This window comes from Ambystoma mexicanum, chromosome 2p, assembly GCF_040938575.1.
Source record: "Ambystoma mexicanum isolate Mex_15411 chromosome 2p, UKY_AmexF1_1, whole genome shotgun sequence".
In the NCBI taxonomy this organism is placed as follows: Eukaryota; Metazoa; Chordata; class Amphibia; order Caudata; family Ambystomatidae; genus Ambystoma; species Ambystoma mexicanum.
The window spans coordinates 766,908,932-767,053,110 of NC_090923.1; positions in this window are offsets into that span (position 1 = coordinate 766,908,932).

Here is a 144,179-nt window from a genome sequence, read left to right on the forward strand (position 1 = left end):
TACACCAAATGCCGACTTGGTTTCCCTAGACCAGTTACAAATACAGGTCAAGTGAACAACCTCATGTCTTCAGTTAGACATAGTGTTAAAGGTAAGTCACCTAAAAATACATATTACATAAAAAGAAAAGAAGAAGAAAAATATATCAATGATTATAATGCAATCATTGCCCACTTATGGAATGCAAACATAGATGTGCAGTACATTGCAGACAATTCTACTGCAGTTGCACGATATGTCACAGCATACTTAACTAAAGCAGAAAAGACAGAGCTCCAAGACCTCTGGAATAACCTGTCATCAGATAAAACAGTATCTCAGAAATTATACAGCTTGGGCATAAAAATGCTCACCCATAGAGAATGTGGATCATATGAAGCAGCTGATCGTTTAACTGGTACTGCATTGTATGGTAAATCTGAAAATATAGTATGGCTAAGTCTTGGTCCAGCTAAATCTAGAAAAAGAGTTCTAAAATCATATGAAGATATAGAAACAATAGCCAAACATGATCCCAACAGCCAAGACATTTTAAAAAACAATGTATTGGACACATACTTCCCAAACAGAAGTAATACTTTGGAAAACATGTATCTATACCACATAGCCCAAAACTACACATACAAAAATAATATGAAACCTGATGAAAAAAAAGGTAAATATAGAGTAACAAACTGTGAAGGCAGCTTAGTTAAACTCACTAAACCAAAGTTAATTAATCATATCAAATTGTCATTAAAGACTCCTCAACATAAAGAAGTATATTACATGTCCCTGCTACAACTCTTCAAACCATGGAGAAAAGAAGAACAATTACTAGATAACTATGACTCATATGAGGATGCTTTCAAAGCAAATTAAAGCACTATAACTGATGTAAACTTTACACAGTACAAAACAATGTTGCACAATGAACAGCAACACGAAGAAGAACTCCAAGCCCAACTAGATAAGGAAACTCCTGACAGTAGTCGACCTTCTGTAACAGGAAGCCAAGAACCACTGGGAGAACCACTAATAATAAATGAGGCAGAATTAGCTATGATAGAAGTAGAAAACACCATGTGTCAGTATGATGATAAAGAAGACTTAACTATACTACAATCAAAACTAAACAATGAGCAAAGTAGCATTTTTCAAGAAGTAACAAAACAAATTGCACATGGTGTAAAACATGAACATAAAGAATGTTCCTGCCATAATTATAAACCTATACTACTGTACGTCAGTGGTGAAGCTGGTTCTGGCAAAACATTCCTAATCAAAACCATTAGTAAGTTCCTTCAAAAATTGACAAACAACAAACTGTCAGCTGTTGTCACTGCCCCCACAGGTTTAGCTGCCTACAACATAGGTGGTGTTACATTACACCGATTACTACTATTACCAGTAGAACACCAGAACAAATTAGACTATTACAAACTTTCTGCAGAATCTGCAATGGAATTACGCAGAGTATTGAAACAAATGAACATGCTACTAATAGATGAAGTGAGCATGGTCACCAACCTGATGTTAGCTTTGATTCACCTAAGATTCTGAAGAGCTCTTTGCAGGAAAATACATTATTGTTTTTGGAGATCTGCTTCAATTAACACCAATAAAAGGTGAGCCTATTTTTAAAACATTAGGACACAAACTCTGCCGTAAAACTGTTGGCAGCATTGGAAATGCCAACCTTTGGCAACATTTCCAATACAAAGAATTAACAGAAAACATGCGGCAATCTGCAGATCTCACTTATGCCACCATTTTAAAAAGTATCAGAGTCTGTATACTTTCTAAAGAAGCAGAAGCAATATTGAAAACCCGGCACATTAATGCACTTTATGGCGATAATGCATGTGCTACAGATTTTATGGAACAATTAGTCCACAAAAATGTCAATTGTATGGCCTTAATGCCAACTCTTGCAAGCTTCTTTCAAATTCAATGAAATCATGCTAAGTAAAGAAATGCAACCAATCATGGAAATTAGTGCCACAGACAAACTAGATGTACATGGAATGACACTACCCATGTGTGACCAAGCCACAACAAGACTAAATAGTTTAGAAAAATCAATCTCAAACACAGCAGGCTTAGAAAAGATATTAAAATTATCCTTAAATTGCAGAGTAATGCTGAAACGTAACCTTGACGTGGACCAAGGACTAGTTAATGGAGCACTGGGTACAGTTGTTGGCTTTCAAACATACCCACGCGACAACAAAATTCCGTTTGTCGATATACTCTTGACAAACTTTCAGAAGTAAAAAGGATAGGACGCTCACCAGCTAGATTTCTTCTCTTCAAAGATATGTATGTATGCAGAGAAAAATTTTCTCTAACTCTTGCATACGCAATCACGATTCATAAATCACAAGGTCTTACCCTAGACAAAGCAATGATAGATATTGGTAACACAGTCTTTAAAGAAGGCATGAGCTATGTAGCACTATCACGCTTACGTACACTTGACGGTCTATTTCTAATCAACTTTGATGCAAGTAAAATAAACGCTGATATTCCTTGCATTTTAGAATACAATAGACTTCGCTCACTATACACCCCTATCTAAACACATATTCTGTTCCACAAAAAGTGAAACGTTATAAAAGAAAAACAAATCAAACAGAAATGCAACAGGATGTCACTGCAAATCCTCCAAAGAGAGTAAAAGAAACGAATCTTCATCAAGTACCACAAGCAAAAAATAATCAATTAGGGAAAGTAAACCAGGTACTTCTTTAAAGAAGGAAGACAAACTCCAAAAAAAACAGTTAGATACAGAACTACCTGGACCATTTAAATTCTCAAATATAGTTGGTGTAAGTTGCTACGCAAATGTAGCAATGAATATTCTATTTCAATTACCACCAATTGTTGACAACATTTACTTACACAGTACAGACCCATTGTGTTTGCAAATGTTAGTACTTCACAGAAATGCAGCAAACAATCCTGACAACACGTATAGTGTTTATGGAATAAGACAACAATTGGACTACTGTGCTGGAATGGTGAAATTCACTATAAACTCACAGGAAGATCCACAAGAATTTCTAATGTACTTACTACAAGTACTGGAAAACAAAAACATACCTATAAATGAAATCTTTCAGATTTCACGTGGAAACATACATGCACTCTCTGCAACAATGTGACACAAGAAGAAATCCCCAATGAACGCTTCATATATATATCAATACCAAATTGTGAATCCATTCCATTTCAGCGACTTGTACGAAATGCAAACCATGGTATATTATGCTCTACCTGCAATTCAGATAATCGCTCCACGTTAGTAATACAAACACATAGTAAATACATAATACTAATGCTTCTACGTTACAATGCAGATGGTACCAAAAACAACTGCAAGCTGACTGGATTCACACATGGTCAAATATCACTTGGTAAGAAAATCTTCACAACAATAGGTATAATCTACCACGCAGGAGCCACAACCAATTCAGGACACTACACTGCATATATAAAAAAGAAATGTGGATGGTTTGAATGTAATGATAGTACCATTACTCTAAAGCAGAGATTACCAGGAAATCTTACAAACGCTTATTTGATGTTGTTAAAACCAGAATTTGATAACTAAACTGTATTTAAACCCTAAGTAAACTTGTGTTAAAAAAATATAAACTGTTAGAATACTCCAAAAGCTATATAACTGCTCAAAGATTCTACAACAACTAATCAGATAATCAGATAAATGAATACCACTAAATTAGACCAAAAATAGACAGTTAGAATATGCCAATTGGTATCTAACTGCTCCAAAATTTTATAATATCAAAACAAATAAATAATATGTTACTGCTCCAAAAAAATGCAACAAGCCAAAGTATAAAGCATTAGCCAGAAACAACAAGTGAACACTGAAAACAAACAAACAAATAAACTGTAGCATAACAGAAAAAGGTTTTTTTTTAATCCAACATGGATTTTTTTTTTCTCCCACTGACCCAATGATTTTAGCAACAAATACAGAAACTGAGCAAATTGCACAGTACTCTGATTTGTAATCTACTAAATATGAGGGTCCAAAAAAAAAAGTATATTGATTATACAATGTAATAAGTCATTACAAAATACTAATACTAACATGCTATTTTCTTTTATCACAGAAATTAACAAGAAATACATGTACTCCGGTTACTAGACCAAACAGTAAGTATACAATAATAAGGAGAACCATGGTAGCATTTCACATCCATAGTATCTAATACGTTTGTTCCTTATACATTTGTTTTTCACCCAAAGTTATAAGCAAATATGAATGTGATATGCTGCGGTGGTTGTTGCCAGGGCATAGATACTTGGGTGGCAAGACTCTATGCCCTGGCAACAACCACCGCAGCATATCACATCCATAGAGTCAAACATTTCAACTATGGTCTATGGAAACTTTTAATGTCCGCGGACATTATGAGTGCTCTTAGAACATTTTCAACTTGCCAGCGAACAATACGGACAGCGTTTTCAGGACACCCCCTACGAACATTTCAGAACAACGCGATAGTTCTTAGAACACTTTCAACTTGACAACGAACAATACGGACAGTGTCCTAAGGACACCCCCATTTTGTTTATTTGCGAACATTTCAGGACACTGCGAGTGTTCTTAGAACACATTCAACTTGCCAGCGAACAATACGAACTACGCCTTCAGGACACCCCCTACGAACATTCCAAGACACCGCAAGTGTTCTTAGAAACATCTTCAGAACACCCCCATTTTGTTTATTTGCGAACATTTCAGGACACCGCGAGTGTTCTTAGAACACATTCAACTTGACAACGAACAATACGGAGAGTGTCCTCAGAACACCCCCATTTCGTTTATTTACGAACATTTCAGGACACCATGACTGTTCTAAGAACACATTCAACTTGACAGAGAACAATACGAACAGCATCTTCAGGACACCCCCTACGAACATTTCAGAACAATGCGACGGTTCTTAGAACACATTCAACTTGACAGAGAACAATACGGACAGCGTCCTCAGGACACCCCCATGTTGTTTATTTGCGAACATTTCAGTACACTGCGAGTGTTCTTAGAACACATTCAACTTGCCAGCGAACAATATGGACTATGCCTTCAGGACACCCCCTATGAACATTCCAGGACACCGCTAGTGTTCTTAGAAACGTCTTCAGAACACCCCCATTTTGTTTATTTGCGAACATTTCAGGACACCGCGAGTGTTCTTAGAACACATTCAACTTGACAGAGAACAATACGGACAGCGTCCTCAGGACACCCCCTACGAACATTTCAGAACAACGCGAGAGTTCTTAGAACACATTCAACTTGACAGAGAACAATACGGGCAGCGTCCTCAGGACACCCCCATTTTGTTTATTTGCGAAAATTTCAGGACACTGCGAGTGTTCTTAGAACACATTCAACTTGCCAGCAAACAATACAGACTACGCCTTCAGGGCACCCCCTACGAACATTCCAGGACACCGCAAGTGTTCTTAGAAACGTCTTCAGAACACCCCCATTTTGTTTATTTGCAAACATTTCAGGACACCGCAAGTGTTCTTAGAACACATTCATCTTGACAGAGAACAATACGGACAACGTCCTCAGGACACCCCCTATGAACATTCCCCAGACACCGCTAGTGTTCTTAGAAGCGTCTTCAGAACACCACCATCTTGTTTATTTGCAAACATTTCAGGACACCGCGAGTGTTCTTAGAACACATTCAACTTGACAGAGAACAATACGGACAGCATCCTCAGGACACCCCCATTTTGTTTATTTGTGAACATTTCAGGACACCGCGAGTGTTCTTAGAACACATTCAACTTGACAACGAACAATACGGAGAGTGTCCTCAGAACACCCCCATTTCGTTTATTTACGAACATTTCAGGACACCATGACTGTTCTAAGAACACATTCAACTTGACAGAGAACAATACGAACAGCATCTTCAGGACACCCCCTACAAACATTTCAGAACAACGCGATGGTTCTTAGAACACATTCAACTTGACAGAGAACAATACGGACAGCGTCCTCAGGACACGCCCATGTTGTTTATTTGCGAACATTTCAGTACACTGCGAGTGTTCTTAGAACACATTCAACTTGCCAGCGAACAATATGGACTATGCCTTCAGGACACCCCCTATGAACATTCCAGGACACCGCTAGTGTTCTTAGAAACGTCTTCAGAACACCCCCATTTTGTTTATTTGCGAACATTTCAGGACACCGCGAGTGTTCTTAGAACACATTCAACTTGACAGAGAACAATACGGACAGCGTCCTCAGGACACCCCCTACGAACATTTCAGAACAACGCGAGAGTTCTTAGAACACATTCAACTTGACAGAGAACAATACGGGCAGCGTCCTCAGGACACCCCCATTTTGTTTATTTGCAAAAATTTCAGGACACTGCGAGTGTTCTTAGAATACATTTAACTTGCCAGCGAACAATACAGACTACGCCTTCAGGGCACCCCCTACGAACATTCCAGGACACCGCAAGTGTTCTTAGAAACGTCTTCAGAACACCCCCATTTTGTTTATTTGCAAACATTTCAGGACACCGCAAGTGTTCTTAGAACACATTCATCTTGACAGAGAACAATACGGACAACGTCCTCAGGACACCCCCTATGAACATTCCCCAGACACCGCTAGTGTTCTTAGAAGCGTCTTCAGAACACCACCATTTTGTTTATTTGCAAACATTTCAGGACACCGCGAGTGTTCTTAGAACACATTCAACTTGACAGAGAACAATACGGACAGCATCCTCAGGACACCCCCATTTTGTTTATTTGCGAACATTTCAGGACACCGCAAGTGTTCTTAGAACACATTCAACTTGTCAGCCACAACCCCATTCATATTTGTGAACATTTCAGGACACAGCGAGTGTTTGACAACGTCTTCAGAACACCCCCATTTTGTGTATTTGCGAACATTTCAGGACACCGCGAGTGTTCTTAGAACATATTCAACTTGACAACAAACAATACGCACAGCGTCCTCAGGACACCCTCATTTTGTTTATTTGCGAACATTTCAGGACACTGCGAGTGTTCTTAGAACACATTCAACTTGCCAGCGAACAATACGGACTATGCCTTCAGGACACCCCCTACGAACATTCCCGGACACCGCGAGTGTTCTTAGAAACGTCTTCAGAACACCCCCATTTTGTTTATTTGCAAACATTTCAGGACACCGCGAGTGTTCTTAGAACACATTCAACTTGACAGAGAACAATACGGACAGCGTCCTCAGGACACCCCCTACGAACATTCCCCGGACACCGCAAGTGTTCTTAGAAGCGTCTTCAGAACACCACCGTCTTGTTTATTTGCGAACATTTCAGGACACCGCGAGTGTTCTTAGAACACATTCAACTTGTCAGCCACAACCCCCATTCATATTTGCGAACATTTCAGGACACAGCGAGGGTTCGACAACGTCTTCAGAACACCCCCATTTTGTGAATTTGCGAACATTTCAGGACACAGCGAGTGTTCTTAGAACATATTCAACTTGACAACGAACAATACGGACAGCGTCCTCAGGACACCACCATTTTGTTTATTTGCGAACATTTCAGGACACTGCGAGTGTTATTAGAACAGTTTCAGTTTACTTGCGAACAAAACGGACACATATTGAGTCCTCAGAACACCCCCCATTCAGTTTATTTAAAACATTTCAGAACACCTGTGATGTCCACAGACAAATCGAACACAAAAAGAACATCTAACACATAAAAAAACACAACTTTCATCCTATCTCATACACTCCCACCCTCCCCAAACACTCCTACACACCAACACACTCTACTAAATACAAATTTTGAACAAAGTTTCACCGCGCTGTCCGCGGACGACCGCATATCCAAGATGGCGGGTGCTACCGAAAATCTGACACGCTTCACGCTCCACTTCACGCTCCACGCCGTCCAATCAGCGAACAAGTTGCATGTCCGCGAACATCACTGAAGCCGATTGGCCAATCAGGAGCGAACAGGGAAGTGTGTCCGCGGACCGAACACAGATATCACTAATTTTTTTTTACCTACTTTTTGGTAATTTTTAAAAAAAACTACTGGACGGATTTTCACCAAATTTCCAAAAGCACGCTTTTGGGACCAAGCCGCTGCTCCTGGTCCAAATTTGGTGAAAATCCGTCCAGCGGTTTGGGCTGTAGACGCAAGCAAAATCTTTTCCCATTCAGTCTATGGGAAAAAAAAAGTTTTGGGACCTCCCCTATAACCTTGCCCCCCCTGGTCGAATCCTCACCAAAAAATCAGAGTGACCCAAATACTTTTTTTGCAAAGTTTGGTGAGGATCCGTCCAGGGAGAGCGAAGTTATAAGCCGCTCAAAAAGTGCTCTTCCTATGGAAACAGCAACTTAACCATAACTACATGGTATATATATACAGAGAAAAGATTGAAAACCAATCAGGGGCACAACGGCACTCTGGCAATGCTTTTGGTGAGAGACTGGAAGTCACAAAAAACAAATCCACAAGCAGTCCAAGTGTTCCGTGCAGCCAAATGTCCTTTATTAATTAAAAGTGCATGGGCAAAGGAGGCAGCAGCAGTTCCAGTGCAGAAAAAAAGAATATATATATATATATTCAGTAAAAAGAACTTTGTTAAAGGGACGCTATGGTTAAGTTGCGCTACTAAAAACCTATGAAATTCAATAAAAAAACTTTGCTAAAGGGATGTTAGGGTTCCAAGTAAAACCGAAAAACCCTTGAAATTCGCCAGTTATGGTAAGTTAAATAACCATAACTCACAACACCACTGTGCACTGCTAAGGCTAACACCCAGGACATCAAAGATGACATCACTAATGTCATTGATTACATCACTGATGACATCACATGTACATTTACTTTTCATAAAAAGTCTGTGCAATGGATTCTTATTATAATGCTCACAAAAAGGTGTCAAGGATCATTTGAAAAAATATCATGAGCTGCTTAGTGCGTTAATCAATACATTGATATAAATACATTCTATTATAAATTCTATCAAGTATACTAACATACTCATGTAGAAACATACTCATTGTGTGCAGCATATATGATGGAAGTGTAATATACCTAATTTTGCCATATTCAATACTGAAATGACAACTACTTTCTTATTACAGATTTGCATACTGTTACACATGTAATAAGTAGCTAATAAAACCTACTTACTACAGACAAATCACAAATAAATAGCAACACATAAAAATATGAGTATATACATGGAAAATGAATTAAGCAAAACAACAATAGCAATAGCAGAAAGTGTTCATAACCTAACTAATTATCTTTTTGCAGAGAAATGATTACTCTGTTTCAAAGGTGCAACTTACCCTATGTATATGTATCACATGATGTGACTGCACCCTAAAGAAATTAGAGTGAGCACAATGTACACAAATATGAATACATACAGCGAAAGTACAGTAGGAAAAAAAAGGAACTATCAGAAAGTGCTGATAACCCTACTGATTATCTTCATGCACCGAAACTATTGCTGTCTTTCAAACCTGTGTCTTCCCTTATGTATATGTTTCATATGATATCACTGGACCCTAAGCAAATTACTGTAAGAACATACTTGAGGGATAACTCTACAAATATAGTACCTTTTCAATTGTTATTTCCTGCCTGCTACTGAAGAAAACCATGAGCCCTAGATATGTCAGTAAATGAATAAAGGGGGAGCCAGACATGTGATGTCATCAGTGATGCCATCAATGACATTTGTGATGTCATCTTTGATGTCCTGGGTGTTAGTCTTAGCAGTGTGCAGTGGTGGCACGAGTTATGGTTGTTTAATTTACCTTAACTGGCGAATTTCAGTGGGTTTTCAGTTTTACTTGGAACTCTAACATCCCTTTAGCAAAGTTTTTTATTGAATTTCATAGGTTTTTAGTAGCGCAACTTAACCATAACATCCCTTTAACACATTTTTTTTTTACTGAATTTCATAGTTTTTTAGAAGCACAACTTAACCATAATGTCCCTTCAACAATGTTTTTTTACTGAATTTCATGGGTTTTTAGTAGCACAGCTTAACAATAATATCCCTGACTTTATATACATGTAACATACAACATACTGAACCCCCGCTACTGAATTTGATGTCCGCAAACTCTTCGTATGTCCACGGACAGGCGCGGACAACAGCAGCACTACCCAAAAAGTCTGGGGGGTATCTTAAATTGTTATATCATAACATATGAACACTGCACAAGTTCACAAACCAGCACACACACACACATTATATGTAGTAATAAATAAGAAGTGTAACGCATATATGTAACACATCAACCATTCATTTAAATACAATGGGCCTCATTACAAGGTTGGAGGTAGCCATGGCGCTATTAGCACCATGGCTCCCTCCAAACTCGTTCCGACTCCGCCCTGGTGTATAGAGCAATTACCGGTCCATTCCAAGGTTGGCGGGACCGGTAATTCCCCATTCACCAGGGCCATTCCCCATACCCATTTGAGCCCCCATAGGGCTCAATGGGAATGGGGAAGGTGCTAATAATGGTACCGCAAATTGCGGTACCGTTATTAGCTCCAGAGTCCCTTTGCGGGTCCTGTCCTTAACGCCTGGAAAAACCAGGTGTTACGGGAGGACCCGCAAAAGGAACTCATAGTAGGGCGGTAAGGGATTACCGGCACCAGTGCCCTTACCGGTGCCAGTAATCCCTTACCGCCCACCTCGTAATGAGGCCCAATATGTTCTAAATTGGAATATACCAAAAGAAGAAAGATAGGGTTCCAGCATAATTACCTCACAGAAACTCCTCAACTAGGAGCAACAGCAGAGCTACAAACCAGTAAGAATACACCTTACCAGAAGCTAGTAAGTGTACTTCATTTTACTTATATATTTCTAAAATGTCTGTATTAGATACAAAAAAAGTGATATAATTTTTTGTTTCTGACAGAAATGTCTAGTACTCTGGAGTGGCTAGAGGAGAATTTCCAACGTGAGAAAATGTCTGAAGATAGTGAACCTAATGGTAGACACTTTTCTATATGAACCAATTAATAAGTATTATTTTATATACATTTAACATATACATTTTTTTTTACAGACCATACAAACATTGAAAATAGTACTCGAAAAGAAATTTTGGATAAGACTCTATATCGCATGGAAGAAAAAATGGACATACTCATGGCAAATTTCAACAATTTGAAAAACTTTGTGGAGGATCACTTGTAAGAAAAAACTAGATACCATTGTCCCACATGTACCTGTCCCCCTCACCATATCCCAGTCAATTATCCCCAAACCCTCTCCATGAAAAAAAACATTTTGTTGAGACTTCCATCCATTCTTCACCTCATATGAATCCTCTTGAAACCCCCAATTCTCCTGTGTTTGTCTCAGTTTCTGCTTCACCTTCTCTGTCATAAATTTTACATCCATATATAATAAAGTAAAATTATTATACTGTGTCCTCATTTATTTCTTGTTTTTTTTAATTTTTAAAAAGCAGTTGAGGTGTCCGCGGACAGCGCAGGTGTCCGGAATGTCCATAAACAAACGAAAATGGGGGCGTCCTAAGGACACTATACCTGTCCGTACTGTTCGCAGGCAAGTTGAAACTGTTCTAAGAACAAACGAGGTGTCCGGAATGTCCACAATTAACCAAAATGAATATGTTCTAAGAACATTATGCCTGTCTGTAATGTTTGCAAGCAAGTCCAAACTGTTCTAAGAACACATTCGGTATCTGGGATGTCCGCAATCAAACTAAAATGGCGGTATGCTAAGGACACTATACCTGTCCGTACTGTTCGCAGGCAAGTTGAAACTGTTCTTAGAACACAAGAGGTGTCCGTGATGTCCGTAATTAATCAAAATGGAGGTGTCCTAAGGACACTATTCCTATCCGTACTGTTCGCTGGCAAGTTAAAATTGTTCTAAGAACACACGAGATGTCCGGGATATCCGCAATTAACCAAAATGGAGATGTTCTAAGAACATTATGCCTGTCCGTAATATTCACAATCATGTCCAATCTGTTCTAAGAACACATTCGGTGTCTGGGATGGCCGCAATCAAACTAAAATGGCGATGTCCTAAGGCCACTATACCTATCCGTACTGTTCATAGGCAAGTTGAAACTGTTCTAAGAACACACGCTGTGTCCAGGATGTCTGCAAATAAATGAAAATGGAGGTGTTCTGAGGACACTATACCTGTCCGTGATGTTCGCAAGCAAGTTGAAACTGTTCTAAGAACACAAGAAGTGTCTGTGATGTCCGTAATTAATCAAAATAGAGGTGTCCTAAGGACACTATACCTGCTCGTACTGTTCATTGGCAAGTTGAAACTATTCTAAGAACACAAGAGGTGTTCGGGATGTCTGCATTAATCAAAAGGGAGGTGTCCTAAAGACACTACACCTGTCCGTACTGTTCTCAGGCAAGTTGAAACTGTTCTGAGAACACACTCAGTGTCCGGGATGTCCAATTAACCAAAATGTAGGTGTTCTAAGAACACTATACCTGTCCATACTGCCTAAAAAACATCTACGCACATGCGCACCATATCCGTAAGTTCTCCAAACATTGCGCCTGTCCGTTACTGTTAGCGTCGCTTGTGTCACACTTTTAATTAATTTCAGGACCCGAACTTTGTCCGTAGAACACCCGTGCGCATGCGCACAACTGTTCCCGTACAGCTGATGTCCTGCAAACGGAGGATCACTTGTTCCGGTCGCGGACATGTTTGCAGCGCCATCATGTGACTGCACCCATGCTGAGCATGTGTCCTGAATCGCGGACACTGTCCGGGTCCCCGAACATTTTAAAAGTACCTTTTCAGGCAATCCATAATATTTTATATTAAAAATGCAGCATAGCACATGTCCCAGACAATAACCCTGACTTTCTACATATTTTTTAGAACTTTTTGAGCCCTTTTGGGGTGTTCATTCTGTGCGCGGACAGCGCAGCTGTCTGCGAACCGTGCACCAGCACCCCTATAAAAGGCCACACCCCAGAGCTCATCCTCATTGTGTTTCTGGCTACCTTACAGAACACTGTGTATTTTTCTGCCAACTTTCCAGATTTTCTTCTGAAACCTGATGGCATCCATGGATCCTCTACTGCCACCTGGTGCTTTATCTGCCTCAGCACCAACCCTCCACCACCACGACCTCCCCAAGGGCCTGATGAGGGGAACAGGTGTGAGGATGAAGAGGATGACGAAGATGAGGTAGTGTAAGTCCCTACTACCAGCACTCGCCGTGAGTCTTGGGTGTGAGGGTTATTTACCATTCATGGTAACGTATCCAAGGCACGTGCAAACAAAGTTACCTGCAACCAGTGCAAAATGGTGCTGAGTCGTGGGAATCCTGGTTTGTACAGCTTTGGTACAACTACTATGAAGCGACACCTAAGGTTGTTCCACAGTGAGGCCATTCGCAAGGTTGTACATTGCGAAGAGCATAGAAGGTTGAGTTCCTCTACTTCATCCTCTGTTTCCACTCCTCTCACAACAAGAGATACTCCTGTGGGAGAGCGCACCCCTCCAGCTGCCTCACAGGCCATTCACAATGCCGATGACCCTTACCTTTTGAGGGTCACAGTTTTGTGTATGTACTGCGATGCAGTACTATGCAGGGGGGAGAGATTTCAAAGTGCTTTTGAGACTCTGGTCTCAGAGCACGAGAAGACCTGCCCAATACCTAAATAAGGCCCACCCTACATCTTCCTCTCTCCACCCGCCCTTTCTTATCCCTGTGGTTGGTGTCCCCCCCTTACCCTCCTTTCCCCTCCTCTCCTAGTGTGTCGTGTGTAAAAAACCAAAACAATTATAAAACAACAAAAATCCCCCCAAAAAAGGCTCTTTTCAGAGCCACCTTTCGCAGTCTAAAAATAGAAGTGACAAATAAATGGAACAGGGCCCTGTGCATTTTTTTTTAAGTCTGCGGACAGTTCGCGAACATCTACAATTTTGGGTTGCTAGCCTATCAAAATCTTTGCACTTTTCTCTGGGAGGAAGTGGTGGCTCTGAAAAGAGCCTTTTAGTGGTGTTTTTGTGTGTTTGAAAAAATTTAAATAGTAAACACCTACTGAAAAATGGATTATTGTAATTCCACAAAAGGACGTAATACATTTTGTACATTTCTCAAAAGAATTTAATTACCAACATAAGTAAGATGGACTCCATCTCTGCGAAAAATGTATGTGCTATGAAAAATAATATTTTCATTGTGAAAAGAGGACATGCCAACATCTCTTAGAAAGGCACAAACACCATTATTGACATTACGCCTCGCTTTCTCCATTTGTGGACTAAATGTAGAAGAACGCAGCCACATTTGTCTTTGCGCAATAAGAGAAAAAATTACTTGGGAATTTGGAAACATATCCATGACATTCCCAAGTCCTTCTTTCATCGCAAATTGCAAAGAAATTCCTGACACATGTCCCAAACTGTTCCCTCCATAATGAATTATAATTATGTCTGGATGATGCTCTGTCTGCAAACTAGCACAGAGAGGTAGCAAGTCTAGCCACTTCATTCCGTGTACTCCATGCCAGTGCACTTCCACATGAGGGAATCCAAGATCTACAGCCACTCCACAGTGTTCTGCATGCATCTCCAACCAATGTATCCATGAGTCTCCCAAAATCCAGACAATCTGTTTTCTGAAACACACAGCCATGGCTAACTGGTCTCCTCTCAGGAAAAAGACCTTCTGACAAACTGTCTTCTTACACAACATCTTACACAACACACCCACCAACCTTTACTGCCCAATCAATTCCTCTGCTCATTCGCATTTGCATGCCTCTCCACCCCAAAATCCTTGTATGTAATTTGCGGCGTCCGTGGACTTCCGTTATGTCTGCGGACATATCGTAACCTATACAGTCCTTCTACCATTTCCACTTCACTCTCTGTGCCATTCCCTCATTGGATACAGGTAAACAGTCACACAACCATCCACCAATCACATTCAACACCTCTACATCTAACTGCATCATCAGAGTTCAGCACTTCAAATGTACTGTAGATTACTCTGAGTACAAGTCTCATTCATTGGAAAGCACCTACTACAAAAACTACTGTACAAGTCTCCAAGATTTCTACTTGCAGCTGCATGCATATCCACATGCATGAATACAAACAGCAGGTATGCATTTTTTCTACACAGTACAAATACAATGCATATAATGCATGTAAACAAAGTAACTGTCACTTAATCTGTATAACTTACAAAAATAAATTTACTGTCATTTTTCCCATCTACTATTATCAACTCTCACTTCCAAACCTGTCTGCTATCTAAAAACATATTTACACACACAGCTATCTAAAAAATTGCACACAGCCAGGATAAGGTCAAGCACCTTCAAACACTCACACAGATAAACACTAACATTGAAAAACTCCCAACTGAATAACACCACACATGATATCCTTCTGATTTATTACCCACACCTTCACAAAAAGCATATATTCCATGCTTTTCTATAAACTATCTGCCTTTTACCTTATGAAAATTGCAAAATAAGTATATAATTATTTATTCTATCTCCTAACATCCAATGACACAGCCTTAAGAAACCAAGCATGTTTCATACACTTTCTATTCTATTTATTTGCATAGCATGTTCAACTAACATAATGTAAATAAAATATGAAGGCTGCATATAGTCAAAGGAAACTACATACTATATACACACAAAATTACTAACTTCTTTCTTTTCCAATTACAGTGAAGAGCACACTCCTGAAAAGCAGCAAAATCCGAAGTACAAACAACAACTCAGAAGCAACCTAATATTTCAAAACAAAAAAGTAAGTACAATATTACCATAATATTCTTACTGTTACTCAATCACACTGTATGTTTGATCATGGTATTTGTGCACCAAAGAAAAAAGATAAGTGCAGTTAAACAGGAATTTGCAGACAGAATGCTGCACAAATCCCCGTTTTTCGGCGCACGAATGACATAACTCAGCATCTAGAAGGTTATTATTGCAGAACAAAGAACTGTTATAATCATGTACCATTAGATTTAGTATTTGTGGTTCTACTCACCACTAGCTTACTTTCTACTGTCATCTGAACCCCAGTATAGTAATACACAAATAGAAGAATAGCCTCCACACACCGTCACATACATCTCTACCTACCATCACACTCACGCACACAGCACACAAGCATTGCAGAACAACCCAATCCATACCTTCTTTATTTTTTTTCAACAGACCCCAAAGAATGCCTACCAAAAAGCAAGTCCGTAGAAAACAACGTAGAAATAGAGCAAATGAAAAAAGAAGTATCCAAAATAAGTATCCATCTTTAGCAGAATTTGTACAACAAGTTCAAACATAACAGCTAATACAGTCATTTAGCAAAAATAAACATGTTTCAAGTACAGAAAAATTGCCTCCTCTATCGAATCTAAAACAAAACAGAAAACGAATTTCAAGAATTCAGCTACCACTACTGCTAAAACTACTCTTACCAATCTTGATGTAATGGCAAGTAGAAATACCCCCAAAACATTTTAGCAAAAATGTTCAACCACAGAGTCCTTCAAAATCTTATAAACACAGGAGAGAAATCATACACAACCCTTAAAACCTACCGTAACCTACCGTAGAAAATTAATATTAGAAGCCTTAATAGACAGTGCAATCCTACTCAAAAGAAAATGATTTATTTTAGTGTTAAAAAGAAGGAAACCACTAACAAAACTAATTACAAAAAAGACTTCTCAATAAACGGAATGTCAACAAAAATAACTTCTTAAATATCTGTGGCGGTGAATGGAGTCACACCACAAACACAGAACCATATTTTAATGAAGAAGCATACAAACAAAAGCAAACAAATATGATTGCTATACATAGCAGTGGACGAGGTTATGAAAAAAATTATAATACCATAATGGAACAAGAAATACTGTTTACAAAAATATCCCCTGAAAACTCAGAATTACCTCTCCATTCAACTAGACAAAAACATTCAGTATACAAATGGTCATGCACGTCAATGTGTAACATTCCCAAAAAATCTTTCAAATCTTTACGCCTATTTCTCAATCAATATGTGAAAGGCAAAGGCAACATCAAAATGAAACTGCTGCAAAATATGGATACCTGTCCAGTGCATAAATAGACAGGGCCACAAGGACATTCATTAGCCTGCATTTCAGGACCAACTTCCATCATATCAAAATGATATCAACTCATCATCCAACTATATGAAATCTAGTCTATAAACTGTACTATGTTAAAAGTCCTGCATTAGCACTAGCCAATTTAAATAACAATCTTCTACATGGTACAGCCAAAGAACTATGTGAAGAAATTGACCATATCCAGGAAAAATATTTTGGAAGTGAAAGCAACTTACAAACCGCAATACCTTTACAACAAACTAGCCACAATTATACACAAGGCAACCTTCTACTACACACATACAAAAAAAAAATACTGAAATTTAAAAGTACATCCGCTGAAATACCAAACCATGTGTGTGTGTGTTGCGGCAAAACTTTTTATAAAACTAACACAAAAACTATAGACATAACGTACAAAATAGACGATAATGAAGATTCTAAATGGTTTGAATTAGCTCTCTACCTTATAGCAGAAAACAAATATGGAATAACTGACCCTTTAATACTTTGCAGTTACTGCACTACATAACTTGACAACAACCAAACTCCTTCACGTGCTATCACAAACAATTTGGAATTATTTCCGCTACCAAAACCCCTGCAACAGCACAATTTACATGAGAGCATCATAATTCAAACAGTACACCCATTTCAAGCAATAATACGGCTTCAACCAAAAACAGCAAAATTACCTCCCACAGAATTGGTGAAAGGTATTTGTGGCAAAGTAGATTATTTACCATTAAATCTGACAGAAAATGTACACACTCTAGGAGTGCAATGTCCAATAGAACAATCTTTAATTATCTTAGTAAATGGTGTACCAACAAAAGACAAAGAAATTTGGCAACAACTCGTCAACTTACATAAAGTTAGACAAGCCTTGCAATATTTAAAAGACAATAATGAGTACTACAAAGAAATAAATATTGAAGAAAACTTAAGTGGAACTACTGAAATAATTCAAGAGTCGCGAGAAACTTGTCAATTTGAACTTCTGGATACCGATGCAGTATCCAATATTTTAGACCATTATAGAATTCATCCATTGCACTCTAAAGACAGCATAGATGATGCACTAGAAATGTACCAAATGCGACAAACCAAAGGACTAGAAATGTACCAAATGCGACAAACCAAAGGATCACCAATCAGCATATGGGAAAAAAGTATAGAAGCACATGCTTTTCCTCTACTATTTCCTACTGGCAAAGGAGGAAGATACGATGACAGACCCATTCAAATAACAGCATCAGAATACCGCTCATTACGAATGTATTCTGAAGATCCCAGATTTAGACAAAATGTGGAATACATATTCCACCTACTCTTTGAAAGTGAACTAGCAACTCTATGTTACGGAGTTGCACACATATTGAAATCAGGAACACAGTTTCAAAATATGTCGGCTGCACAATTAATGCACAAAGTGCAATAAACAGATGAGGTTTTACAATCAAGGATTACAAATTTGTTTGCAAACATGCGTGGTACGAAAGAATACTGGTTCCGACGTCGCAGAGATGTACGTTGTATGATCAGAAACCTTGGACCACCCACTTGGTTTGTTACATTAAGTTGTGCAGAATATGCATGGGAAGATTTACATGATTTCCTACGCATATCAAACAAAAACAAAACAAACATAGATACACTAACACCTGGAGAACTTTGCTCTCTAGATCCTGTTAATGTTTCAAGATATTTCCATCATCATTTCATTGCTATGCTACACTTTATTTGTAATAAAACTGTCCCTCCACTCGGAGAAGTGGAACACTTCTTTTGGAGAAAAGAATATCAAGCCAGAGGAGCACCACATATCCACATGCTTTTATGGATTAAAGATGCTCCTAAGTTTGGTCAGGACAGTGATTCCACTGTTTTGCAGTCCATCCAAAAATATGTCACTTGTGAAATCCCTTCACAAACGACAAATAGTGACCTTCATGCACAAATTGTACAATTTCAAAGACACAAATGTGGCCAATATTTTCATCGCAAATACAAAAAGAAAGGGAAATACTACACCAAATGCCGGTTTGGTTTCCCTAGACCAGTTACAGAAACAGGTGAAGTAAACAACTTCATGTCTTCAGTTAGACATAATGTTAAAGGTAAATCACCTAAGAACACATATTACATAAAAAGAACAGAAGAATCAAAATATATCAATGATTACAATGCAATCATTGCCCACTTATGGAATGCAAACATAGATGTGCAGTACATTGCAGGCAATTCCACTGCAGTTGCATAATATGTTACAGCATACTTAACTAAAGCAGAAAAAACAGAGCTTCAAGACCTCCGGAATGACCTACCATCAGACAAAACACTATCTCAGAAATTGTACAGTTAGGCATAAAAATGCTCTCTCATAGGGAATGTGGCGCCTACGAAGCTGCAGATCATTTAACCGGTATTGCTTTCTATGGAAAATCTAAAAATATAGTATGGCTAAGTCTTGGTCCTGCTAAATCTAGAAAAAGAGTTCTCAAATCATATGACGACATAGAAAGAATGGCCAAAAATGATGCCAACAGCCAAGACATTTTGAAAAACAATTTACTAGACACATACTACCCGAACAGGAGTACCACTTTGGAAAACATGTGTCTATACTACATAGCCCAAAACTTTGCATACAAAAATAATATAGACCCCGATGAAAGCAAAGGTAGATATACAGTGACAGATTGTGAAGGCAGCTTAGTAAAACTTACTAAAAATTAATCATATCAAATTGTCATTAAAAACTCCTCAACAGAAAGAACTATATTACATGTCCCTCCTACAACTTTTTAAACCATGGAGAAAAGAAGAAGAGTTACTAGATTACTATGACTGCTACGAAGATGCTTTCAAAGCAGATGAAATCACTATCACCGACGTGAACTTTATGCAGTACAAAACAATGTTGCAAAATGAACAGCAACATGAAGAAGAACTCCAGGCCCAACTAGATAAGGACACTCCCGACAGTAGTCAACCTTCTATAACAGGAAGCCAAGAACCACTGGGACAGCCACTAATAGGAAATGAGGCAGAATTAGATATGACAGAAGTAAAAAACACAATGTTTCACTTTGAAAAAGATACAGAAGACTTAACTGCACTACAATCAAAACTAAACAAAGAGCAGCGCACCATTTTTGAAGAAGTAACAAAACAAATTGCACATGGTGTACAGCATGAAAATACAGAATGTACCTGCCAAAATTACAAACCTATACTACTATATGTCAGTGGTGAAGCTGGTTCAGGTAAAACATTCTTAATTAAAACCATCAGCAAGTTCCTTTAACAATTGACAAACAACAAACTGTCAGCTGTTGTAACTGCCCCCACAGGTTTAGCTGCCCAAAACATAGGTGGTGTCACTTTACACCAATTACTACTCCTTCCAGTAGAACACCAAAACAAATTAGATTATTACACACTTTCCACAGAAGCTGCAATGGAATTAAAACAAATGAAAATGCTACTAATAGATGAAATGAGCATGGTCTCCAACCAAATGTTGGCTTTGATTCACCTCAGATTGCAAGAAGTACTTAAAACAAACTATGAAGAACTCTTTGGAGGAAAACACATTATTGTTTTCGAAGATCTTCTTCAATTGACACCAGTGAAAGGTGAACCTATTTTTAAAACCTTAGGACACAAACTCTGCCGTAAAACTATTGGCAGCATAGGAAATGTCAACCTTTGGCAACATTTCCAATACACAGAATGAACAGAGAACATGCGCCAATCTGCAGACCTCACCTACTTCAACATTTTAAAAAGTATTAAAGTTGGTGTACTATCTCAAAAATCACAAACAATATTAAAAACCCGGCACATCCATGCACTTTATGGCGATAACTCATGTGCTACTGATGTTATTGAAAAATTAGCAGAAGAAAATGTCAATTGTATGGCCTTAATGCCAACTCTTGTAAGCTGTTCCAAATTCAATGAAAACATTTTTAAAAAAAGAAATGCAACCAATAATTGAAATTTGCTCCAGAGACAAACTGGACATACATGGTATTACACTACCTATGTGTCAACAAGCCACAACAATACTAGGGGGGTAATTCATAGAATTTAGCACACAAGTGGCGCACGCGGCTGGCACTCAGTGTGCGCATGCGATCGTCTGCGCCAGTCGCATAAGCTAAAATCCATTTCCGCACACAGCGTATTCATGGATTTTAGCTACCAAAACCAGCCGTGGTGCACAGTGGCGCAGCAACCCTGCAGCAGCGCCAGTTGCGCCCCAAAGAATGGCCCTCGCGCAGGGAAAAGCCATTAAAATCCCCAATCCAGCGCAAAGGGCTGCGCTAACCTTGTACCAGTGCGGCAAGCAGGGAACGTGTATTACTGGGGTTCGCGGGAAGTTACACACGCGAAAGGGCCTGTGCGAGTGGGGTACGTGTATTACTGGGGTTCGTGGGAAGTTTCACACGCGAAAGGGCCTGTGCGAGTGGGGTACGTGTATTACTGGGGTTTGCGGGAAGTTTCACACGCAAAAGGGCCTGTGCGATTGGGGTACATGTATTACTGGGGTTCGCGGGAAGTTTCACATGCACGTGTATTTCGGGGGTGCGCGGGAAGTTTCACATGTGATTGGCCCTGTGCGAGTGGGGTACGTGTATTATTGGGGTTGGCGGGAAGTTTCACACGCGAAAGGGCCTGTGCGAGTGAGGTACGTGTATTACTGGGGTTTGTGGGAAGTTTCACACGCAAAAAGGCCTGTGCTAGTGGGGTACGTGAATTATTGGGGTTCGCGGGAAGTTTCACACATGAAAGAGCCTGTGCGAGTGGGGTACGTGTATTACTGGGGTTCGCGGGAAGTTTCACATGTGATTGGCCCTGTGCGAGTGGGGTACGTGTATTACTGGGGTTCGTGGGAAGTTTCACACACGATTGGCCCTGTGCAAGTGGGGTACGTGTATTACTGGGGTTCGCGGGAAGTTTCACACGCGAATGGTCCTGTGCACGTGGGGTACGTGTATTTCGGGGGTGCATGGGAAGTTTCACACACGATTGACCCTGTGCGAGTGGGGTATGTGTATTACTGGGGTTGGCGGGAAGTTTCACACGCGAAAGGGCCTGTGCTTGTGAGGTACGTGTATTACTGGGGTTCGCGGGAAGTTTCACATGCGATTGGCCCTGTGCGAGTGGGGTATGTGTATTACTGGGGTTTGTGGGAAGTTTCATACGCAAAAGGGCCTGTGCAAGTGGGGTACGTGAATTATTGGGGTTCGCGGGAAGTTTCACACACGAAAGGGCCTGTGCGAGTAGGGTACGTGTATTACTGGGGTTCGCGGGAAGTTTCACACGTGATTGGCCCTGTGCGAGTGGGGTACGTGTATTACTTGGGTTTGTGGGAAGTTTCACACGCGATTGGCCCTGTGCAAGTGGGGTACGTGTATTAATGGGGTTCGCGGGAAGTTTCACACGCGTAAGGGCCTGTGCGCGTGGGGTTCATGTATTACTGGGGTTTGTGGGAAGTTTCACACGCGAAAGGGCCTGTGCGAGTGGGGTACGTGTATTACTGGGGTTCGCGGGAAGTTTCACACGCGATTGGCCCTGTGCGAGCGGGGTACGTGTATTACTGGGGTTCGCGGAAAGTTTCACACGCGAAAGGGCCTGTGCGAGTGGGGTACGTGAATTACTGGGGTTTGCGGGAAGTTTCACACGCGAAAGGGGCTGTGCGAGTGGGGTACATGTATTACTGCGGTTCGCGGGAAGTGTCACACGCGATATGAGCAGGGTATGTGTATTTCGGGGATGCGCAGGGAGTCCTATTCGTGAATTGGCAGTGTGGGTCCTCCCAGGTGTTCCCTCTACACCCTCCACGGCCCCTGCAGGCAGACCACACCACAGGGGACTACCCTGCACCCCTGGTCATGTCCTGCAGGCAGCCCATCCACCATGGGCATGCCCCCCAGCCAAGCCACATGTCACCTTGCACTACTGATCACCAACTCATGTCCCACTGCCCCCCCACCCCCCAGCAGTGTGGGGCACCTGCCAGCAGGCCTCCACTCATGTCCCACTCATGTCCCCCTGCACCCCCACCCCCCAGCAGTGCAGGGCACCTGCCAGCAGGCCCCCACTCATGTCCCACTCATGTCCCCCTGCACCCCCACCCCCCAACAGTGCGGGGCACCTGCCAGCAGGCCCCCACTCATGTCTCACTCATGTCCCCCTGCACCTCCACCCCCTAGCAGTGCGGGGCACCTGCCAGCAGGCCACCACTCATGTCCCACTCATGTCCCCCTGGACCCCCACCCCCCAGGAGTGCGGGGCACCTGCCAGCAGGCCCCCACTCATGTCCCACTCATGTCCCCCTGCACCCCCACCCCCCAGCAGTGCGGGGCACCTGCCAGCAGGCCCCCACTCATGTCCCACTCATGTCCCCCTGCACCCCCACCGCCAAGCAGTGCAGGGCACCTGCCAGCAGGCCCCCACTCATGTCCCACTCATGTCCCCCCCCCCCACGTCATGACGATCCTCAATCATGGCCCTTATGGCCAGCCTCCCCAGCCCAAAGACCCAACCAAGTATTGCATCCACCCACATAGAAAAGCCAATTACATGATACAACCCCAAAGGAAAGTATGTAAATGAACACATGGCCGTCACACACACACAATGGGTGCAAGTGAATGTGCAAACCCATATCATGACATGCATGAAACCAATGAGATAATACCACACATCAAAGTATGAAGAAAAATATGTATTAAACACAACATGAATGTAATTTAAAAAAAACACACAACAATGGGAATAATTAAAGAAATGCTGCATGTCCATAAAAGAATAAAAAACAAGAAATCATAATTCAAAGAAATCCAAAAGAAATGGTGTCCAAAGTCACAGTCCAACAAAGCAAATCCAAGGGAAAAAAGAAAGTGAAATCCATTGCTCCATGGTGAAAATAAAAAAAAAATTGAAAAATCCAATGGTGAACTATGTACAAATGAACAATCCAGGGTCCATGAGTCCAACTGATGAAATGAAACCTACCAAAAATACTACCAAATAAAACACTATATACAAAAACGTGGTACATTGTCCAAGCGCAACCAAAATAAAAAAGAAAAGGAAAGGAAACCTAAAACTATCTAACTATATACAATGGCGGTGTGCAAGTCCTGCGGCTCACTCTGTGGTGCCCTGAGGTCTCGCAGGGAGGCACTCATGGCCTGTTCCAACTCCCTGCAAGTTGCCTTGAGTCACTTTGCCCGCCTCAACGCCCGACGCATGGAGAACTCCGCCCTGACCATGGTGAGCTGCGCCTCTTCCGCACGCCGCCGCTCTGCATCTATAGCATGGCCTAACCGCTGCCACACGGAAGACACTTCCAGTCCTGAGTCCTCCTGCCCTCTGGCCGATGCCTGCCCCTCCGATGTTCAAGGCCCCGAGCCATCATGGCTCCCACCTTGTTGCTGCTGCTGCTGTGCCTCTGCCTGTGCCCTGGCTCTTGCTGCCTGGACATCCTCCTCCGGCTGGGGTGCTGTTTTTGATGTGGCCACCCCTGCTGGACGTCCATTTCCCGACTGTGGCAGGGATGTGTCCTCCACCAGCCTGGCCGCAGGGTCAGAGGCAGCTCCACAGGGTACCCAGGTGATACATGGATGGGAAGATGGCATGGAGGACAACTGGCGCATGGGGGGTTCAGGTGAGGAGGGGGTCGGAACAAGGTCCAGCAAACGGAGGAATCCGACCCTGGTGAGCTGTCCCAGCAGGTCAACATGGTCAACGAGGCATTTGAGATGACGTGCAGTGTCCTCACGAAAAACACTGCAGGTCACCTCGCATGCCCGGTTGACACAACGCCATCCCACTCAGGACAGGCTCAACCCGGTCCCGGATAGCCACGTCCACAGGGAGAGGAAGGCCAGTTGTTGTAAGCGGATCCCCTCCATGAAAATGGGTCTGGACATAGGAATCCCTGCTGGTACAGGATGATGCAGTCACAGGATCGGGGACAGCATTACACACAGGCACCTCCGTGGTGGCCTGTGCTGCCTCCTGCCCTTGCCCCTGCACTGCACCACTAGGACCAGTGGAATCCCCACCTCCAGACCCTGTGTCTGTCCCTTGCACGGCCTCCTCCTCCACCAAACCCCCCACCAACCTGGATGACTCTGTGCCATCTTCCTCCGTCGGACCCTGTGGGGTCTCAGCTGCCCCTTCTGCTGCCGAGGAGTCCAACTCCGACCTCCGCCTCTTGGACCTACCCTTGACAGCTGCGGCTTAGGATGTGGCACCGGACTCCTCACTCCCTGATGAGATGACAACCTGGGAGGGGAGCTGGGACTTGCGTCTCCGGCTGGCGGTGCGATCCCTGCCGCTGTGCTCCACAGCACCCTCTCCACCCTCTTCCTCAGTTGACCCTGCAGACAGGGAGAGATAGGACACAAGCATCAGGGCACTGTAAAATGGACTGATACATACATGACAGTTGCACATGAGTGGCAATGGCAAACTTCAGACATGGCATCACAATCCCCAACACACATGTTATTTCAACTCACACACATGAGCAATTCCACAGCCATATTACAACAGCCAGCACCATCCATACACATACAACAGCATGAGCATCCAAAAGTGAGCCAGACATCAAATGAAACACAGGGAGTGCAGTAGACATGCACACACGGCACAACACTTACATGCATGTCTACATCTCCTCCAACTGTTGCAGTGATGAGATCACCATACATGTCAGATCTGCCATTCAGCCTTCTACATATCAGTGTCACATGCATCCATGTTGCATCACAGTTGCACACTTGTCAAGTGCACACACATGCACATGTACACAGTGCAGATACATGCATTAGGAACCACCATCCATGCCACAACCATGCCAATGTACATACACAGACATTCAAACATGTGTGCTCCCACACCTGCATTTGTCCAGCATGCTTACCAACACATACACCATCAATGTGTCTCACACATGAGAGGACACACATGTGGCAGCCTCACGCCCATGTTCATACACATCCCTACATGGCCCTACAAAAACACATGTGCAAACTGCACACTACTGGCACACCACGACACGCACAGCGTCCAATCACTCTGCATGTACACTTACCGCTCGACTCCAGACGGGTCTGCCTCTCAAGGATCTGGACGTAGAGCGCTGGGCATATGCATTCCAGGACCCTCATTTGGTGGTCCAACGGCTGGCCCCGGCGCCCCTCGGCATCCGCTGCCTTTGCGAGGTGCTGGGCCTTGTTGTGGGTCCTGGACCTGAAGTTCTCCCAGCGCTTCTTGACATGATGTAAATCGCGGACTGCCACCCCCTCTGCGTTGATGGCAGTCACAATGTCCATCCAGATCCTGGTCTGTCCTTCATTGTCGGCGCGTGAACTTCCAAAGAGGGCATCATACTGCCCCAGGACACCAACTTCCCTGGCACTGAAGCTGGTGGCCCTCTGCCTCTATGGCTGGGGGTTGCCAGTGCTGCCTGATGGTGTTCTGCTGGACATGGCAACCACACAGGCAGGAGTGGGTGGGCAACTGGGTCCTGGGGCTGGGCTGTGGAGCAATGGAATCCCAGTCGGGAGTCTTCAGTTCTAGCAGGGGTGGTCACAGCAACTGCACCCCTGGCTGACGTGCAGGCAGCAAATGGCAAGGGGCATGTGGGCAGCAGGCAGTCAGGCAGCAACAGATTGCAGGTGGGAGCGTACTCAGGGCTCTGGGGGGCAGTAATTCGGCCTTCTGGGCAGGAGCATGGTCTTCTGTGTGTTTTCGTGTGGCCAGCTTGATACGGAGTGATTTGGCACGTGAAAAAATTGCACGTCAGCGTGTAATTGGATGAAAGCCTTTAGCGCGTAAGCGCGTAAGCACACATACCCGTTTTCATTGGAGCAAAGGCCCTTAGCGCATAAGCGCATACATGCGTGGGCATTTCCCTCGTGACGTGGGCATATTGGTTCAGCGCGCGTGAAAAAACTGCACGTCCGCGTGCGTATGGGTGTAATCTGAGGAAAGGGCCTACGCGCATAAGTGTTGTGATGCACGCGGGCGTTTCCCTCAGCATGGGTTAAAGGTGAGCAGGGCCAGCAGTTCGCTGTACGTGCCTTTCGTGGAGACTGACGTGTGTAGCTGCTTCGTGTTGTTTCGCGCACCATCACATCTTCACAGCGATCGAGGACGTATCTCTTCTTTTGGCAGGGGTATTGGCTACGCGTGTTTTTCTGCATCGTGCTAGTCAGACGGTGAGTCACGCACTCTATTTTTCCCACTGCGGGTGCCCCTGTGTATTGCACCCGTTTTCAAGGTCACAGTAGCCTGCGTGTCCCACGTGTACACGTTTTTCGTGTTACTGGGTGCCACCGCGTAGTGCGGGAGGTTGATTCCACGCACGTAGGCTGCAGGGTTGTGTGCACGGTTTTACTGCAGTTTTGGGGTGCCTGAGCGTAGCGTGACCCGTCACTACATCACCGGGGTCACATACAGCCTTGCAGGTGCAGGGGGGCTGTTAACATCTTGCATCCCACCCCCTTCACCCCAATTGCCCAGGTCAATTGTGGTGTACACCTCCCATTAGCACTACTCCATCTGTGCCGGCACTACTCCATCTGTGCCATGGTTGGGAGGCCACCAAAGGTGAGGGGCGCCTCAGCTGGGTGTACTCCTCATGGCGGGCGTGGTCAGGGACGTGGCCGGGGTGACCAGGGAGTAGGGGGACTCCAGGGTATCCAGGGTGGCCGCAGAGGGGGAAGAGGCAGGGGTGTGCCGCTTGAGCAAGATGTTGTGCCATGTGTCGGTGCAGTCATGCCACCACCCCCTGTGGTTCTGGGAGATGCAGCTTCTGCATCTGGCACTGGCGCCGTGTGACCCGGCAGTGCATTTCATCGACTGCCACGGGCCCAAGGGTAGTAGTAGCTGCAGATGCAGCTGTGGACACCACCACCCAGGCTCAGGGTCTGCCAGCGCAGGCTGCGTTGGCAATTGAAGAGCCCTTGGAAGATTTCCAACAGGCCCGGAGGGACACCGTAGGGGCACGCAGGGCTGCCCTGACCAAGACACGTGTCCCTAGGGCAGTAATGTCATCTGCTGCCCCGAACAGCCGGGTGTTGGCAAGTGCAGGGGCAGATGCACCCAACAACACCCCGGTTGTGAGTCTGCAAACAGGACAGTCGCGGTCAATGACCCTTCCACAGCAGATGTTGCTGTGCAGGGTCCATTAGAGGGCACCCAGCTGCCACTGACGCAAGTCAGGCCTCTGGTCGTCCCTCCACCTGCCACTCCCTTGGCTCAATCCACCAGTCCCACTGGCTATGCTGATCAGGGCAGCATCAGCCAGCCAGGGTCTGCGCCACAATCCAAGAGGAGGAAGGTTGCACCTGCAGCACAGGCTGGGACCCCACACACAGCCACCACCTCCTGCACGTCGAGGAAGAAGCTTTTCTGCAACCAGGAACTGAACTACCTCGTGGACTACGTGCGGGCCACAGCAGTGACATGCTAGTGGGTGCCAATTGTCAGACTACAGCTGCCCACCGTGATACCCACTGGAAGCAAGTTGCTGAACATGTGAGTGCATTCGGCCATGAGGTGCGCACGGCGCAAGAGTGCAAAAGCATTGAATTGACCTCAAACGCAGCACTAAGGCTAAGCGTGCCTCAAATTACAATTTGACTCTGGTGACTGGCGGTGGGCCTGCACGAGAGGAGGAAGACCTCACTCTGCATGAGTCACTCATTGCAGAGTTCATACCATCAGAATCAGTCGAAGGAATGGGAGAAATGCCGGACTTTGAAGCACAGTCTAGTGAATGTTGATGCGTGTTTGTGGAGGACGTGTGTGTTTTACTTGTGTGATGTGATGTGCATGACTGCCACTACATGTCACATGTACATGGTTATGATGTGTGAGTAATGCAATGCTTCCCTGATGCATGTCTACTCTGCTGGATGGTGGACATGTGGAGCAGACGGGGACTGTCCACATCACCACTTTTGCATCCTACTCACATGCTGGTTACCAGTTTGCCCCTCCGGTACTTGTTCCTGCTCACTGGCACTTCTGCATGTAGCGTGGGGTGAGCTTCCTCTCAGCCCAGGAACTATGCATAGCATGACTGATGTGCATGTGTACTCTGCCTGCAAGGGGGTACCCAATGTAGGCATGCTCCCTTACCCCTCAACCCCTTGCTCTGCACCCCAATTCCACCTTAGCACTGGTCTGCAACAATATTGCCGTTGGGTACTTCCCTGTTCATGCCTCCTGTGTACATGCTAACATCCAGCGGCCAATCTGTCAGACATATCCATTGTGGTACATCCTTAGTACTTGATGCAGGGTGTCTCACTTGGACTGTGCAGAGGTCAGATGCCCCGCAGGGACATGAGTGCCCATTCATTCTCCATATGCATTCCACGCATGCCCATATGTGTTCATGACTGGATGATGACTGTAATACAAGTCCAGGATGACCTAAATTGCGTGGCATTTCATCTGCCTTCCCATGTCAACTGTGGCTCAGTACTGCGTTGCACACATGTTTAGGGTCTGACAATCTTTAAGGGTCACAGGCCTCAGCCTATTTAAAGGCCAATGACTCTGTCCAATTGGTGTAGTGTCTTCTTCACACGTGGGTAGACTCGAGAGGTTTACTCAGGTGTCCTGCTTACTGTCCCATCATCATTTGCAGTGTTGTCACTTGACACTTGACTCACATGAAGCTGTTGACTGTCTGTCAATACCCAGGTCTATGCTCAGCCTTTTGAGACCATGCTAGGCATCCCTGCTTTTGCACTTGGGGGCTGGGGTGATTTGCTTGTAGATATGCTACCCATTGAATGCACATTGCACGTGATGCCTAAAGTTGACCTTGCACTGCCTTCACATTTTCTGGCACACACAATGGAGTCCTTGTACATGTAGGTAGTAAGTAACATACATATTCGCTGCACTGCATAGACCCACTTCAGTGCAAACTGCCACCTTTCAACAGGTCTAATCACAGAAGCAAATTCAAGTTGACCCAACATGCATGCCAGGTTCTATTTTGTGTGTCACATGTCTGCCTGATGTGTTTGTTGTCGGTGTGTGTGTTGTGTGCTTCTAACATGTCTAATGAACTTTTTTCTCTCTATTTTTCAGATGATGATGCAATGGAGCCGGAGGATGGAGTTGTCATGCCAGGCACAGGGTTGTTCTCACTACAACAACCCGACACAAGTGGGGGTCGTGGGGTGGTAGGCCACGAAAACCCCCAAGTGCTACAGTCCATCTTGTCTCTGGCTGCCTATGAGTCCAGCCCTGAAGAACACTCTTGACGACCATGTCGAGTTGGATGAGCATCAGGTCCATATGTCAGGGGTGAGTGATTCTGATGTGGACACACTTCTGTCCGCAACACCTGCACTGAGGGGTCAGACAGTCTTGGTTCCTCCGCCCGTGGTGGATCGGGACGCAGGGTCACCCTCCACATCAGTCACTGATGTGCCTGGGACATCACGTCGACGGGGGCATGTAGTCGTGCAGCCGTGGGCGGTGCCAACACAACGAGGACACACAGTCCTTCGGTCCCGCAGGGGTCAAGCCCAGCAACGTGGTCGCTGCGCGGAACCGCAGTGTACTGAGTGGGAGCAAGACATGACTGCCCATTCTGAACGGCAGGGGGCAGCAATGGAGAACATTGCTGAGAGCATGGAGCGTGTGGCCCAATCTGTGCTCCCCCCTGCTAGGCAGGTGCTTCTCCAGCAGCAGGCGGCACGGTCTACGACCCGCTCGCTCAGGCTGGGCATGGCGGCTCAGACAGGGCACGCCAGGCTGAAATGTTGTCTCTGTGTCAAGCAATTGCTGCTCACGCAGAGGCACACATGAAGGCCCCGAGGGAGGAGCATGCTTCCCTCAGATCCAATCTGGGTGTCCTTCTGATGTCCCAGAGGGAGCGGGCAGAGGAGAGGTTTGCACAGCTTGAGCGTACCATCTCGGCTGAGCTACATGATTGCCGGGAGGTGCAGCAGTTGTCAAGCCAGGCCTTGCAGGAGGAACTCCGTGTTACACGTGCTACCTTGCAAGAGGAAGCACGTGTATCACAGGAGGTTCTGCATGCAGACCTAGATGTCATCACCACACAGAACCAGGCTCACCCATCCGGCAGACCTGCTGCCGACGAGGGGCAAGCTGCGGCTAGGCATGGTCATGCTCCTGTGCCACGTCCTCCTTTCCAGGAAGAGCCAGACTCGGACGACAATCTATCTTCCACACAGGTCGGGCTGTGCAGGCGTTGAGCCCATGGAGATTTTTTTTTTCCTCAGCATCATCACATGTGGGTGTTGAGCAGCACGATGTACCTCCCCCCTCCTGGGTGCCACCCCCCCGGGTCGTATGTGGCCATTTTTGATTTTTCTTTTAGTTTAGTTAGGTAAGTTTCTGTTTGATAGTTAGTTTAAATAGGTAAAGTAGGTTTTACATAGTTAGTGTAATTAGTTAATATAGTTTAAAATTGCTAGTCTATTGTGCTTTCATTTGACGGTGTGGTGCTTTGTGGCTTTTGAAAGCATCCACTGTCTGTTCCAGCTGGGCCCTTCCAGCTTGTCTTGTGTACGTGTTTGCTGCTTGGGGTCCTTGACTCACATATGCCACTCCTGCTTCCCTTATCCATGGGCTTGCAAGGATGGTTCGGTGTAACAGCCTATTACACAAGGGCAATGGACTGTCATATCTGTGGCATGTCTGCTGTTGTGGAACTTGTGTTAACACCCCTAGTGGGGATGATTGGGGTGTAATTGTCCACTGTTCTTCTTTTGCTAGATGGGGTGTTTAATGATTCATGTGTACATTAATTGCTATGCATTGTGTAGTATGTTTCTTATCTTTAATGAACATGTGCTTGTTGCAAATCATGCCGTAGATGCCTGAAGAGACACACACAGATTAATATTAAGCATTAATCATGTGTTTCATGCACTTTCTGCAGGGGGATGAGCCTCAAGACCACCTTTGCCAGCAGACATGGGCCATTGGACGTCTGGAATCCGGACACGTTTGGTGCTGCTGACATGCGCATGTGTGCGCAGGCAGAGGCACAGGGATTGTGATCATACATCCGAAAATCGATGACGTCTTTCAAGGGACTCCAGGCAAGCTGAGCAGCACAGGGGGTCACAACACAGCAAACCTTCCACCTGGCCAGTTGAACATGCATGCTTAGTAGCAGCACTGACTGTGTAGATGTATTGGTGTAGAAGCGCACAGTACAGCTCAGATGTGTTAATGGACTGATGGCTAGTTGATGTGAAAGTTGTCTGGGGCACCTGCAGGGGCAGTGGCACATACCCTCCGGTCCACCATGGTCCATTGAGGCACTTGTATTAGCCATGTAGCATTCCGAGACATGGAATGAAGCAGCTCACAGGGACAGACAGCAAGAGACAGACTCGGGTGCAGTGCATTTCAGTTCCAAGTAGAAATTGATACATACACTGGCTTCTTTATTTTGGTCATGGTGGTACAGGACTTGTTCTGAAGTCAGACCTTGCTATATGCATCTGTCTACTTACACAGGGAACATTGCATGTTGTGTGAATCGTGACACATTGGTGTTCCATTTGTCACGCACCCACCGGTGCCTGACTTACTGCATTGACTGTGTGTGGACCATCAGAGAGGTAATGTTACGTATGGGTATGAAGCATCCACACAAGTTTGTCTGTTTGTAGTGTATTTTGTTACTTTGGGGCATATTTGGAAGTGTGTTTGTGTGTTTTGGGCATGCACAGATTATTAACTGTGGCTCTCTTTGCAGCATTGAACTGCTCCTGTTACCGGACCGGAGAGTGCGCAGGCAGGAGGCCAGCACTCACCCCAGAGATAAGTTTCTCTTTGACTTCCATTTGAGTAATTTGCTGCTATGTGCATGTGAACAAGTTTTGTTGTTTTGTGTATGTGTTAATGTGTGTACTACATTTTGGTGCATTCCCTACTTTCCCGTGTCAATCCTACTCCCCTCTCCTGCCACTCATTCCCGTTATCCAGTATGCCAATGCCTGTGCTGAGTGCATATCCCCGATCCTCCTTCCCCTCCAGGGTCTCAGTGTCAGTCTAGAAAAATGGATACCTCTCATATGTGACCGCAAACGTATTTAGATGGCCGTGGGCCAGCCGTCTCATGCAAGATACGACAGAATATAGCTTTCCCAGTTTGCCAATGAACAGCCATTTTGATGTAAGAAGAATCGCCATTTTGTTTTCTAACCATTGCTCATTGCTTTCTGTTCTTATTGCTTCGCAGTACATTTTCTGCTTAAACTGCTCGACTGTAAAACATTGTTGTCTGCACGTAAAAGGACAAGGCCGCAGGGCCGCGAGGATAACAAGAGTTAGTTGAAACACAACGTAGGCAGCGCCAGGAAGAATGCCCGGCTCCCTCCCGAATGTAGTCTTGAAGCAGAGCTGCAGGGCATTTAATCATTTCGCAGCTGCCAGCCAGTCTCGTTATATGGTAGAATATGTTAGAATAAAGCAGCTAAAGGCTTGAATTATGCTCTTCTTACGGCCCCCCTTTGCTGAGCCCCATTAAAGCGTGTCGGCTCCCAGGACACGAATAGCACCTCATAGATAGCAAGGTCTGGAATGCAACTCTTCCCCCGTATGTTGCTCGCTTCCAAGAACAGAAGCGCTGTGTTCCATTCAACAACTGAAGATGCCTCCACACTCACAAATTTCAAATTGTTACTAGAATAGATATTCAAAGGTGTCATAGTTGTCGAAAGTGTCCATCATCACACCACGTTCAAAGAAACCCAATAAAGGGGGGTGTTAAACATGTCATAGCTGATTGTTTGATATGCATTTTGTATATATGTAACTGATGTACGTAATTCGCTCTCTTGCGTCCCTCGAGGTCTAGAGATGCACGTCGCGGGGCGTGAGACCGAGTTGGCCAACTAAGACTTTTGCTTTGCAATAAACCCTAGCTTTGGGAATAAAACCTTGTGTCTGCCGTGTCTATCGTGTGTGGTGACTCGCCTTGTTTCCATAGACGTAAGGGACGCCTACGGGCCCCTTTCAAGATGGCACCCGAATAGGGACCCTCCCCTACTTGTTCCATCGCATATGTTGTAATTGAGTAAGGCGGAGAACGTCGAGGACGGGACGATCGAGCCGGGGTCAAGAGGTGTTCGGGGCTCCCTGTAGAAGTGATGAGAGACTCCTTTGCAGATCTGCACACATCTGATCCCTAATCGACATGCCTGGCTAGAGAACAAGGAGGCGAGGGTCCCGAAACGAGACGGAAGCCAAGAAACGCAGACACGACATCATTTGGTGCGTCATTATACAGACGACTTGATTTATCAAGTGAGTCATTCCCCGATTCAAAGTAATCCTGATATTGGTTGAGAGTTGACTTTGCAAAATCAAATGCCCTAGGTAAGGTTGATTAACCAGGGGGAAGGTTGAAACATGCCTGGGGTATTGTCCACCCTTGCGGGGTTTTTCGGCTGTGGTAGACAATCTTTGGAAGATGCCCAAATTGCACTGCCTGGGGGAACGCTGGCGTATGAGATGTATGTGAAGTATGGTGTGGGTGATAATATTCTGTGAGACTTGGCATAGGCAAACCAGAAAGCAACAAGACCATCAGTGGCCGATTAATGGTAGTTTTGAGATAGCAAGAATAGATAACTTGGAAAGGGTGTTGATAAGAAAGAAAGCGCGTCCTGCAGCATTTGATATCGTTAAAGACTGGAGAAGGGAAGCAATGCTCCGATTTAGAAGTAGAGCGAAGCATGTACGCAGGCATAAATCGAAAGGTGAAGTAGCGGAAGAAAAGGAAGAGGAGGAGTGGAAGGAGAGTCTAAGAAGGTCAGGTAGACGTGGCCAGTTGAAGATAGAAAGAATATACCCACAACGAGAATTACATATAGCAGATGAATTGATAGAAAACATATTGACTCATACAAAACAAGGCCCAAGATCAGAAGTGAGGCCTACCACGTCACTAACTAGTGCCCAAACCCCACCCGTAGCCCAAACTCTCCCTCCGGTAGCTCAAGCCCTCCCACAGCCACAGACCGCGCACGTAACACTTCCTATTAGCCAACCAGGCCCACAACAGACACTCCCTGTTCCCATTGTGCCATCCGCACCTCCCGCCTTAGACGCAGACTCGGTAACGTCCGTTCCTCCCGGGGTTGAAATTGAAACCACAGGGCCGAGAGTCGGGACTGAACAACGGGAATGCACGAAGGTAACTCGCAGCGCGATCAGCAAAGAAAGGAAGGTGGAATTGCAGCAACAGGCAGAAATGTATATAGACGGGAATGATGGAACGGCAGCATTGGCCTCGATGTATGACTTCCGAAGAAGCAACGAAAGACAGGTAGTGTTGGAATGCATGGGTGAATATTTGGTGGAGAAATGGAAACAGTTAATTGGGAAATTACCACTGCAGCGATTGTTAGATTTGAATGCATTAGCACGCTGTAGGGAGAGGGATGAAGAAGTGAGAGAACATGTATATGGACTTTTTGAACTTAAAGATGAATTAGATAATGATTATGCCAAAATGTTTACTACACCTGGGTACTGGAGTAGGGATATTGGGAGACATAGGAAGGAAACTGTAGAGCCATATATACAACGACGACATTCAATGTTGTCAGTGCAGAGGGGCGACAAGGTGAAAGTATGAATACGAGAAGCGTTAAGATGGATGTCAGATGCCAGTATCCCCACAATGGAGATACATGAGATATTTGATGAATATTCCATGCTAATGAAAAGAAAAGCACTGCAGTCGATGGTTGAACATTTATTAGACAAAGATATAAAAAACGATAAGGCCAGCCCACCCGAAATAATGGCAGTATATAAAAGAGCACTAGAGCGAGGGACTGGGGAAACAGCCCTATCGCTTGATCTGGGAATATTGTTACACATGAGAGAAGGGGGAGGCACAGTAAGTGGGGCATTTCCTATGAGAGAAGTCCCACCTACCTTTGTGCCCAAAGTAGAGGTTCCCGCAGCGGGCAATGTAGCGGTGCAGATAACACCAGCCCATTATACCGCCCAATATGTCCATGTCCCCTTTTCCAGACAGGAGGTGAACAACATAAAGCAGATGATTCCTGATATAAGAAAGAATCCTGCAGGGTTTTACAAGGAAGTAGAGTCCTGCCTGAAATCATCCGAGCTTACCATGGGTGACATAGACCTAATACTCCCAGTGATCCTGCCAACAGACATATGGAAGCAAATAAGAAAGGTGGATGACACAACGACCTTTCGCGCCACATGGGCGGACTTGATAATAGAAGACAGGAATAAAGCGGTTGGAGGAACACCGGGACCGAACCTGGTAGCATTACCAGCACGCATAGTACAGAAATTAAAAGAAATTGTCCCAGAGAAAAGAATTCAATGGGACAAATTGACTGCATGCGTACAAGGCATGAATGAGTTAGCTACAGATTATTTTAACAGATTTGAAGAAGTATTTACAGACTTCAGTGGGAAGGATGTGAGCTCGGAAGCGGGAAAGAGGTTATTTGTTGACAAATATGTGAGGGGGTTAAAACTTCCAATCCAGGATCTAATAATGACATCAGAGAGTGCATGGCAAGCAAAAACGCTGGGCAAAGTATTGCACATGGCCCAATATTATGAGCACAGAGTGACTGTGGAAAAAGAGAAAGAGGAGAAGGATAGGGTAAATCTGAAAACACGGGTACTACTGCAGCAAGCAGTAGGACACAATAGAGGGAGAGGGAACGCACAAGGCAGGAGTAATTCGAATATGCATGGGGGAACAGTGGGACCGAAAAACCGAAATTTTATAACTAATCTGTACTTAAACATTAACAAAACTTCAATTAGAAAACTATAAACTGTTACAATATACCAACAGGTATTCTAATACTCCAAGATTCTATAACAACCAAACTGATAAATCAATACCACTAAATTAAAAATAAATAATGATTACAGTAAGAATACGCCATCAGGTATCTAACTGCTTCAGAAATCTGCAACAAAAATGTGGATGGTTACTCTAAAGTAGAGATTACCAGCAAATCTTACAAATGCTTATTCAATCTTCTTAAAACTGAAATTTGATAACTAATCTGTACTTAAACATTAACAAAACTTCAATTAGAAAACTATAAACTGTTACAATATACCAACAAGTATCCTAATATCCCAAGATTCTATAACAACCAAACAGATAAATCAATACCACTAAATTAAAAAAATAATAATAATTACAGTTAGAATACGCCATCGGGTATCTAACTGCGTAAGAAATCTTCAACAAAAATGTGGATGTTTACTCTAAAGCAGAGATTACCAGGAAATCTTACAAACGCTTTTTAATCTTCTTAAAGCCAAAGTTTAATAACAAATCTGTACTTAAACATTAAAAAAAATTCAATGAAAAAACTATAAACTGTTAGAATACACCAATAGGTATCTAACTAGCCCAAGATTGTATAACAACTAAAAATAGACAGTTACAATACGCCATCAGGTATGTAGCTGCTTCAGAAATCTGCAACAATCAAACAGCTAGAACATTAACCAGAAACAAGAAGTAAACACTGAAAGGAAACAAACAAATAGACTGTAGCAAAGCAAAAAAGGTTTTTTTAATCCGACATGGATTTTTTTTTCCCCACAAACCCAATGATTTCAAAAACAAACACAGAAACTGAGCAAAATGCACAGTACACTGGTTTGTAAACCAAATATGAGGGTAAAAAAAAAAGCTGAAATATCTATTATGAAATGTAATAAGTCTTTATAGAATACATAGACTAACATGCTCTTTTCTTTTATCAGAGAACTTGAAAAAGAATACTTCCTCCAGGTACCAAACTCATTAAAAAAATGTATCGAATGTCAACAAATCCTGCAGTAAGTATAATTGAAACCATTTGAAAGATAATCTATAGCTGTGATATGGTGCAGTGGTTGTGGTCAGGACCTAGAGTACTGAGTATACAGCCTACAGCCTACAGCCTTCACCCATGCACCCTGCCACAACCACCACAACATATCACACCCATAGTAGCTTATAACTTCAGTACTTATAACTTCGGTCTTCGGTACAGTCTGGCCACAACTCCAAAACATATCACAAACACACATCACCATCACACCCATGTTGGATTCTATGGGTGTGATCTATGAGTGTGATATGCTGCGGTGGTTGCCGCCAGGGCCTAGAGTCTTGGGTGCATGGCCTTAGACCATGCACCCAAGACTCTAGGCCCTGGCAGCAACCACCGCAGCATATCACACCCATAGATTACACCCATAGAATCAAACATTTTTTACTATGATCACACCCATAGAATCAAACATTTTTAACTAGGCCTCATGGCATTTTTAATGTCTGCGGACACCTTGGGTGTCCTTAGAACAGTTTCTACTTGCCTGCAAACAATACAGACAATTGTAGTGTCCTCAGGACAGCTACATGTTCATTTATTTGTGCACATCCCGAACACCAAGTGTGTTCTTAGAACAATTTCAACTTGCCTCCGAACAGTACTGACATCCCGAACACCACATGTGTTCTTAGAACAATTTCAACTTGCCTGTGAACAGTATGGACAGATATAGTGTCCTCAGGACACCTCCATTTTAATTAATGGTGGACATCCCAAACACCAGGTGTATTTTTAGGACAATTTCAAATTGCCTGCGAACAGTACGGACAGGTATAGTGTCCTTAGAACACCTCCATTTTGATTAATGTCGGACATCCCGAACACCAGGTGTGTTCTTAGAACAATTTCAACTTGCCTGCGAACAGTACGGACAGGTATAGTGTCCTTAGAACACCTCCATTTTGATTAATGGCGGACATCCCAAACACCAGGTGCGTTCTTAGAACAGTTTCAACTTGCCTGCGAACAGTATGGACAGGTATAGTGTCCTCAGAACACCTCCATTTTCATTTATTTGCAGACATCCCAGACATGGCGCGTGTTCTTAGAACACGTTCAACTTGCCTGCGAACAGTACGGACAGGTATAGTCTCCTTAGGACATTCCCATATGGAAGGATTATGGACACCAAGGACAGCGCTACTGTCCACGGACACAACAAACACAACATCGGTGCCTACTACCTAAATAGATACAATATTCAAACCATCTCTTACCCCCCACCATCCCCAAACAGTCTTACAGACCAACACACTTGCCAAAATTGTATTTCCCCACCATTTGACACTGCGCCGTCCGCGGATGTCAGCGGATACAAGATGGCGGGCGTTTCCAAAAATCTGACGCACTTCAAGCTCTTCACCATCCAATCAGCGAACACATTGCATGTCCGCGGACATGACACAAGCCGATTAACCAATCAGGACACCGCCCGTGGACCGAACAGGGAAGTGTGTCCACAGACAGGACATAGATATCACTAATTTTTGGTAACCTACTTTTTTGTCATTTTTACAAAAACTACTGGATGGATTTTCACCAAATTTACAAAAGCACGCTTTTGAGACCAAGCCGCTGCTCCTGGTCCGAATTTGGTGAAAATCCATCCAGCGGTTTGGGCTCTAGGCATGAGCAAATTTGTTTCCCCATTCCGTCTATGGGAGGAAAAAAAGACATTTTGGGACCCCCATATAACTTTGCCCCCCCTGGAACAAACCTCACCAAACTTTGCAAAAACATTCTGAGTGGGCTATATACCTTTTTTGCAAATTTTGGTGAGGATTCGTCCAGGCAGCACGAAGCTATAAGCCACCAAAAAAGTGTTCTTCCTATGGAAACAGCAACTTAACCATAACTAGATGGCCACTACCGTGGGCCATGTTATATTACATGGCCACGGTAGTTATGGTTAAGTTGCTGTTTCCATAGGAAGAGCACTTTTTGGGCGGCTTATAACTTCGCTCCCCCTGGACGAATCCTCACCAAACTTTGCAAAGAACGTGTATGGCCCACTCTCGTTTTTTTCCACAGAGTTTGGTGAGGTTTGGTCCGGGGGGGAAAGTTATCGGGGGGGTCCCAAAACTTATTTTTTTCCCATAGACATAATGGGAAAAAACTTTGCTCATGCCTACAGCCCAAACCACTAGACGGATTTACACCAAATTGGCGTCAGGAGCGTTTGGCTTGGTCCCGAAAGCGTGCTTTTATTTGGTGTAAATCCGTCCAGTAGTATTTTTAAAAATGACAAAAATGTAAGTGAAAAAAATTAGTGATATCTGTGTCCGCTTCGTGGACACACTTCCCGGTTCGCTACGCGGACAGGACAGGGATTGGGCAAGCGGCTTGCATGATGTCCGCGGACATCTGACGTGCTTTCCTATTGGCTGCAGTGAAGCGTGCAGTGCGTCTATTTTCAGAAACGCCCGCCATCTTTGTTTATCGCATGAGAGGTTTTGTCAACAGGAGCGGGATCTGCCGCCTGCACAGTGTAGACATGGGCTGTGTCGGCTCTGCATCGGCCACAAGTGTACCTGTAGGCAGTAATGCTTCTTTAAAGGTGGTGCAGCGCAGGCCCTCGTGTCTCTCTCTTGTTCCCCCAACTTCCCGCTCAAGCCCCGTGTCGTCTCTTGTTCCCCCCACCCCCCCGCTCATGGCCAATGTCTCTCTCTTGTTCCCCCACGCCCCCCCGCACATGGCCCGTGTCTCTCTCTTGTCCCCCCACCCCCTGCTAATGCCCCGTGTCTCTCTCTTGTTCCACCCCACTCCCGCTCATGCCCAGTGTCTCCCCTGTTCCCCCACCCCCACTCATGCCCCGTGTCTCCCTCCTCTTCCCCCCACCCGCTGCTCAAGGCCCTTGTCTCCCCTGTTCCCCCCCTCCCCGCTCAAGCCCCGTGTCTCCCTCCTGTTCCCCCCACCCTCGCTCATGGCCCGCGTCCTCTCTTGTTCCCCCACCCCCGCTCATGTCCGGTGTCTCCCTCCTTTCCTCCCCACCCCCCGCTCATGCCCCGTGTCTCCCCTGTTCCCCCCACCCCACGCTCATGCCCCATGTCTCCCCTGTTCCCCCTGCCCCCTGCTCATGCCCCGTGTCTCCCCTGTTCCCCCCACCTCCTTCTCATGCCCCGTGTCTCCCTCCTTTTCCCCCAACTCCCGCTCATGCCCTGTATTTCCCCTGTTCCCCCCAACCCCCCGCTCATGCCCCATGTCTACCTCCGTTCCCCCCACCCCCGCTCATGCCACGTGTCTACCTCCGTTTCCCCCCACCCCCCGCTCATGCCATGTGTCTCCCTCCTTGTCCCCCCCACCCCCCGCTCATGCCCCTTGTCTCCCCTGTTCACCCCACCCTCCGCTCATGGCCACGTGTCTCCCTGTTCCCCCCACCTGCCGCTCATGCCCCATGTCTCCCTCCTTTCGCCCCACCCCCGCTCATGCCCTGTGTCTCCTATGTTTGCCCTCCACGCCCCGCTCATGCCCCGTGTCTCCCTCCAGTTCCCCCCCACTCACCGCTCATGCTGTGTCTACCTCCGTTCCCCCCACCCACCCTCATGCCCCGTGTCTCCCCTTTCCCCCCGACCCTCCACTCATGCCCCGTGTCTCCCCTGTTCCCCCCCTCATGCCCTGCATATCCCCTGTTCACCCCCCACCCCCTGCTCATGCCCCGTGTCTCCCTCCCGTTCCCCCCACCCACCGCTCATGTCATGTCCACCTCCGTTCCCCCCACCTACGCTCATGCCCCGTGTCTCCCCTGTTCCCCCTAACCCCCGCTCATGCCCACGTGTCTCCCCTGTTCTCCCCCACCCCCCGCTCATGCCCCGTGTCTACCTCCGTTCCCCCCACCCCCGCTCATGCCCTGTGTCTCCCCTTTTCCCCCATCCACCTGCTCACGCCCCGTGTCTCCCCTGTTCCCCCATCCACCCGCTCATGCCCCGTGTCTCCCCTGTTCCCCCCACCCCCTGCTAATGCCCCGTGTCTACCTCTGTTCCCCCCACCCCCACTCATGCACCGTGTATCCCTCCTTTTCCCCCCACCCCCCACTCATGCCCACGTGTCTCTGCTGTTCCCCCCACCCCCGCTCATGTCCCGTGTCTCCCTCCGTTCCTCCCCACCCCCCGCTCATGCCCTGTGTCTCCCCTGTTCCCCCACCCCACGCTCATGCCCCGTGTCTCCCCTGTTCCCACCACCCCCCGCTCATGCCCCGTGTCTCCCTCCTTTTCCTCCCACCCCCGCTCATGCCCCGTGTCTCCCCTGTTCCCCCCCACCTCCTGCTCATGCCCCGTGTCTCCCTCCTTTTCACCCCCAACCCCCTCTCATGCCCAATATTTCCCCTGTTCCCCCAACCCTGCGCTCATGCCCTGTGTCTACCTCCATTTCCTCCAAGCCCCCAATCATGCCACGTGTCTACCTCCATTCCCCCGTACCCCCCGCTCATGCCCCGCATCTCCCTCCTTTTCCCCCCACCCCGCTCATGCCCCGTGTCTCCCTCCTTTTCCCCCCACCCTCGCTCATGCCCTGTGTCTCCCTCCTTTTCCTCCCCACCCCCCGCTCATGCCCACGTGTCTCCCTGTTCCCCCACACCCCCTGCTCATGCCCACGTGTCTCCCTGTTCCCCCCCAACCCCCACTCATGCCCCGTGTCTCGCTTGTTCCCCCATACCCCACTCATGGCCCGTGTCTCCCTCCTTTTCCCCCCACCCCCCGCTCATGCCCCGTGTCTACCGCCATTCCCCCCACCCCCCGCTCATGCCCCGTGTCTCCCCTGCTCCCCCCCACCCCCACTCATGCCCCGTGTCTCCCCTGTTCCTCCCCACCCACCGCTCATGCCCACTCCTCTCCCCTGTTCCCCCACCCCCGCTCATGTCCTGTGTCTACCTCTGTTCCCCCCCACGCCCGCACATGCCCTGTGTCTCCCACCTTTTCCCCCCACCCCCTGCTCATGCCCCATGTCTCCACTGTTCTCCCCACCCTCTGCTCATGCCCCGTGTCTCCCCTGTTCCCCCCACCCACCCGCTCATGCCCCGTGTCTCCCCTGTTCCCCCCACCCCCCGCTCATGCCCACGTGTCTCCCTGTTCCCCCCCACTCATGCCCACGTGTTTCCCTGTTCCCCCCACCCCCATTCATGCCCCTTGTCTCCTTGTTCCCCCCACCCCCCACTCATGGCCCGTGTCTCCCTCCTTTTCCCCCATCCCCCGCTCATGCCCCGTGTCTACCTCCATTCCCCCCACCCCCTGCTCATGCCCTGTGTCTCCCCTGTTCCCCCCCCACCCCCCACTCATGCCCCGTGTCTCCCCTGTTCCTCCCTAGCCACCGCTCATGCCCACTTCTCTCCCATGTTCCCCCCACCCCCGCTCATGTCCTGTGTCTACCTCTGTTCCCCCCCAAGCCCGCTCATGCCCCGTGTCTCCCTCCTTTTCCCCCCACCCCCCGCTCATGCCCCATGTCTCCCCTGTTCCCCCCACCCCCTGCTCATGCCCCGTGTCTCCCCTGTTAGCTCCCACCCGCCCGCTCATGCCCCGTGTCTCCCCTGTTCCCCCCAACTCCCGCTCATTTCCCGTGTCTCCCCTGTTCGACCCACCCCCGCTCATGCCGTGTCTACCTCCGTTCCCCCCACCCACGCTCATGCTCCATGTCTCCCCTGTTCCCCCTGACCCCCTGCTCATGCCCCGTGTCTCCCCTGTTCCCCCTACCTCCCGCTCATGCCCACGTGTCTCCCCCGTTCTCCCCCACCCCTGTTCATGCCCCATGTCTTCCTCGGTTCCCCCCACCCCCGCTCATGCCATGTGTCTCCCCTGTTCCCCCCACCCACCAGCTCATGCCCCGTGTCTCCCCTGTTCCCCCCACCCCCGCTCATGGCCCGTGTATCTCTCTTGTTCGGCCATGCCACCGCTCATGCCCATGTGTCTCCCTCCTTTTCCACCCCACCCCCCGCTCATGCCCAGTGTCTACCTCTGTTACCTCCACCCCCCGCTCATGCCCGGTGTCTACCTCTGTTTCCCCCACCCCCTCTCATGCCCCGTGTCTCCCTCCTTTTTCCCCACCCCCGCTCATGCCCAAGTGTCTCCCCTGTTCTCCCCACCCCGATCATGTCCCGTGTCTCCCTCCTTTCTTTCCCACCGCCCGCTCATGCCCCGTGTCTCCCCTGTTCCCCCTACCCCCGCTCATGCCCCGTGTATCCCTCCTTTTCCCCCTGACCCCCGCTCATGCCCCGTGTCTCCCCTGTTCCCCCCACCTCCTGCTCATGCCCCGTGTCTCCCTACTTTTCCCCTCCAACCACCACTCATGCCCCGTATTTCCCCTGTTCCCCCAACCCCCGCTCATGCCCCGTGTCTACCTCCGTTCCCCCCCACCCCCGCTCATGCCACGTTTCTACCTCCGTCCCCCCACCCTCTGCTCATGCCCCGTGTCTCCTGCCTTTTCCCCCCCCACCCCCTGCTCATGCCACGTGTCTCCCTCTTTTTCCCCCCACCCCCCCGCTCATGCCCCGTGTCTCCCTCCTTTTCCTCCCCTCCCCCTGCTCATGCCCCTTGTCTCCCCTCTTCCCCCCACCCCCTGCTCATGCCCACGTGTCTCCCTGTTCCCCCCACCCCCCGCTCATGCCCTGTGTCTCCCTTGTTCCCCGCACCCATGGCCCGTGTCTCCCTCCTTTTCCCCCCACCCCTGCTCATGCCCATTGTCTCCCCTGTTCCCCCCCCACCCCCAGCTCATGCCCCGTGTCTACCTCCATTCCCCCCCACCCCAGCTCATGCCCGGTGTCTCCTTCCTTTTCCCCCCACCCCCGCTCATGCACCGTGTCTCCCCTGTTCCCCCCACTCCCCGCTCATGCCCCTTGTCTCCCCTGTTCCCGCTCACCCCCACTAATGCCCACGTGTCTCCCCTGTTCCCCCCAGCCCACCACTCATGCCCCGTGTCTCCCCTGTTCCCCCCACCCCCGCTCATGCCCCTTGTCTCCCCTGTTCCCCCTCACACCCACTAATGCCCACGTGTCTCCCCTGTTCCCCCCCAGCCCCCCACTCATGCCCCGTTTCTCCCTATTGTTCCCCCCACCCCCCGCTTATGGCCCGTGTCTCTCTCTTGTTCCTCCCCACCCTCGCTCATGCCCCATGTCTCCCTCCTTTTACCCCCACCCTCCCCGCTCATGCCCCTTGTATTTCCTGTTCCCCCAACCTCCCGCTCATGCCCACGTGTAACTGCTGTTCCGCTCATGCCCCGTGTCTCCCTACTGTCCCCCCGACCCCCGCTCATGCCCCATGTCTCCCCTGTTCCTCCCCATCCACCGCTCATGGCCCGTGTCTCTCTCTTGTTCCCCCCCACCCCTACTCATGCCCTGTGTCTCCCCTGTTCCCCCCACCCCCCGCTCATGCCCTGTGTCTCCCCTGTTCCCCCACCCCCCGCTCATGCCCCGTGTCTCCCCAGTTCGCCCCCACCCCCTGCTCATGCCCCGTGTCTCCCTCCCGTTCCCCCCACCCCCTGCTCATGCCCCGTGTTTCCCCTGTTCCCCCAACCCCCTGCTCATGCCCCGTGTCTCCCCTGTTCCCCCCCACCCCCGCTCATGCCCCATGTCTACCTCCATTCCCTCCACCCCACGCTCATGCCCCTTGTCTCCCCTGTTCCCCCCCACCCCCCACTCATGCCCCGTGTCTACCCTCTTCCCCACCACCCACCGCTCATGCCCACGTCTCTCCCCTATTCCCCCCACTCCCGCTCAAGTCCCGTGTCTACCTCTGTTCCCCCCCACGCGGGCTCATGCCCCGTGACTCCCTCCTTTTCCCCCCACCCCCGCACATGCCCCATGTCTCCCCTGTTCCCCCACCCCCTGCTCATGCCCCGTGTGTCCCCTGTTCCCCCCCACCCCCACACTCTGCCCACTTGTCTCCCCTGTTCTCCCCACCCCCGCTCATGCCCCGTGTCTACCTCTGTTCCCCCCACGCCCTCTCATGCCCCGTGTCTCCCTCGTTTTCCCCCCCCACCATCTGCTCATGCCCCATGTCTCCCCTGATCCCCCCACTCCCCGCTCATGCCCCTTGTTTCCCCTGTTCCCCCTCACCCCCACTAATGCCCTGTGTCTCTCTCTTGTTCCCCCCACCCCACCGCTCATGCCCACGTTTCTCCCTCTTTTTCCCTTTTTCCCCTGCACCCCTGCTCATTCCCCATTTCTACCTCCATTCCCCCCCACCCCCTGCTCATGCCCCGTGTCTACCTCCGTTCCCCCCAACCCCCGCTCATGCCCCGTGTCTCTCTCCTTTTCCCCCACCCCACACTCGTGCCCACATGTCTCCCCTGTTCCCCCCACCCCCGCTCATGTCCCATGTCACCCTCTTTTCCCCCCACCCCCGCTCATGCCCTGTGTCTCCCCTGTTCCCCCCACACCCCACTCATACCGCGTGTCTCCGCTGTTCCCCCCACCTCCTGCTCATGCCCCGTGTCTCCCTCCTTCCCCCCAACCCCCGCTCATGCCCCGTGTCTCCCCTATTCCCCCCTACCCCCCACTCATGCCCACATGTCTCCCCTGTTCCCCCACCCCCTGCTCATGCCGGGTGTCTACCACTGTTCCCCCCGACCTCCCACTCATGCCCCGTGTCTACCTCCTTTCCCCCACCCCCTTCTCATGCCCCGTGTCGTCCTCCTTTTCCCCCACCCCCCACTCATGCCCCATGTCTCCCTGTTCCCCCCATCCCCCGCTCATGCCCCATGTCTCCCCTGTTCCCCCCACCCCCTGCTCATGCCCACGTGTCTCCCTCCATTCCCCCCCACCCACTGCCCATGCCCCGTGTCTCCCCTGTTCCCCCCACCCCCGCACATTCCCCGTGTCTCCCTGTTACCCCCACCCCACACTCATGCCCCTTGTCTCCCCTGTTCCCCCCGACCACCGCTCATGCCCACGTGTCTCCCCTGTTCCCCCAACCCTGCTCATGCCCTGTGTCTCCCTCCTTCCCCCCACCCCACGCTCATGCCCACATGTCTCCCCTGTTCCCCCCACCCCCACTCATGTCCCGTGTCTCCCTCCTTTCCCCCCACCCCCCTCTCATGCCCTGTGTCTCCACTATTCCCCCCACCCCCGCTCAATCCCTGTGTCTCCCCTGTTCCCCCCACCCCCAGCTCATGTCCCGTGTCTCCCTCCTTTTCCCCCCACACCTCGCTCATAACCTGTGTCTCCCCTGTTCCCCCCACCTTCCTGCTCATGCCACGTGTCTCCCTCCTTCACCCCCAACCCCCGCTCATGCCCCGTGTCTCCCCTGTTCCCCCCCACTCACCACTCATGCCCACGTGTCTCCCCTGTTCCCCCATCCCCTGCTCATGCCCCGTGTCTACCTCCGTTCCCCCCGACCTACCACTCATACCCTGTGTCTACCTCCTTTCCCCCCACCCCCTGCTCATGCCCCATGTCTCCCTTCTTTCCCCCCGACCCTCACTCATGCCCCGTGTCTCCCCTGTTCCCCCCTATCCCCCACTCATGCCCACGTGTCTCCCCTGTTCCCCCACCCCTTGCTCATGCCCCGTGTCTACCTTCATTCCCCCGACCTCCCACTCATGCCCCATGTCTCCCTCCTTTTCCCCCCACACCCCACTCATACCCCGTGTCTCCCCTGTTCCCCCCACCTTAAGCTCATGCCCTGTGTCTCCCTCCTTTCCCCCCAACCCCTGCTCATGCCCCGTGTCTCCCCTGTTCCCCCCACCCCCCACTCATGCCCACGTGTCTCCCCTGTTCCCCCACCCCCTTCTCATGCCCCGTGTCTACCTCCTTTCCCCCCACCCCCTGCTCATGCCCCGTGTCTTCCTCCTTTTCCCCCAACCCCGCTCATTCCCCATGTCTCCCTGTTCCCCCCACCCCCCGCTCATGCCCCATGTCTCCCCTGTTCCCCCACCCCCTGCTCATGCCCTCGTGTCTCCCTCCGTTCCCGCCCACCCCGCTCATGTCCCGTGTCTACCTCCGTTCCCCCCACCCACTGCTCATGCCCCGTGTCTCCCCTGTTCCCCCCACCCCCTGCTCATGCCCCATGTCTCCCTCCCGTTCCCCCCACCCCCTGCTCATGCCCTGTGTTTCCCCTGTTCCCCCAACCCCCTGCTCATGCTCCGTGTCTCCCCTGTTCCCCCCACCCCCGCTCATGCCCCGTGTCTAGCTCCATTCCCCCACCCCCCGCTCATGCCCCTTGTCTCCCCTGTTTCCCCCCCACCCCCCACTCATGCCCCGTGTCTCCCCTGTTCCCCACCACCCACCGCGCATGCCCACGTCTCTCCCCTATTCCCCCCACTCCCGCTCATGTCCCGTGTCTACCTCTGTTCCCCCCCACGCCGGCTCATGCCCGTGTCTCCCTCCTTTTCCCCCCCCACCCCCGCTCATGCCCCATGTCTCCCCTCTTCCCCCACCCCTTGCTCATGCCCCGTGTCTCCCCTGTTCCCCCCACCCTCCAACCATGCCCCGTGTCTCCCCTGTTCCCCCCCACCCCCGCTAATGCCACGTGTCCCTCTCTTGTTACCCCCAATGCCCGCTCATGCCCCATGTCTCCCCTTATCCCTCCCAACCCCCACTCATGCCCACGTGTCTCCCCTGTTCCCCCTGACCAACTGCTCATGCCCCGTGTCTCCCCTGTTCCCCCCTAGCTCCCGCTCATGCCCACGTGTCTCCCCTGTTCTCCCCCACCCCCGTTCATGCCCCATGTCTACCTCCGTTCCCCCCCACCCCCGCTCATGCCCTGTGTCTCCCCTGTTACCACCCACCCACCAGCTCATGCCCTTTGTCTCCCCTGTGCCCCCTACCCCTGCTCATGGCCTGTGTCTCTCTCTTGTTCGCCCCTACCACTGCTCATGCCCACGAGTCTCCCTCCTTTTCCCCCCTACTCCCCGCTCATGCCCCGTGTCTACCTCCGTTGCCCCCACCCCCCGCTCATGCCCGGTGTCTACCTCTGTTTCCCCCCACCCCCTGCTCATGCCCCGTGTCTCCCTCCTTTTTCCCCACCCCCGCTCATGCCCCGTGTCTCCCCTGTTCCCCCCACCCCCGCTCATGTCCCGTGTCGCCCTCCTTTCTTCCCCACCCCCGCTCATGCCCTGTGTTTCCCTCCTTTTCCCCCTGACCCCCGCTCATTCCCTGTGTCTCCCCTGTTCCCCCCACCTCCTGCCCCGTGTCTCCCTACTTTTCCCCTCATGCCCCGTATTTCCCATGTCCCCCCAACCCCCGCTCATGCCCAGTGTCTACCTCACTCCCCCCCACCCCGCTCATGCCACGTGTCTACCTCCGTTCCCCCCCAACCCCTGCTCATGCCCGTGTTTGCTACCTTTTCCCCCCACCCCCTGCTCATGCCCCATGTCTCCCTCCTTTTCCCCCCACCCCCCACTCATGCCCCGTGTCTCCCTCCTTTTCCTCTCCACCCCCCGCTAATGCCCATTGTCTCCTCTGTTCCCCCCACCCCCGCTCATGCCCACGTGTCTCCCTGTTCCCCCCAACCCCCGCTCATGCCCATTGTCTCCCCTGTTCCCCCCCACCCCCAGCTCATGCCCCGTGTCTACCTCCATTCCCCACACCCCCGCTCATGCCCGGTGTCTCCTTCCGCTTCCCCCCACCCCCGCTCATGCCCCATGTCTCCCCTGTTCCCCCCACTACCCGCTCATGCCCCTTGTCTCCCCTGTTCCCCCTCACCCCCGCTCATGCCCACGTGTCTCCCCTGTTCCCCCCCACCCCTCCCACTCATGCCCCGTTTCTCCCTACTGTTCCCCCCACCCCCCGCTTATGGCCCATGTCTCTCTCTTGTTCCTCCCCACCCCCGCTCATACCCCATGTCTCCCTCCTTTTCCCCCCACCCCCCCTGCTCATGCCCCTTGTATTTCCTGTTCCCCACACCCCCGCTCATGCCCGGTGTCTCCTTCCGCTTCCCCCCACCCCCGCTCATGCCCCATGTCTCCCCTGTTCCCCCCACTACCCGCTCATGCCCCTTGTCTCCCCTGTTCCCCCTCACCCCCGCTCATGCCCACGTGTCTCCCCTGTTCCCCCCCACCCCCCCCACTCATGCCCCGTTTCTCCCTACTGTTCCCCCCACCCCCCGCTTATGGCCCATGTCTCTCTCTTGTTCCTCCCCACCCCCCGCTCATACCCCATGTCTCCCTCCTTTTCCCCCCACCCCCCCTGCTCATGCCCCTTGTATTTCCTGTTCCCCCAACCTCCCGCTCATGCCCACGTGTCTCCCCTGTTCCGTTCATGCCCTGTGCCTCCCTACTGTTCCCCCCCACCCGCCGCTCATGCCCCATGTCTCCCATGTTCCTCCCCATCCATTGCTCATGGCCAGTGTCTCTCTCTTGTTCCCCCACACCCCCCACTCATGCCCTGTGTCTCCCCTGTTCCCCCCACCCCCCGCTCATGGCCTGTGTCTCCCCTGTTCCCCCCACTCCCCGCTCATGCCCCTTGTCTCCCCTGTTCCCCCTCACCCCCGCTAATGCCCACGTGTCTCCCCTGTTCCCCCCCACACCCCCACTCATGCCCCGTTTCTCCCTACTGTTCCCCCACCCCCCGCTTATGGCCCGTGTCTCTCTCTTGTTCCTCCCCACCCCCTACTCATGCCCCATGTCTCCCTCCCGTTCCCCCCACCCCCTGCTCATGCCCCTTGTTTCCCCTGTTCCCCCAACCCCCTGCTCATGCCCCATGTCTCCCATGTCTACCTCCGTTCCCCCCACCCCCGCTCATGCCACGTGTATACCTCCGTTCCCCCGCACCCCCTGCTCATGCCCCGTGTCTTCTGCCTTTTCCACCCACCCCCTGCTCAAGCTCTGTGTCTCCCTCCTTTTCCCCCCCACCCCCCACTCATGCCTCGTGTCTCCCTCCTTTTCCTCCCCACCCCCCAGTCATGCCCCTTGTCTCCCCTGTTCCCACCACCCCCTGCTCATGCCCACGTGTCTTCCTGTTCCCCCACCCCCCGCTCATGCCCTGTGTCTCCCTTGTTCCCCCCACTCATGGCCCGTGTCGCCCTCCTTTCCCCCCCACCCCTGCTCATGCCCATTGTCTCCCCTGTTCCCCCCCGCCCCCAGCTCATGCCCCGTGTCTACCTCCGTTCTCCCCACCCCCGCTCATGCCCGATGTCTCCTTCCTTTTCCCCCCACCCCTGCTCATGCCCCGTGTCTCCCCTGTTCCCTCACCCCCCACTCATGCCCCTTGTCTCCCCTGTTCCCCCTCACCCCCGCTCATGCCCCCGTGTCTCTGCTGTTCCCCCCACCCCCCCACTCATGCCCCGTTTCTCCCTACTGTACCCCCCACCACCCGCTTATGGCCTGTGTCTCTCTCTTGTTCCTCCCCACCCCCCGCTCATGCGCCATGTCTCCCTACTTTTCCCCCACCCCCCGCTCATGCCCCTTGTATTTCCTGTTCCCCCAACCTCCCGCTCATGCCCACGTGTCTCCCCTGTTCCGCTCATGCCCCGTGTCTCCCTACTGTTCCCCCCACCCCCCCGCTCATGCCCCATGTCTCCCCTGTTCCTCCCCATCCACTGCTCATGGCCCGTGTCTCTCTCTTATTTCCCCCCACCCCCCACTCATGCCCTGTGTCTCCCCTGTTCCCCCCAGCCCCCGCTCATGCCCTGTGTCTCCCCTGTTCCCCCCACCCCTGCTCATGCCCTGTGTCTCCCCTGTTCGCCCCCCACCCCCTGCTCATGCCCCGTGTCTCCCTCCTGTTCCCTCCCACACCCTGCTCATGCCCCGTGTTTCCCCTGTTCCCCCAACCCCCGCTCATGCCCCGTGTCTCCCCTGTTCCCCCACCTCTGTCCATTCCATGTGTCTACCTCCATTCCCCCCACCCCCCATTCATGCCCCTTGTCTCCCCTTTTCCCCCTACCCCCCACTCATGCCCCGTGTCTCCCCTGTTCCCCACAACTCACCGCTCATGCCCACGTCTCTCCCCTATTCCCCCCACTCCCGCTCATGTCCCGTGTCTACCTCTGTTCCCCCCACGCCCGCTCATGCCCTGTGTCTCCCTCCTTTCCCCCCCACCCCTGCTCATGCCCCATGTCTCCCCTGTTCACCCCACCCCCTGCTCATGCCCTGTGTCTCCCCTGTTCCCCCCCACTCCCACTCATGCCCCGTGTCTCCCCTGTTCCCCCCACCCCCGCTAATGCCACGTGTCTCTCTCTTGTTCTCCCCAACGCCCGCTCATGCCCCGTGTCTCCCCTTATCCCCCCACCCCCCACTCATGCTCACGTGTCTCCCCAGTTCCCCCACCCCCTGCTCATGCCCCGTGTCTACCTCCTTTCCCCCACCCCATGCTCATGCCCCGTGTCAACCTCCTTTTCCCCCCACCCCCCGCTCATGCCCCGTGTCTCTCTCTTGTTCCCCCAAACCCCCGCTCATGCCCACGTTTCTCCCTCCATTCCCCACCACCCCCCTCTCATGCCCCGTGTCTACCTCCGTTCCCCCCACCCCCCGCTCATGCCCTGTGTCACCCTCCCTTTCCCCCACCCCACGCTCATGCCCACATGTCTCCCCTGTTCCCCCACCCCCGCTCATGCCCCGTGTCTACCTCTGTTCCCTCCACGCCCTCTCATGCCCCGTGTCTCCCTCGTTTTCCCCCCACCATCTGCTCATGCCCCATGTCTCCCCTGATCCCCCCAACCCCTGCTCATGCCCTGTGTCACCCCTGTTCCTCCCACCCACCCGCTCATGCCCGTGTCTCCCCTGTTTCCCCCACCCCCCGCTCATGCCCCGTGTCTCTCTCTTGTTTCCCCACCCCCGCTCATGCCCACGTTTCTCCCTCCATTCCCCCCACCCCCCGCTCATGCCCCGTGTCTACCTCCGTTCCCCCCACCCCCCGCTCATGCCCCATGTCTCCCTCCTTTTCCCCCACCCCACGCTCTGCCCACTTGTCTCCCCTGTTCTCCCCACCCCCGCTCATGCCCCGTGTCTACCTCTGTTCCCCCCCGCCCCCTCTCATGCCCCGTGTCTCCCTCGTTTTCACCCCCACCATCTGCTCATGCCCCATGTCTCCCCTGATCCCCCCAACCCCTGCTCATGCCCTGTGTCTCCCCTGTTCCTCCCACCTCCCGCTCATGCCCTGTCTCTCTCTTGTTCCCCGCACCCCCCCGCTCATGCCCACGTTTCTCCCTCTTTTTCCCTTTTTCCCCTGCAACCCCGCTCATTCCCCATTTCTACCTCCATTCCCCCCACCCCCTGCTCATGCCCCGTGTCAACGTCCGTTCCCCCCACCCCCTGCTCATGCCCCGTGTCTCTCTCCTTTTCCCCCACCCCACGCTCATGCCCACATGTCTCCCCTGTTCCCCCACCACCGCTCATTCCCCATTTCTACCTCCATTCCCCCCCACCCCCCGCTCATGCCCCGTGTCTACCTCTGTTCCCCCCACCCCCCTCTCATGCCCTGTGTCTCCCCTATTCCCCCAACCCCCGCTCATGCCCTGTGTCTCCCCTGTTCGCCCCACCCCCAGCTCATGCCCCGTGTCTCCCTCCTTTTCCCCCCACACCCCGCTCATACCCTGTGTCTCCCCTGTTCCCCCACCTCCTGCTCATGCCCCGTGTCTCCCTCCTTTCCCCCCAACCCCCGCTCATGCCCCGTGTCCCCCCTGTTCCCCCCCACCCCCCACTCATGCCCACGTGTCTCCCCTGTTCCCCCACCCCCTGCTCATGCCCCGTATCTACCTCCGTTCCCCCTGACCTACCACTCATACCCTGTGTCTACCTCCTTTCCCCCCACCCCCTGCTCTTGCCCCATGTCTCCCTCCTTTCCCCCGACCCTCACTCATGCCCTGTGTCTCCCCTGTTCCCCCTATCCCCAACTCATGCCCACGTGTCTCCCCTGTTCCCCCACCCCCTGCTCATGCCCCGTGTCTACCTCCGTTCCCCCCAACCTCCCACTCATGCCCCATGTCTCCCTTCCTTTTCCCCCCACACCCCACTCATACCCCGTGTCTCCCCTGTTCCCCCCACCTTCTGCTCATGCCCCTTGTCTCCCTCCTTTCCCCCCAACCCCTGCTCATGCCCCGTGTCTCCCCTGTTCCCCTCCACCCCCCACTCATGCCCACGTGTCTCCCCTCTTCCCCCACCCCCTGCTCATGCCCCGTGTCTACCTCCGTTCCCCCCGACATCCCACTCATGCCCCGTGTCTACCTCCTTTCCCCCCACCCCCTGCTCATGCCCCGTGTCTTTCTCCTTTTCCCCCAATCCCCGCTCATTCCCCATGTCTCCCTGTTCCCCCCACCCCCCGCTCATGCCCTCGTGTCTCCCTCCGTTCCCGCCCACCCCGCTCATGTCCCATGTCTACCTCCGTTCCCCCCACCCACTGCTCATGCCCCGTGTCTCCCCTGTTCCCCCCACCCCCTGCCCCATGTCTCCCTCCTTTTCCCCCAACCCCCGCTCATTCCCCATGTCTCCCTGTTCCCCCACCCCCTGCTCATGCCCTCGTGTCTCCCTCCGTTCCCGCCCACCCCGCTCATGTCCCTTGTCTACCTCCGTTCCCCCACCCACTGCTCATGCCCCGTGTCTCCCCTGTTCCCCCCACCCCCTGCTCATGCCCCATGTCTCCCTCCCGTTCCCCCCACCCCCTTCTCATGCCCTGTGTTTCCCCTGTTCCCCCAACCCCCTGCTCATGCCCCGTGTCTCCCCTGTTCCCCACCACCCCCGCTCATGCCCCGTGTCTAGCTCCATTCCCCCACCCCCCGCTCATGCCCCTTGTCTCCCCTGTTCCCCCCCCACCCCCCACTCATGCCCCGTGTCTCCCCTGTTCCCCACCACCCACCGCGCATGCCCACGTCTCTCCCCTATTCCCCCCACTCCCGCACATGTCCCGTGTCTACCTCTGTTCCCCCCCATGCCGGCTCATGCCCCGTGTCTCCCTCCTTTTCCCCCCCACCCCCGCTCATGCCCCATGTCTCCCCTGTTCCCCCACCCCCTGCTCATGCCCCGTGTCTCCCCTGTTCCCCCCACCCCCCAACCATGCCCCGTGTCTCCCCTGTTCCCCCCACCCCCGCTAATGCCACGTGTCCCTCTCTTGTTCCCCCCAATGCCCGCTCATGCCCCATGTCTCCCCGTATCCCCCCAACCCCCACTCATGCCCACGTGTCTCCCCTGTTCCCCCTGACCCCCTGCTCATGCCCCGTGTCTCACCTGTTCCCCCCTACCTCCCGCTCATGCCCACGTGTCTCCCCCGTTCTCCCCCACCCCCGTTCATGCCCCATGTCTACCTCCATTCCCCCCCACCCCCGCTCATGCCCTGTGTCTCCCCTGTTACCACCCACCCACCAGCTCATGCCCCGTGTCTCCCCTGTGCCCCCTACCCCCGCTCATGGCCCGTGTCTCTCTCTTGTTCGCCCCTACCACCGCTCATGCCCACGTGTCTTCCTCCTTTTCCCCCCTACTCCCTGCTCATGCCCCGTGTCTACCTCCGTTACCCCCACCCCCCGCTCATGCCCGGTGTCTACCTCTGTTTCCCCCCACCCCCCGCTCATGCCCCGTGTCTCCCTCCTTTTTCCCCACCCCCCGCTCATGCCCAAGTGTCTCCCCTGTTCCCCCCACCCCCGCTCATGTCCCGTGTCTCCCTCTTTTCTTCCCCACCCCCGCTCATGCCCCGTGTCTCCCCTGTACCGCCCACCCCCGCTCATGTCCCGTGTCTCCCTCCTTTCTTCCCCACCCCCGCTCATGCCCCGTGTCTCCCTCCTTTTCCCCCCGACCCCCGCTCATTCCCTGTGTCTCCCCTGTTCCCCCCACCTCTTGCTCATGCCCCGTGTCTCCCTACTTTTCCTCTCATGCCCCGTATTTCCCATGTCCCCCCACCCCCGCTCATGCCCCTGCTACCTCCGTCCCCCCCACCCCCGCTCATGCCACGTGTCTACCTCCGTTCCCCCCACCCCCTGCTCTTGCCCGTGTTTGCTACCTTTTCCTCCCCACCCCCTGCTCATGCCCCGTGTCTCCCTCCTTTTCCCCCCACCCCCCACTCATGCCCCGTGTCTCCCTACTTTTCCTCCCCACCCCCCGCTAATGCCCCTTGTCTCCTCTGTTCCCCCCACCCCCGCTCATGCCGACGTGTCTCCCTGTTCCCCCCCACCCTCGATCATGCCCACGTGTCTCCCCTGTTCCCCCTCACCCCCCCACTCATGCCCCGTTTCTCCCTACTGTTCCCCCCACCCCCTGCTTATGGCCCGTGTCTCTCTCTTGTTCCTCCCCACCCCCCGCTCATGCCCCATGTCTCCCTCCTTTTCCCCCCACCCCCCTGCTCATGCCCCTTGTATTTCCTGTTCCCCCAACCTCCCGCTCATGCCCACGTGTCTCCCCTGTTCCGCTCATGCCCTGTGCCTCCCTACTGTTCCCCCCCACCCGCCGCTCATGCCCCATGTCTCCCCTGTTCCTCCCCATCCACCGCTCATGGCCCGTGTCTCTCTCTTGTTCCCCCACACCCCCCACTCATGCCCTGTGTCTCCCCTGTTCCCCCCACCCCCCGCTCATGGCCTGTGTCTCCCCTGTTCCCCCCACTCCCCGCTCATGCCCCTTGTCTCCCCTGTTCACCCTCAACCCCGCTCATGCCCACGTGTCTCCCCTGTTCCCCCCCACCCCCCACTCATGCCCCGTTTCTCCCTACTGTTCCCCCCACCCCCCGCTTATGGCCCGTGTCTCTCTCTTGTTCCTCCCCACCCCCTGCTCATGCCCCATGTCTCCCTCCCGTTCCCCCCACCCCCTGCTCATGCCCCTTGTTTCCCCTGTTGCCCCAACCCCCTGCTCATGCCCCATGTCTCCCCTGTTCCCCCACCCCTGCTCATGCCCCGTGTCTACCTCCGTTCCCCCCACCTCCCGCTCATGCCCCATGTCTCCCTCCTTTTCCCCCACCCCACGCTCTGCCCACTTGTCTCCCCTGTTCTCCCCACCCCCGCTCATGCCCCGTGTCTACCTCTGTTCCCCCCCACCCCCTCTCATGCCCCGTGTCTCCCTCGTTTTCACCCCCACCATCTGCTCATGCCCCATGTCTCCCCTGATCCCCCCAACCCCTGCTCATGCCCTGTGTCTCCCCTGTTCCTCCCACCTCCCGCTCATGCCCTGTGTCTCTCTCTTGTTCCCCGCACCCCCCCGCTCATGCCCACGTTTCTCCCTCTTTTTCCCTTTTTCCCCTGCACCCCCGCTCATTCCCCATTTCTACCTCCATTCCCCCCCACCCCCTGCTCATGCCCCGTGTCAACGTCCGTTCCCCCCACCCCCTGCTCATGCCCCGTGTCTCTCTCCTTTTCCCCCACCCCACGCTCATGCCCACATGTCTCCCCTGTTCCCCCACCACCGCTCATTCCCCATTTCTACCTCCATTCCCCCCCACCCCCCGCTCATGCCCCGTGTCTACCTCTGTTCCCCCCACCCCCCGCTCATGCCCCGTGTCTCTCTCCTTTTCCCCCACCCCACGCTCATGCCCACATGTCTCCCCTGTTCCCCCCACCCCCGCTCATGTCCCATGTCTCCCTCTTTTCCCCCCCACCCCCGCTCATGCCCTGTGTCTCCCCTGTTCCCCCCACACCCCACTCATACCGCGTGTCTCCGCTGTTCCCCCACCTCCTGCTCATGCCCCGTGTCTCCCTCCTTCCCCGCAACCCCCGCTCATGCCCCGTGTCTCCCCTATTCCCCCCCACCCCCCGATCATGCCCACATGTCTCCCCTGTTCCCCCACCCCCTGCTCATGCCGGGTGTCTACCTCTGTTCCCCCCGACCTCCCACTCATGCCCCGTGTCTACCTCCTTTCCCCCCACCCCCTTCTCATGCCCCATGTCGTCCTCCTTTTCCCCCACCCCCCACTCATGCCCCATGTCTCCCTGTTCCCCCCACCCCCGCTCATGCCCCATGTCTCCCCTGTTCCCCCCACCCCCTGCTCATGCCCACGTGTCTCCCTTCATTCCCCCTCACCCACTGCCCATGCCCCGTGTCTCCCCTGTTCCCCCCACCCCCTCACATTCCCCGTGTCTCGCTGTTCCCCCACCCCACACTCATGCCCCTTGTCTCCCCTGTTCCCCCCGACCACCGCTCATGCCCACGTGTCTCCCCTGTTCCCCCAACCCTGCTCATTCCCTGTGTCTCCCTCCTTTCCCCCCCACCCCACGCTCATGCCCACATGGCTCCCCTGTTCCCCCCACCCCCACTCATGTCCCATGTCTCCCTCCTTTCCCCCCCACCCCCCTCTCATGCCCTGTGTCTCCCCTATTCCCCCAACCCCCGCTCATGCCCTGTGTCTCCCCTGTTCGCCCCACCCCCAGCTCATGCCCCGTGTCTCCCTCCTTTTCCCCCCACACCCCGCTCATACCCCGTGTCTCCCCTGTTCCCCCCACCTCCTGCTCATGCCCCGTGTCTCCCTCCTTTCCCCCCAACCCCCGCTCATGCCCCGTGTCCCCCCTGTTCCCCCCACCCCCCACTCATGCCCACGTGTCTCCCCTGTTCCCCCACCCCCTGCTCATGCCCCGTGTCTACCTCCGTTCCCCCTGACCTACCACTCATACCCTGTGTCTACCTCCTTTCCCCCCACCCCCAGCTCTTGCCCCATGTCTCCCTCCTTTCCCCCGACCCTCACTAATGCCCTGTGTCTCCCCTGTTCCCCCTATCCCCAACTCATGCCCACGTGTCTCCCCTGTTCCCCCACCCCCTGCTCATGCCCCGTGACTACCTCCGTTCCCCCCAACCTCCTACTCATGCCCCATGTCTCCCTTCCTTTTCCCCCCACACCCCGCTCATACCCCGTGTCTCCCCTGTTCCCCCCACCTTCTGCTCATACCCCTTGTCTCCCTCCTTTCCCCCCAACCCCTGCTCATGCCCCGTGTCTCCCCTGTTCCCCTCCACCCCCCACTCATGCCCACGTGTCTCCCCTCTTCCCACACCCCCTGCTCATGCCCGGTGTCTACCTCCGTTCCCCCCGACATCCCACTCATGCCCCGTGTCTACCTCCTTTCCCCCCACCCCCTGCTCATGCCCCGTGTCTTCCTCCTTTTCCCCCAATCCCCGCTCATTCCCCATGGCTCCCTGTTCCCCCCACCCCTCGCTCATGCCCTCGTGTCTCCCTCCGTTCCCGCCCACCCCGCTCATGTCCCATGTCTACCTCCGTTCCCCCCACCCACTGCTCATGCCCCGTGTCTCCCCTGTTCCCCCCACCCCCTGCTCATGCCCCATGTCTCCCTCCTTTTCCCCCAACCCCCGCTCATTCCCCATGTCTCCCTGTTCCCCCACCCCCTGCTCATGCCCTCGTGTCTCCCTCCGTTCCCGCCCACCCCGCTCATGTCCCGTGTCTACCTCCGTTCCCCCCACCCACTGCTCATGCCCCGTGTCTCCCCTGTTCCCCCCACCCCCTGCTCATGCCCCATGTCTCCCTCCCGTTCCCCCCACCCCCTTCTCATGCCCTGTGTTTCCCCTGTTCCCCCAACCCCCTGCTCATGCCCCGTGTCTCCCCTGTTCCCCCCACCCCCGCTCACGCCCCGTGTCTAGCTCCATTCCCCAACCCCCGCTCATGCCCCTTGTCTCCCCTGTTCCCCCCCACCCCCCACTCATGCCCCGTGTCTCCCCTGTTCCCCACCACCCACCGCGCATTCCCACGTCTCTCCCCTATTCCCCCCACTCCCGCACATGTCCCGTGTATACCTCTGTTCCCCCCCATGCCGGCTCATGCCCCGTGTCTCCCTCCTTTTCCCCCCCACCCCCGCTCATGCCCCATGTCTCCCCTGTTCCCCCACCCCCTGCTCATGCCCCGTGTCTCCCCTGTTCCCCCCACCCCCCAACCATGCCCCGTGTCTCCCCTGTTCCCCCCCACCCCCGCTAATGCCGCGTGTCCCTCTCTTGTTCCCCCCAATGCCCGCTCATGCCCCATGTCTCCCCGTATCCCCCCCAACCCCCACTCATGCCCACGTGTCTCCCCTGTTCCCCCTGACCGCCTGCTCATGCCCCGTGTCTCCCCTGTTCCCCCCTACCTCCCGCTCATGCCCACGTGTCTCCCCCGTTCTCCCCCACCCCCGTTCATGCCCCATGTCTACCTCTGTTCCCCCCCACCCCCGCTCATGCCCTGTGTCTCCCCTGTTACCACCCACCCACCAGCTCATGCCCCATGTCTCCCCTGTGCCCCCTACCCCCGCTCATGGCCCGTGTCTCTCTCTTGTTCGCCCCTACCACCGCTCATGCCCACGTGTCTTCCTCCTTTCCCCCCTACTCCCTGCTCATGCCCCGTGTCTACCTCCGTTACCCCCACCCCCGCTCATGCCCGGTGTCTACCTCTGTTTCCCCCCACCCCCCGCTCATGCCTCGTGTCTCCCTCCTTTTTCCCCACCCCACGCTCATGCCCAAGTATCTCCCCTGTTCCCCCCACCCCCGCTCATGTCCCGTGTCTCCCTCTTTTCTTCCCCACCCCCGCTCATGCCCCGTGTCTCCCTCCTTTCTTCCCCACCCCCGCTCATGCCCCGTGTCTCCCTCCTTTTCCCCCCGACCCCCGCTCATTCCCTGTGTCTCCCCTGTTCCCCCCACCTCTTGCTCATGCCCCGTGTCTCCCTACTTTTCCTCTCATGCCCCGTATTTCCCATGCCCCCCCAACCCCCGCTCATGCCCCTGCTACCTCCATCCCCCCCACCCCCGATCATGCCACGTGTCTACCTCCGTTCCCCCCCACCCCCTGCTCATGCCCGTGTTTGCTACCTTTTCCCCCCCACCCCCTGCTCATGCCCCGTGTCTCCCTCCTTTTCCCCCCACCCCCCACTCATGCCCCGTGTCTCCCTACTTTTCCTCCCCACCCCCCGCTAATGCCCCTTGTCTCCTCTGTTCCCCCCACCCCCCGCTCATGCCGACGTGTCTCCCTGTTCCCCCCACCCCCCGCTCATGCCCATTGTCTCCGCTGTCCCCCCCCCACCCCCAGCTCATGCCCCATGTCTACCTCCATTCCCCCCACCCCCGCTCATGCCCGGTGTCTCCTTCCTTTTCCCCCCACCCCCGCTCATGCCCCGTGTCTCCCCTGTTCCCCCCACTCCCCGCTCATGCCCCTTGTCTCCCCTGTTCCCCCTCACCCCGGCTCATGCCCACGTGTCTCCCCTGTTCCCCCTCACCCCCCCCACTCATGCCCCGTTTATCCCTACTGTTCCCCCACCCCCTGATTATGGCCCGTGTCTCTCTCTTGTTCCTCCCCACCCACCGCTCATGCCCACGTCTCTCCCCTATTCCCCCCACTCCCGCTCATGTCCCATGTCTATCTCTGTTCCCCCATGCCCGCTCATGCCCCGTGTCTCCCTCCTTTTCCCCCCTACCCCCGCTCATGCCCCATGTCTCCCCTGTTCCCCTCACCCCCTGCTCATGCCCCGTGTCTCCCCTGTTCCCCGCACCCACCCCACTCATGCCCCGTTTCTCCCTACTGTTCACCCCACCCCCCGCTTATGGCCCGTGTCTCTCTCTTGTTCCTCCCCACCCCCTGCTCATGCCCCATGTCTCCCTCCCGTTCCCCCCACCCCCTGCTCATGCCCCTTGTTTCCCCTGTTCCCCCAACCCCCTGCTCATGCCCCATGTCTCCCCTGTTCCCCCACCCCTGCTCATGCCCTGTGTCTACCTCCATTCCCCCCACCCCCCGCTCATGCCCCTTGTCTCCCCTGTTCCCCCCACACCCCACTCATGCCCCGTGTCTCCCCTGTTCCCCACCACCCACCGCTCATGCCCACGTCTCTCCCCTATTCCCCCCACTCCCGCTCATGTCCCATGTCTATCTCTGTTCCCCCCATGCCCGCTCATGCCCCGTGTCTCCCTCCTTTTCCCCCCTACCCCCGCTCATGCCCCATGTCTCCCCTGTTCCCCTCACCCCCTGCTCATGCCCCGTGTCTCCCCTGTTCCCCGCACCCACCCCACTCATGCCCCGTGTCTCCCCTGTTCCCCCCACCCCCGCTAATGCCACGTGTCTCTCTCTTGTTCCCCCAACGCCCGCTCATGCCCCGTGTCTCCCCTTATCCCCCACCCCCCATTCATGCCCACGTGTCTCCCCTGTTCCCCCACCCCCGCTCATGCCACCTGTCTACCTCCTTTTCCCCCCACCCCCCGCTCATGCCCCGTGTCAACCTCCGTTTCCCCCACCCCCCTCTCATGCCCAGTGTCTACCTCCGTTCCGCCCACCCCCTGCTAATGCCCCGTGTTTCCCCTGTTCCACCCACCCCCCGCTCATGCCCCGTGTCTCCCCTCTTCCCCCCCAACCCCAGCTCATGCCCACCTGTTAGGGAGAATTCTCTGTTTAGGCTGAATTTCCTAACCTAGTGAGTCCCACAGCAGCTTTGCTGGATTTCTGGAGTTTGTTTTTTTTCCATCCTGCCAAGAGTGAGACTCTTTTCTCCCACTCTTGGACATGTATGTGTGTAATTCCTTTTGAAATGTCAATGTGTTCGATGGGCTATGGGGTCTTTTACTCCATAGGGTCTCATATGTTTTTCTATGTGTGTTACACCGCACCCTACGTGCCGTAACACGGGGGTGCCCTAGCGGGTCCCCCACCATAGACTCCATACCCGCGGACTGACTACTGTCTCCCCGGGCATGTAAAGTCACCATTGGCTTTACTAGACCTAAATTTACTAACAGAACTAGTACAAACCATCTTATTGTGGACGTACTAGTAGTGGTAATTCGATTACTCCTGGATCTGTTACTCGAGGTGGCACTGTCCCGTCCCCCCTCGTCGAGTTTTGGCTGGTGGCAGTGGAAACTACTTGTTATGTTCGTCCCCGAACATAACCCTATGGGATTCGTCCCATTGTTGGAGATTGATACCTTTTCTCATTAATCTCTGACGTACCACCGATCTACTTATCTTAAATAAGTTTATCGAGTGGTATTTTCTGCCAGAACTCGGTTTGTAAAATGGCGTCTGTGTTCGTCTCTGTGACTCCTAAACCTAAGGTCGAGCCCTTTTGTTCCACTTTTGGCGGGCTCTGTACAGAGACCCTCCAAAGTGGTGCCATTCTGTCTGGGTTACCACAGGGGTGTGGGAGGGGGTTTAGGCACCCTGGACCGAGTTGCCTTGCCAACTCCGGTCGCACTCTGGAGTGATTGGCCCAGGTGGTGAGCCTTCCCGCTCACCACTTAGCATGTGTTGATTGACAGCTAGGCTGAATGAATGGGGGTATTCTGCATAAAAGCAGGGCTTTTGGGACTGGATCTTCAGAAGTCGCCACAGGACCTAAGAATCCGACGAGGGTAACTCTGAGCCGACCTGCACGACGACACCTCCGGTGGAGCCCTGCGGAACTGACTCACCACTTCCCGACGACAGAGGAGATCTCCCTGCCGGAGAGTCTCTTCCCCTGACTGGTGGGAACAACCAGTCCCCTTTGCTTTTTATTCGCCTCAGGACGCGGTGGTCGAATTGCCAGTGCAGAAGCACCTCGGCAACCGGATAGCCACTACCCCTGAACCGCGACCAAAAGGTGGTGCCTTGTGAGGGAGCACTCCGCGGCTGGTCTCTTCCCTGGTTGTGCACCGGACTTCATTTTTCTTCGACGACAAGATCATCTCTACTCTTGGCAAAGAACCAACGTGCATCCACCACCAGGAACAACTGCCCCCGCCGGAGCTGCCCTCCACAACAAGGTACCGTGTCCGCCTGGCTTCCCTTTCGATCGGTTCGAGTGAGGTGTCTTAATCCTCTCCGTTCCGTTGGGTCGCCTCCAAGCTTTTCTCATTCATTGTTCTGAACTGGTTCAACCTACCGATAACAATTTGCAATACAGACTTGAATGCATCTCCACTAGAGACTTTTTGGGACATCGCGCCTTGCCTCTCTCTGAGTCGGCCTGACCTCTGAACTTTACGATCTATTGTGATTCTTGCCTTCCTGCCTTGCATTTTATCCGATAGGATCGAACTGTGTTGATTTCGTAACCTGCCTATCTTTTTCTCTCGCGTCCTAACTAATATTCGAGTGTCATCTGGGTTGAGGTATACACCTCTGTCTGAAAATAAGTGGTACCAGTAGAACCTAGAGTTGTCGATATTGCTAGGGGGATTGATCATCTACTCCATAGAGTAATTGTGTTTGATTTGTTTGCCGTGATTTGCCTTAGTGTTTTTCATAGACATTTTGTTATAAATAAATACCTTAATATCTTTACACTAAGCCTCGTTGCGTGTTTGCTTGTCTTGCTGTGAAGAATTGCCCTATTTTGTATACTCCACATACTGCTCTACTTTTCTTGAGAGAAGTCTGACTGCTCAGACACAGCTACCACGTGAATCTGTGTGGTACAGACTGCTACCAAGTGGGTTCACCGCCAACGCCTGTAGTCCTAAATCTTTTGCAGTGGTCCCAGAGGGAACTGCACAGGTTTCCTCCTAACACTGGTGTACAGCGGTGGGATTTGTATCGAGTATACAGTTTAGAGTGCTTTTCGACACTGTAGGATAACTAACCACAAAACTTTGCACAAAAAGCAACTTTCAAAAAACATGTCTACGATGGAAACTTACAGTCAAGAGTCTTTGTCAAGTGAAAATACTGAGAGTCTGCGAGCTCTCTGTAGGCAAGAGAATCTTCTTGTAAGAGGCAAGAAGTTAGAACTAATCGAGAGATTGCTGGCGAACCAAAGTCTGGGTACTGGTTCAGAGGAACCAATCTCTCCAGCAACTGTAGAAAACAGTAATGGTGTTGATCTGAATCGTGATTCTGATGATAGCGATGAAGAGGCTGACGAGGACGGAGAGGCTAACGAAACTGTCTCCCCGGCTCCTCTACCTGCCTTACCAGCTGTGCCTACGGGGCCCATACCAGGTCCCACAAGTAACCCTGCTTATTTTGAACTTGAAAAAATGAAGCTCGAACTAGAATATAAACAGTTCTTGGCTCAATCTGAACGAAACCAAGAGCTAGAGTTCAGATGGATGAATGCCCAGGCTGAGCAGAAGCAAGCTGAGTTAAGACTCAGGGAAATAGAACTTAATCACGAGTTAGAAATAAAAAAGTTGTCTATGGAAAATGCTTCTCTCTCCTCTGGTTCCTCTAGGAGCTCCAGTCCCAAAAGACCCTGGATGCCGAAGGAATTAGTGGGTATGTATGAACCGAGATTGGATGTGTTGGATTGGTTGAAACTGTTTGAATACAATCATGGGCTCCAGGACATCACAGGGAATGCGTTGCTCCCCTGGTTGTTCTCTAGGCTCCCTCCTGTTGCGACTGATGTGGTAATGGAGTTGGGGGAGGCGGATAAGACGGATTACGAAAGTGTGAAACTAGCTTTAATAGCTAGATTTGGGAAGACCCCTTCCCAGTTTCTTAAGAGGTTTAGAACCCTCAAAAAGCATGATGGTACCCCTTGGGCTACCTGGGTGAGTGAAGGGTTGAAAAACTTAGAGGGATGGATTAAGGGTTACAAAGTGAACACTTATAAGGGTATGAGAAATCTTTTTATGTTGGAGTCTATTTATGATGCCTGTTCTCCTGAGCTCAGACAGCACTTGGCTGATTCGAAGGAATTGGATTCCATGGAGCTAGCTAAGGCTGCTGACTTGTGGGTTGCCAACAGGGCTACTCATAAGGATTCTGGGGCAACTCAGAAAAAGGATGAGGGAAAACAGCCTAAAAAGGACTCAAAAGAGAATTCGAATAACTCACATTCCAAAGAGGGCCCCAAACAAAACCAGAAGGGTAAGCCACCGGGAAAACCACAGCAGAATAGTGTGTCTTCTGGTGCCAAACCGGAAGGAGGTCAGAACAAGCCACCATTCCAGAGAGCATTCAGTAAATGCTTTGTTTGTGGCTCGACCGATCACGTGAAAGGAGATCCCAGATGTAAGGGTAAACCTTCAGGGGTCCAGCTTGTCTCCTTAGCCTTCGCTCCAGAGGAGGAAGTCCAAATGGCAAGTGGAATCTTTCTACTGCTAGCTGACGAACCCATTGGAGTCTCAGCCAGCGTTTCTTTAGTATCTCTGGGGTTGTGGGAACAACAGAATTTAGATGTCTATAATTCTATCCCCGATAATACTAAAGAGTATTATAAGGACAGTGTCCAGGTGAATGGTCAGGAGACTCCTGCCATTAGGGACACTGGGGCCAGCATAACTGTGGTGGATAAATAATTTTTTCAGGCCGAGGATGTTGCTAAGGCACCCAAACGCCTCACCAAGTTAGCTGGAGGGCCTGTGCAGATGCTTCCCCAATTACCAGTTCTCATCCAGTGTAACGACATGACTGTGCAGATACATGTCAGCAAACAGAGTGAGGTACCAGGACACGTACTGTTGGGTAACGATTTGAAAACCCTCGGAGTTGTATCGCATACTCCCAGACCTCCTAGTAAACGGTTACAGGAACTAACCAGACCCGCAAGAGAGAGGACCATGCGCGGAACTCTCCAGGAGATGATGAAGAAAGATGTCACTCCTGTTCCACTGGAACTGTCGGCCGCTGTCTCCAAGAAATCAGAAGCGAAAGGGAAACCTAAGACTTCTATCCCAAAACCAGCAGCCAGCATTCCAGTGCAGCCAAAACGGACTTCCCCTCGGTTGTCCAAAGTTACACCCGTAACTCCACCTCCAGCCGAGGCTGAGAGGGAGGTACAACACTGTGTGGTAGAATTAGACTCTGAGGAAGAGCTAATGGAAGGCCAGGAACTCATTGGAGATCTGGATCCTGTTGACCATCCTGAGCTGCAGTCTTTACTGGCAGAAGGTGGACCCAACAGGGCAGACTTCAGTAATGGACAGAGAGAATGTCCAACTCTGGAAGGTCTTCGCCACCAGGCAGAAGCTCAGGCTGAAGGGCAAGAGCCTGGTAAATACAGGTTGCACTGGGAAGATGGCCTCTTCTACAGTGAACCGACCGAGTCTGCACCTGGAGACTACAAACGACTTGTAGTACCCCAAGAGAACAGACCACAGTTCTTGCAGTTAGCCCACGAGATTCCTTTGGCTGGTCACTTGAGTTTCAAGAAGACTAAGGAAAGGCTATCTCTCTACTTCTATTGGCCGAAGATGGGGGCCGAAGTAGAAAAACACTGCAGGAGCTGCCACACCTGCCAGATCTCTGGTAAGGTTGGATCCAAGAATGTGGCACCATTAGTGCCTCTCCCAGTTGTGGGAGTCCCATTTGAGAGAGTAGGGATTGACATCGTTGGTCCCCTTGATCCTCCAACCTGCTCAGGCAACAGGTTTATACTTGTTGTAGTAGACCATGCTACTAGGTATCCTGAGGCAATTCCTATGAGGACTGTTACAGCTCCGGCTGTGGCTAAGGCCCTCCTTGGTATTTTTACTAGGGTCGGGTTTCCTAAGGAAGTAATCTCTGACAGGGGGTCAAACTTTATGTCCCACTACATGAAAGCCATGTGGAAAACCTGTGGAGTTACTTACAAGTTCTCAACAGCTTACCACCCACAAACCAATGGGTTGGTAGAACGGTTCAACCGAACCATGAAGAGCATGATAGTTGCTTTAGAGGAACCCTTTAAGCGTAAGTGGGACCTTCTACTGCCCTGCCTTCTCTTTGCTTATAGAGAAGTCCCTCAGGAGGGAGTAGGTTACTCTCCCTTCGAACTACTCTATGGTCATCCCGTCAGAGGTCCATTGGCCCTGATTAAGGAGGGGTTGGAGAGTGCTCCTTCCCCCAAGCCAGTCAGAGTGACTGACTACGTGATAGGTCTCCGGAGGAGAATGTCGCACATGATGACGGAAGCAAGCGATAACTTGAAAGCTGGACAAGCATTGGTCAAGCACTGGCACGATCAAAAGGCTAACATGGTTGAGTTTGCTCAAGACCAGCTCGTTCTCGTTATGATCCCAACAAGGCAGAGGGCCTTGCAAGATAAGTGGATGGGACCTTTCCGAGTAGTGGGTAAACTCGAAGAGGTTAACTATCTGGTGGACTTGGGCAATCCCAAGGAGGCTCCGACAGTCTTTCACACCAACCGACTTAAAGCGTATGTCTCGCGACCTGAGGTAGGAGCGTTGCTTCTAGCGTCATCCGAGGAAGAGAGTGAAGCTCTTCCGGATCTCCTCAGAGGCTTACCTTTAGATGAAAAAATTGAAGGAGTGAATCTCTCCTCCAATCTGACACCCGAGCAACAAGAAGAGTGCAAATCTATGTTGAATCAGTTTGCCTCCCTGTTCTCGCTTTCACCAGGCTTGACCCCTTGGGGCCAGCACGACATACTCACTGGTGACTGTCTGCCAGTCAAAAGCAGAGGATACCGCATGTCAGAAAACGTACGAACCCACATCAAAGGTGAGGTCAGCAAGATGCTCGATCTCGGGGTAATAGAGCCCTCTACTAGTCCATGGTCTAGCCCAGTTGTGTTAGTACCAAAGGCCGGATCTAAAGAGCTTAGATTCTGCGTGGACTATAGAGCTCTTAATGCAGTCACCAAGACTGATGCCCACCCTTTGCCAAGAACAGATGAGTTGGTGGATAAACTTGGCGCCGCCAAGTTCCTCAGCACATTTGACTTGACGTCAGGCTATTGGCAAATAGCCCTGACAGACCATGCCAAGGAGAAAACTGCATTTTCTACCCCCGTTGGCTTATACCAGTTTAAGGTAATGCCTTTCGGATTGAAAAATGCACCTGCTACGTTTCAACGGATGGTAAACCAGGTTCTGAATGGGATGGAGGACTTCTGCATGGCATACTTGGATGACATCGCAGTGTTCAGCAATTCCTGGGAAGAACATGTAACCCACCTGAGAGATGTTTTGCAGGCTCTTGGACAAGCCAATCTGACCATAAAGGCGAGTAAATGCCAAATTGGACAGAGTAAGGTAGTCTATCTTGGGCATGAGGTAGGCGGTGGAGAAATAAGGCCTTTGCTCAGCAAGATTGAAGCTGTGCAAAATTGGACAACACCGACTACTCAAACCCAGGTGAGAGCCTTCCTAGGCCTCACCGGGTATTACAGGAATTTCATAGAGAACTATGGGACCATAGCTTCTCCACTGAATGTCATCTCCTCGCCCAAATTTCCTAAAAAGGTTAAATGGAACGAGGAGTGCAATCAGGCTTTTGAAAACCTGAAAAAGGCTCTTTGCCAAGCCCCAGTACTCAGAGCTCCTGATTACCGCCAACACTTCATTGTGCAGACAGATGCTTCAAATGTAGGAATAGGTGCTGTACTCAGACAACTGGATGGGAAAGGTAGGGAGCACCCCGTTTGCTTCATCAGCCGCAAGCTGAAGGATCCTGAAACAAGGTGGGCAACAATCGAAAGAGAGTGCTTTGCTATCGTGTGGGCTCTGAAGAAGTTTAGGCCGTACTTGTATGGTTCTACTTTCGTCATTCAGACTGACCACCAACCCTTGAGATGGTTAATGCAAATGAAAGGGGAATACCCAAAACTACTGAGATGGTCGATCTACCTGCAAGGGTTTGATTTCACCATTGAGCACAGGTCAGGGCGTCACCACCAAAATGCTGATGGTCTCTCTAGGAAGTATGTCATCGACTAGAGGTATGAGATTCATCCAGGAGTAGATTAAATTCTCCTGTCCCTTAGTCTGGGGGGGGGTGAGTGTTAGGGAGAATTCTCTGTTTAGGCTGAATTTCCTAACCTAGTGAGTCCCCCAGCAGCTTTGCTGGATTTCTGGAGTTTGTTTTTTTCCATCCTGCCAAGAGTGAGACTCTTTTCTCCCACTCTTGGACATGTATGTGTGTAATTCCTTTTGAAATGTCAATGTGTTCGATGGGCTATGGGGTCTTTTACTCCATAGGGTCTCATATGTTTTTCTATGTGTGTTACACTGCACCCTACGTGCCGTAACACGGGGGGCGCCCTAGCGGGTCCCCCACCATAGACTCCATACCCGGGGACTGACTACTGTCTCCCCAGGCATGTAAAGTCACCATTGGCTTTACTAGACCTAAATTTACTAACAGAACTAGTACAAACCATCTTATTGTGGACGTACTAGTAGGGGTAATTCGATTACTCCTGAATCTGTTACTCAAGGGGGCACTGTCCCGTCCCCCCTCGTCGAGTTTTGGCTGGTGGCAGTGGAAACTACTTGTTATGTTCGTCCCCGAACATAACCCTATGGGATTCGTCCCATTGTTGGAGATTGATACCTTTTCTCATTAATCTCTGACGTACCACCGATCTACTTATCTTAAATAAGTTTATCGAGTGGTATTTTCTGCCAGAACTCGGTTTGTAAAATGGCGTCTGTGTTTGTCTCTGTGACTCCTAAACCAAAGGTCGAGCCCTTTTGTTCCACTTTTGGCGGGCTCTGTACAGAGACCCTCCAAAGTGGTGCCATTCTGTCTGGGTTACCACAGGGGTGTGGGAGGGGGTTTAGGCACCCTGGACCGAGTTGCCTTGCCAACTCCGGTCGCACTCTGGAGTGATTGGCCCAGGTGGTGAGCCTTCCCGCTCACCACTTAGCATGTGTTGATTGACAGCTAGGCTGAATGAATGGGGGTATTCTGCATAAAAGCAGGGCTTTTGGGACTGGATCTTCAGAAGTCGCCACAGGACCTAAGAATCCGACGAGGGTAACTCTGAGCCGACCTGCACGACGACACCTCCGGTGGAGCCCTGCGGAACCGACTCACCACTTCCCGACGACAGAGGAGATCTCCCTGCCGGAGAGTCTCTTCCCCTGAATGGTGGGAACAACCAGTCCCCTTTGCTTTTTATTCGCCTCAGGACGCGGTGGTCGAATTGCCAGTGCAGAAGCACCTCGGCAACCGGATAGCCACTACCCCTGAACCGCGACCAAAAGGTGGTGCCTTGTGAGGGAGCACTCCGCGGCTGGTCTCTTCCCTGGTGGTGCACCGGACTTCATTTTTCTTCGACGACAAGATCATCTCTACTCTTGGCAAAGAAGCAACGTGCATCCACCACCAGGAACAACTGCCCCCGCCGGAGCTGCCCTCCACAACAAGGTACCGTGTCCGCCTGGCTTCCCTTTCGATCGGTTCGAGTGAGGTGTCTTAATCCTCTCCGTTCCGTTGGGTCGCCTCCAAGCTTTTCTCATTCATTGTTCTGAACTGGTTCAACCTACCGATAACAATTTGCAATACAGACTTGAATGCATCTCCACTAGAGACTTTTTGGGACATCGCGCCTTGCCTCTCTCTGAGTCAGCCTGACCTCTGAACTTTACGATCTATTGTGATTCTTGCCTTCCTGCCTTGCATTTTATCCGATAGGATCGAACTGTGTTGATTTCGTAACCTGCCTATCTTTTTCTCTCGCGTCCTAACTAATATTCGAGTGTCATCTGGGTTGAGGTATACACCTCTGTCTGAAAATAAGTGGTACCAGTAGAACCTAGAGTTGTCGATATTGCTAGGGGGATTGATCGTCTACTCCATAGAGTAATTGTGTTTGATTTGTTTGCCGTGATTTGCCTTAGTGTTTTTCATAGACATTTTGTTATAAATAAATACCTTAATATCTTTACACTAAGCCTCGTTGCGTGTTTGCTTGTCTTGCTGTGAAGAATTGCCCTATTTTGTATACTCCACATACTGCTCTACTTTTCTTGAGAGAAGTCTGACTGCTCAGACACAGCTACCACGTGAATCTGTGTGGTACAGACTGCTACCAAGTGGGTTCACCGCCAACGCCTGTAGTCCTAAATCTTTTGCAGTGGTCCCAGAGGGAACTGCACAGGTTTCCTCCTAACACTGGTGTACAGCGGTGGGATTTGTATCGAGTATACAGTTTAGAGTGCTTTTCGACACTGTAGGATAACTAACCACAAAACTTTGCACAAAAAGCAACTTTCAAAAAACATGTCTACGATGGAAACTTACAGTCAAGAGTCTTTGTCAAGTGAAAATACTGAGAGTCTGCGAGCTCTCTGTAGGCAAGAGAATCTTCTTGTAAGAGGCAAGAAGTTAGAACTAATCGAGAGATTGCTGGCGAACCAAAGTCTGGGTACTGGTTCAGAGGAACCAATCTCTCCAGCAACTGTAGAAAACAGTAATGGTGTTGATCTGAATCGTGATTCTGATGATAGCGATGAAGAGGCTGACGAGGACGGAGAGGCTAACGAAACTGTCTCCCCGGCTCCTCTACCTGCCTTACCAGCTGTGCCTACGGGGCCCATACCAGGTCCCACAAGTAACCCTGCTTATTTTGAACTTGAAAAAATGAAGCTCGAACTAGAATATAAACAGTTCTTGGCTCAATCTGAACGAAACCAAGAGCTAGAGTTCAGATGGATGAATGCCCAGGCTGAGCAGAAGCAAGCTGAGTTAAGACTCAGGGAAATAGAACTTAATCACGAGTTAGAAATAAAAAAGTTGTCTATGGAAAATGCTTCTCTCTCCTCTGGTTCCTCTAGGAGCTCCAGTCCCAAAAGACCCTGGATGCCGAAGGAATTAGTGGGTATGTATGAACCGAGATTGGATGTGTTGGATTGGTTGAAACTGTTTGAATACAATCATGGGCTCCAGGACATCACAGGGAATGCGTTGCTCCCCTGGTTGTTCTCTAGGCTCCCTCCTGTTGCGACTGATGTGGTAATGGAGTTGGGGGAGGCGGATAAGACGGATTACGAAAGTGTGAAACTAGCTTTAATAGCTAGATTTGGGAAGACCCCTTCCCAGTTTCTTAAGAGGTTTAGAACCCTCAAAAAGCATGATGGTACCCCTTGGGCTACCTGGGTGAGTGAAGGGTTGAAAAACTTAGAGGGATGGATTAAGGGTTACAAAGTGAACACTTATAAGGGTATGAGAAATCTTTTTATGTTGGAGTCTATTTATGATGCCTGTTCTCCTGAGCTCAGACAGCACTTGGCTGATTCGAAGGAATTGGATTCCATGGAGCTAGCTAAGGCTGCTGACTTGTGGGTTGCCAACAGGGCTACTCATAAGGATTCTGGGGCAACTCAGAAAAAGGATGAGGGAAAACAGCCTAAAAAGGACTCAAAAGAGAATTCGAATAACTCACATTCCAAAGAGGGCCCCAAACAAAACCAGAAGGGTAAGCCACCGGGAAAACCACAGCAGAATAGTGTGTCTTCTGGTGCCAAACCGGAAGGAGGTCAGAACAAGCCACCATTCCAGAGAGCATTCAGTAAATGCTTTGTTTGTGGCTCGACCGATCACGTGAAAGGAGATCCCAGATGTAAGGGTAAACCTTCAGGGGTCCAGCTTGTCTCCTTAGCCTTCGCTCCAGAGGAGGAAGTCCAAATGGCAAGTGGAATCTTTCTACTGCTAGCTGACGAACCCATTGGAGTCTCAGCCAGCGTTTCTTTAGTATCTCTGGGGTTGTGGGAACAACAGAATTTAGATGTCTATAATTCTATCCCCGATAATACTAAAGAGTATTATAAGGACAGTGTCCAGGTGAATGGTCAGGAGACTCCTGCCATTAGGGACACTGGGGCCAGCATAACTGTGGTGGATAAATAATTTTTTCAGGCCGAGGATGTTGCTAAGGCACCCAAACGCCTCACCAAGTTAGCTGGAGGGCCTGTGCAGATGCTTCCCCAATTACCAGTTCTCATCCAGTGTAACGACATGACTGTGCAGATACATGTCAGCAAACAGAGTGAGGTACCAGGACACGTACTGTTGGGTAACGATTTGAAAACCCTCAGAGTTGTATCGCATACTCCCAGACCTCCTAGTAAACGGTTACAGGAACTAACCAGACCCGCAAGAGAGAGGACCATGCGCGGAACTCTCCAGGAGATGATGAAGAAAGATGTCACTCCTGTTCCACTGGAACTGTCGGCCGCTGTCTCCAAGAAATCAGAAGCGAAAGGGAAACCTAAGACTTCTATCCCAAAACCAGCAGCCAGCATTCCAGTGCAGCCAAAACGGACTTCCCCTCGGTTGTCCAAAGTTACACCCGTAACTCCACCTCCAGCCGAGGCTGAGAGGGAGGTACAACACTGTGTGGTAGAATTAGACTCTGAGGAAGAGCTAATGGAAGGCCAGGAACTCATTGGAGATCTGGATCCTGTTGACCATCCTGAGCTGCAGTCTTTACTGGCAGAAGGTGGACCCAACAGGGCAGACTTCAGTAATGGACAGAGAGAATGTCCAACTCTGGAAGGTCTTCGCCACCAGGCAGAAGCTCAGGCTGAAGGGCAAGAGCCTGGTAAATACAGGTTGCACTGGGAAGATGGCCTCTTCTACAGTGAACCGACCGAGTCTGCACCTGGAGACTACAAACGACTTGTAGTACCCCAAGAGAACAGACCACAGTTCTTGCAGTTAGCCCACGAGATTCCTTTGGCTGGTCACTTGAGTTTCAAGAAGAGTAAGGAAAGGCTATCTCTCTACTTCTATTGGCCGAAGATGGGGGCCGAAGTAGAAAAACACTGCAGGAGCTGCCACACCTGCCAGATCTCTGGTAAGGTTGGATCCAAGAATGTGGCACCATTAGTGCCTCTCCCAGTTGTGGGAGTCCCATTTGAGAGAGTAGGGATTGACATCGTTGGTCCCCTTGATCCTCCAACCTGCTCAGGCAACAGGTTTATACTTGTTGTAGTAGACCATGCTACTAGGTATCCTGAGGCAATTCCTATGAGGACTGTTACAGCTCCGGCTGTGGCTAAGGCCCTCCTTGGTATTTTTACTAGGGTCGGGTTTCCTAAGGAAGTAATCTCTGACAGGGGGTCAAACTTTATGTCCCACTACATGAAAGCCATGTGGAAAACCTGTGGAGTTACTTACAAGTTCTCAACAGCTTACCACCCACAAACCAATGGGTTGGTAGAACGGTTCAACCGAACCATGAAGAGCATGATAGGTGCTTTAGAGGAACCCTTTAAGCGTAAGTGGGACCTTCTACTGCCCTGCCTTCTCTTTGCTTATAGAGAAGTCCCTCAGGAGGGAGTAGGTTACTCTCCCTTCGAACTACTCTATGGTCATCCCGTCAGAGGTCCATTGGCCCTGATTAAGGAGGGGTTGGAGAGTGCTCCTTCCCCCAAGCCAGTCAGAGTGACTGACTACGTGATAGGTCTCCGGAGGAGAATGTCGCACATGATGACGGAAGCAAGCGATAACTTGAAAGCTGGACAAGCATTGGTCAAGCACTGGCACGATCAAAAGGCTAACATGGTTGAGTTCGCTCAAGACCAGCTCGTTCTCGTTATGATCCCAACAAGGCAGAGGGCCTTGCAAGATAAGTGGATGGGACCTTTCCGAGTAGTGGGTAAACTCGAAGAGGTTAACTATCTGGTGGACTTGGGCAATCCCAAGGAGGCTCCGACAGTCTTTCACACCAACCGACTTAAAGCGTATGTCTCGCGACCTGAGGTAGGAGCGTTGCTTCTAGCGTCATCCGAGGAAGAGAGTGAAGCTCTTCCGGATCTCCTCAGAGGCTTACCTTTAGATGAAAAAATTGAAGGAGTGAATCTCTCCTCCAATCTGACACCCGAGCAACAAGAAGAGTGCAAATCTATGTTGAATCAGTTTGCCTCCCTGTTCTCGCTTTCACCAGGCTTGACCCCTTGGGGCCAGCACGACATACTCACTGGTGACTGTCTGCCAGTCAAAAGCAGAGGATACCGCATGTCAGAAAACGTACGAACCCACATCAAAGGTGAGGTCAGCAAGATGCTCGATCTCGGGGTAATAGAGCCCTCTACTAGTCCATGGTCTAGCCCAGTTGTGTTAGTACCAAAGGCCGGATCTAAAGAGCTTAGATTCTGCGTGGACTATAGAGCTCTTAATGCAGTCACCAAGACTGATGCCCACCCTTTGCCAAGAACAGATGAGTTGGTGGATAAACTTGGCGCCGCCAAGTTCCTCAGCACATTTGACTTGACGTCAGGCTATTGGCAAATAGCCCTGACAGACCATGCCAAGGAGAAAACTGCATTTTCTACCCCCGTTGGCTTATACCAGTTTAAGGTAATGCCTTTCGGATTGAAAAATGCACCTGCTACGTTTCAACGGATGGTAAACCAGGTTCTGAATGGGATGGAGGACTTCTGCATGGCATACTTGGATGACATCGCAGTGTTCAGCAATTCCTGGGAAGAACATGTAACCCACCTGAGAGATGTTTTGCAGGCTCTTGGACAAGCCAATCTGACCATAAAGGCGAGTAAATGCCAAATTGGACAGAGTAAGGTAGTCTATCTTGGGCATGAGGTAGGCGGTGGAGAAATAAGGCCTTTGCTCAGTAAGATTGAAGCTGTGCAAAATTGGACAACACCGACTACTCAAACCCAGGTGAGAGCCTTCCTAGGCCTCACCGGGTATTACAGGAATTTCATAGAGAACTATGGGACCATAGCTTCTCCACTGAATGTCATCTCCTCGCCCAAATTTCCTAAAAAGGTTAAATGGAACGAGGAGTGCAATCAGGCTTTTGAAAACCTGAAAAAGGCTCTTTGCCAAGCCCCAGTACTCAGAGCTCCTGATTACCGCCAACACTTCATTGTGCAGACAGATGCTTCAAATGTAGGAATAGGTGCTGTACTCAGACAACTGGATGGGAAAGGTAGGGAGCACCCCGTTTGCTTCATCAGCCGCAAGCTGAAGGATCCTGAAACAAGGTGGGCAACAATCGAAAGAGAGTGCTTTGCTATCGTGTGGGCTCTGAAGAAGTTTAGGCCGTACTTGTATGGTTCTACTTTCGTCATTCAGACTGACCACCAACCCTTGAGATGGTTAATGCAAATGAAAGGGGAATACCCAAAACTACTGAGATGGTCGATCTACCTGCAAGGGTTTGATTTCACCATTGAGCACAGGTCAGGGCGTCACCACCAAAATGCTGATGGTCTCTCTAGGAAGTATGTCATCGACTAGAGGTATGAGATTCATCCAGGAGTAGATTAAATTCTCCTGTCCCTTAGTCTGGGGGGGGGTGAGTGTTAGGGAGAATTCTCTGTTTAGGCTGAATTTCCTAACCTAGTGAGTCCCCCAGCAGCTTTGCTGGATTTCTGGAGTTTGTTTTTTTCCATCCTGCCAAGAGTGAGACTCTTTTCTCCCACTCTTGGACATGTATGTGTGTAATTCCTTTTGAAATGTCAATGTGTTCGATGGGCTATGGGGTCTTTTACTCCATAGGGTCTCATATGTTTTTCTATGTGTGTTACACTGCACCCTACGTGCCGTAACACGGGGGCGCCCTAGCGGGTCCCCCACCATAGACTCCATACCCGGGGACTGACTACTGTCTCCCCAGGCATGTAAAGTCACCATTGGCTTTACTAGACCTAAATTTACTAACAGAACTAGTACAAACCATCTTATTGTGGACGTACTAGTAGGGGTAATTCGATTACTCCTGAATCTGTTACTCAAGGGGGCACTGTCCCGTCCCCCCTCGTCGAGTTTTGGCTGGTGGCAGTGGAAACTACTTGTTATGTTCGTCCCCGAACATAACCCTATGGGATTCGTCCCATTGTTGGAGATTGATACCTTTTCTCATTAATCTCTGACGTACCACCGATCTACTTATCTTAAATAAGTTTATCGAGTGGTATTTTCTGCCAGAACTCGGTTTGTAAAATGGCGTCTGTGTTTGTCTCTGTGACTCCTAAACCAAAGGTCGAGCCCTTTTGTTCCACTTTTGGCGGGCTCTGTACAGAGACCCTCCAAAGTGGTGCCATTCTGTCTGGGTTACCACAGGGGTGTGGGAGGGGGTTTAGGCACCCTGGACCGAGTTGCCTTGCCAACTCCGGTCGCACTCTGGAGTGATTGGCCCAGGTGGTGAGCCTTCCCGCTCACCACTTAGCATGTGTTGATTGACAGCTAGGCTGAATGAATGGGGGTATTCTGCATAAAAGCAGGGCTTTTGGGACTGGATCTTCAGAAGTCGCCACAGGACCTAAGAATCCGACGAGGGTAACTCTGAGCCGACCTGCACGACGACACCTCCGGTGGAGCCCTGCGGAACCGACTCACCACTTCCCGACGACAGAGGAGATCTCCCTGCCGGAGAGTCTCTTCCCCTGAATGGTGGGAACAACCAGTCCCCTTTGCTTTTTATTCGCCTCAGGACGCGGTGGTCGAATTGCCAGTGCAGAAGCACCTCGGCAACCGGATAGCCACTACCCCTGAACCGCGACCAAAAGGTGGTGCCTTGTGAGGGAGCACTCCGCGGCTGGTCTCTTCCCTGGTGGTGCACCGGACTTCATTTTTCTTCGACGACAAGATCATCTCTACTCTTGGCAAAGAAGCAACGTGCATCCACCACCAGGAACAACTGCCCCCGCCGGAGCTGCCCTCCACAACAAGGTACCGTGTCCGCCTGGCTTCCCTTTCGATCGGTTCGAGTGAGGTGTCTTAATCCTCTCCGTTCCGTTGGGTCGCCTCCAAGCTTTTCTCATTCATTGTTCTGAACTGGTTCAACCTACCGATAACAATTTGCAATACAGACTTGAATGCATCTCCACTAGAGACTTTTTGGGACATCGCGCCTTGCCTCTCTCTGAGTCAGCCTGACCTCTGAACTTTACGATCTATTGTGATTCTTGCCTTCCTGCCTTGCATTTTATCCGATAGGATCGAACTGTGTTGATTTCGTAACCTGCCTATCTTTTTCTCTCGCGTCCTAACTAATATTCGAGTGTCATCTGGGTTGAGGTATACACCTCTGTCTGAAAATAAGTGGTACCAGTAGAACCTAGAGTTGTCGATATTGCTAGGGGGATTGATCGTCTACTCCATAGAGTAATTGTGTTTGATTTGTTTGCCGTGATTTGCCTTAGTGTTTTTCATAGACATTTTGTTATAAATAAATACCTTAATATCTTTACACTAAGCCTCGTTGCGTGTTTGCTTGTCTTGCTGTGAAGAATTGCCCTATTTTGTATACTCCACATACTGCTCTACTTTTCTTGAGAGAAGTCTGACTGCTCAGACACAGCTACCACGTGAATCTGTGTGGTACAGACTGCTACCAAGTGGGTTCACCGCCAACGCCTGTAGTCCTAAATCTTTTGCAGTGGTCCCAGAGGGAACTGCACAGGTTTCCTCCTAACACTGGTGTACAGCGGTGGGATTTGTATCGAGTATACAGTTTAGAGTGCTTTTCGACACTGTAGGATAACTAACCACAAAACTTTGCACAAAAAGCAACTTTCAAAAAACATGTCTACGATGGAAACTTACAGTCAAGAGTCTTTGTCAAGTGAAAATACTGAGAGTCTGCGAGCTCTCTGTAGGCAAGAGAATCTTCTTGTAAGAGGCAAGAAGTTAGAACTAATCGAGAGATTGCTGGCGAACCAAAGTCTGGGTACTGGTTCAGAGGAACCAATCTCTCCAGCAACTGTAGAAAACAGTAATGGTGTTGATCTGAATCGTGATTCTGATGATAGCGATGAAGAGGCTGACGAGGACGGAGAGGCTAACGAAACTGTCTCCCCGGCTCCTCTACCTGCCTTACCAGCTGTGCCTACGGGGCCCATACCAGGTCCCATAAGTAACCCTGCTTATTTTGAACTTGTAAAAATGAAGCTCGAACTAGAATATAAACAGTTCTTGGCTCAATCTGAACGAAACCAAGAGCTAGAGTTCAGATGGATGAATGCCCAGGCTGAGCAGAAGCAAGCTGAGTTAAGACCCAGGGAAATAGAACTTAATCACGAGTTAGAAATAAAAAAGTTGTCTATGGAAAATGCTTCTCTCTCCTCTGGTTCCTCTAGGAGCTCCAGTCCCAAAAGACCCCGGATGCCGAAGGAATTAGTGGGTATGTATGAACCGAGATTGGATGTGTTGGATTGGTTGAAACTGTTTGAATACAATCATGGGCTCCAGGACATCACAGGGAATGCGTTGCTCCCCTGGTTGTTCTCTAGGCTCCCTCCTGTTGCGACTGATGTGGTAATGGAGTTGGGGGAGGCGGATAAGACGGATTACGAAAGTGTGAAACTAGCTTTAATAGCTAGATTTGGGAAGACCCCTTCCCAGTTTCTTAAGAGGTTTAGAACCCTCAAAAAGCATGATGGTACCCCTTGGGCTACCTGGGTGAGTGAAGGGTTGAAAAACTTAGAGGGATGGATTAAGGGTTACAAAGTGAACACTTATAAGGGTATGAGAAATCTTTTTATGTTGGAGTCTATTTATGATGCCTGTTCTCCTGAGCTCAGACAGCACTTGGCTGATTCGAAGGAATTGGATTCCATGGAGCTAGCTAAGGCTGCTGACTTGTGGGTTGCCAACAGGGCTACTCATAAGGATTCTGGGGCAACTCAGAAAAAGGATGAGGGAAAACAGCCTAAAAAGGACTCAAAAGAGAATTCGAATAACTCACATTCCAAAGAGGGCCCCAAACAAAACCAGAAGGGTAAGCCACCGGGAAAACCACAGCAGAATAGTGTGTCTTCTGGTGCCAAACCGGAAGGAGGTCAGAACAAGCCACCATTCCAGAAAGCATTCAGTAAATGCTTTGTTTGTGGCTCGACCGATCACGTGAAAGGAGATCCCAGATGTAAGGGTAAACCTTCAGGGGTCCAGCTTGTCTCCTTAGCCTTCGCTCCAGAGGAGGAAGTCGAAATGGCAAGTGGAATCTTTCTACTGCTAGCTGACGAACCCATTGGAGTCTCAGCCAGCGTTTCTTTAGTATCTCTGGGGTTGTGGGAACAACAGAATTTAGATGTCTATAATTCTATCCCCGATAATACTAAAGAGTATTATAAGGACAGTGTCCAGGTGAATGGTCAGGAGACTCCTGCCATTAGGGACACTGGGGCCAGCATAACTGTGGTGGATAAATCATTTTTTCAGGCCGAGGATGTTGCTAAGGCACCCAAACGCCTCACCAAGTTAGCTGGAGGGCCTGTGCAGATGCTTCCCCAATTACCAGTTCTCATCCAGTGTAACGACATGACTGTGCAGATACATGTCAGCAAACAGAGTGAGGTACCAGGACACGTACTGTTGGGTAACGATTTGAAAACCCTCGGAGTTGTATCGCATACTCCCAGACCTCCTAGTAAACGGTTACAGGAACTAACCAGACCCGCAAGAGAGAGGACCATGCGCGGAACTCTCCAGGAGATGATGAAGAAAGATGTCACTCCTGTTCCACTGGAACTGTCGGCCGCTGTCTCCAAGAAATCAGAAGCGAAAGGGAAACCTAAGACTTCTATCCCAAAACCAGCAGCCAGCATTCCAGTGCAGCCAAAACGGACTTCCCCTCGGTTGTCCAAAGTTACACCCGTAACTCCACCTCCAGCTGAGGCTGAGAGGGAGGTACAACACTGTGTGGTAGAATTAGACTCTGAGGAAGAGCTAATGGAAGGCCAGGAACTCATTGGAGATCTGGATCCTGTTGACCATCCTGAGCTGCAGTCTTTACTGGCAGAAGGTGGACCCAACAGGGCAGACTTCAGTAATGGACAGAGAGAATGTCCAACTCTGGAAGGTCTTCGCCACCAGGCAGAAGCTCAGGCTGAAGGGCAAGAGCCTGGTAAATACAGGTTGCACTGGGAAGATGGCCTCTTCTACAGTGAACCGACCGAGTCTGCACCTGGAGACTACAAATGACTTGTAGTACCCCAAGAGAACAGACCACAGTTCTTGCAGTTAGCCCACGAGATTCCTTTGGCTGGTCACTTGAGTTTCAAGAAGACTAAGGAAAGGCTATCTCTCTACTTCTATTGGCCGAAGATGGGGGCCGAAGTAGAAAAACACTGCAGGAGCTGCCACACCTGCCAGATCTCTGGTAAGGTTGGATCCAAGAATGTGGCACCATTAGTGCCTCTCCCAGTTGTGGGAGTCCCATTTGAGAGAGTAGAGATTGACATCGTTGGTCCCCTTGATCCTCCAACCTCCTCAGGCAACAGGTTTATACTTGTTGTAGTAGACCATGCTACTAGGTATCCTGAGGCAATTCCTATGAGGACTGTTACAGCTCCGGCTGTGGCTAAGGCCCTCCTTGGTATTTTTACTAGGGTCGGGTTTCCTAAGGAAGTAATCTCTGACAGGGGGTCAAACTTTATGTCCCACTACATGAAAGCCATGTGGAAAACCTGTGGAGTTACTTACAAGTTCTCAACAGCTTACCACCCACAAACCAATGGGTTGGTAGAACGGTTCAACCGAACCATGAAGAGCATGATAGGTGCTTTAGAGGAACCCTTTAAGCGTAAGTGGGACCTTCTACTGCCCTGCCTTCTCTTTGCTTATAGAGAAGTCCCTCAGGAGGGAGTAGGTTACTCTCCCTTCGAACTACTCTATGGTCATCCCGTCAGAGGTCCATTGGCCCTGATTAAGGAGGGGTTGGAGAGTGCTCCTTCCCCCAAGCCAGTCAGAGTGACTGACTACGTGATAGGTCTCCGGAGGAGAATGTCGCACATGATGACGGAAGCAAGCGATAACTTGAAAGCTGGACAAGCATTGGTCAAGCACTGGCACGATCAAAAGGCTAACATGGTTGAGTTCGCTCAAGACCAGCTCGTTCTCGTTATGATCCCAACAAGGCAGAGGGCCTTGCAAGATAAGTGGATGGGACCTTTCCGAGTAGTGGGTAAACTCGAAGAGGTTAACTATCTGGTGGACTTGGGCAATCCCAAGGAGGCTCCGACAGTCTTTCACACCAACCGACTTAAAGCGTATGTCTCGCGACCTGAGGTAGGAGCGTTGCTTCTAGCGTCATCCGAGGAAGAGAGTGAAGCTCTTCCGGATCTCCTCAGAGGCTTACCTTTAGATGAAAAAATTGAAGGAGTGAATCTCTCCTCCAATCTGACACCCGAGCAACAAGAAGAGTGCAAATCTATGTTGAATCAGTTTGCCTCCCTGTTCTCGCTTTCACCAGGCTTGACCCCTTGGGGCCAGCACGACATACTCACTGGTGACTGTCTGCCAGTCAAAAGCAGAGGATACCGCATGTCAGAAAACGTACGAACCCACATCAAAGGTGAGGTCAGCAAGATGCTCGATCTCGGGGTAATAGAGCCCTCTACTAGTCCATGGTCTAGCCCAGTTGTGTTAGTACCAAAGGCCGGATCTAAAGAGCTTAGATTCTGCGTGGACTATAGAGCTCTTAATGCAGTCACCAAGACTGATGCCCACCCTTTGCCAAGAACAGATGAGTTGGTGGATAAACTTGGCGCCGCCAAGTTCCTCAGCACATTTGACTTGACGTCAGGCTATTGGCAAATAGCCCTGACAGACCATGCCAAGGAGAAAACTGCATTTTCTACCCCCGTTGGCTTATACCAGTTTAAGGTAATGCCTTTCGGATTGAAAAATGCACCTGCTACGTTTCAACGGATGGTAAACCAGGTTCTGAATGGGATGGAGGACTTCTGCATGGCATACTTGGATGACATCGCAGTGTTCAGCAATTCCTGGGAAGAACATGTAACCCACCTGAGAGATGTTTTGCAGGCTCTTGGACAAGCCAATCTGACCATAAAGGCGAGTAAATGCCAAATTGGACAGAGTAAGGTAGTCTATCTTGGGCATGAGGTAGGCGGTGGAGAAATAAGGCCTTTGCTCAGTAAGATTGAAGCTGTGCAAAATTGGACAACACCGACTACTCAAACCCAGGTGAGAGCCTTCCTAGGCCTCACCGGGTATTACAGGAATTTCATAGAGAACTATGGGACCATAGCTTCTCCACTGAATGTCATCTCCTCGCCCAAATTTCCTAAAAAGGTTAAATGGAACGAGGAGTGCAATCAGGCTTTTGAAAACCTGAAAAAGGCTCTTTGCCAAGCCCCAGTACTCAGAGCTCCTGATTACCGCCGACACTTCATTGTGCAGACAGATGCTTCAAATGTAGGAATAGGTGCTGTACTCAGACAACTGGATGGGAAAGGTAGGGAGCACCCCGTTTGCTTCATCAGCCGCAAGCTGAAGGATCCTGAAACAAGGTGGGCAACAATCGAAAGAGAGTGCTTTGCTATCGTGTGGGCTCTGAAGAAGTTTAGGCCGTACTTGTATGGTTCTACTTTCGTCATTCAGACTGACCACCAACCCTTGAGATGGTTAATGCAAATGAAAGGGGAATACCCAAAACTACTGAGATGGTCGATCTGCCTGCAAGGGTTTGATTTCACCATTGAGCACAGGTCAGGGCGTCACCACCAAAATGCTGATGGTCTCTCTAGGAAGTATGTCATCGACTAGAGGTATGAGATTCATCCAGGAGTGGATTAAATTCTCCTGTCCCTTAGTCTGGGGGGGGGTGAGTGTTAGGGAGAATTCTCTGTTTAGGCTGAATTTCCTAACCTAGTGAGTCCCCCAGCAGCTTTGCTGGATTTCTGGAGTTTGTTTTTTTCCATCCTGCCAAGAGTGAGACTCTTTTCTCCCACTCTTGGACATGTATGTGTGTAATTCCTTTTGAAATGTCAATGTGTTCGATGGGCTATGGGGTCTTTTACTCCATAGGGTCTCATATGTTTTTCTATGTGTGTTACACTGCACCCTACGTGCCGTAACACGGGTGCGCCCTAGCGGGTCCCCCACCATAGACTCCCTACCCGGGGACTGACTACTGTCTCCCCGGGCATGTAAAGTCACCATTGGCTTTACTAGACCTAAATTTACTAACAGAACTAGTACAAACCATCTTATTGTGGACGTACTAGTAGGGGTAATTCGATTACTCCTGAATCTGTTACTCAAGGGGGCACTGTCCCGTCCCCCCTCGTCGAGTTTTGGCTGGTGGCAGTGGAAACTACTTGTTATGTTCGTCCCCGAACATAACCCTATGGGATTCGTCCCATTGTTGGAGATTGATACCTTTTCTCATTAATCTCTGACGTACCACCGATCTACTTATCTTAAATAAGTTTATCGAGTGGTATTTTCTGCCAGAACTCGGTTTGTAAAATGGCGTCTGTGTTTGTCTCTGTGACTCCTAAACCAAAGGTTGAGCCCTTTTGTTCCACTTTTGGCGGGCTCTGTACAGAGACCCTCCAAAGTGGTGCCATTCTGTCTGGGTTACCACAGGGGTGTGGGAGGGGGTTTAGGCACCCTGGACCGAGTTGCCTTGCCAACTCCGGTCGCACTCTGGAGTGATTGGCCCAGGTGGTGAGCCTTCCCGCTCACCACTTAGCATGTGTTGATTGACAGCTAGGCTGAATGAATGGGGGTATTCTGCATAAAAGCAGGGCTTTTGGGACTGGATCTTCAGAAGTCGCCACAGGACCTAAGAATCCGACGAGGGTAACTCTGAGCTGACCTGCACGACGACACCTCCGGTGGAGCCCTGCGGAACCGACTCACCACTTCCCGACGACAGAGGAGATCTCCCTGCCGGAGAGTCTCTTCCCCTGAATGGTGGGAACAACCAGTCCCCTTTGCTTTTTATTCGCCTCAGGACGCGGTGGTCGAATTGCCAGTGCAGAAGCACCTCGGCAACCGGATAGCCACTACCCCTGAACCGCGACCAAAAGGTGGTGCCTTGTGAGGGAGCACTCCGCGGCTGGTCTCTTCCCTGGTGGTGCACCGGACTTCATTTTTCTTCGACGACAAGATCATCTCTACTCTTGGCAAAGAACCAACGTGCATCCACCACCAGGAACAACTGCCCCCGCCGGAGCTGCCCTCCACAACAAGGTACCGTGTCCGCCTGGCTTCCCTTTCGATCGGTTCGAGTGAGGTGTCTTAATCCTCTCCGTTCCGTTGGGTCGCCTCCAAGCTTTTCTCATTCATTGTTCTGAACTGGTTCAACCTACCGATAACAATTTGCAATACAGACTTGAATGCATCTCCACTAGAGACTTTTTGGGACATCGCACCTTGCCTCTCTCTGAGTCAGCCTGACCTCTGAACTTTACGATCTATTGTGATTCTTGCCTTCCTGCCTTGCATTTTATCCGATAGGATCGAACTGTGTTGATTTCATAACCTGCCTATCTTTTTCTCTCGCGTCCTAACTAATATTCGAGTGTCATCTGGGTTGAGGTATACACCTCTGTCTGAAAATAAGTGGTACCAGTAGAACCTAGAGTTGTCGATATTGCTAGGGGGATTGATCGTCTACTCCATAGAGTAATTGTGTTTGATTTGTTTGCCGTGATTTGCCTTAGTGTTTTTCATAGACATTTTGTTATAAATAAATACCTTAATATCTTTACACTAAGCCTCGTTGCGTGTTTGCTTGTCTTGCTGTGAAGAATTGCCCTATTTTGTATACTCCACATACTGCTCTACTTTTCTTGAGAGAAGTCTGACTGCTCAGACACAGCTACCACGTGAATCTGTGTGGTACAGACTGCTACCAAGTGGGTTCACCGCCAACGCCTGTAGTCCTAAATCTTTTGCAGTGGTCCCAGAGGGAACTGCACAGGTTTCCTCCTAACACTGGTGTACAGCGGTGGGATTTGTATCGAGTATACAGTTTAGAGTGCTTTTCGACACTGTAGGATAACTAACCACAAAACTTTGCACAAAAAGCAACTTTCAAAAAACATGTCTACGATGGAAACTTACAGTCAAGAGTCTTTGTCAAGTGAAAATACTGAGAGTCTGCGAGCTCTCTGTAGGCAAGAGAATCTTCTTGTAAGAGGCAAGAAGTTAGAACTAATCGAGAGATTGCTGGCGAACCAAAGTCTGGGTACTGGTTCAGAGGAACCAATCTCTCCAGCAACTGTAGAAAACAGTAATGGTGTTGATCTGAATCGTGATTCTGATGATAGCGATGAAGAGGCTGACGAGGACGGAGAGGCTAACGAAACTGTCTCCCCGGCTCCTCTACCTGCCTTACCAGCTGTGCCTACGGGGCCCATACCAGGTCCCATAAGTAACCCTGCTTATTTTGAACTTGTAAAAATGAAGCTCGAACTAGAATATAAACAGTTCTTGGCTCAATCTGAACGAAACCAAGAGCTAGAGTTCAGATGGATGAATGCCCAGGCTGAGCAGAAGCAAGCTGAGTTAAGACCCAGGGAAATAGAACTTAATCACGAGTTAGAAATAAAAAAGTTGTCTATGGAAAATGCTTCTCTCTCCTCTGGTTCCTCTAGGAGCTCCAGTCCCAAAAGACCCCGGATGCCGAAGGAATTAGTGGGTATGTATGAACCGAGATTGGATGTGTTGGATTGGTTGAAACTGTTTGAATACAATCATGGGCTCCAGGACATCACAGGGAATGCGTTGCTCCCCTGGTTGTTCTCTAGGCTCCCTCCTGTTGCGACTGATGTGGTAATGGAGTTGGGGGAGGCGGATAAGACGGATTACGAAAGTGTGAAACTAGCTTTAATAGCTAGATTTGGGAAGACCCCTTCCCAGTTTCTTAAGAGGTTTAGAACCCTCAAAAAGCATGATGGTACCCCTTGGGCTACCTGGGTGAGTGAAGGGTTGAAAAACTTAGAGGGATGGATTAAGGGTTACAAAGTGAACACTTATAAGGGTATGAGAAATCTTTTTATGTTGGAGTCTATTTATGATGCCTGTTCTCCTGAGCTCAGACAGCACTTGGCTGATTCGAAGGAATTGGATTCCATGGAGCTAGCTAAGGCTGCTGACTTGTGGGTTGCCAACAGGGCTACTCATAAGGATTCTGGGGCAACTCAGAAAAAGGATGAGGGAAAACAGCCTAAAAAGGACTCAAAAGAGAATTCGAATAACTCACATTCCAAAGAGGGCCCCAAACAAAACCAGAAGGGTAAGCCACCGGGAAAACCACAGCAGAATAGTGTGTCTTCTGGTGCCAAACCGGAAGGAGGTCAGAACAAGCCACCATTCCAGAAAGCATTCAGTAAATGCTTTGTTTGTGGCTCGACCGATCACGTGAAAGGAGATCCCAGATGTAAGGGTAAACCTTCAGGGGTCCAGCTTGTCTCCTTAGCCTTCGCTCCAGAGGAGGAAGTCGAAATGGCAAGTGGAATCTTTCTACTGCTAGCTGACGAACCCATTGGAGTCTCAGCCAGCGTTTCTTTAGTATCTCTGGGGTTGTGGGAACAACAGAATTTAGATGTCTATAATTCTATCCCCGATAATACTAAAGAGTATTATAAGGACAGTGTCCAGGTGAATGGTCAGGAGACTCCTGCCATTAGGGACACTGGGGCCAGCATAACTGTGGTGGATAAATCATTTTTTCAGGCCGAGGATGTTGCTAAGGCACCCAAACGCCTCACCAAGTTAGCTGGAGGGCCTGTGCAGATGCTTCCCCAATTACCAGTTCTCATCCAGTGTAACGACATGACTGTGCAGATACATGTCAGCAAACAGAGTGAGGTACCAGGACACGTACTGTTGGGTAACGATTTGAAAACCCTCGGAGTTGTATCGCATACTCCCAGACCTCCTAGTAAACGGTTACAGGAACTAACCAGACCCGCAAGAGAGAGGACCATGCGCGGAACTCTCCAGGAGATGATGAAGAAAGATGTCACTCCTGTTCCACTGGAACTGTCGGCCGCTGTCTCCAAGAAATCAGAAGCGAAAGGGAAACCTAAGACTTCTATCCCAAAACCAGCAGCCAGCATTCCAGTGCAGCCAAAACGGACTTCCCCTCGGTTGTCCAAAGTTACACCCGTAACTCCACCTCCAGCTGAGGCTGAGAGGGAGGTACAACACTGTGTGGTAGAATTAGACTCTGAGGAAGAGCTAATGGAAGGCCAGGAACTCATTGGAGATCTGGATCCTGTTGACCATCCTGAGCTGCAGTCTTTACTGGCAGAAGGTGGACCCAACAGGGCAGACTTCAGTAATGGACAGAGAGAATGTCCAACTCTGGAAGGTCTTCGCCACCAGGCAGAAGCTCAGGCTGAAGGGCAAGAGCCTGGTAAATACAGGTTGCACTGGGAAGATGGCCTCTTCTACAGTGAACCGACCGAGTCTGCACCTGGAGACTACAAATGACTTGTAGTACCCCAAGAGAACAGACCACAGTTCTTGCAGTTAGCCCACGAGATTCCTTTGGCTGGTCACTTGAGTTTCAAGAAGACTAAGGAAAGGCTATCTCTCTACTTCTATTGGCCGAAGATGGGGGCCGAAGTAGAAAAACACTGCAGGAGCTGCCACACCTGCCAGATCTCTGGTAAGGTTGGATCCAAGAATGTGGCACCATTAGTGCCTCTCCCAGTTGTGGGAGTCCCATTTGAGAGAGTAGAGATTGACATCGTTGGTCCCCTTGATCCTCCAACCTCCTCAGGCAACAGGTTTATACTTGTTGTAGTAGACCATGCTACTAGGTATCCTGAGGCAATTCCTATGAGGACTGTTACAGCTCCGGCTGTGGCTAAGGCCCTCCTTGGTATTTTTACTAGGGTCGGGTTTCCTAAGGAAGTAATCTCTGACAGGGGGTCAAACTTTATGTCCCACTACATGAAAGCCATGTGGAAAACCTGTGGAGTTACTTACAAGTTCTCAACAGCTTACCACCCACAAACCAATGGGTTGGTAGAACGGTTCAACCGAACCATGAAGAGCATGATAGGTGCTTTAGAGGAACCCTTTAAGCGTAAGTGGGACCTTCTACTGCCCTGCCTTCTCTTTGCTTATAGAGAAGTCCCTCAGGAGGGAGTAGGTTACTCTCCCTTCGAACTACTCTATGGTCATCCCGTCAGAGGTCCATTGGCCCTGATTAAGGAGGGGTTGGAGAGTGCTCCTTCCCCCAAGCCAGTCAGAGTGACTGACTACGTGATAGGTCTCCGGAGGAGAATGTCGCACATGATGACGGAAGCAAGCGATAACTTGAAAGCTGGACAAGCATTGGTCAAGCACTGGCACGATCAAAAGGCTAACATGGTTGAGTTCGCTCAAGACCAGCTCGTTCTCGTTATGATCCCAACAAGGCAGAGGGCCTTGCAAGATAAGTGGATGGGACCTTTCCGAGTAGTGGGTAAACTCGAAGAGGTTAACTATCTGGTGGACTTGGGCAATCCCAAGGAGGCTCCGACAGTCTTTCACACCAACCGACTTAAAGCGTATGTCTCGCGACCTGAGGTAGGAGCGTTGCTTCTAGCGTCATCCGAGGAAGAGAGTGAAGCTCTTCCGGATCTCCTCAGAGGCTTACCTTTAGATGAAAAAATTGAAGGAGTGAATCTCTCCTCCAATCTGACACCCGAGCAACAAGAAGAGTGCAAATCTATGTTGAATCAGTTTGCCTCCCTGTTCTCGCTTTCACCAGGCTTGACCCCTTGGGGCCAGCACGACATACTCACTGGTGACTGTCTGCTAGTCAAAAGCAGAGGATACCGCATGTCAGAAAACGTACGAACCCACATCAAAGGTGAGGTCAGCAAGATGCTCGATCTCGGGGTAATAGAGCCCTCTACTAGTCCATGGTCTAGCCCAGTTGTGTTAGTACCAAAGGCCGGATCTAAAGAGCTTAGATTCTGCGTGGACTATAGAGCTCTTAATGCAGTCACCAAGACTGATGCCCACCCTTTGCCAAGAACAGATGAGTTGGTGGATAAACTTGGCGCCGCCAAGTTCCTCAGCACATTTGACTTGACGTCAGGCTATTGGCAAATAGCCCTGACAGACCATGCCAAGGAGAAAACTGCATTTTCTACCCCCGTTGGCTTATACCAGTTTAAGGTAATGCCTTTCGGATTGAAAAATGCACCTGCTACGTTTCAACGGATGGTAAACCAGGTTCTGAATGGGATGGAGGACTTCTGCATGGCATACTTGGATGACATCGCAGTGTTCAGCAATTCCTGGGAAGAACATGTAACCCACCTGAGAGATGTTTTGCAGGCTCTTGGACAAGCCAATCTGACCATAAAGGCGAGTAAATGCCAAATTGGACAGAGTAAGGTAGTCTATCTTGGGCATGAGGTAGGCGGTGGAGAAATAAGGCCTTTGCTCAGTAAGATTGAAGCTGTGCAAAATTGGACAACACCGACTACTCAAACCCAGGTGAGAGCCTTCCTAGGCCTCACCGGGTATTACAGGAATTTCATAGAGAACTATGGGACCATAGCTTCTCCACTGAATGTCATCTCCTCGCCCAAATTTCCTAAAAAGGTTAAATGGAACGAGGAGTGCAATCAGGCTTTTGAAAACCTGAAAAAGGCTCTTTGCCAAGCCCCAGTACTCAGAGCTCCTGATTACCGCCGACACTTCATTGTGCAGACAGATGCTTCAAATGTAGGAATAGGTGCTGTACTCAGACAACTGGATGGGAAAGGTAGGGAGCACCCCGTTTGCTTCATCAGCCGCAAGCTGAAGGATCCTGAAACAAGGTGGGCAACAATCGAAAGAGAGTGCTTTGCTATCGTGTGGGCTCTGAAGAAGTTTAGGCCGTACTTGTATGGTTCTACTTTCGTCATTCAGACTGACCACCAACCCTTGAGATGGTTAGGGAATACCCAAAACTACTGAGATGGTCGATCTGCCTGCAAGGGTTTGATTTCACCATTGAGCACAGGTCAGGGCGTCACCACCAAAATGCTGATGGTCTCTCTAGGAAGTATGTCATCGACTAGAGGTATGAGATTCATCCAGGAGTGGATTAAATTCTCCTGTCCCTTAGTCTGGGGGGGGGTGAGTGTTAGGGAGAATTCTCTGTTTAGGCTGAATTTCCTAACCTAGTGAGTCCCCCAGCAGCTTTGCTGGATTTCTGGAGTTTGTTTTTTTCCATCCTGCCAAGAGTGAGACTCTTTTCTCCCACTCTTGGACATGTATGTGTGTAATTCCTTTTGAAATGTCAATGTGTTCGATGGGCTATGGGGTCTTTTACTCCATAGGGTCTCATATGTTTTTCTATGTGTGTTACACTGCACCCTACGTGCCGTAACACGGGTGCGCCCTAGCGGGTCCCCCACCATAGACTCCCTACCCGGGGACTGACTACTGTCTCCCCGGGCATGTAAAGTCACCATTGGCTTTACTAGACCTAAATTTACTAACAGAACTAGTACAAACCATCTTATTGTGGACGTACTAGTAGGGGTAATTCGATTACTCCTGAATCTGTTACTCAAGGGGGCACTGTCCCGTCCCCCCTCGTCGAGTTTTGGCTGGTGGCAGTGGAAACTACTTGTTATGTTCGTCCCCGAACATAACCCTATGGGATTCGTCCCATTGTTGGAGATTGATACCTTTTCTCATTAATCTCTGACGTACCACCGATCTACTTATCTTAAATAAGTTTATCGAGTGGTATTTTCTGCCAGAACTCGGTTTGTAAAATGGCGTCTGTGTTTGTCTCTGTGACTCCTAAACCAAAGGTTGAGCCCTTTTGTTCCACTTTTGGCGGGCTCTGTACAGAGACCCTCCAAAGTGGTGCCATTCTGTCTGGGTTACCACAGGGGTGTGGGAGGGGGTTTAGGCACCCTGGACCGAGTTGCCTTGCCAACTCCGGTCGCACTCTGGAGTGATTGGCCCAGGTGGTGAGCCTTCCCGCTCACCACTTAGCATGTGTTGATTGACAGCTAGGCTGAATGAATGGGGGTATTCTGCATAAAAGCAGGGCTTTTGGGACTGGATCTTCAGAAGTCGCCACAGGACCTAAGAATCCGACGAGGGTAACTCTGAGCTGACCTGCACGACGACACCTCCGGTGGAGCCCTGCGGAACCGACTCACCACTTCCCGACGACAGAGGAGATCTCCCTGCCGGAGAGTCTCTTCCCCTGAATGGTGGGAACAACCAGTCCCCTTTGCTTTTTATTCGCCTCAGGACGCGGTGGTCGAATTGCCAGTGCAGAAGCACCTCGGCAACCGGATAGCCACTACCCCTGAACCGCGACCAAAAGGTGGTGCCTTGTGAGGGAGCACTCCGCGGCTGGTCTCTTCCCTGGTGGTGCACCGGACTTCATTTTTCTTCGACGACAAGATCATCTCTACTCTTGGCAAAGAACCAACGTGCATCCACCACCAGGAACAACTGCCCCCGCCGGAGCTGCCCTCCACAACAAGGTACCGTGTCCGCCTGGCTTCCCTTTCGATCGGTTCGAGTGAGGTGTCTTAATCCTCTCCGTTCCGTTGGGTCGCCTCCAAGCTTTTCTCATTCATTGTTCTGAACTGGTTCAACCTACCGATAACAATTTGCAATACAGACTTGAATGCATCTCCACTAGAGACTTTTTGGGACATCGCACCTTGCCTCTCTCTGAGTCAGCCTGACCTCTGAACTTTACGATCTATTGTGATTCTTGCCTTCCTGCCTTGCATTTTATCCGATAGGATCGAACTGTGTTGATTTCATAACCTGCCTATCTTTTTCTCTCGCGTCCTAACTAATATTCGAGTGTCATCTGGGTTGAGGTATACACCTCTGTCTGAAAATAAGTGGTACCAGTAGAACCTAGAGTTGTCGATATTGCTAGGGGGATTGATCGTCTACTCCATAGAGTAATTGTGTTTGATTTGTTTGCCGTGATTTGCCTTAGTGTTTTTCATAGACATTTTGTTATAAATAAATACCTTAATATCTTTACACTAAGCCTCGTTGCGTGTTTGCTTGTCTTGCTGTGAAGAATTGCCCTATTTTGTATACTCCACATACTGCTCTACTTTTCTTGAGAGAAGTCTGACTGCTCAGACACAGCTACCACGTGAATCTGTGTGGTACAGACTGCTACCAAGTGGGTTCACCGCCAACGCCTGTAGTCCTAAATCTTTTGCAGTGGTCCCAGAGGGAACTGCACAGGTTTCCTCCTAACACTGGTGTACAGCGGTGGGATTTGTATCGAGTATACAGTTTAGAGTGCTTTTCGACACTGTAGGATAACTAACCACAAAACTTTGCACAAAAAGCAACTTTCAAAAAACATGTCTACGATGGAAACTTACAGTCAAGAGTCTTTGTCAAGTGAAAATACTGAGAGTCTGCGAGCTCTCTGTAGGCTCTCCAGCAACTGTAGAAAACAGTAATGGTGTTGATCTGAATCGTGATTCTGATGATAGCGATGAAGAGGCTGACGAGGACGGAGAGGCTAACGAAACTGTCTCCCCGGCTCCTCTACCTGCCTTACCAGCTGTGCCTACGGGGCCCATACCAGGTCCCACAAGTAACCCTGCTTATTTTGAACTTGAAAAAATGAAGCTCGAACTAGAATATAAACAGTTCTTGGCTCAATCTGAACGAAACCAAGAGCTAGAGTTCAGATGGATGAATGCCCAGGCTGAGCAGAAGCAAGCTGAGTTAAGACTCAGGGAAATAGAACTTAATCACGAGTTAGAAATAAAAAAGTTGTCTATGGAAAATGCTTCTCTCTCCTCTGGTTCCTCTAGGAGCTCCAGTCCCAAAAGACCCCGGATGCCGAAGGAATTAGTGGGTATGTATGAACCGAGATTGGATGTGTTGGATTGGTTGAAACTGTTTGAATACAATCATGGGCTCCAGGACATCACAGGAAATGCGTTGCTCCCCTGGTTGTTCTCTAGGCTCCCTCCTGTTGCGACTGATGTGGTAATGGAGTTGGGGGAGGCGGATAAGACGGATTACGAAAGTGTGAAACTAGCTTTAATAGCTAGATTTGGGAAGACCCCTTCCCAGTTTCTTAAGAGGTTTAGAACCCTCAAAAAGCATGATGGTACCCCTTGGGCTACCTGGGTGAGTGAAGGGTTGAAAAACTTAGAGGGATGGATTAAGGGTTACAAAGTGAACACTTATAAGGGTATGAGAAATCTTTTTATGTTGGAGTCTATTTATGATGCCTGTTCTCCTGAGCTCAGACAGCACTTGGCTGATTCGAAGGAATTGGATTCCATGGAGCTAGCTAAGGCTGCTGACTTGTGGGTTGCCAACAGGGCTACTCATAAGGATTCTGGGGCAACTCAGAAAAAGGATGAGGGAAAACAGCCTAAAAAGGACTCAAAAGAGAATTCGAATAACTCACATTCCAAAGAGGGCCCCAAACAAAACCAGAAGGGTAAGCCACCGGGAAAACCACAGCAGAATAGTGTGTCTTCTGGTGCCAAACCGGAAGGAGGTCAGAACAAGCCACCATTCCAGAAAGCATTCAGTAAATGCTTTGTTTGTGGCTCGACCGATCACGTGAAAGGAGATCCCAGATGTAAGGGTAAACCTTCAGGGGTCCAGCTTGTCTCCTTAGCCTTCGCTCCAGAGGAGGAAGTCGAAATGGCAAGTGGAATCTTTCTACTGCTAGCTGACGAACCCATTGGAGTCTCAGCCAGCGTTTCTTTAGTATCTCTGGGGTTGTGGGAACAACAGAATTTAGATGTCTATAATTCTATCCCCGATAATACTAAAGAGTATTATAAGGACAGTGTCCAGGTGAATGGTCAGGAGACTCCTGCCATTAGGGACACTGGGGCCAGCATAACTGTGGTGGATAAATCCTTTTTTCAGGCCGAGGATGTTGCTAAGGCACCCAAACGCCTCACCAAGTTAGCTGGAGGGCCTGTGCAGATGCTTCCCCAATTACCAGTTCTCATCCAGTGTAACGACATGACTGTGCAGATACATGTCAGCAAACAGAGTGAGGTACCAGGACACGTACTGTTGGGTAACGATTTGAAAACCCTCGGAGTTGTATCGCATACTCCCAGACCTCCTAGTAAACGGTTACAGGAACTAACCAGAACTAACCAGACCCGCAAGAGAGAGGACCATGCGCGGAACTCTCCAGGAGATGATGAAGAAAGATGTCACTCCTGTTCCACTGGAACTGCCGGCCGCTGTCTCCAAGAAATCAGAAGCGAAAGGGAAACCTAAGACTTCTATCCCAAAACCAGCAGCCAGCATTCCAGTGCAGCCAAAACGGACTTCCCCTCGGTTGTCCAAAGTTACACCCGTAACTCCACCTCCAGCCGAGGCTGAGAGGGAGGTACAACACTGTGTGGTAGAATTAGACTCTGAGGAAGAGCTAATGGAAGGCCAGGAACTCATTGGAGATATGGATCCTGTTGACCATCCTGAGCTGCAGTCTTTACTGGCAGAAGGTGGACCCAACAGGGCAGACTTCAGTAATGGACAGAGAGAATGTCCAACTCTGGAAGGTCTTCGCCACCAGGCAGAAGCTCAGGCTGAAGGGCAAGAGCCTGGTAAATACAGGTTGCACTGGGAAGATGGCCTCTTCTACAGTGAACCGACCGAGTCTGCACCTGGAGACTACAAATGACTTGTAGTACCCCAAGAGAACAGACCACAGTTCTTGCAGTTAGCCCACGAGATTCCTTTGGCTGGTCACTTGAGTTTCAAGAAGACTAAGGAAAGGCTATCTCTCTACTTCTATTGGCCGAAGATGGGGGCCGAAGTAGAAAAACACTGCAGGAGCTGCCACACCTGCCAGATCTCTGGTAAGGTTGGATCCAAGAATGTGGCACCATTAGTGCCTCTTCCAGTTGTGGGAGTCCCATTTGAGAGAGTAGGGATTGACATCGTTGGTCCCCTTGATCCTCCAACCTCCTCAGGCAACAGGTTTATACTTGTTGTAGTAGACCATGCTACTAGGTATCCTGAGGCAATTCCTATGAGGACTGTTACAGCTCCGGCTGTGGCTAAGGCCCTCCTTGGTATTTTTACTAGGGTCGGGTTTCCTAAGGAAGTAATCTCTGACAGGGGGTCAAACTTTATGTCCCACTACATGAAAGCCATGTGGAAAACCTGTGGAGTTACTTACAAGTTCTCAACAGCTTACCACCCACAAACCAATGGGTTGGTAGAACGGTTCAACCGAACCATGAAGAGCATGATAGGTGCTTTAGAGGAACCCTTTAAGCGTAAGTGGGACCTTCTACTGCCCTGCCTTCTCTTTGCTTATAGAGAAGTCCCACAGGAGGGAGTAGGTTACTCTCCCTTCGAACTACTCTATGGTCATCCCGTCAGAGGTCCATTGGCCCTGATTAAGGAGGGGTTGGAGAGTGCTCCTTCCCCCAAGCCAGTCAGAGTGACTGACTACGTGATAGGTCTCCGGAGGAGAATGTCGCACATGATGACGGAAGCAAGCGATAACTTGAAAGCTGGACAAGCATTGGTCAAGCACTGGCACGATCAAAAGGCTAACATGGTTGAGTTCGCTCAAGACCAGCTCGTTCTCGTTATGATCCCAACAAGGCAGAGGGCCTTGCAAGATAAGTGGATGGGACCTTTCCGAGTAGTGGGTAAACTCGAAGAGGTTAACTATCTGGTGGACTTGGGCAATCCCAAGGAGGCTCCGACAGTCTTTCACACCAACCGACTTAAAGCGTATGTCTCGCGACCTGAGGTAGGAGCGTTGCTTCTAGCGTCATCCGAGGAAGAGGGTGAAGCTCTTCCGGATCTCCTCAGAGGCTTACCTTTAGATGAAAAAAATTGAAGGAGTGAATCTCTCCTCCAATCTGACACCCGAGCAACAAGAAGAGTGCAAATCTATGTTGAATCAGTTTGCCTCCCTGTTCTCGCTTTCACCAGGCTTGACCCCTTGGGGCCAGCACGACATACTCACTGGTGACTGTCTGCCAGTCAAAAGCAGAGGATACCGCATGTCAGAAAACGTACGAACCCACATCAAAGGTGAGGTCAGCAAGATGCTCGATCTCGGGGTAATAGAGCTCTCTACTAGTCCATGGTCTAGCCCAGTTGTGTTAGTACCAAAGGCCGGATCTAAAGAGCTTAGATTCTGCGTGGACTATAGAGCTCTTAATGCAGTCACCAAGACTGATGCCCACCCTTTGCCAAGAACAGATGAGTTGGTGGATAAACTTGGCGCCGCCAAGTTCCTCAGCACATTTGACTTGACGTCAGGCTATTGGCAAATAGCCCTGACAGACCATGCCAAGGAGAAAACTGCATTTTCTACCCCCGTTGGCTTATACCAGTTTAAGGTAATGCCTTTCGGATGGAAAAATGCACCTGCTACGTTTCAACGGATGGTAAACCAGGTTCTGAATGGGATGGAGGACTTCTGCATGGCATACTTGGATGACATCGCAGTGTTCAGCAATTCCTGGGAAGAACATGTAACCCACCTGAGAGATGTTTTGCAGGCTCTTGGACAAGCCAATCTGACCATAAAGGCGAGTAAATGCCAAATTGGACAGAGTAAGGTAGTCTATCTTGGGCATGAGGTAGGCGGTGGAGAAATAAGGCCTTTGCTCAGTAAGATTGAAGCTGTGCAAAATTGGACAACACCGACTACTCAAACCCAGGTGAGAGCCTTCCTAGGCCTCACCGGGTATTACAGGAATTTCATAGAGAACTATGGGACCATAGCTTCTCCACTGAATGTCATCTCCTCGCCCAAATTTCCTAAAAAGGTTAAATGGAACGAGGAGTGCAATCAGGCTTTTGAAAACCTGAAAAAGGCTCTTTGCCAAGCCCCAGTACTCAGAGCTCCTGATTACCGCCAACACTTCATTGTGCAGACAGATGCTTCAAATGTAGGAATAGGTGCTGTACTCAGACAACTGGATGGGAAAGGTAGGGAGCACCCCGTTTGCTTCATCAGCCGCAAGCTGAAGGATCCTGAAACAAGGTGGGCAACAATCGAAAGAGAGTGCTTTGCTATCGTGTGGGCTCTGAAGAAGTTTAGGCCGTACTTGTATGGTTCTACTTTCGTCATTCAGACTGACCACCAACCCTTGAGATGGTTAATGCAAATGAAAGGGGAATACCCAAAACTACTGAGATGGTCGATCTGCCTGCAAGGGTTTGATTTCACCATTGAGCACAGGTCAGGGCGTCACCACCAAAATGCTGATGGTCTCTCTAGGAATTATGTCATCGACTAGAGGTATGAGATTCATCCAGGAGTGGATTAAATTCTCCTGTCCCTTAGTCTGGGGGGGGGTGAGTGTTAGGGAGAATTCTCTGTTTAGGCTGAATTTCCTAACCTAGTGAGTCCCCCAGCAGCTTTGCTGGATTTCTGGAGTTTGTTTTTTTCCATCCTGCCAAGAGTGAGACTCTTTTCTCCCACTCTTGGACATGTATGTGTGTAATTCCTTTTGAAATGTCAATGTGTTCGATGGGCTATGGGGTCTTTTACTCCATAGGGTCTCATATGTTTTTCTATGTGTGTTACACTGCACCCTACGTGCCGTAACACGGGGGCGCCCTAGCGGGTCCCCCACCATAGACTCCATACCCGGGGACTGACTACTGTCTCCCCGGGCATGTAAAGTCACCATTGGCTTTACTAGACCTAAATTTACTAACAGAACTAGTACAAACCATCTTATTGTGGACGTACTAGTAGGGGTAATTCGATTACTCCTGAATCTGTTACTCAAGGGGGCACTGTCCCGTCCCCCCTCGTCGAGTTTTGGCTGGTGGCAGTGGAAACTACTTGTTATGTTCGTCCCCGAACATAACCCTATGGGATTCGTCCCATTGTTGGAGATTGATACCTTTTCTCATTAATCTCTGACGTACCACCGATCTACTTATCTTAAATAAGTTTATCGAGTGGTATTTTCTGCCAGAACTCGGTTTGTAAAATGGCGTCTGTGTTTGTCTCTGTGACTCCTAAACCAAAGGTCGAGCCCTTTTGTTCCACTTTTGGCGGGCTCTGTACAGAGACCCTCCAAAGTGGTGCTATTCTGTCTGGGTTACCACAGGGGTGTGGGAGGGGGTTTAGGCACCCTGGACCGAGTTGCCTTGCCAACTCCGGTCGCACTCTGGAGTGATTGGCCCAGGTGGTGAGCCTTCCCGCTCACCACTTAGCATGTGTTGATTGACAGCTAGGCTGAATGAATGGGGGTATTCTGCATAAAAGCAGGGCTTTTGGGACTGGATCTTCAGAAGTCGCCACAGGACCTAAGAATCCGACGAGGGTAACTCTGAGCCGACCTGCACGACGACACCTCCGGTGGAGCCCTGAGGAACCGACTCACCACTTCCCGACGACAGAGGAGATCTCCCTGCTGGAGAGTCTCTTCCCCTGACTGGTGGGAACAACCAGTCCCCTTTGCTTTTTATTCGCCTCAGGACGCGGTAGTCGAATTGCCCGTGCAGAAGCACCTCGGCAACCGGATAGCCACTACCCCTGAACCGCGACCAAAAGGTGGTGCCTTGTGACGGAGCACTCCGCGGCTGGTCTCTTCGCTGGTGGTGCACCGGACTTCATTTTTCTTCGACGACGAGATCATCTCTACTCTTGGCAAAGAACCAACGTGCATCCACCACCAGGAAAAACTGCCCCCGCCGGAGCTGCCCTCCACAACAAGGTACCGTGTCCGCCTGGCTTCCCTTTCTATCGGTTCGAGTGAGGTGTCTTAATCCTCTCCGTTCCGTTGGGTCGTCTCCAAGCTTTTCTCATTCGTTGTTCTGAACTGGTTCAACCTACCGATAACAATTTGCAATACAGACTTGAATGCATCTCCACTAGAGACTTTTTGGGACATCGCGCCTTGCCTATCTCCGAGTGGGCCTGGCCTATGAACTTTACGATCTATTGTGATTCTTGCCTTCCTGCCTTGCATTTTATCCGATAGGATCAAACTGTGTTGATTTCGTAACCTGCCTATCTTTTTCTCTCCCGTCCTAACTAATATTCGAGTGTCATCTGGGTTGAGGTATACACCTCTGTCTGAAAATAAGTGGTACCAGTAGAACCTAGAGTTGTCGATATTGCTAGGGGGATTGATCGTCTACTCCGTAGAGTAATTGTGTTTGATTTGTTTGCCGTGACTTGCCTTAGTGTTTTTCATAGACATTTTGTTATAAATAAATACCTTAATATCTTCACACTAAGCCTCGTTGCGTGTTTGCTTGTCTTGCTGTGAAGAATTGCCCTATTTTGTATACTCCACATACTGCTCTACTTTTCTTGAGAGAAGTCTGACTGCTCAGCCACAGCTACCACGTGAATCTGTGTGGTACAGACTGCTACCAAGTGGGTTCACCGCCCACGCCTGTAGTCCTAAATCTTTTGCAGTGGTCCCAGAGGGAACTGCACAGGTTTCCGCCTAACACCAAGTCTCTCCCCTGTTCCCCCCAGCCCTGCTCATGCCCCGTGTCTACCTCGTTTTCCCCCATCATCTGCTCATGCCCCTTGTCTCCCCTGATCCCCCCAACCCCTGCTCATGCCCTGGGTCTCCCCTGTTCCTCCCACCCCCCGCTCATGCCCCGTGTGTCTATCTTGTTCCCCCCACCCCCGCTCATGCCCACGTTTCTCCCTCTTCCCCCCCCACCCCCGCTCATTCCCAATTTCTACCTCCATTCCCCCCCGACCCCCCGCTCATGCCCCTTGTCTACCTCTGTTCCCCCCACCCCGGCTCATGCCCCGTGTCTCCCTCCTTTTCCCCCCACCCCACGCTCATGCCCACATGTGTCCCCTGTTCCCCCCACCCCTGCTCATGTCCCGTGTCTCCCTCCTTTCCCCCCACCCTCCGCTCATGCCCTGTGTCTCCTCTGTTCCCCCCACCCCCGCTTATGCCCTGTTTCTCCCCTGTTCCTCCCACCCCCAGCTCATGCCCTGTGTCTCCCTCCTTTTCCCCCCACACCCTGCTCATACCCTGTGTCTCCCCTGTTCCCCCCACCTCCTGCTCATGCCCCGTGCCTCCCTCCTTCTCCCCTAACCCCCGCTCATGCCCCGTGTCTCCCCTGTTCCCCCCACCCCCACTCATGCCCACGTGTCTCCATTGTTTCCCCACTCCCTGCTCATGCCCCGTGTCTACCTCTGTTCCCCCCGACCTCCCACTCATGCCCCGTGTCTACCTCCTTTCCCCCACCCCCTGCTCATGCCCCGTGTCTTCCTCCTTTTCCCCCACCCCCCGCTCATGCCCCATGTCTCCCTGTTCCCCCCACCCCCCGCTCATGCCCCATGTCTCCCCTGTTCCCCCCACCTTCTGCTCATGGCCAAGTGTCTCCCTCCATTCCCGCCCATCCTGCTCATGCCCCGTGTCTACCTCCATTCCCCCCACCCACTCCTAATGCCTGTGTCTCCCCTGTTCCCCCCACCCCCTGCACATGCCCCATGTCTCCCTGTTCCCCCCACCCCACACTCATGCCCCTTGTATCCCCTGTTCCCCCCGACCCCTGCTCATGCCCACGTGTCTCCCCTGTTCCCCCCACCCCTGCTCATGCCCCGTGTCTCTCTCCTTTTCCCCCCAACCCCGCTCATGCCCTGTGTCTCCCCTGTTCCCCCACCCCCAGCTCATGCCCCGTGTCTCCCTCCTTTTCCCCCCACACCCCGCTCATACCTCGTGTCTCCCCTGTTCCCCCCACCTCCTGCTCATGTCCCATGTCTCCATCCTTTCCCCCCAACCCGCGCTCATGCCCCATGTCTCCTCTGTTCCGCCCCATTCCCCATTCATGCCCACGTGTCTCCCATGTTCCCCCACCCCCTGCTCATGCCCCGTGTCTACCTCCGTTCCCCCCGACCTCCCACACATGCCCTGTGTCTACCTCCTTTCCCCCCAACCCCCACTCATGCCCCATGTCTCCCCTGTTCCCCTCTACCCCCCACTCATGCCCACATGTCTCCCCAGTTCCCCCACCCCCTGCTCATGCCCCTTGTCTACCTCCATTCACCCCGACCTCCCACTCATGCCCCATGTCTCCCTCCTTTTCCCCCCACACCCTGCTCATACCCCGTGTCTCCCCTGTTCCCCCCACCTCCTGCTCATGCCCCGTGTCTCCCTCCTTTCCCCTCCAACCCCCACTCATGCCCTGTGTCTCCCCTGTTCCCCCCACTCATGCCCACATGTCTCCCCTGTTCCCCCACCGCCTGCTCATGCCCTGTGTCTACCTCCGTTCCCCCCGACCTCCCACTCATGCCCCGTGTCTACCTCCTTTCTCCCCACCCCCTGCTCATGCCCCGTGTCTTCCTTCTTTTCCCCTACCCCCCGCTCATGCCCCATGTCTCCCTGTTCCCCCCATCCCCCACTCATGCCCCATGTCTCCCCTGTTCCCCCCACCCCCTGCTCATGCCCACATGTCTCCCTCCGTTCCCGCCTACCCCGCTCATGTCCCATGTCTACCTCTGTTCCCCCCACCCACTGCTCATGCCCCATGTCTCCCTGTTCCCCCCACCCCCTGCTCATGCCCCATGTCTCCCCTGTTCCCCCCACCCCCCTGCTCATGCCCACATGTCTCCCTCCGTTCCAGCCTACCCCGCTCATGTCCCATGTCTACCTCCGTTCCCCCCACCCACTGCTCATGCCCCGTGTCTCTCTATTGTTCCCCCACCCCCCGCTCATGCCCACGTGTCTCCCTCCTTTCCCCCCCCACCCCCGCTCATGCCCAGTGTCTACCTCCATTCCCGCCCACCCCCCGCTCATGCCCCGTGTCTCCCTCCTTTTCCCCCACCCCACGCTCATGCCCATGTGTCTCCCCTGTTCCCCCCACCCCCGCTCATGTCCCGTGTCTCCCTCCTTTTCCCCCCACCCCGATCATGCCCTGTGTCTCCCCTGTTCCCCCACCCCGCTCATGCCCAGTGTTTCCCCTGTTCCCCCCACCCCCCGCTCATGCCCCGTGTCTCCCCTGTTCCCCCCACCCCCAGCACATGCCCACATCTCTCCCCTGTTCGCCCCACCCCCGCTCTTGCCCCGTGTCTACCTCTGTTCCCCCCCACGCCCTCTCATGCCCCGTGTCTCCCTCGTTTTCCCCCCCACCATCTGCTCATGCCCCATGTCTCCCCTTATCCCCCAACCCCTGCTCATGCCCTGTGTCTCCCCTGTTCCTCCCACCCACCCACCCACCCACTCATGCCCCATGTCTCCCCTGTTCCCCCCACCCCCTGCTCATGCCCACGTTTCTCCCTCTTTTCTCCCCCACCCCCGCTCATTCCCCATTTCTACCCCCTTTTCCCCCACCCCCCGCTCATGCCCCATGTCTACCTCCGTTCCCCCCAACCCCTGCTCATGCCCCGTGTCTCCCTCCTTTTCCCCCACCCCACGCTCATGCCCACATGTCTCCCCTGTTCCCCCCACCCCCGCTCATGTCCCATGTCTCCCTCCTTTCCCCTCCACCCCCGCTCATGCCTTGTGTCTCCCCTGTTCCCCCCACCCCCGCTCACGCCGTGTGTCTCCCCTGTTCCCTCCACCCCCAGCTCATGCCCCACGTCTCCCTCCTTTTCCCCCCACACCCTGCTCATACCCCGTGTCTCCCCTGTTCCCCCCACCTCCTGCTCATTCCCTGTGTCTCCCTCCTTCCCCCCAAACCCCGCTAATGCTCGTGTCTCCCCTGTTCCCCCCCACTCATGCCCACGTGTCTCCCCTGTTCCCCCACCCCCTGCTCATGCCCCATGTCTCCCCTGTTCCCCCAGCCCCTGTTCATGCCCCGTGTCACCCCTGTTCCCCCACCCACCCGCTCATGCCCTGTGTCTCCCCTGTTCCTCCCACCCCCCGCTCATGCCCCGTGTCTCTCTTTTGTTCCCCCACCCCCCGCTCATGCCCACGTGTCTCCCTCCTTTCTCCCCCCACCCCCCGCTCATGCCCAGTGTCTACCTCCGTTCCCACCCACCCCCCGCTCATGCCCCGTGTCTCCCTCCTTTTCCCCACCCCACCCTCATGCCCCCGTGTTTCCCCTGTTCCCCCCACCCCCGCTCATGCCCCGTGTCTCCCCTGTTCCCCCCACCCCCAGCACATGCCCACATCTCTCCCCTGTTCGCCCCACCCCCGCTCTTGCCCCGTGTCTACCTCTGTTCCCCCCCACGCCCTCTCATGCCCCGTGTCTCCCTCGTTTTCCCCCCCACCATCTGCTCATGCCCCATGTTTCCCCTTATCCCCCAAACCCTGCTCATGCCCTGTGTCTCCCCTGTTCCTCCCACCCACCCACCCACCCACTCATGCCCCATGTCTCCCCTGTTCCCCCCACCCCCTGCTCATGCCCACGTTTCTCCCTCTTTTCTCCCCCACCCCCGCTCATTCCCCATTTCTACCCCCTTTTCCCCCCACCCCCCGCTCATGCCCCATGTCTACCTCCGTTCCCCCCAACCCCTGCTCATGCCCCGTGTCTCCCTCCTTTTCCCCCCACCCCACGCTCATGCCCACATGTCTCCCCTGTTCCCCCCACCCCCGCTCATGTCCCATGTCTCCCTCCTTTCCCCTCCACCCCCGCTCATGCCTTGTGTCTCCCCTGTTCCCCCCACCCCCGCTCACGCCCTGTGTCTCCCCTGTTCCCTCCACCCCCAGCTCATGCCCCACGTCTCCCTCCTTTTCCCCCCACACCCTGCTCATACCCCGTGTCTCCCCTGTTCCCCCCACCTCCTGCTCATTCCCTGTGTCTCCCTCCTTCCCCCCAAACCCCGCTAATGCTCGTGTCTCCCCTGTTCCCCCCCACTCATGCCCACGTGTCTCCCCTGTTCCCCCACCCCCTGCTCATGCCCCATGTCTCCCCTGTTCCCCCAGCCCCTGTTCATGCCCCGTGTCTCTCTTTTGTTGCCCCACCCCCCGCTCATGCCCACGTGTCTCCCTCCTTTCTCCCCCGACCCCCCGCTCATGCCCAGTGTCTACCTCCGTTCCCACCCACCCCCCGCTCATGCCCCGTGTCTCCCTCCTTTTCCCCACCCCACCCTCATGCCCACGTGTCTCCCCTGTTCCCCCCCACCCCCGCTCATGTTCCGTGTCTCCCTCCTTTTCCCCCCACCCCCGATCATGCCCTGTGTCTCCCCTGTTCCCCCCACCCCCGCTCATGCACTGTGTTTCCCGTGTTCCCCCACCCCCCGCTCATGCCCCGTGTCTCCCCTCTTCCCACCCACCCCCAACTCATGCCCACGTCTCTCCCCTGTTCCCCCCACCCCCGCTCATGCCCCGTGTCTACCTCTGTTCCCCCCCACGCCCTCTCATGCCCCGTGTCTCCCTCGTTTTCCCCCCGCCATCTGCTCATACCCCATGTCTCCCCTGATCCCCCAACCCCTGCTCATGCCCTGTGTCTCTCCTGTTCCTCCCACCCACCCGCTCATGCCCCGTGTCTCCCCTGTTCCCCCCGACCCCCCGATCATGCCCCGTGTCTCTCTCTTGTTCCCCCCACCCCCTCTAATGCTCACGTTTCTCCCTCTTTCCCCGAACCCCCGCTCATTCCCCATTTCTACCTCCATTCCCCCACCCCACGCTCATGCCCACATGTCTCCCCTGTTCCCCCCACCCCCGCTCATGTCCCATGTCTCCCTCCTTTCCCCTCCACCCCCCGCTCATGCCCTGTGTCTCCCCTGTTCCCCCCACCCCCGCTCATGCCCTGTGTCTCCCTCCTTTTCCCCCACCCCACGCTCATGCCCACATGTCTCCCCTGTTCCCCCCACCCCCGCTCATGTCCTATGTCTCCCTCCTTTACCCTCCACCCCCCGCTCATGCCCTGTGTCTCCCCTGTTCCCCCCACCCCCGCTCATGCCCTGTGTCTCCCCTGTTCCCCCCACCCCCAGCTCATGCCCCGTGTCTCTCTCCTTTTCCCCCCACACCCTGCTCATACCCTGTGTCTCCCCTGTTCCCCCCACCTCCTGCTCATGCCCCGTGTCTCCCTCCTTCCCCCCAACCCCCACTCATGCCCCGTGTCTTCCCTGTTCCCCCCCCACTCATGCCCACGTGTCTCCCCTGTTCCCCCACCCCCTGCTCATGCCCCGTGTCTACCTCTGTTTACCCCGACCTACCACTCATGCCCCGTGTCTACCTCCTTTCCCCCACCCCCTGCTCATGCCCCGTGTCTTCCTCCTTTTCCTCACCCCCCGCTCATGCCCCATGTCTCCCTGTTCCCCCAACCCCCGCTCATGCCCCATGTCTCCGCTGTTCCCCCCACCCCCTGCTCATGCCCACGTGTCTCCCTCCGTTCCCGCCCACCCCGCTCATGCCCCGTGGCTACCTCCGTTCCCCCCTACCCACTGCTCATGCCCCGTGTCTCCCCTGTTCCCTCCACCCCCCGGACATGCCTGTGTCTCCCTGTTCCCCCCAACCCACACTGATGCCCCTTGTCTCCCCTGTTCCCCCCCCACCCCTGCTCATGCCCACGTATCTCCCCTGTTCCCCCCACCCCTGCTCATGCCCCTTGTCTCCCTCCTTTTCCCCACACCCCACGCTCATGCCAACATGTCTCCCCTGTTCCCCCCACCCCTGCTCATGTCCCGTGTCTCCCTCCTTTCCCCCACCCCCCTTGTCTCCCTCCTTTTCCCCCCACAACCCACTCATACCCCGTGTCTCCCCTGTTCCCCCATCTCCTGCTCATGCCCCGTGTCTCCCTCCTTTCCCCCTTAACCCCTGCTCATGCCCCGTGTCTCCCCTGTTCCCCCCAGCCCCCACTCATGCCCACGTGTCTCCCCTGTTCCCCCACCCCCTGCTCATGCCCCGTGTCTACCTCCATTCCCCCCGACCTCCCACTCATGCCCTGTATCTACCGCCTTTCCCTCCACCCCCTGCTCATGCCTTGTGTCTCCCTCCTTTCCCCCCAACCCCCACTCATGCCCCGTGTCACCCCTGTTCCCCCCTACTCACCACTCATGCCCACCTGTCTCCCCTCATTCCCCCACCCCCTGCTCATGCCCCGTGTCTACCTCCGTTCCCCCCGACCTCCCACACATGCCCCATGTCTCCCTCCTTGTCCCCCCACACCCCGCTCATACCCCGTGTCTCCCCTGTTCCCCCACCTCCGGCTCATGCCCCGTGTCTCCCTCCTTTCCCCCCCAACCCCCGCTCATGCCCCGTGTCTCCCCTGTTCCCCCCACCCCCCACTCATGCCCACGTGTCTCCCCTGTTCCCCCACCCCCTGCTCATGCCCCGTGTCTACCTCCATTCCCCCTGACCTCCCACTCATGCCCCGTGTCTACCTCCTTTCTCCCCACCCCCTGCTCATGCCCCGTGTCTTCCTCCTTTTCCCCACCCCCCGCTCATGCCCCAAGTCTCCCTGTTCCCCCACCCCCCGCTCATGCCCCATGTGTCGGGGGGAAATTCTCCCGGGGTCAGCTGGGCCGTCCGCGGACCTCCGGGCAGGGAGGCCCCAACTCCTCCCGTATATCCCAAAAGAGATAGAGTATGAGACACACGCAAGAAGCAAGGTGATTCTGCTGTTTATTAAACAAAATGGCAGGGATGGGTCAAGGATCGTACGCGTCCGTCCTGACACTCTCTCAACATCGTGGGGCTCGCAGGCCCTTTTTACCTTAGTATGCCATTCCCCCTGACCTCCCACTCATGCCCCGTGTCTACCTCCTTTCTCCCCACCCCCTGCTCATGCCCCGTGTCTTCCTCCTTTTCCCCCACCCCCCGCTCATGCCCCATGTCTCCCTGTTCCCCCACCCCCCGCTCATGCCCCATGTCTCCCTTGTTCCCCCCACCCCCTGCTCATGCCCATGTGTCTCCCTCCGTTCCCGCCCACCCCGCTCATGTCCCGTGTCTACCTCCGTTCCCCCCCACCCACGGCTCATGCCCCGTGTCTCCCCTGTTCCCCCCACCCCCTGCACATGCCCTGTGTCTCCCTGTTCCCCCACCCCACACTCATGCCCCTTGTCTCCCCAGTTCCCCCCCACCCCCGCTCATGCCCCATGTCTCCCCTGTTCCCCCACCCCTGCTCATGCCCCGTGTCTCCCCAGTTCTGTTCCCCCCACCCCCGCTCATGCCCACATGTCTCCCCTTTACCCCCACCCCATGCTCATGCCCACATGTCTCCCCTGTCCCCCCCACCCCTGCTCATGCCAAGTGTCTATACCCATTTCCCCCATCCCCCGCTCATGCCCTGTGTCTCCACTGTTCCCCCCGACCCCGCTCATGCCCCGTGTCTACCTCCATTCCCCCCCATACCCGCTCATGCCCCATGTCTCCCCTGTTCCCCCAACCCCTGCTCATGCCCCGTGTCACCCCTGTTCCCCCACCCACCGGCTCATGCCCTGTGTCTCCCCTGTACCCCCTACCCCCCGCTCATGCCCCGTGTCTCTCTCTTGTTCCCCCACCCCCTGCTCATGCCCACGTGTCTCCCTCCTTTCCCCCCCACCCCCCGCTCATGCCCAGTGTCTACCTCCGTTCCCCCCACCCCCCGCTCATGCCCCGTGTCTCCCTCCTTTTCCCCCACCCCACGCTCATGCCCAGTGTCTACCTCCGTTCCCCCCCACCCCCGCTCATGCCCTGTGTCTCCCTCCTTTTCCCCCACCCCACGCTCATCCCCACATGTCTCCCCTGTTCCCCCCACCCCGCTCATGTCCTGTGTCTTCCTCCTTTTCCCCCACCCCCTGCTCATGCCCTGTGTCTCCCCTGTTCCCACCACCCCCTCTCATGCCCTGTGTCTACCTCCGTTCCCCCCAACCTCCCACTCATGCCCTGTGTCTACCGCCTTTCCCCCCACCCCCTGCTCATGCCTCGTGTCTCCCTCCTTTCCCCCCAACCCCCACTCATGCCCCGTGTCACCCCTGTTCCCCCCTACTCACCACTCATGCCCACGTGTCTCCCCTCGTTCCTCCACCCCCTGCTCATGCCCCGTGTCTACCTCCGTTCCCCCCGACCTCCCAAACATGCCCCATGTCTCCCTCCTTTTCCCCCCACACCCCGCTCATACCCCGTGTCTCCCCTGTTCCCCCACCTCCTGCTCATGCCCCATGTCTCCCTCCTTTCCCCCCCAAACCCCGCTCATGCCCCGTGTCTCCCCTGTTCCCCCTCACCCCCCACTCATGCCCACGTGTCTCCCCTGTTCCCCCACCCCCTGCTCATGCCCCGTGTCTACCTCCATTCCCCCTGACCTCCCACTCATGCCCCGTGTCTACCTCCTTTCTCCCCACCCCCTGCTCATGCCCCGTGTCTTCCTCCTTTTCCCCCACCCCCGCTCATGCCCCATGTCTCCCTGTTCCCCCACCCCCCGCTCATGCCCCATTTCTCCCCTGTTCCCCCCACCCCCTGCTCATGCCCACGTGTCTCCCTCCGTTCCCGCCCACCCCGCTCATGTCCCTTGTCTACCTCCGTTCCCCCCCACCCACGGCTCATGCCCCGTGTCTCCCCTGTTTCCCCCACCCCACACTCATGCCCCTTGTCTCCCCTGTTCCTCCCCCACCCCCGCTCATGCCCCATGTCTCCCCTGTTCCCCCCACCCTTGCTCATGCCCCGTGTCTCCCCTGTTCTGTTCCCCCACCCACCGCTCATGCCCACATGTCTCCCCTTTCCCCCACCCCACACTCATGCCCTGTGTCTCCCCTGTCCCCCACCCCTGACCATGCCAAGTGTCTATACCTGTTTCCCCCACCCCCCGCTCATGCCCTGTGTCTCCACTGTTCCTCCAGACCCCGCTCATCCCCCGTGTCTACCTCCATTCCACCCCACACCCGCTCATGCCCTTGTCTCCTTCGTTTCCCCCCCACCCCCTGCTCATGCCCCATGTCTCCACTATTCCCCCAACCCCTGCTCATGCCCCGTGTCACCCCTGTTCCCCCACCCACCCGCTCGTGCCCTGTGTCTCCCCTGTTCCCCCTACCCCCTGCTCATGCCCACGTATCTCCCTCCTTTTCCCCCCACCCCCCGCTCATGCCCAGTGTCTACCTCCGTTCCCCCCACCCCCCGCTCATGCCCCGTGTCTCCCTCCTTTTCCCCCACCCCACGCTCATGCCCAGTGTCTACCTCCGTTCTCCCCCACCCCCGCTCATGCCCTGTGTCTCCCTCCTTTTCCCCCACCCCACGCTCATCCCCACGTGTCTCCCCTGTTCCCCCACCCCGCTCATGTCCTGTGTCTTCCTCCTTTTCCCCCCACCCCCTGCTCATGCCCTGTGTCTCCCCTGTTCCCCCACCCCCTCTCATGCCCTCTGTCTCCCCTGTTCCCCCCACCCACAGCTCATGCCCGGTGTCTCCCTCCTTTTCCCCTCACACCCTGCTCATACCCCGTGTCTCCCCTGTTCCCCCCACCTCCTGCTCATGCCCCGTGTCTCCCTCCTTTCCCCCCAACCCCTGCTCATGCCCCGTGTCTCCCCTGTTCCCCCCACCCCCTACTCATGCCCACGTGTCTCCCCTGTTCCCTCAGCCCCCGCTCATGCCCTGTGTCTACCTCCATTCCCCCCGACCTCCCACTCATGCCACGTGTCTACCTCCTTTCCCCCACCCCCTGCTCATGCCCCGTGTCTGCCTCCTTTTCCCCCACCCCCCGCTCATGCCCACGTCTCTCCCCTGTTCCCCCCACCCCCGCTCATGCCCCGTGTCTACCTCTGTTCCCCCATGCCCTCTCATGCCCCGTGTCTCCCTCGTTTTCCCCCACCATCTGCTCATACCCCATGTCTCCCCTGATCCCTCAACCCCTGCTCATGCCCTGTGTCTTCCCTGTTCCTCCCACCCACCCGCTCATGCCCCGTGTCTCCCCTGTTCCCCCCACCCCCTGCTCATGCCCTGTGTCTCTCTCTTGTTCCCCCCACCCCCGCTAATGCTCACGTTTCTCCCTCTTTCCCCCCACCCCCGCTCATTCCCCATTTCTACCTCCATTCCCCCACCCCCCTCTCATGCCCCGTGTCTACCTCCGTTCCCCCCCACCCCCCGCTCATGCCCCGTGTCTCCCTCCTTTTCCCCCACCCCACGCTCATGCCCACGTGTCTCCCCTGTTCCCCCACCCCCTGCTCATGCCTTGTGTCTACCTCTGTTTACCCCGACCTACCACTCATACCCCGTGTCTACCTCCTTTCCCCCACCCCCTGCTCATGCCCTGTGTCTTCCTCCTTTTCCCCCACCCCCCGCTCATGCCCCATGTCTACCTGTTCCCCCACCCCCCGCTCATGCCCCATGTCTCCCCTGTTCCCCCCACCCCCTGCTCATGCCCATGTGTCTCCCTCCATTCCTGCTCACCCCACTCATGCCCCCTGGCTACCTCCGTTCCCCCCCACCCACTGCTCATGCCCCGTGTCTCCCCTGTTCCCCCCACCCCCCACACATGCCCATGTCTCCCTGTTCCCCCCACCCCACACTCATGCCCCTTGTCTCCCCTGTTCCCCCCCACCCCCGCTCATGCCTACGTGTCTCCCCTGTTCCCCCCACCCCTGCTCATGCCCCGTGTCTCCCTCCTTTTCCCCACACCCCACGCTCATGCCCACATGTCTCCGCTGTTCCCCCACCCCTGCTCATGTCCTGTGTCTCCCTTCTTTCCCCCCACCCCGTCTCATGCCCTGTGTCTCCCCTGTTCCCCCCGACCTCCCACTCATGCCCCGTGTCTACCTCCTTTCTCCCCACCCCCCGCTCATGCCCCATGTCTCCCCTGTTCCCCCCACCCCGCTCATGTCCTGTGTCTTCCTCCTTTTCCCCCACCCCCTGCTCATGCCCTGTGTCTCCCCTGTTCCCACCACCCCCTCTCATGCCCTGTGTCTACCTCCGTTCCCCCCAACCTCCCACTCATGCCCTGTGTCTACCGCCTTTCCCCCCACCCCCTGCTCATGCCTCGTGTCTCCCTCCTTTCCCCCCAACCCCCACTCATGCCCCGTGTCACCCCTGTTCCCCCCTACTCACCACTCATGCCCACGTGTCTCCCCTCGTTCCTCCACCCCCTGCTCATGCCCCGTGTCTACCTCCGTTCCCCCCGACCTCCCAAACATGCCCCATGTCTCCCTCCTTTTCCCCCCACACCCCGCTCATACCCCGTGTCTCCCCTGTTCCCCCACCTCCTGCTCATGCCCCATGTCTCCCTCCTTTCCCCCCCAAACCCCGCTCATGCCCCGTGTCTCCCCTGTTCCCCCTCACCCCCCACTCATGCCCACGTGTCTCCCCTGTTCCCCCACCCCCTGCTCATGCCCCGTGTCTACCTCCATTCCCCCTGACCTCCCACTCATGCCCCGTGTCTACCTCCTTTCTCCCCACCCCCTGCTCATGCCCCGTGTCTTCCTCCTTTTCCCCCACCCCCGCTCATGCCCCATGTCTCCCTGTTCCCCCACCCCCCGCTCATGCCCCATTTCTCCCCTGTTCCCCCCACCCCCTGCTCATGCCCACGTGTCTCCCTCCGTTCCCGCCCACCCCGCTCATGTCCCTTGTCTACCTCCGTTCCCCCCCACCCACGGCTCATGCCCCGTGTCTCCCCTGTTTCCCCCACCCCACACTCATGCCCCTTGTCTCCCCTGTTCCTCCCCCACCCCCGCTCATGCCCCATGTCTCCCCTGTTCCCCCCACCCTTGCTCATGCCCCGTGTCTCCCCTGTTCTGTTCCCCCACCCACCGCTCATGCCCACATGTCTCCCCTTTCCCCCACCCCACACTCATGCCCTGTGTCTCCCCTGTCCCCCACCCCTGACCATGCCAAGTGTCTATACCTGTTTCCCCCACCCCCCGCTCATGCCCTGTGTCTCCACTGTTCCTCCAGACCCCGCTCATCCCCCGTGTCTACCTCCATTCCACCCCACACCCGCTCATGCCCTTGTCTCCTTCGTTTCCCCCCCACCCCCTGCTCATGCCCCATGTCTCCACTATTCCCCCAACCCCTGCTCATGCCCCGTGTCACCCCTGTTCCCCCACCCACCCGCTCGTGCCCTGTGTCTCCCCTGTTCCCCCTACCCCCTGCTCATGCCCACGTATCTCCCTCCTTTTCCCCCCACCCCCCGCTCATGCCCAGTGTCTACCTCCGTTCCCCCCACCCCCCGCTCATGCCCCGTGTCTCCCTCCTTTTCCCCCACCCCACGCTCATGCCCAGTGTCTACCTCCGTTCTCCCCCACCCCCGCTCATGCCCTGTGTCTCCCTCCTTTTCCCCCACCCCACGCTCATCCCCACGTGTCTCCCCTGTTCCCCCACCCCGCTCATGTCCTGTGTCTTCCTCCTTTTCCCCCCACCCCCTGCTCATGCCCTGTGTCTCCCCTGTTCCCCCACCCCCTCTCATGCCCTCTGTCTCCCCTGTTCCCCCCACCCACAGCTCATGCCCGGTGTCTCCCTCCTTTTCCCCTCACACCCTGCTCATACCCCGTGTCTCCCCTGTTCCCCCCACCTCCTGCTCATGCCCCGTGTCTCCCTCCTTTCCCCCAACCCCTGCTCATGCCCCGTGTCTCCCCTGTTCCCCCCACCCCCTACTCATGCCCACGTGTCTCCCCTGTTCCCTCAGCCCCCGCTCATGCCCTGTGTCTACCTCCATTCCCCCCGACCTCCCACTCATGCCACGTGTCTACCTCCTTTCCCCCACCCCCTGCTCATGCCCTGTGTCTGCCTCCTTTTCCCCCACCCCCCGCTCATGCCCACGTCTCTCCCCTGTTCCCCCCACCCCCGCTCATGCCCCGTGTCTACCTCTGTTCCCCCATGCCCTCTCATGCCCCGTGTCTCCCTCGTTTTCCCCCACCATCTGCTCATACCCCATGTCTCCCCTGATCCCTCAACCCCTGCTCATGCCCTGTGTCTTCCCTGTTCCTCCCACCCACCCGCTCATGCCCCGTGTCTCCCCTGTTCCCCCCACCCCCTGCTCATGCCCTGTGTCTCTCTCTAGTTCCCCCCACCCCCGCTAATGCTCACGTTTCTCCCTCTTTCCCCCCACCCCCGCTCATTCCCCATTTCTACCTCCATTCCCCCACCCCCCTCTCATGCCCCGTGTCTACCTCCGTTCCCCCCCACCCCCCGCTCATGCCCCGTGTCTCCCTCCTTTTCCCCCACCCCACGCTCATGCCCACGTGTCTCCCCTGTTCCCCCACCCCCTGCTCATGCCTTGTGTCTACCTCTGTTTACCCCGACCTACCACTCATACCCCGTGTCTACCTCCTTTCCCCCACCCCCTGCTCATGCCCTGTGTCTTCCTCCTTTTCCCCCACCCCCCGCTCATGCCCCATGTCTACCTGTTCCCCCACCCCCCGCTCATGCCCCATGTCTCCCCTGTTCCCCCCACCCCCTGCTCATGCCCACGTGTCTCCCTCCATTCCTGCTCACCCCACTCATGCCCCCTGGCTACCTCCGTTCCCCCCCACCCACTGCTCATGCCCCGTGTCTCCCCTGTTCCCCCCACCCCCCACACATGCCCATGTCTCCCTGTTCCCCCCACCCCACACTCATGCCCCTTGTCTCCCCTGTTCCCCCCCACCCCCGCTCATGCCTACGTGTCTCCCCTGTTCCCCCCACCCCTGCTCATGCCCCGTGTCTCCCTCCTTTTCCCCACACCCCACGCTCATGCCCACATGTCTCCGCTGTTCCCCCACCCCTGCTCATGTCCTGTGTCTCCCTTCTTTCCCCCCACCCCGTCTCATGCCCTGTGTCTCCCCTGTTCCCCCCGACCTCCCACTCATGCCCCGTGTCTACCTCCTTTCTCCCCACCCCCCGCTCATGCCCCATGTCTCCCCTGTTCCCCCCACCCCCCGCTCATGCCCCATGTCTTCCTTCTTTCCCCCACCCCCCGCTCATGCCCCATGTCTCCCCTGTTCCCCCCACCCCACACTCATGCCCCTTGTCTCCCCTGTTCCCCCCACCCCCTGCTCATGCCCCATGTCTCCCCTGATCCCCCAACCCCTGCTCATGCCCCGTGCCAACCCTGTTCCCCCACCCACCTGCTCATGCCCTGTGTCTCCCCTGTTTCCCCTACCCCCCGCTCATGCCCCGTGTCTCTCTCTTGTTCCCCCACCCCCTGCTCATGCCCACGTGTCTCCCTCCTTTTCCCCCCCGCCCCCCGCTCATGCCTATTGTCTACCTCTGTTCCCCCCAACCCCCCGCTCATGCCCCGTGTCTCCCTCCTTTTCCCCCACCCCACGCTCATGCCCAGTGTCTACCTCCGTTCCCCCCCACCCCCGCTCATGCCCCATGTCTCCCTCCTTTTCCCCCACCCCACGCTCATGCCCACGTGTCTCCCCTGTTCCCCCCACCCTCTCATGTCCCGTGTCTTCCTCCTTTTCCCCCCACCCCCTGCTCATGCCCTGTGTCTCCCCTGTTCCCCCCAACCCCGCTGATGCCCTGTGTCTCCCCTGTTCCCCACACCCCCATCTCATACCCGGTGTCTCCCTCCTTTTCCCCCCACACCCTGCTCATACCTCGTGTCTCCCCTGTTCCCCCCACCTCCTTCTCATGCCCCGTGTCTCCCTCCTTTCCCCCCAACCCCTGCCCCGTGTCTCCCCTGTTCCCCCCCACCCCCCACTCATGCCCACGTGTCTCCCCTGTTCCCCCACGCCCCGCTCATGCCCCGTGTCTACCTCCATTCCCCCCGACCTCCCACTCATGCCACGTGTCTACCTCCTTTCCCCCACCCCCTGCTCATGCCCCGTGTCTTCCTCCTTTTCCCCCACCCCCTGCTCATGCCCACGTGTCTCCCCTGTTCCCCCCGCCCCCGCTCATGCCCTGTGTCTCCCCTGTTCCCCCCACCCCCAGCTCATGCCCGGTGTCTCCCTTGTTCCCCCACCCCCAGCTCATGCCCCGTGTCTCCCCTGTTCTGTTCCCCCCACCCCCCTCTCATGCCCACATGTCTCCCCTGTTCCCCCCACCCCACGCTCATGCCCCCTGTCTCCCCTGTCCCCCCACCCCTGCTCATGTCCAGTGTCTATACCCGTTCCCCCCACCCCCCGCTCATGCCCTGTGTCTCCACTGTTCCCCCCGACCCTGCTCATGCCCCGTGTCTACCTCCATTTCGCCCCCGCCCGCTCATGCCCCGTGTCTCCTTCGTTTCCCCCCCACGCCCTGCCCCATGTCTCCCCTGTTCCCCCCAACCCCTGCTCATGCCCTGTGTCACCCCTGTTCCCCCACCCACCCACTCATGCCCTGTCTCCCCTGTTCCCCCCCACCCCACGCTCATGCCCCCTGTCTCCCCTGTCCCCCCACCCCTGCTCATGTCCAGTGTCTATACCCGTTCCCCCCACCCCCCGCTCATGCCCTGTGTCTCCACTGTTCCCCCGACCCTGCTCATGCCCCGTGTCTACCTCCATTTCGCCCCCGCCCGCTCATGCCCCGTGTCTCCTTCGTTTCCCCCAACCCCTGCTCATGCCCTGTGTCACCCCTGTTCCCCCACCCACCCACTCATGCCCTGTCTCCCCTGTTCCCCCCCACCCCCGCTCATGCCCCGTGTCTCTCTCTTGTTCCCCCACCCCCGCTCATGCCCACGTGTCTCCCTCCTTTTCCCCCCCACCCCCACTCATGCCCCGTGTCTCCCTCCTTTTCCCCACCCCACGCTCATGCCCACGTGTCTCCCCTGTCTCCCCCCACCCCCGCTCATGTCCCGTGTCTCGCTCCTTTTCCCCCACCCTCCCTCATGCCCTGTGTCTCCCCTGTTCACCCCATCCCCAGCTCATGCCCGGTGTCTCCCTCCTTTTCCCCACACAGCCTGCTCATACCCCGTGTCTCCCCTGTTCCCCCTACCTCCTGCTCATGCCCACGTGTCTCCCCTGTTCCCCCCACCCTCTCATGTCCCGTGTCTTCCTCCTTTTCCCCCCACCCCCTGCTCATGCCCTGTGTCTCCCCTGTTCCCCCCAACCCCGCTGATGCCCTGTGTCTCCCCTGTTCCCCACACCCCCATCTCATACCCGGTGTCTCCCTCCTTTTCCCCCCACACCCTGCTCATACCTCGTGTCTCCCCTGTTCCCCCCACCTCCTTCTCATGCCCCGTGTCTCCCTCCTTTCCCCCCAACCCCTGCCCCGTGTCTCCCCTGTTCCCCCCCACCCCCCACTCATGCCCATGTGTCTCCCCTGTTCCCCCACGCCCCGCTCATGCCCCGTGTCTACCTCCATTCCCCCCGACCTCCCACTCATGCCACGTGTCTACCTCCTTTCCCCCACCCCCTGCTCATGCCCCGTGTCTTCCTCCTTTTCCCCCACCCCCTGCTCATGCCCACGTGTCTCCCCTGTTCCCCCCCAACCCCGCTCATGTCCGGTGTCGCCCTCCTTTTCGCCCCACCCCCGCTCATGCCCGGTGTCTCCTCTGTTCCCCCCGCCCCCGCTCATGCCCTGTGTCTCCCCTGTTCCCCCCACCCCCAGCTCATGCCCGGTGTCTCCCTTGTTCCCCCACCCCCAGCTCATGCCCCGTGTCTCCCCTGTTCTGTTCCCCCCACCCCCCTCTCATGCCCACATGTCTCCCCTGTTCCCCCCACCCCACGCTCATGCCCCCTTTCTCCCCTGTCCCCCACCCCTGCTCATGTCCAGTGTCTATACCCGTTCCCCCCACCCCCCGCTCATGCCCTGTGTCTCCACTGTTCCCCCCGACCCTGCTCATGCCCCGTGTCTACCTCCATTTCGCCCCCGCCCGCTCATGCCCCGTGTCTCCTTTGTTTCCCCCCCACCCCCTGCCCCATGTCTCCCTGTTCCCCCCAACCCCTGCTCATGCCCTGTGTCACCCCTGTTCCCCCACCCACCCACTCATGCCCTGTCTCCCCTGTTCCCCCCCACCCCACGCTCATGCCCCCTGTCTCCCCTGTCCCCCCACCCCTGCTCATGTCCAGTGTCTATACCCGTTCCCCCCACCCCCCGCTCATGCCCTGTGTCTCCACTGTTCCCCCCGACCCTGCTCATGCCCCGTGTCTACCTCCATTTCGCCCCCGCCCGCTCATGCCCCGTGTCTCCTTCGTTTCCCCCAACCCCTGCTCATGCCCTGTGTCACCCCTGTTCCCCCACCCACCCACTCATGCCCTGTCTCCCCTGTTCCCCCCCACCCCCGCTCATGCCCAGTGTCTCTCTCTTGTTCCCCCACCCCCCGCTCATGCCCACGTGTCTCCCTCCTTTTCCCCCCCACCCTCCACTCATGCCCCGTGTCTCCCTCCTTTTCCCCACCCCACGCTCATGCCCACGTGTCTCCCCTGTCTCCCCCCACCCCCGCTCATGTCCCGTGTCTCGCTCCTTTTCCCCCACCCTCCCTCATGCCCTGTGTCTCCCCTGTTCACCCCATCCCCAGCTCATGCCCGGTGTCTCCCTCCTTTTCCCCACACAGCCTGCTCATACCCGGTGTCTCCCCTGTTCCCCCTACCTCCTGCTCATGCCCACGTGTCTCCCCTGTTCCCCCACCCCCGCTCATGCCCCGTGTCTACCTCCGTTCCCCCCGACCTCCCACTCATGCCGCGTGTCTACCTCCTTTCCCCCCACCTCCTGCTCATGCCCCATGTCTTCCTCCTTTTCCCCCACCCCTCGCTCATGCCCCATGTCTCCCTGTTACCCCACCCCCTGCTCATGCTCCATGCCTCCCCTGTTCTCTCACCCCCTGCTCATGCCCCGTGTCTCCCCTGTTCCCCCCACCACCCGCTCATGCTCACGTGTCTCCCTCCGTTCCCGCCCACCTCGCTCATGCCCCGTGTCTACCTCCGTTCCCCCCACCCCCGCTCATGCCCTGTGACTCCCCTGTTCCCCCCCAGCTCATGCCCGGTGTCTCCCTCCTTTTCCCCCCACACCCCGCTCATGCCCACGTCTCTCCCCTGTTCCCCCCACCCCCGCTCATGCCCCGTGTCTACCTCTGTTCCCCCCATGCCCTCTCATGCCCCGTGTCTCCCTCGTTTTCCCCCCACCATCTGCTCATACCCCGTGTCTCCCCTGATCCCTCAACCCCTGCTCATGCCCTGTGTCTCCCCTGTTCCTCCCACCCACCCGCTCATGCCCCGTGTCTCCCCTGTTCCCCCCACCCCCTGCTCATGCCCTGTGTCTCTCTCTTGTTCCCCCCACCCCCGCTAATGCTCACGTTTCTCCCTCTTTCCCCCCCACCCCCGCTCATTCCCCATTTCTACCTCCATTCCCCCACCCCCCTCTCATGCCCCGTGTCTACCTCCGTTCGCCCCCACCCCCCGCTCATGCCCCGTGTCTCCCTCCTTTTCCCCCACCCCACGCTCATGCCCACGTGTCTCCCCTGTTCCCCCACCCCCTGCTCATGCCTTGTGTCTACCTCTGTTTACCCTGACCTACCACTCATACCCCGTGTCTACCTCCTTTCCCCCACCCCCTGCTCATGCCCCGTGTCTTCCTCCTTTTCCCCCACCCCCCGCTCATGCCCCATGTCTCCCTGTTCCCCCACCCCCCGCTCATGCCCCATGTCTCCCCTGTTCCCCCCACCCCCTGCTCATGCCCACGTGTCTCCCTCCATTCCTGCTCACCCCACTCATGCCCCCTGGCTACCTCCGTTCCCCCCCACCCACTGCTCATGCCCCGTGTCTCCCCTGTTCCCCCCACCCCCCACACATGCCCATGTCTCCCTGTTACCCCCACCCCACACTCATGCCCCTTGTCTCCCCTGTTCCCCCCCACCCCCGCTCATGCCTACGTGTCTCCCCTGTTCCCCCCACCCCTGCTCATGCCCCGTGTCTCCCTCCTTTTCCCCACACCCCACGCTCATGCCCACATGTCTCCCCTGTTCCCCCCACCCCTGCTCATGTCCTGTGTCTCCCTCCTTTCCCCCCACCCCCGTCTCATGCCCTGTGTCTCCCCTGTTCCCCCCACCCCCGCTCATGCCCTGTGTCTCCCCTGTTCCCCCCACCCCACCTCATGCACTGTGTCTCCCTCCTTTTCCCCCCACACCCCGCTCATACCCCGTGTCTCCCTGTTCCCCCACCTCCTGCTCACGCCCCGTGTCTCCCTCCTTTCTCCTGAACCCCCGCTCATGCCCCGTGTCTCCCCTGTTCCCCCCACCCCCCACTCTTACCCACGTGTATCCTCTGTTCCCCCACCCCATACTCATGCCCCCTGTCTACCTCCGTTCCCCCCGACCTCCCACTCATGCCCTGTGTCTACCTCCTTTCCTCCCACCCCCTGCTCATGCCTCGTGTCTCCCTCCTTTCCCCCCCAACCCCCACTCATGCCCCGTGTCACCCCTGTTCCCCCCTACTCCCCACTCATGCCCACATGTCTCCCCTCGTTCCCCCACCCCCTGCTCAAGCCCCTTGTCTACCTCCGTTCCCCCCGACCTCCCACACTGCCCCATGTCTCCCTCCTTTTCCCCCCACACCCCGCTCATACCCCGTGTCTCCCTGTTCCCCCCACCTCCTGCTCATGCCCCGTGTCTCCCTCCTTTCCCCCTGAACCCCCGCTCATGCCCCGTGTCTCCCCTGTTCCCCCCACCCCCCACTTATGCCCACATGTCTCCCCTGTTCCCCCACCCCATGCTCATGCGCCCTGTCTACCTCCGTTCCCCCCGACCTCCCACTCATGCCCCGTGTCTACCTCCTTTCTCCCCACCCCCGCTCATGCCCCATGTCTCCCCTGTTCCCCCACCCCCCGCTCATGCCCCATGTCTTCCTTCTTTCCCCCACCCCCCGCTCATGCCCCATGTCTCCCCTGTTCCCCCCACCCCACACTCATGCCCCTTGTCTCCCCTGTTCCCCCCCACCCCCTGCTCATGCCCCATGTCTCCCCTGATCCCCCAACCCCTGCTCATGCCCCGTGCCACCCCTGTTCCCCCACCCACCTGCTCATGCCCTGTGTCTCCCCTGTTTCCCCTACCCCCCGCTCATGCCCCGTGTCTCTCTCTTGTTCCCCCACCCCCTGCTCATGCCCACGTGTCTCCCTCCTTTTCCCCCCCGCCCCCCCGCTCATGCCTATTGTCTACCTCTGTTCCCCCAACCCCCCGCTCATGCCCCGTGTCGCCCTCCTTTTCCCCCACCGCACGCTCATGCCCAGTGTCTACCTCTGTTCCCCCCCACCCCCGCTCATGCCCCATGTCTCCCTCCTTTTCCCCCACCCCACGCTCATGCCCACGTGTCTCCCCTGTTCCCCCCACCCTCTCATGTCCCGTGTCTTCCTCCTTTTCCCCCCACCCCCTGCTCATGCCCTGTGTCTCCCCTGTTCCCCCCAACCCCGCTGATGCCCTGTGTCTCCCCTGTTCCCCACACCCCATCTCATACCCGGTGTCTCCCTCCTTTTCCCCCCACACCCTGCTCATACCTCGTGTCTCCCCTGTTCCCCCACCTCCTTCTCATGCCCCGTGTCTCCCTCCTTTCCCCCCAACCCCTGCCCCGTGTCTCCCCTGTTCCCCCCCACCCCCCACTCATGCCCACGTGTCTCCCCTGTTCCCCCACGCCCCGCTCATGCCCCGTGTCTACCTCCATTCCCCCCGACCTCCCACTCATGCCACGTGTCTACCTCCTTTCCCCCACCCCCTGCTCATGCCCCGTGTCTTCCTCCTTTTCCCCCACCCCCTGCTCATGCCCACGTGTCTCCCCTGTTCCCCCCCAACCCCGCTCATGTCCCGTGTCGCCCTCCTTTTCACCCCACCCCCGCTCATGCCCGGTGTCTCCCCTGTTCCCCCCGCCCCCGCTCATGCCCTGTGTCTCCCCTGTTCCCCCCACCCCCAGCTCATGCCCGGTGTCTCCCTTGTTCCCAAACCCCCAGCTCATGCCCTGTGTCTCCCCTGTTCTGTTCCCCCCACCCCCTCTCATGCCCACATGTCTCCCCTGTTCCCCCCACCCCACGCTCATGCCCCCTGTCTCCCCTGTCCCCCCACCCCTGCTCATGTCCAGTGTCTATACCCGTTCCCCCCACCCCCCGCTCATGCCCTGTGTCTCCACTGTTCCCCCCGACCCTGCTCATGCCCCGTGTCTACCTCCATTTCGCCCCCGCCCGCTCATGCCCCGTGTCTCCTTCGTTTCCCCCCCACCCCCTGCCCCATGTCTCCCGTGTTCCCCCCAACCCCTGCTCATGCCCTGTGTCACCCCTGTTCCCCCACCCACCCACTCATGCCCTGTCTCCCCTGTTCCCCCCCACCCCCCGCTCATGCCCCGTGTCTCTCTCTTGTTCCCCCACCCCCCGCTCATGCCCACGTGTCTCCCTCCTTCCCCCCCACCCCCCACTCATGCCCCGTGTCTCCCTCCTTTTCCCCACCCCACGCTCATGCCCACGTGTCTCCCCTGTCTCCCCCACCCCCGCTCATGTCCCGTGTCTCGCTCCTTTTCCCCCACCCTCCCTCATGCCCTGTGTCTCCCCTGTTCACCCCATCCCCAGCTCATGCCCGGTGTCTCCCTCCTTTTCCCCACACAGCCTGCTCATACCCCGTGTCTCCCCTGTTCCCCCTACCTCCTGCTCATGCCCACGTGTCTCCCCTGTTCCCCCACTCCCGCTCATGCCCCGTGTCTACCTCCTTTCCCCCCACCCCCTGCTCATGCCCCATGTCTTCCTCCTTTTCCCCCACCCCTCGCTCATGCCCCATGTCTCCCTGTTACCCCACCCCCTGCTCATGCTCCATGCCTCCCCTGTTCTCTCACCCCCTGCTCATGCCCCGTGTCTCCCCTGTTCCCCCCACCCCCCGCTCATGCTCACGTGTCTCCCTCCGTTCCCGCCCACCTCGCTCATGCCCTGTGTCTACCTCCGTTCCCCCCACCCCCGCTCATGCCCTGTGACTCCCCTGTTCCCCCCCAGCTCATGCCCGGTGTCTCCCTCCTTTTCCCCCCACACCCTGCTCATACCCTGTGTCTCCCCTGTTCCCCCCACCTCCTGCTCATGCCCCGTGTCTCCCTCCTTTCCCCCCAACCCCTGCTCATGCCTCATGTCTCCCCTGTTCCCCCCAACCCCCCACTCATGCCCACGTGTCTCCCCTGTTCCCCCACCCCCCGCTCATGCCCCATGTCTACCTCCGTTCCCCCCTGACCTCCCACTCATGCCCCGTGTCTACCTCCTTTCCCCCACACCCTGCTCATGCCCCGTGTCTTCCTCCTTTTCCCCCTCCCCCGCTCATGCCCCATGTCTCCCTGTTACCCCACCCCCTGCTCATGCTCCATGTCTCCCCTGTTCCCTCACCCCCTGCTCATGCCCCGTGTCTCCCCTGTTCCCTCCACCCCCAGCTCATGCCCACGTGTCTCCCTCCATTCCCGCCCACCCCGCTCATGCCCCGTGTCTACCTCCGTTCCCCCCAACCCCCACTCATGCCCACGTGTCTCCCCTGTTCCCCCACCACCTGCTCATGCCCACGTGTCTCCCCTGTTCCCCCGACCCCTGCGGATGCCCAGTGTCTACCTGCGTTCCCCTCCACCTCCCGCTCATGCCCACATGTTTCCCCTGTTGCCCCCCACCCCCGCTCATGCCCCATGTCTCCCGTGTCCCCCCACCCCTGCTCATGCCCCGTGTCTATACCCATTCCCCACGCCCCCGCTCATGCCCTGTGTCTCCACTGTTCCCCCCGACCACGCACATGCCCCGTGTCTCCCCTGTTCCCCCATCCCCCGCTCATGCCCCGTGTCTACCTACATTCCCCACACCTCCCGCTCATGCCCCGTGTCTCTCCTTTTCCCCCTACCCCCCGCTCATGCCCGTGTCTCCCCTGTTCCCCCCACCCCCTGCTCATGCCCACTGTCTCTCTCTTGTTCCCCCCCACCCCTTGCTCATCCTCACGTGTCTCCCTCCTTTTCCCCCCACCCCCTGCTCATGCCCCGGGTCTACCTCCGTTCCCACCCACCCCATCTCAAGCCCTGTGTCTACCTCCGTTCCCCCCACCCCCCGCTCATGCCCTGTGTCTCCCTCCTTTTCCCCCAACCCCCCGCTCCTGCCCACCTGTCTCCCCTGTTCCCCCCCACCCCCGCTCATGTCCTGTGTCTCCCTCCTTTTGCCGCCTCCCCCTGCTCATGCCCCATGTCTCCCCTGTTCCCCCCCACCCCCCGCTCATGCCCTGTATCTCCCCTGTTCCCTCCACCCTCCTACACATGCCGCGTGTCTCCCTCCTTTACCCCCCACCCTTGCTCATGCCCAATGTCTCCCCTGTTCCCCCACCTCCTGCTCATGCCCCGTGTCTCTTTCCTTTCCCCCCACAACCCCCGCTCATGCCCCGTGTCTTCCTCCTTTTCCTCCCCACCCCCTGCTCATGCCCCGTGTCTCACCTGTTCCCCCCCACCCCCCGCTCATGCCCTGTGTCTCCCCTGTTCCTCCACACCCCTGCTCATGCCCCGTGTCTCCCTCCTTTTCCCCCCACCCCCTCTCATGCCCCATGTCTCCCCTGTTCGCCCTCACACCCCGCTCATGCCCACGTGTCTCCACTGTTCCCCCCACCCATCCGCTCATGTCCCGTGTCTACCTCCATTCCCCCCCACCCCCCGCTCATGCCCCGTGTCTACCTCCGTTCCCCCCCACCCCCCGCTCATGCCCCGTGTCTCCCTCCATTTCACCCCCACGCCCGCTCATGCCCCGTGTCTCCTTCCTTTTCCCCCCACCCCCTGCTCATGCCCCGTGTCTCACCTGTTCCCCCCAACCCTCCGCTCACGCCCGTGTCTCCCCTGTTCCCCCCACCCCCGCTCATGCCACGTGTCTACCTCCATTCCCCCCACCCCCGCTCATGCCCCATGTCTCCCCTGTTCCCCACACCCCCTGCTCATGCCCCGTGTCTCCACTGTCCCCCCACCGCTCATGCCCCGTGTCTACATCCATTCCCCCCACCCCCTGCACATGCCCCGTGTCTCCCCTGTTCCCCCCACCTCCTGCTCATGCCCCTTGTCTCCCTCCTTTTCCCCCAACCCCTGCTCATGCCCCGTGGCTCCTTTGTTCTCCCCCACCCCCTATGTCTCCCTCCTTTTCCCCCAACCCCCGCTCATGCCCCATGTTTCCCCTGTTCCCCCCCACCTCCCGCTCATGCCCACATGTAAACCCAATTGGTAGCAGTCTGTACCACCCAGATTTACCTGGTAGCTGTGGCTGAGCAGTCAGACTGTTCTCAAGACGAGTTAGGCCGTATTTGGAGTATACAGGATAGGGCAATTTACACAGTAGAACAAGCAGACACTGATCAGAGCTGGGTGTAAAGATATATAATTATTTATTTAAAAACACATCTATGGAAAACACACTAGTACTAATATGGCAAACAACTTCAATCACAGTTACTATAAGTATATATCAATCCCATAACAATATTTCAACAAGTCTAGGTTCAACGGCACCACTTACTTGCAGTCAGAGGTGAATGCTTTAACCTAGATGACACTCTAGTATTCGTTAGAAAGGGAGAGAAAAAGGCAGGGTATGAAACCAACTCAGTACCAACACTTTTACGAAACAATTGCAAGGCAAGCAAGGCAGGGACTACTGTAAATCACAAAGATCAGAGGCCAGGCCCACTCGGAGAGAGGCAAGGCTGTATGTCCCAAAAGTATCACAGTGGAAATGCACTTCAGGTCTTTGTAGCAAAATGTCAAAGAAAGGTTGGACCAGTTTAGAACAAAAGTTTAAGAAGGTCTGGAGGCGACCCAAGGGAAAGGTAAGGATTTAAGACACCTCACGCTAACCGTTTCAAGGGAAGCCAAGCGGACACAGTACCTTGCAAGTGAAGAGCCAGCTCCGGCGGGGGGCAGTTGTTCCTGTTGGTGGATGCAAGTCGGGGCTTTGCCAGAAGATGAGAGGATCCCGTCGTCGAGGAAAAGTTGAAGATCGTTGCACCACCAGGGAAGAGACCGGCCGCGGAGTGCTCTGTCACAAGGCACCACCTTTTGGTCGCGGTACAGTGGTTAGCGGCTATCCTGTTGCCGGGGTGCTCAGCATGGGCAATTCGACCACTAGACGTCCTGGAAGTGAAGAAAAAGCAAGGGACTGGTTGTTCCCACCAGTCACGGGGAAGAAGACTCTCCAGCAGGGAGATCTCCTCTGTTGTTGGGAAGTGGTGAGTTGGTTCAGCAGGGCTCCACCAGAGGTGTCTTCGTTGCAGGTCGGTTCAGCTTTACCCTCGTCGGATTCTTAGGTCCTGTGGCGACTTCTGAAGTTCCAGTTCCAAAAGCCCTGCTTTTATGCAGAAAATCCCCATTCCTTCAGCCTAGCTGTCAATCAAACATGCTAAGTGGTGAGCGGGGCGGCTCACCACTCGGGCCAATCACACCAGAGTGCGACTTGAGTTGGCAAGGCAACTCAGTCCAGGGTGCCTTAACCCCCTCCCACACCCCATGTGCTACCCAGTCAGAATGGCACCACTCTGGAGGGCTTCTGTGCAGAAGCCCCCCAAAAGTGGAACAAAGGGCTCAACCTTTGGTTCGGATTTACAGAAGCGAACACATACGCCATTTTAAAAACCGAGTTCTGGCAGAAAATACCAACCGGTGGATTTATTTAAGACAAATAAACTGGCGGTATGTTAGAGACTAATGTGAAAAAGTATTAGCCTCCAACAATGGGAAGAATCCCATAGGAATATATTTGCGGTCGAATATAAAAAGTAGTATCCACTGCCACCAGCCAAAACTCGACAAGGGGGACGGGACAGTGCCCCCTCGAACAACAGACCCAGGGGTAATCGAATTACCCCCACCAGTACGTCCACAATAGGATGGTTTGTACTAGTTCTGTTAGTAAATTTAGGTCTAGTAAAGCCAATGGTGACTTTACATGCCCTGGGAGACAGTAGTCAGTCCCAGGGTATGGAGTCTATGATGGGGATCCTCTAGGACACCCCAGTGTTACGGCACGGAAGGTGCGGTGTAACACACATAGCAAAACACATGAGGCCCTATGGAGTAAAAGACCCCATAGCCCATAGAACACATTGCCATTCAAAGAAATCAACCACATTCATGTCCAGGAATGGGAGGAAAAGAGTCTCACTCTTGGCAGGATGAAAAAAAAAACTACATAAATCCAGCAAAGCTGCTGGGGGACTCACTAGGTTAGGAAATTCAGCCTAAACAGAGAATTCTCCCTAACACCCACTCCCTGCTCATGCCCCGTGTCTCCACTGTTCCCCCCACCCCCTGCTCATTCCCCGTGTGTCCCCTGTTCCCCCCCACCCCCTGCTCATACCCATGTGTCTCCCCTGTACCCCCCACCCACCGCTCATGCCCTGTGTCTACCTCTGTTCCTCCCCCACCCCCCGCTCATGCCCCATGTCTCCCTCCTTTTCCCCCACCCCCTGCTCATGCCCCGTGTCTCCCCTGTTCCCCCCACCCCCTGCTCATGCCCCAGGTCTCCCCTGTTTCCCCCACCCCCCGCTCATGCCCATGTGTCTCCCATGTTCGCCCCCACGCCCGATAATACCCCGTTTCTCCCTCCTTTTCCCCCCACCCCTCGCTCATGCCCTGTGTCTCCCCTGTTCCCACCCACCCCCGCTCATGCCCTGTGTCTCCCCTGTTCCCCCCCACCCCCAGCTCATGCCCGGTGTCTCCCTCCTTTTCCCCACACAGCCTGCTCATACCCCGTGTCTCCCCTGTTCCCCCTACCTCCTGCTCATGCCCACGTGTCTCCCCTGTTCCCCCACCCCCGCTCATGCCCCGTGTCTACCTCCGTTCCCCCCGACCTCCCACTCATGCCGCGTGTCTACCTCCTTTCCCCCCACCCCCTGCTCATGCCCCATGTCTTCCTCCTTTTCCCCCACCCCCCGCTCATGCCCCATGTCTCCCTGTTACCCCACCCCCTGCTCATGCTCCATGTCTCCCCTGTTCTCTCACGCACTGATCATGCCCCGTGTCTCCCCTGTTCCCCCACCCCCTGCTCATGCTCACGTGTCTCCCTCCGTTCCCGCCCACCTCGCTCATGCCCCTTGTCTACCTCCGTTCCCCCCACCCCCGCTCATGCCCCGTGTCTCCCCTGTTCCCCCCCACCCCCAGCTCATGCCCAGTGTCTCCCTCCTTTTCCCCCCACACCCTGCTCATACCCTGTGTCTCCCCTGTTCCCCCCACCTCCTGCTCATGCCCCGTGTCTCCCTCCTTTCCCCCCAACCCCTGCTCATGCCTCATGTCTCCCCTGTTCTCCCCCGCCCCCCACTCATGCCCACGTGTCTCCCCTGTTCCCCCAACCCCCGCTCATGCCCCGTGTCTACCTCCGTTCCCCCCTGACCTCCCACTCATGCCCCGTGTCTACCTCCTTTCCCCCACCCCCTGCTCATGCCCCGTGTCTTCCTCCTTTTCCCCCACCCCCCGCTCATGCCCCATGTCTCCCTGTTACCCCACAACCCTGCTCATGCTCCATGTCTCCCCTGTTCCCTCACCCCCTGTCCATGCCCCGTGTCTCCCCTGTTCCCTCCACCCCCAGCTCATGCCCACGTGTCTCCTTCCATTCCCGCCCACCCTGCTCATGCCCCGTGTCTACCTCCGTTCCCCCCACCCCCACTCATGCCCACGTGTCTCCCCTGTTCCCCCACCACCTGCTCATGCCCACGTGTCTCCCCTGTTCCCCCGACCCCTGCGGATGCCCCGTGTCTACCTGCGTTCCCCTCCACCTCCCGCTCATGCCCACATGTTTCCCCTGTTGCCCCCCACCCCCGCTCATGCCCCGTGTCTCCCGTGTCCCCCCCACCCCTGATCATGCCCCGTGTCTATACCCATTCCCCCCGCCCCCGCTCATGCCCTGTGTCTCCACTGTTCCCCCGACCACGCACATGCCCCGTGTCTCCCCTGTTCCCCCATCCCCCGCTCATGCCCCGTGTCTACCTACATTCCCCACACCTCCCGCTCATGCCCCGTGTCTCTCCTTTTCCCCCTACCCCCCCGCTCATGCCCGTGTCTCCCCTGTTCCCCCCACCCCCTGCTCATGCCCACTGTCTCTCTCTTGTTCCCCCCCAGCCCCTGCTCATCCTCACGTGTCTCCCTCCTTTTCCCCCCACCCCCTGCTCATGCCCCGGGTCTACCTCCGTTCCCACCCACCCCATCTCAAGCCCTGTGTCTACCTCCGTTCCCCCCACCCCCCGCTCATGCCCTGTGTCTCCCTCCTTTTCCCCCCACCCCCCGCTCCTGCCCACGTGTCTCCCCTGTTCCCCCCACCCCCGCTCATGTCCTGTGTCTCCCTCCTTTTCCCGCCTCCCCCTGCTCATGCCCCATGTCTCCCCTGTTCCCCCCCACCCCCCGCTCATGCCCTGTATCTCCCCTGTTCCCTCCACCCTCCTACTCATGCCGCGTGTCTCCCTCCTTTACCCCCCACCCTTGCTCATGCCCAATGTCTCCCCTGTTCCCCCACCTCCTGCTCATGCCCCGTGTCTCTTTCCTTTCCCACCACAACCCCCGCTCATGCCCCGTGTCTTCCTCGTTTTCCTCCCCACCCCCTGCTCATGCCCCGTGTCTCACCTGTTCCCCCCCACCCCCCGCTCATGCCCCGTGTCTCCCCTGTTCCTCCACACCCCTGCTCATGCCCCGTGTCTCCCTCCTTTTCCCCCCACCCCCGCTCATGCCCCGTGTCTCCCCTGTTCGCCCCCACACCCCGCTCATGCCCACGTGTCTCCACTGTTCCCCCCACCTATCCGCTCATGTCCCGTGTCTACCTCCATTCCCCCCCACCCCCCGCTCATGCCCCGTGTCTACCTCCGTTCCCCCCCACCCCCTGCTCATGCCCCGTGTCTCCCTTCTTTTCACCCCCACCCCCGCTCATGCCCAGTGTCTCCTTCCTTTTCCCCCAACCCACGCTCATGCCCCGTGTCTTCCTCGTTTTCCTCCCCACCCCCTGCTCATGCCCTGTGTCTCACCTGTTCCCCCAACCCTCCGCTCACGCCCGTGTCTCCCCTGTTCCCCCCACCCCCGCTCATGCCACGTGTCTACCTCCATTCCCCCCACCCCCCGCTCATGCCCCATGTCTCCCCTGTTCCCGACACCCCCTGCTCATGCCCCGTGTCTCCCCTGTCCCCCCACCGCTCATGCCCCGTGTCTACATCCGTTCCCCCCACCCCCTGCACATGCCCCGTGTCTCCCCTGTTCCCCCCACCTCCTGCTCATGCCCCTTGTCTCCCTCCTTTTCCCCCAACCCCCGCTCATGCCCCGTGGCTCCTTTGTTCTCCCCGACCCCCCATGTCTCCCTCCTTTTCCCCCAACCCCCGCTCATGCCCCATGTCTCCCCTGTTCCCCCCCACCTCCCGCTCATGCCCACATGTAAACCCAATTGGTAGCAGTCTGTACCACCCAGATTTACCTGGTAGCTGTGGCTGAGCAGTCAGACTTTTCTCAAGACGAGTTAGGCCGTATTTGGAGTATACAGGATAGGGCAATTTACACAGTAGAACAAGCAGACACTGATCGGAGCTGGGTGTAAAGATATATAATTATTTATTTAAAAACACATCTATGGAAAACACACTGGTACTAATATGGCAAACAACTTCAATCACAGTTACTATAAGTATATATCAATCCCATAACAATATTTCAACAAGTCTAGGTTCAACGGCACCACTTATTTGCAGACAGAGGTGAATGCTTTAACCTAGATGACACTCTAGTATTCGTTAGAAAGGGAGAGAAAAAGGCAGGGTATGAAACCAACTCAGTACCAACACTTTTACGAAACAATTGCAAGGCAAGCAAGGCAGGGTCTACTGTAAATCACAAAGATCAGAGGCCAGGCCCACTCGGAGAGAGGCAAGGCTGTATGTCCCAAAAGTATCACAGTGGAAATGCACTTCAGGTCTTTGTAGCAAAATGTCAAAGAAAGGTTGGACCAGTTTAGAACAAAAGTTTAAGAAGGTCTGGAGGCGACCCAAGGGAAAGGTAAGGATTTAAGACACCTCACGCTAACCGTTTCAAGGGAAGCCAAGCGGACACAGTACCTTGCAAGTGAAGAGCCAGCTCCGGCGGGGGGCAGTTGTTCCTGTTGGTGGATGCAAGTCGGGGCTTTGCCAGAAGATGAGAGGATCCTGTCGTCGAGGAAAAGTTGAAGATCGTTGCACCACCAGGGAAGAGACCGGCCGCGGAGTGCTCTGTCACAAGGCACCACCTTTTGGTCGCGGTACAGTAGTTAGCGGCTATCCGGTTGCCGGGGTGCTCAGCATGGGCAATTCGACCACTAGACGTCCTGGAAGTGAAGAAAAAGCAAGGGACTGGTTGTTCCCACCAGTCAGGGGAAGAAGACTCTCCAGCAGGGAGATCTCCTCTGTTGTTGGGAAGTGGTGAGTTGGTTCAGCAGGGCTCCACCAGAGGTGTCTTCGTTGCAGGTCGGTTCAGCTTTACCCTCGTCGGATTCTTAGGTCCTGTGGCGACTTCTGAAGTTCCAGTTCCAAAAGCCCTGCTTTTATGCAGAAAATCCCCATTCCTTCAGCCTAGCTGTCAATCAAACATGCTAAGTGGTGAGCGGGGCGGCTCACCACTCGGGCCAATCACACCAGAGTGCGACTTGAGTTGGCAAGGCAACTCAGTCCAGGGTGCCTAAACCCCCTCCCACACCCCATGTGGTACCCAGTCAGAATGGCACCACTCTAGAGGGCTTCTGTGCAGAAGCCCCCCAAAAGTGGAACAAAGGGCTCAACCTTTGGTTCGGATTTACAGAAGCGAACACATACGCCATTTTAAAAACCGAGTTCTGGCAGAAAATACCAACCGGTGGATTTATTTAAGACAAATAAACTGGCGGTATGTTAGAGACTAATGTGAAAAAGTATTAGCCTCCAACAATGGGAAGAATCCCATAGGAATATATTTGCGGTCGAATATAAAAAGTAGTATCCACTGCCACCAGCCAAAACTCGACAAGGGGGACGGGACAGTGCCCCCTCGAACAACAGACCCAGGGGTAATCGAATTACCCCCACCAGTACGTCCACAATAGGATGGTTTGTACTAGTTCTGTTAGTAAATTTAGGTCTAGTAAAGCCAATGGTGACTTTACATGCCCTGGGAGACAGTAGTCAGTCCCAGGGTATGGAGTCTATGATGGGGATCCTCTAGGACACCCCAGTGTTACGGCATGGAAGGTGCGGTGTAACACACATAGCAAAACACATGAGGCCCTATGGAGTAAAAGACCCCATAGCCCATAGAACACATTGCCATTCAAAGAAATCAACCACATTCATGTCCAGGAATGGGAGGAAAAGAGTCTCACTCTTGGCAGGATGAAAAAAAAAACTACATAAATCCAGCAAAGCTGCTGGGGGACTCACTAGGTTAGGAAATTCAGCCTAAACAGAGAATTCTCCCTAACACCCACCCCCTGCTCATGCCCCGTGTCTCCACTGTTCCCCCCACCCCCCGCTCATTCCCCGTGTGTCCCCTGTTCCCCCCCACCCCCTGCTCATACCCATGTGTCTCCCCTGTACCCCCCACCCACCGCTCATGCCCTGTGTCTACCTCTGTTCCTCCCCCACCCCCCGCTCATGCCCCATGTCTCCCTCCTTTTCCCCCACCCCCTGCTCATGCCCCGTGTCTCCCCTGTTCCCCCCACCCCCTGCTCATGCCCCATGTCTCCCCTGTTTCCCCCACCCCCCGCTCATGCCCATGTGTCTCCCATGTTCGCCCCCACGCCCGATAATACCCCGTTTCTCCCTCCTTTTCCCCCCACCCCTCGCTCATGCCCTGTGTCTCCCCTGTTCCCACCCACCCCCGCTCATGCCCTGTGTCTCCCCTGTTCCCCCCCACCCCCAGCTCATGCCCGGTGTCTCCCTCCTTTTCCCCACACAGCCTGCTCATACCCTGTGTCTCCCCTGTTCCCCCTACCTCCTGCTCATGCCCACGTGTCTCCCCTGTTCCCCCACCCCCGCTCATGCCCCGTGTCTACCTCCGTTCCCCCCGACCTCCCACTCATGCCGCGTGTCTACCTCCTTTCCCCCCACCCCCTGCTCATGCCCCATGTCTTCCTCCTTTTCCCCCACCCCCCGCTCATGCCCCATGTCTCCCTGTTACCCCACCCCCTGCTCATGCTCCATGTCTCCCCTGTTCTCTCACGCACTGATCATGCCCCGTGTCTCCCCTGTTCCCCCCACCCCCTGCTCATGCTCACGTGTCTCCCTCCGTTCCCGCCCACCTCGCTCATGCCCCTTGTCTACCTCCGTTCCCCCCACCCCCGCTCATGCCCCGTGTCTCCCCTGTTCCCCCCCACCCCCAGCTCATGCCCAGTGTCTCCCTCCTTTTCCCCCCACACCCTGCTCATACCCTGTGTCTCCCCTGTTCCCCCCACCTCCTGCTCATGCCCCGTGTCTCCCTCCTTTCCCCCCAACCCCTGCTCATGCCTCATGTCTCCCCTGTTCTCCCCCGCCCCCCACTCATGCCCACGTGTCTCCCCTGTTCCCCCAACCCCCGCTCATGCCCCGTGTCTACCTCCGTTCCCCCCTGACCTCCCACTCATGCCCCGTGTCTACCTCCTTTCCCCCACCCCCTGCTCATGCCCCGTGTCTTCCTCCTTTTCCCCCACCCCCCGCTCATGCCCCATGTCTCCCTGTTACCCCACAACCCTGCTCATGCTCCATGTCTCCCCTGTTCCCTCACCCCCTGCTCATGCCCCGTGTCTCCCCTGTTCCCTCCACCCCCAGCTCATGCCCACGTGTCTCCTTCCATTCCCGCCCACCCTGCTCATGCCCCGTGTCTACCTCCGTTCCCCCCACCCCCACTCATGCCCACGTGTCTCCCCTGTTCCCCCACCACCTGCTCATGCCCACGTGTCTCCCCTGTTCCCCCGACCCCTGCGGATGCCCCGTGTCTACCTGCGTTCCCCTCCACCTCCCGCTCATGCCCACATGTTTCCCCTGTTGCCCCCCACCCCCGCTCATGCCCCGTGTCTCCCGTGTCCCCCCCACCCCTGATCATGCCCCGTGTCTATACCCATTCCCCCCGCCCCCGCTCATGCCCTGTGTCTCCACTGTTCCCCCGACCACGCACATGCCCCGTGTCTCCCCTGTTCCCCCATCCCCCGCTCATGCCCCGTGTCTACCTACATTCCCCACACCTCCCGCTCATGCCCCGTGTCTCTCCTTTTCCCCCTACCCCCCGCTCATGCCCGTGTCTCCCCTGTTCCCCCCACCCCCTGCTCATGCCCACTGTCTCTCTCTTGTTCCCCCCCAGCCCCTGCTCATCCTCACGTGTCTCCCTCCTTTTCCCCCCACCCCCTGCTCGTGCCCCGGGTCTACCTCCGTTCCCACCCACCCCATCTCAAGCCCTGTGTCTACCTCCGTTCCCCCCACCCCCCGCTCATGCCCTGTGTCTCCCTCCTTTTCCCCCCACCCCCCGCTCCTGCCCACGTGTCTCCCCTGTTCCCCCCACCCCCGCTCATGTCCTGTGTCTCCCTCCTTTTCCCGCCTCCCCCTGCTCATGCCCCATGTCTCCCCTGTTCCCCCCCACCCCCCGCTCATGCCCTGTATCTCCCCTGTTCCCTCCACCCTCCTACTCATGCCGCGTGTCTCCCTCCTTTACCCCCCACCCTTGCTCATGCCCAATGTCTCCCCTGTTCCCCCACCTCCTGCTCATGCCCCGTGTCTCTTTCCTTTCCCCCCACAACCCCCGCTCATGCCCCGTGTCTTCCTCGTTTTCCTCCCCACCCCCTGCTCATGCCCCGTGTCTCACCTGTTCCCCCCCACCCCCCGCTCATGCCCCGTGTCTCCCCTGTTCCTCCACACCCCTGCTCATGCCCCGTGTCTCCCTCCTTTTCCCCCCACCCCCGCTCATGCCCCGTGTCTCCCCTGTTCGCCCCCACACCCCGCTCATGCCCACGTGTCTCCACTGTTCCCCCCACCTATCCACTCATGTCCCGTGTCTACCTCCATTCCCCCCCACCCCCCGCTCATGCCCCGTGTCTACCTCCGTTCCCCCCCACCCCCTGCTCATGCCCCGTGTCTCCCTTCTTTTCACCCCCACCCCCGCTCATGCCCAGTGTCTCCTTCCTTTTCCCCCAACCCACGCTCATGCCCCGTGTCTTCCTCGTTTTCCTCCCCACCCCCTGCTCATGCCCCGTGTCTCACCTGTTCCCCCAACCCTCCGCTCACGCCCGTGTCTCCCCTGTTCCCCCCACCCCCGCTCATGCCACGTGTCTACCTCCATTCCCCCCACCCCCCGCTCATGCCCCATGTCTCCCCTGTTCCCGACACACCCTGCTCATGCCCCGTGTCTCCCCTGTCCCCCCACCGCTCATGCCCCTTGTCTACATCCGTTCCCCCCACCCCCTGCACATGCCCCGTGTCTCCCCTGTTCCCCCCACCTCCTGCTCATGCCCCTTGTCTCCCTCCTTTTCCCCCAACCCCCGCTCATGCCCCGTGGCTCCTTTGTTCTCCCCGACCCCCCATGTCTCCCTCCTTTTCCCCCAACCCCCGCTCATGCCCCATGTCTCCCCTGTTCCCCCCCACCTCCCGCTCATGCCCACATGTAAACCCAATTGGTAGCAGTCTGTACCACCCAGATTTACCTGGTAGCTGTGGCTGAGCAGTCAGACTTTTCTCAAGACGAGTTAGGCCGTATTTGGAGTATACAGGATAGGGCAATTTACACAGTAGAACAAGCAGACACTGATCGGAGCTGGGTGTAAAGATATATAATTATTTATTTAAAAACACATCTATGGAAAACACACTGGTACTAATATGGCAAACAACTTCAATCACAGTTACTATAAGTATATATCAATCCCATAACAATATTTCAACAAGTCTAGGTTCAACGGCACCACTTATTTGCAGACAGAGGTGAATGCTTTAACCTAGATGACACTCTAGTATTCGTTAGAAAGGGAGAGAAAAAGGCAGGGTATGAAACCAACTCAGTACCAACACTTTTACGAAACAATTGCAAGGCAAGCAAGGCAGGGTCTACTGTAAATCACAAAGATCAGAGGCCAGGCCCACTCGGAGAGAGGCAAGGCTGTATGTCCCAAAAGTATCACAGTGGAAATGCACTTCAGGTCTTTGTAGCAAAATGTCAAAGAAAGGTTGGACCAGTTTAGAACAAACGTTTAAGAAGGTCTGGAGGCGACCCAAGGGAAAGGTAAGGATTTACGACACCTCACGCTAACCGTTTCAAGGGAAGCCAAGCGGACACAGTACCTTGCAAGTGAAGAGCCAGCTCCGGCGGGGGGCAGTTGTTCCTGTTGGTGGATGCAAGTCGGGGCTTTGCCAGAAGATGAGAGGATCCCGTCGTCGAGGAAAAGTTGAAGATCGTTGCACCACCAGGGAAGAGACCGGCCGCGGTGTGCTCTGTCACAAGGCACCACCTTTTGGTCGCGGTACAGTGGTTAGCGGCTATCCGGTTGCCGGGGTGCTCAGCACGGGCAATTCGACCACTAGACGTCCTGGAAGTGAAGAAAAAGCAAGGGACTGGTTGTTCCCACCAGTCAGGGGAAGAAGACTCTCCAGCAGGGAGATCTCCTCTGTTGTTGGGAAGTGGTGAGTCAGTTCAGCAGGGCTCCACCGGAGGTGTCTTCGTTGCAGGTCGGTTCAGCTTTACCCTCGTCGGATTCTTAGGTCCTGTGGCGACTTCTGAAGTTCCAGTTCCAAAAGCCCTGCTTTTATGCAGAAAATCCCCATTCCTTCAGCCTAGCTGTCAATCAAACATGCTAAGTGGTGAGCGGGGCGGCTCACCACTCGGGCCAATCACACCAGAGTGCGACTTGAGTTGGCAAGGCAACTCAGTCCAGGGTGCCTAAACCCCCTCCCACATCCCATGTGGTACCCAGACAGAATGGCACCACTCTGGAGGGCTTCTGTGCAGAAGCCCCCCAAATGTGGAACAAAGGGCTCAACCTTTGGTTCGGAGTTACAGAAGCGAACACATACGCCATTTTAAAAACCGAGTTCTGGCAGAAAATACCAACCGGTGGATTTATTTAAGACAAATAAACTGGCGGTATGTTAGAGACTAATGTGAAAAAGTATTAGCCTCCAACAATGGGAAGAATCCCATAGGAATATATTCGCGGTCGAATATAAAAAGTAGTATCCACTGCCACCAGCCAAAACTCGACAAGGGGGACGGGACAGTGCCCCCTCGAACAACAGACCCAGGGGTAATCGAATTACCCCCACCAGTACGTCCACAATAGGATGGTTTGTACTAGTTCTGTTAGTAAATTTAGGTCTAGTAAAGCCAATGGTGACTTTACATGCCCTGGGAGACAGTAGTCAGTCCCAGGGTATGGAGTCTATGATGGGGATCCTCTAGGACACCCCAGTGTTACGGCACGGAAGGTGCGGTGTAACACACATAGCAAAACACATGAGGCCCTATGGAGTAAAAGACCCCATAGCCCATAGAACACATTGCCATTCAAAGAAATCAACCTAATTCATGTCCAGGAATGGGAGGAAAAGAGTCTCACTCTTGGCAGGATGAAAAAAAAAACTACATAAATCCAGCAAAGCTGCTGGGGGACTCACTAGGTTAGGAAATTCAGCCTAAACAGAGAATTCTCCCTAACACCCACCCCCTGCTCATGCCCCGTGTCTCCACTGTTCCCCCCACCCCCGCTCATTCCCTGTGTGTCCCCTGTTCCCCCCCACCCCCTGCTCATACCCATGTGTCTCCCCTGTACCCCCACCCACCGCTCATGCCCTGTGTCTACCTCTGTTCCTCCCCCACCCCCCGCTCATGCCCCATGTCTCCCTCCTTTTCCACCACCCCCTGCTCATGCCCCGTGTTTCCCCTGTTCCCCCCACCCCCTGCTCATGCCCCATGTCTCCCCTGTTTCCCCCACCCCCCGCTCATGCCCACGTGTCTCCCATGTTCCCCCCCACGCCGATAATACCCTGTTTCTCCCTCCTTTTCCCCCCACCCCTCGCTCATGCCCTGTGTCTCCCCTGTTCCCACCCACCCCCGCTCATGCCCTGTGTCTCCCCTGTTCCCCCCCACCCCCAGCTCATGCCCTGTGTCTCCCCTGTTCCCCCCACCCCCGCTCATTCGCCATGTCTACCTCCTTTTCGCCCCACCCCCCACTCATGCCCCGTGTTTTACCTGTTCCCCTCCACCACCCGCTCATGCCCACGTGACTCCCGTTCCCCCCCACCCCCGCTCATGCGCCGTGTCTCCCTACTGTTCCCCCAACCCCCCGCTCATGGCCCGTGTCTCTCTCTTGTTCCCCCACACCCCCGCTCATGCCCCGTGTCTCCCTCCTTTTCCCCCAACCCCCGCTCATGCCCACGTGTCTCCGTTGTTCCCCCCCACCACCCGCTCATGCCCCGTATCTCCCTACTGTTCCCCCCACCCCCTGCTCAGGGCCGGTATCTCCCTCCTTTTCCCCCCACCACCCCGCTCATGGCCCGTGCCTCCCATGTTCCCCCGACCCCTCGCTCATGCGACGTTTTTCCTTCCTTTTCCCCCACCCCACGCTCATACCCCGTGTCTCCCCTGTTCCCCCCCACCCCCTGCTCATGCCCCGTGTCTCCCCTGTTCCCCTCACCCCCCCGCTCATGCCCCATGTCTCCCCTGTTCCCCCACCCCCGTTCATGCTCCGTGTCTCTCTCTTGTTCCCCCCACCCCCCGCTCATGCCCACGTGTCTCCTTCCTTTTCTGCCCAAACCCCCACTCATGCCCCATGTCTACTTCTGTTCCCCCCACCCCCCGCTCATGCCCTGTGTCAACCTCCGGTTCCCCCCACCCCCTGCTCGTGCCCCGTGTCTCCCTCCTTTTACCCCACCCCCCGCTTATGCCTCCGTGTCTCCCCTGTTCCCCCCTATCCCCGCTCATGCCCATTGTCTCCCCTGTTCCCCCCATCCCCCCCTCATGCCCTGTGTCTCCCTCCTTTTCCCCTCACCCCCCGCTCATGCCCCGTGTCTCCCCTGTTCCCCCACCTCCTACACATGCCCCGTCTCTCCCTCCTTTTCCCCCACACCACGCTCATGCGCCATGTCTCCCCTGTTCCCCCACCACCCGCTCATGCCCACATGTCTCCCCTGTTCCCCCCACCCCCCCGCTCATGCCCCGTGTCTACCTCCGTTCCCCCCACCCCCCGTTCATGCCCCGTGTCTACCTCCATTTCCCCCACCCCCCGCTCATGCCCATGTCTCCCTCATTTCCCCCCACCCCCGATCATGCCCCGTGTCTCCCTCCTTTTCCCCCTACCCCCGCTCATGCCCCTTGTCTTCCTCCTTTTTCCCGCCACCCCTCGCTCATGCCCCATGTCTCCCCTGTTCCCCCCACCTGCTGCTCATGCCCCATGTCTTCCCTGTTCCCCCACCCCTGCTCATGCCCACGTGTCTCCCCTGTTCCCCCCAACCCCCGCTCATGCCCTGTGTCTCCCTTCTGTTCCCCCACCCCCCACTCATGGCCCGAGTCTCCCTCCTTTTCCCCCCAAACCCTGCTCATGCGCCTTGTCTCCCCTGTTCCACCCACCCCCGCTCATGCCCATGTGTCTACCACCTTTTCCCCCCCAAACCCCCACTCATGCCCCATGTCTACTCCTGTTCCCCCCACCCCCTGCTCATGCCCTGTGTCTACCTGCGTTCCCCCCACCCCTTGCTCATGCCCCGTGTCTCCCTCCTTTTCCCCCACCCCCCGCTTATGCCTCCGTGTCTCCCCTGTTCCCCCTATCCCCGCTCATGCCCATTGTCCCCCCGCTCATGCCCCGTGTCTCCCCTGTTCCCCCAACTCCTACACATGCCCCGTCTCTCCCTCCTTTTCCCCCACCCCACGCTCATGCGCCATGTCTCCCCTGTTCCCCCACCACCCGCTCATGCCCACATGTCTCCCCTGTTCCCCCCAACCCCCCGCTCATGCCCCGTGTCTACCTCCGTTCCCCCACCCCTCGTTCATGCCCCGTGTCTACCTCCATTCCCCCCACCCCCCGCTCATGCCCCATGTCTCCCTCATTTCCCCCCACCCCCGATCATGCCCCGTGTCTCCCTCCTTTTCCCCCTACCCCCGCTCATGCCCCTTGTCTTCCTCCTTTTTCCCGCCACCCCTCGCTCATGCCCCATGTCTCCCCTGTTCCCCCCACCCGCTGCTCATGCCCCATGTCTTCCCTGTTCCCCCACCTCCTGCTCATGCCCACGTGTCTCCCCTGTTCCCCCCAACCCCCGCTCATGCCCTGTGTCTCCCTACTGTTCCCCCACCCCCCACTCATGGCCCGTGTCTACCTCTGTTCCCCCCCACCCCCGCTCATGCCCATGTGTCTACCACCTTTTCCCCCCCACCCCCCACTCATGCCCCTTGTCTACCTCTGTTCCCCCCCACCCCCGCTCATGCCCTGTGTCTACCTGCGTTCCCCCACCCCTTGCTCATGCCCCGTGTCTTCCTCCTTTTCCCCCCACTCCCCGCTCATGCCTCCGTGTCTCCCCTATTCCCCCCTATCCCCCGGTCATGCCCTGTGTCTCCCCTGTTCCCACCACCCCCCGCTCGTGCCCCGTGTCTTCCTCCTTTTCCCCCCACCCCCCACTCATGCCCTGTGTATACCTCTGTTACCCCCACCCCCCGCTCATGCCCCGTGTCTCCCTCCTTTTCCCCCCAACCCCCGGTCATGCCTCTGTGTCTCCCCTGTTCCCCCTATCCCCTGCTCATGCCCCGTGTCTCTCTCCTTTCCCCCCACCCCCCGCTCATGCCCCGTGTCTCTCTCTTATTCCCCCCACCCCTCGCTTATGCCCCGTGTCTCCCTCCTTTTCCCCCCACCCCCGCTCATGCCCTGTGTCTCCCTCGTTTCCCTCCCCACCCCCCGCTAATGCTCCGTGTTCCCCGTTCCCCCCACCCCCCCGCTCATGCCCACCTGTCTCCCATGTTCCCCCCACGCACGATAATACCCTGTTTCTCTCTCCTTTTCCCCCCACCCCTGGCTCATGCCCCGTGTCTCCCCTGTTCCCACCCACCCCCGCTCATGCCCTGTGTCTCCCCTGTTCACCCCCCACCCCCAGCTCATGCCCTGTGTCTCCCTTGTTTCCCCCCACCCCCGCTCATTCCCCATGTCTACCTCCTTTTCACCCCACCCCCCCCGCTCATGCCCCGTATCTTACCTGTTCCCCCCCACCCCCCGCTCATGCGCCATGTCTCCCTACTGTTCCCCCAACCCCCCGCTCATGGCCCGTGTCTCCCCTGTTCCCCCACGCCCCCCGCTCATGCCCGTGTCTCCCTCCTTTTCCCCCAACCCCCTGCTCATGCCCCGTGCCTCCCCTGTTCCCCCACCCCCTGCTCATGCCCCATTTTTCCTTCCTTTTCCCCCACCCCACGCTCATGCCCCGTGTCTCCCCTGTTCCCCCACCCCCCGCTCATGCCCCGTGTCTCTCTCTTGTTCCCCCCTCCCCCCGCTCATGCCCACGTGTCTCCCTCCTTTTCTGCCCCACCCCCCACTCATGCCTTGTGTCTACTTCTGTTCCCCTCATCCCCCGCTCATGCCCTGTGTCAACCTCCGGTTCCCCCCACCCCCCGCTCATGCCCCGTGTCTCCCTCCTTTTCCCACCACCCCCCGCTTATGCCTCCGTGTCTCCCATGTTCCCCCCTATCCCCTCTCATGCCCATTGTCTCCCCTGTTCCCCCTACCCCCCCGCTCATGCCCCGTGTCTCCCTCCTTTTCCCCCCACCCCCGTGTCTCCCCTGTTCTCCCATCTCCTTCACATGCCCGTGTCTCCCTCCTTTTCCCCCACCCCACGCTCATGCGCCATGTCTCCCCTGTTCCCCCCACCATCCGCTCATGCCCACATGTCTCCCCCGTTCCCCCCACCCCCCCGCTCATGCCCCGTGTCTACCTCTGTTCCCCCCACCCCCCGCTCATGCCCTGTGTCTACCTACATTCCCCCCACCCCCCTCTCATGCCCCATGTCTCCCTCATTTCCCCCCCACCCCCGATCATGCCCCGTGTCTCCCTCCTTTTCCCCCCACCCCCGCTTATGTCCCTTGTCTTCCTCCTTTTTCCCGCCACCCCCTCTCATGCCCCGTGTCTCCCCTGTTCCACCCACCCCCTGCTCATGCCCCATGTCTCCCCTGTTCCCCGCCACCCCCGTGTCTCCCCTGTTCCCCCCTCCCTCGCTCATGCCCACGTGTCTCCCCTGTTCCACCCCACCTGCTGCTCATGCCCATGTGCCTCCCCTGTTCCCCCCCACCCCCGCTCATGCCCACATGTCTCCCCTGTTCCCCCCCAACCACCGCTCATGCCCTGTGTCTCCCTACTGCTCCCCCCACCCCCCACTCATGCCCCGTGTCTCCCTCCTTTTCCCACCACCCCCCGCTTATGCCTCCATGTCTCCCATGTTCCCCCTATCCCCGCTCATGCCCATTGTCTCCCCTGTTCCCCCTACCCCCCCGCTCATGCCCCGTGTCTCCCTCCTTTTCCCCCCCACCCCCGTGTCTCCCCTGTTCTCCCATCTCCTGCACATGCCCCGTGTCTCCCTCCTTTTCCCCCATCCCACGCTCATGCGCCATGTCTCCCCTGTTCCCCCCACCACCCGCTCATGCCCACATGTCTCCCCCGTTCCCCCCACCCCCCGCTCATGCCCCGTGTCTACCTCTGTTCCCCCCACCCCCCGCTCATGCCCTGTGTCTACCTACATTCCCCCCACCCCCCTCTCATGCCCCATGTCTCCCTCATTTCCCCCCCACCCCCGATCATGCCCCGTGTCTCCCTCCTTTTCCCCCCACCCCCGCTCATGCCCCTTGTCTTCCTCCTTTTTCCCGCCACCCCCTCTCATGCCCCGTGTCTCCCCTGTTCCACCCACCCCCTGCTCATGCCCCATGTCTCCCCTGTTCCCCGCCACTCCCGTGTCTCCCCTGTTCCCCCCTCCCTCGCTCATGCCCACGTGTCTCCCCTGTTCCCCCCCACCCGCTGCTCATGCCCATGTGCCTCCCCTGTTCCCCCCCACCCCCGCTCATGCCCACATGTCTCCCCTGTTCCCCCAACCACCGCTCATGCCCTGTGTCTCCCTACTGCTCCCCCCACCCCCCACTCATGCCCCGTGTCTCCCTCCTTTCCCACCACCCCCCGCTTATGCCTCCGTGTCTCCCATGTTCCCCCTATCCCCGCTCATGCCCATTGTCTCCCCTGTTCCCCCTACCCCCCCGCTCATGCCCCGTGTCTCCCTCCTTTTCCCCCCACCCCCATGTCTCCCCTATTCTCCCATCTCCTGCACATGCCCCGTGTCTCCCTCCTTTTCCCCCACCCCACGCTCATGCGCCATGTCTCCCCTGTTCCCCCCACCACCCGCTCATGCCCACATGTCTCCCCTGTTCCCCCCACCCCCCCGCTCATGCACCGTGTCTACCTCTGTTCCCCCCACCCCCCGCTCATGCCCCGTGTATACCTACATTCCCCCCACCCCCCGCTCATGCCCCATGTCTCCCTCATTTCCCCCCCACCCCCGATCATGCCCTGTGTCTCCCTCCTTTTCCCCCCACCCTCCGCTCATGCCCCATGTCTTCCTCCTTTTTCCTGCCACCCCCTCTCATGCCCCGTGTCTCCCCTGTTCCCCCCACCCCCTGCTCATGCCCCATGTCTCCCCTGTTCCCCGCCACCCCCGTGTCTCCCCTGTTCCCCACAACCCCCGCTCATGCCCACATGTCTCCCCTGTTCCCCCCCACCCGCTGCTCATGCCCACGTGTCTCCCCTGTTCCCCCCCAACTCCCGCTCATGCCCTGTGTCTCCCTACTGCTCCCCCCACCCCCCACTCATGGCCCGTGTCTCCCTCCTTTTCTCCCCAACCCTGCTCATGAGCCTTGTCTCCCCTGTTCCCCCCACCCCCCGCTCATGCCCATGTGTCTACCTCCTTTTCCCCCCACCCCCCAATCATGCCCCATGTCTACCTCTGTTCCCCGCCACCCCCGCTCATGCCCTGTGTCTACCTGCGTTCCCCCCACCCCTTGCTCATGCCCCGTGTCTCCCTCCTTTTCCCCACACCCCCCGCTCATGCCTCTGTGTCCCCTCTGTTCCCCCCTATCCCCCGCTCATGCCCTGTGTCTCCCCTTTTCCCCCCACCCCCCCGCTCATGCCCCGTGTCTTCCTCCTTTCCCCCCACCCCGCGCTCATGCCTCCGTGTCTCCCCTGTTCCCCCCTATCCCCCGCTCATGCCCCGTGTCTCCCCTGTTCCCCCACCTCCTGCTCATGCCCCGTGTCTCCCTCCTTTTCCTCTCACCCCACGCTCATGCCCCGTGTCTCCCCTGTTGCCCCCCACCCCCCGCTCATGCCCACGTGTCTCCCCTGTTCCCCCGACCCCCTGCTCA